At 42.7% G+C, this 121,896-nt stretch overlaps 2 protein-coding genes across 7 annotated transcripts; both read right to left on the bottom strand.

Moving 5' to 3' along the window:
* Positions 1-8,669: 8,669 nt before the first annotated feature.
* IL18R1 (interleukin 18 receptor 1) lies at positions 8,670-36,733 on the bottom strand. Its single transcript, XM_027554772.1, has 11 exons — positions 36,407-36,733; positions 35,223-35,308; positions 33,140-33,383; positions 31,083-31,248; positions 29,552-29,699; positions 24,585-24,647; positions 23,245-23,365; positions 18,704-18,843; positions 16,667-16,828; positions 12,703-12,861; positions 8,670-9,297 (listed from the first exon to the last, which is right to left on the bottom strand). The coding sequence occupies exons 2-11, from the start codon at positions 35,278-35,280 to the stop codon at positions 8,942-8,944; spliced, it is 1,617 nt and encodes a 538-aa protein (XP_027410573.1). The 5' UTR covers positions 35,281-35,308; positions 36,407-36,733; the 3' UTR covers positions 8,670-8,941.
* A 10,073-nt stretch (positions 36,734-46,806) lies between these two features.
* IL1RL1 (interleukin 1 receptor like 1) lies at positions 46,807-89,015 on the bottom strand. 6 transcript variants are annotated; one of them, XM_027554768.1, is made up of 13 exons: positions 73,026-73,424; positions 66,806-66,912; positions 66,182-66,238; positions 65,739-65,908; positions 64,428-64,638; positions 62,649-62,823; positions 62,393-62,555; positions 60,903-60,971; positions 58,422-58,563; positions 58,185-58,342; positions 53,521-53,667; positions 52,073-52,240; positions 46,807-47,682 (listed from the first exon to the last, which is right to left on the bottom strand). In XM_027554768.1, exons 4-13 carry the CDS (start codon positions 65,797-65,799, stop codon positions 47,297-47,299), a joined length of 1,680 nt encoding a protein of 559 aa, XP_027410569.1. In that variant the 5' UTR covers positions 65,800-65,908; positions 66,182-66,238; positions 66,806-66,912; positions 73,026-73,424; the 3' UTR covers positions 46,807-47,296. The 6 variants fall into 6 exon arrangements, with proteins under 6 accessions (XP_027410569.1, XP_027410568.1, XP_027410571.1 ...); XM_027554767.1 differs by having other exon boundaries at positions 66,199-66,238; XM_027554770.1 differs by lacking the exons at positions 66,806-66,912; positions 73,026-73,424 and adding an exon at positions 88,936-89,015.
* Between the last annotated feature and the right edge of the window lie 32,881 nt (positions 89,016-121,896).

Below are 121,896 nucleotides of genomic sequence, written 5' to 3'. Positions count from 1 at the left end.
GGGCTGGAAGAAGCACAAGCTGGAATCAAGATTGCCGGGAGAAATATCAATAACCTCAGATATGCAGATGACACCACCCTTATGGCAGAAAGTGAAGAGGAACTAAAAAGCCTCTTGATGAAAGTGAAAGTGGAGAGTGAAAAAGTTGGCTTAAAGCTCAACATTCAGAAAACGAAGATCATGGCATCTGGTCCCATCACTTCATGGGAAATAGATGGGGAAACAGTGGAAACACTGTCAGACTTTATTTTTCTGGGCTCCAAAATCACTGCAGATGGTGACTGCAGCCATGAAATTAAAAGATGCTTACTCCTTGGAAGAAAAGTTATGACCAACCTAGATAGCATATTCAAAAGCAGAGACGTTACTTTGCCAACAAAAGTCCGTCTAGTCAAGGCTATGGTTTTTCCAGTGGTCATGTATGGATGTGAAAGTTGGACTGTGAAGAAAGCTGAGAGCCGAAGAATTGATGCTTCTGAACTGTGGTGTTGAAGAAGACTCTTGAGAGTCCCTTGGACTGCAAGGAGATCCAATCAGTTCATTCTAAAGGAGATCAGTCCTGGGTGTTCTTTGGAAGGACTGATGCTAAAGCTGAAACTCCAATACGTTGGCCACCTCATGCGAAGGGTTGACTCATTGGAAAAGACCCTGATGCTGGCAGGGATTAGGGACAGGAGGAGAAGGGGATGACAGAGGATGAAATGGCTGGATGGCATCACTGACTCCATGGATGTGAGTCTGAGTGAACTCCGGGAGTTGGTGATGGACAGGGAGGTCTGGCATGCTGTGATTCATGGGGTCACAAAGTGACTGAACTGAAGTGAACTTTCATATTCACTTAGATGATCCAAGGAACACCCTGATCTCTCAGTTCTTCGACTTCCTTTCTTCTAAGTGTCTTGTCCTTGACACCAACCTCAGGCATTTATTCCTACACCTGCTGTTACTAGCAATTGACAAGCCTCTGTAATTTCCATGTCAAGCACCCTCTACCCTGACAGTCTCCTCCTATCAGCTTATTCCCTGAAACACTCCAATTTGGATTCATTTGTGACATCATGTGGTCACAGATGAATCTTTGTTGATCTTACCAATTATGATACCTGCCATTTCTGCATTTTTCAACTTAAATTTTATCATCATTCAGCATTATCAGTCACTTGCCTATACCCTTATTCACTTGACACTCTATTTTGTTGCATTAGCGTGAAAAATACTAACTCTACCCCCTAGTTAAACATATACCACCGAATATGGCTGGAGAAAAGACACAGGCGTGCTGACTGGTCTCAGTAAGATACGGGAGACTATAACCGCCATTGCAGGAGATTCAGAAGACACAGGTTCAACTCCTGGGTAGGAAAGACCCTCTGGAGGAGGAAATGGCAGCCCAGTATTCTTGCCTGGGAAATCCTATGACAGAGGAACTTGGCAGGCTACAGTCCATGGGGTCACAAAGAGTTGGACATGACTGAGGGACTGAGCATGCACACATTCACACATGAAAACAAGGAGGGAATCTCACAAAACCAAGTGAAGTTTCAGAAGAAAAGAGAGGTGGCTACTGTGGGCTATAGCAGAGCAGTCAAGAGGGAGTGAAGAGTTTCCATTAGAGTCGGGGATCCAGAGCCTGCAGAGTGTGAGAAACGCTGCAGCAAATGGATCAGGGATTAATGAGTAAGCCAGGCATAGCCTGCCTTTCTAAGAACGTTGACTTTGGACAAAGTTGTAGATATAATCTGATGGCTTCCTAACAATGAAAGTTGTGCTTTAACCCCCAAACCCACCACTACCACAAACACATTTTCCCTCCCTTTCTGCCTCCAAATAATATACCATAATTTTAGTTAAATGAATATTTACAACATTGTGACCAGGTAAATACTATGTGTGGCTGAGCCATATAATGCTATATAATGTTTTTCATTGAAAAAGACCCTGATACTGGGAAAGACTGAAGACATAAGAAGGGGGCAGCAGAGGATGTGATGGTTAGATAGCATCATTGACTTAGTGGACATGAATTTGAGCAAACTCTGGGAGATAGTGAAGGATACGGGAGGCTGATGTGCTGCAGTCCTTGGGGTCAAAAAGAGTCAGACACAACTTAGTGACTAACACTTAACACTTTGGAAGATATCCTTGGAAGATTAGCCTTCAGTTCAGTTCAGTCGCTCAGTCGTGTCCAACTCTTCGACCCCATGAATCACAGCACATCAGGCCTCCTTGTCCATCACCAACTCCTGGAGTTCACTCAAACTCATGTCCATTGAGTTGGTGATGCCATCCAGCCATCTCATCCTCTGCTGTCCCCTTCTTCTCTTGCCCCCAGTGCCTCCCAGCATCAGGGTCTTTTCCAATGAGTCAACTCTTCGCATGAGGTGGCCAAAGTACTAGAGTTTCAGCTTCAGCATCATTCCCTCCAAAGAAATCCCAGGGCTGATCTCCTTCAGAATGGACTGGTTGGATCTCCTGCAGTCCAAGGGACTCTCAAGAGTCTTCTCCAACACCACACTTTAAAAGCATCAATTCTTGGGTGCTCAGCTTTCTTCACAGTCCAACTTTCACATCCATATATGACCACAGGAAAAACCATAGCCTTGACTAGACGGACCTTTGTTGACAAAGTAATATCTCTGCTTTTCAATATGCTATCTAGGTTGGTCACAACTTTCCTTCCAAGCAGTAAGTGTCTTTTAATTTCGTGGCTGCAGTCACCATCTGCAGTGATTTTGGAGCCCCAAAAATAAAGTGTGACACTGTTTCCACTGTTTCCCCATCTATTTCCCATGAAGTGATGGGACCAGATGCCACGATCTTCGTTTTCTGAATGTTTAAGCCAACTTTTTCACTCTCCACTTTCACTTTCATCAAGAGGCTTTTTAGTTCCTCTTCACTTTCTGCCATAAGGGCGGTGCCTAGAGTCTATTTCCCTTTCTAAACAATTCTATAATCATTTCTATCTAGTTAGAAAGGATTGATTGCATTCATTACATCTAAAACATGGCTTATTCAGACATGTTGGATTTTGCCAAATAAAATTGTCACATGAAATCTCAAAATAAAAATGGGTAAAAGCAGTGCTGGTCTGGTTGACAGATTGGAGGGAGTGGGATGTGGGGAGAGGTCTGGAGTCAGCACATCTATATGCCCGCCTCACTCCATCCCACTGCCTGGATATGCATTAAGACACCTCTCATGAGCCCTGGGATTCCTGAAACCCAATTTGAAAGTTGATTTTAATATGTTAACCATTAAGTAGTATTATTATTTATTGGTGTATAGTTACTTTACAATGCCATTACTTTCTACTGTACAACAAAGTGAATCACTATTACATACAGGTATATCCCATCTTTTGGGATTTCCTCCCTAGTAGGTCACCACAGAGCGTTAAATGGGGCTCCCTGTGCTATACAATAATTAGTTATCTATTTTATACATCGTATCAATAGTGTATATGTGTCAATCCCAGTCTCCATCTCTTCCCCTTGGAATCATACACTTGTTCTCTATGTCTGTATCTCTATTTCTGCTTTGCATATAGGTTCGTCTGTACCATTTTTCTAGATCCACATATATGTGTAAATACACAATATTTGTTTTTCTCTTTCTGACTTACTTCACTCTGTATGACAGCTTCTCTAGGGTCTCACCATTAATTATTAAACTTGCACATCAAGTTGTGGCTATTGTGTAAATGGGGCATCACATGTTCCCCGGATGGTATGTGCAACCACAAGGTAGGCTACAAAGAGATAAAAGCTGGTTTTCATAAGCCTCTCGCAGATACACAATGTTGGTCTCAGCCCTCCCAGCCCGGCTTGTGATCACTATCAGTGTGGTCCGGAGGCAGGTCTGCAGGGACCCTGTGTCCTGCCTTCAGCGCACACAGCCCGTTTCCTGTCGGAGCTGTGGTTTGGCCACTCTCTGAAGAGCCCTGCAAGGCTCCCAAGCCCATCTCTCAGAGTAGCTTCTGCTCAGGAAGCTGGCTCCCCCCAAAGCCCAGGTCTCCTCCTTCAGAGCTGCACTCGTGCCGGGGTGATGCGATGAGCTATTTCCCCTGAGCATTTAGAGCTGCGATTCAAATCGATTGTGCCGGTGTCTCGTTCAGACAAGCATGCTGATAATGGCTGCAAGGAGCTCACCCTCATCTATGCCCGGCTGACAGTCCTCTGGAGCCAGCTGGTCAACCGCTAGCATCCATATTGGATGCGCTCCTCATACTTGTCAGGGGCCTGACTGCCTGTATCTTAGCAGGTACCTCAGTCGAGTGTACATTCCCATCCTGTGGAGAACTTGGGTGCTGTTGCCTTCCATCCCTACCCTAGTACCCTAGAAGAACCCTTGTACTCTTTTATCCTCCTCTGAGCCGTACCTTGGGAAGATCCACTGGAAGAGGAAATGGCAACCCACTCCAGTACTCTTGCCTGGAAAATCCCATGGGCGGAGAAGCCTGGCGGGCTGCAGTCCCTGTGGTCGCAAAGAGTCAGACACGACTGAAGCAACTTAGCTTGCGTAGCATGAGCCAGTCCTAAGCAGCCCTGCTTCCTCTCTGCAAGACTGTCTAGACCCTCTGGTACAATGGATCTCCCCAAGAAGTGCCCACAGCTTCCCTCAAGTCTCACTGTGCAACAGCCCATAAAGAGAGGGCTCGGTACCCTCTCTGCTCCAGCCTGTCACACTAGCTACCTGTATGCTCAGGATTGGCCCCTGGATTGGTCGTGTCTCAGGTTCCAGGCTTTAGAATATTGGGTAATAAGGTCTCTCTCTGCTCTCAGAGTGGAGAAGGAAATGGCAAAGTGGAGAAAGAAATGTCAACCCACTCCAGTATTCTTGCCTGGAGAATCCCATGGGCAGAGGAGCCTGGTGGGCTACAGTCCATGGGGTCACAGAGAGTCGGACACGACTTAGTGACTAAACCACCACCTGCTCTAAGAGACTGTCAGAATAATTTAGTAAATACTTCCAGCACATAATGGACACACACGGAGTGTTTCTTTGTACATCTTAAGTGGCGGACTCATCTCTGATTTTCTGAGACGGACTCCACATGTAAGGACATATGAAGTCATAAAAGAGAATGACATTATTTTATCAGCCAGTTACTTATTGGTCCTGGTTGGAAATGTTTGCACTTACATTTTAAAATATGCACGTGAATTAACTGGCATGTGAATAACCTGATATTCCTGCTGGGCATTGGGTGGCCTTGTGACAGTAAGCTCAGTTTTGGCTCCTGGATGGAAGGTGAAACTGAGAAAGTATGTACAAAGCAATTTGACATAAAAAAAGATAGATGGAAATGTTCATTGTGAATGACCCACATCTTATCAAAGAGGTGGAAATCCACATTGAGAATGAGGGGTTGACATTTTTCTTAAGTCTTTATTGAATTTGTTACAATATTGTTTCTGTTTTATGTTTGACTTCTTGGCTGAGAGATATATGGGATCTTAACTCCCTGATCAGGAATTAAACTCGAACTCCCTGCATTGCAAGGCAAAGTCCTAACCACCGGACTGCCAGAGAAGTTCCTGAAATTTTAAAATAAGTGAAAAAGATGTTGAGATTTTTTCAAAAATAAAAGCACAACATCAATGGTTCGTTAATGTGTTTTAAAGCACATATTTAATATATACATTTAACACATTACTACAAAATCCATTTAATGTATTTAAAGAAACATAATAAGAAAGGAAATCATTCTGTGTGTTAGAGATAATGATGACAGGAATAAAATTTCTCACGACCATATATTTTCACATATAAATCTTAGCAATTAAATCATTTTACATTTTTAACCATACAACTGGCATACAAAGTTGTAAGTAGTGCTACAAAAGTTAGATCACTTTCTTATACTGAAAATCTTATTTTTGATTTTCAGTAGTATCTACCACAGCTGTTCTATTTAATTTTTTAAGTTGCCTTTAATTTTTTAAATTTTTTATTTTGTGTTGGAGTATCATTGATTTACAATGTTGTGTTCGTTTCAGGTGTACAGCCAAGTGAGTCATGTATCCACATCCATATATCCATTCAGATTCTTCTCCCACATAGGTCATTAGAGGATACTGAATAGAGTTTCCCGGACTGTACTGTAGGTCCTAGCTGATCATCTATTTTATATACAGTAGTACCACAGCTGTTTTAAACAGTATCTGCTTTAAATTCTTTTGGAATTGTCATACTGCACCCATATATCCAACTAGGCTTCCAAGCTTACCCAGCTCTTTCCTTTCTCTGTAAGGCTGGTAGCTCTCACTCTCTCACTGATTTTCAGGCCCAGCCATTACCACTAAGGCCATCAGAAAGGCCCAGAGGACTGGGTTCACTTTAAGGAGACAGATATATGTCTTTAGACATTGAAAGTTGCACATGTCCAATGAAGAAATATCCTTTCCAATGAAGCTTATCCTACGGATATGCTTTTCCTCTATGCTTCTCTGAATAAACGAATATCCTCAAGTCACTGACTCAATGGACCTGAATTTGAGCAAACTCAGGGAGACAGTGAAGGAAAGGGAAGCCTGGCAAGCTGCAGTCCATGGGGTTGCAGAGAGTCAGACACGACTTAGCAACTAATAATAATAAAAGCAACAACTAATACCAAAGTGGCAGGACCAACACTTACAGAGTGTTAATTCCGTGCCAGTAACTGATGTAAGTGCTTCATTTATATTTATTCATTTAGTCCCCCTGAACAATTCTTGTAAATTCTAATTTTACTGATGAGGAAAACTCATCACAGGTGAGTCAGAGGAGATGCCAGAGGTCATGGTAATAGTAAACCCAGGATCCAGTTCAAGTGTCTTGGCTGCACACCCCCAGCCTTGCCCTCCATCCGAGGTCTGTGCGTGGGTGCTCAGTCTTGTCTCTTTGAGACCCCATGGAATGTAGCCCACTGGGCTCCTCTGTTCATGGGATTTCCCAGCAAGAATACTGGAGTGGGCTGCCATTTCTTTCTCCAGGGGATCTTCCCGACCCAGGGATGGAACCTGTGTCTCCCTTGGTAGGTTTGATCCTGCTGCTGCTGCTGCTAAGTCACATCAGTCGTGTCTGACTCTGTACGACCCCATAGACGGCGGCCCACCAGGCTCCCATCCCTGGGATTCTCCAAGCATACTGGAGTGGGTTGCCATTTCCTTCTCCAGTGCAGGAAAGTGAAAAGTGAAAGTGAAGTTGCTCAGTTGTGTCCAACTCTTCGCGACCCCATGGACTATAGCCTACCAGGCTCCTCCATCCATGGGATTTCCCAGGCAAGAGTACTGGAGTGGGATGCCATTGCCTTCTCCGATCAAATAAATTGGTAGGCTGATTTATTTTACTGCTGAGCTGAGGGGCATTTTAAATTTGTAACCTTTTAAAAATGGAGCAAGTATATTAAAAATGCATAACCAACAAGGTCCTCCTGGACAGCACAGCGAACTCTGCTCAATGTTATATAACATTATGTGCTATGTTAGCCTGGATGGGAAGTGAGTTTAGGGGAGAATGAATACGTGTGTATGTATGGCTGAGTCCTTTTGCTGTCCACCTGAATCTATCACAACATTGTTAACCAGCTATACCCCAATATAAAATAAAAGGTTCAAAAAAAAATTGAGCAAGTAACCATCAATTTTTTGGCTGCTTAATAACTAATTTGATCTGGTCCCTATCCCATGTCTAAACATTCAAAGTCAATAAATGTCTGAGACTGTTTTTTAAAAAAACCAGAAAATGATTTGTATCTGGCATGAAAGATAAAAGGTTGTTTGCAGTTCCTTTTTAAGAAATTTCCACAAATAGGTCCAATTAAGCAAGCCCTCTGTAGCATCTTAGTGGGATTTCAACTGTAGGCCTGCAACTGTAGTAAGGATAATTAAGGATGCCCTGAGGTTGAAACACTGTTACAATAGCTCAAACCTCATACCTCGCCCTGCACACAGCCCTGCCACCCCATCCCCAGCCAATCCCAGGCACTGAGGTGTGTAGAGGTAGCAGCTCTTGCGAGAGCTGGGAGAGACTCCATTCCAGTTCCTGTGTCACCCACTGCATAGGCAATACCACAAGGTAAACTTAAAATCCTTTAGCTCAACTTTTAGCATTAAAAAGCTCTTAAAACCTGCCCTTATTTTAAGGCCTAAGTTATTTGTGCCATGTCCAGCCTCATATCAGAGGATGAGATGGTTGGATGGCATCATTGATCCAATGGACATGAGTCTGAGCAAACTCCGGGAGATAGTGAAGGACAGGGAGGCTTAGTGGGCTACAGTCCATGGGGTCACAAAGAACCAGACACGAATGAGTGACTGAACAACATCCAACCTCACAGTTGCTGAACATGTGCCTGAGCAGACTGCCTGCATCCAGTTATAGAAGGAGAAACAGGAGACACATTTCTGTTGAGCTCCCCAGTCTTCTGGGAGCTCAGGGACTTCGCTGGTAGCTCAGTTGGTAAAGAACCTGCCTATAATAGATTTGGTTTGATTCCTGGGTTGGGAAGTTCCCTTGGAGAAGGGATAGGATACCCACTCCAGTATTCTTGGGCTTCACTGGTGGTTCAGATGGCAAACAATATGCAAGCAATGTGGGAGACCTGGGTTCGATCCCTGAGTTGGGAAGATCCCCTGGAGGAGGGCATGGCACCCCACTCCATATTCTTGCCTAGAGAATCCCCATGGACAGCGGAGCCTGGTGGGGTACAGTCCATGGGGTCACAAAGAGTCAGACGTGACTGAGCGACTAAGCACACAAACAGTGGAAGTCCCCGGCCATAGATGAATGTTTAGTCTTATCCCTGGCAACCTAAATGCCAAGTTCATCTTCAGTCTGTGAGTAAGATGTTCACAGAGTAGAGTTAAATATTTGAATAATGCCCTCTGTTATCCACAGGCTCAGACACTCAGTCCTCAGACTGTCAAGAGCTCTTTCTTCTGCTCAGCTTTTCTGAAGATTAGGACTTCAAAAGAACAGGCGAGACTTCTGACTCATCTCTGCAGGGTTTGACTGCTTTTGCAGGCATCAGATAAAGAAGATTCTTCCAGAACCTTGAGTTATAAGACAGAGACTTATCTGCCTTCCACTTCAGAACTCTGTGGGATTTCAAAAGCTTCAGTGATTGAGGCAAAAATCTGAAGTCTCCGACAGGTGTAAATTCAATTAAGATGATTTTAATTTTCCTTTCCACCAGTGCTTCATGGAGTCCACTTTCAAGTTCATACCTGACTTCACTAGACATATAACTTTTACTGAGAACAATGATCAGTCTTCGGCTTTTCTCTATCAATGAATGGATTTCATCAACAACAGCTGAAAATATAAGAGGTGGCAGGTTAATTTAAGAAAACCAAAAGGGTGGACAGGAGATAAAAATCATGTTGCACAGTCCTATTTTGTATTATTTAACTCAGCTTCACTAATAAAGTTTAAAGTAGGTCATTCTCAGTTTTATATGCCTATTTTTTTAACTAATTTTTTTTTTTGGCTGTGTGGCATGTGGGATCTTAGTTCCCTGCCCAGGGATAGAACTCATACCCCCTGCGTTTAAAGAAGCAATCAACTGCACAAAGATAATGAATACCTCCTTAGCCTTCCTCTGTGCCTGGTGTGTGTGTGCTCAGTAACATCCGATTCTGAGACCCCATGGGTGTAGCCCACCAGGCTCCTCTATCCACGGGGCTTCCCAGGCAAGAATAATGGAGTGCATTGTTACTTCTTTTTCCAACTCTGTGCCATACCTTCTTCTAAACATGTTGCGTATATGAACTCCTTTAATCAGCACAATGATCCTATGAAGAAAGTACTGTAATCACCCTCATTTTACAGAGGAGGAAACCAAAGCACAGAGTGGTTCAGTAACTTGCCCAGAGTCACACAGCTGATAAATGGCAGAACTGGAATCTGACCCCACGTGGTCTGGTTCCAGAGTGTCTATTCCTAACCATGACACCATCCTGCCTCTTTACACGCATGGAAGAACAGGCTAAAATACTAATTGAAATATTAAAAAAAAAAAAAAAAAAAGCCCACAACACTGCCATTATTCCAGACCACAGGTTGATAAACCTTTTCTGTAAGGGGCCAGATGGTAAATATTTCAGCCTTGGCAGGTCATACTGTCTTTGTCACAGCTATTCAACTCTGCTGATTAGCTCAAAAGCAGCCACAGACAACACAGGAGCAAATGCGTGTGGCTGCTTCAAGGACTGGAGCTGCCCTGTGGTTGACAGACTGCCAACCTCTGTTCTAGATCCAGCCCTTCGCAGACTGAGGTTCTAACCTGAACTAATTATGAATTGATACTTTCATACTGTGGTGCTGGAGAAGACTCTTGAGAGTCCCCTGGACAGCAAGGAGATCAAACCAGTCAATTCTAAAGGAAATCAACCCTGAATATTCACTGGAAGGACTGACGCTGAAGCTGAAGCTCCAAATACTTTGGCCACTCAGTCGACTCATTGGAAAAGACCCTGATGCTGGGAAAGATTGAGGGCAAGAGGAAAAGGGTGCAACAGAGGATGAGATGGTTGGATGGCATGAGTCTGGACATGAGTTTGAGCAAACTCTGGGAGACAGTGAAGGACAGGGAAGCCTGGCATGCTGCAGTTCATGGGGTCCCAAAGAGATGGACATGACTAAGTAACTGAACAACAATACAAGCATTCTTTATTTTTATTTAAGAGTGAAGAAGAAACCTGTTATCTAAATGCTTCCTAGAAAATAATGGAAATATTTAATAATAAAATGGATGCAAAATCAAGAAGAAATACTTTGTGACAGCGTGTCTCCTTGGATACAAAGCAGTGACACACAAAGCATCACAGTGTCGAATGCATGTGACAGTTTGGTATGTTATCTCTTAGAGAGGTTATTTGATATTTAAAAATATTTTCTCTTTCTAATGTGTAACATTTTCCCTTCTTAATTTGTAACCTAAGAAGGAAAAAAACACTTTTTTTAAGACTTTTTTTTTTTGATGTGGACCATTTTTAAAGTCTTTATTGAATTTGTTACAATATTGTTCTGTTTTACACTTTGCATTTTGGGTACACGGGATCTTAGCTCCCAAACCAGGGATGGAATCTGCACTCCTTGCATTGGAAGGTGAAGTCGTAACCACTGGACCACCGGGAAGTCCCCACAACTGTTTCTTATTTCCTGCCCTATCCTAAATGCCCAACTTAGAATTTGCCACAAAGATGGTGCTCAGCGAATGATGAATGAATGAATGAGTGATGGTAACTATCAAGACATTTGTGTTGCATCATTTGTGAGGCACTAGCATCTATAAGGCAATGGCACCCCACTCCAGTACTCTTGCCTGGAAAATCCCACGGATGGAGGAGCCTGGTAGGTTGCAGTCCATGGGGTCGCTAAGAGTCAGAACAACTGAGAGACTTCACTTTCACCTTTCACTTTCATGCATTGGAGGAGGAAATGGCAACCCACTCCAGTGTTCTTGCCTGGAGAATCCCAGGGACAGGGGATCCTGGTGGGCTGCCATCTATGGGGTCGCACAGACTCAGAAAGGACTGAAGTGACTTAGCAGCAGCAGCATCTATAATAATTTGACACCAGATTCCAAATCTCTGAAAGACTTTCAGAGGAAATGTGGAAGTGTTACTAAATCTCTTTGAGTTTAGCTGTAATATACTTTAGTATCATGTTACAGCCATTTGTATTCATATATTAATTTAAAACTTGAATTTCACAATCAAAATATGGTAGGAACCATCAATCTCATTTTATTTAACCTTTACCATTACTCCTAATTTCTACTTTAATTTTCTCACAATGTCAACACGATAAAGAAGAAACATTTTTTGGTAAGAATTAACCTGCGTTTATAGTCCAAAGAATCACATATTAAATTAGTTTTATTAGGTTTTGCTATACAAAATACCATCAAAAGAGGGATTCATCCTGTGCTCAATCAGGTTTGATGATTTGTGACTCCATGGACTGTAACCCACAGGCTCCTGTGTCCATGGCATTCTCCAGGCAGGAATATTGGAGTGAGTTGCCATTTTCTCCTCCAGGGAATCTTCCCCACCCAGGGATAGAACCTGCATCTTCTGACTGGCAGGCGGCAGATGCTTTACTGCTGAGCCACTGGGTAAGTCCTTACTCTGGTCTATTAAATGCTTTGTAATAGCAATTCTGGCCCTGGTTCTGAAAATGGAGCACTTGCTCCCTTTCTCCAGAGTCAGAGACCTCTGAAGCAAGAGGAAGAGTTCAAGTTCTGGACCAGGCTCCCCAGAGGCCACACTTGGAAGGAGTACAGGTTGCTCATCATTTCTGGTTTACAGGGGAACGGCTACCCACTCCAGTATTCTGGCCTGGAGAATTGCACTGACTGGACTGTCCATGGGGTCACAAAGAGTTGGATATGACTGAGTGACTTTCACTTTCACTTTTCTTTCATTTTTAAGCAAACAGGAGAGCCTTTTATAAGGTAAGCTATTCATCTTTTAAAAACCATCTCCACTAATTTTCCTTATTTTTTAAGGCCTTCTTTTAAAATTGGATGTACTGTGTTTATTTATTATTAATGTGTATTTACTTATTTGGCCTCACCTCACAGCATGTGGGATCTTAGTTCCCCGACCAGGGATTGAACCCACACCTCCTGTATTGGAAGCTAGGAGTTTTAATGACTGGACTGCCAGGGAAGTCCCCTTCCACTAGTTTTCTATCTGGTATTCCCTTTCTTACCTCCTCCAGGAACCACATCTCTTTCAAATATGCATAACTTATACCCAAAATGTTTCTCCAACACCCTGGGCAAAGTCTCCACAGCAAACGCGTGCTCCTCTCCATGCTCGGGCTGACACTCTTTCAGGTAGGACACAAAAGCATCATATGTTTTTCCATCTAGGAGATAAGGTTGACCCCTTTCATTAGTGTGAAAACAAGGCTTTATTTAACTAAAGACTTGAGTGAAAGCCCCGGAAGGTGGGAATGGAATCATTGAAAGAGAAAAGTCAAATAGAGCATCCTCACATTCAAACACATCAGTCCGACACAGTGTAGACATTAAATTACATACATGACTATGTATGAAACAGATGGCTAGTGGGAAGCTGCTGGAGAGCACAGGGAGCTCAGCTTGGTGCTCTGTGATGACCTAGGAGGGTGGGATGTCACGGGGGCGGGGGGCTCGTTGGTGGAGGGCGGTCCGAGAGGGAAGGGACGTATGTATACATAGAGCTGATTCACTTTGTGGTACAGCAGAAACTAATGCACTGTTAAGCAATTATACTCCAATAAAAAAATCTGTGCAGTTCTTCATATATTGATTATACCTCGATGAAGCTATTAAATAAAAGAATAAAATATTTTTGATAGAAAACAAATTTAAAAATAAAACAAGAATGTTTAAACTAGGTAATGCATAAGGTCCCTCAAATATCCTTTGGTTCCATGTTTTTCATGCATCACTCTTTATCTCTGACTTTTGAAGTTGTCAACAAGGAATACATTCAGTTATTATTATAGGCCAACAAAAAAATAACATACTCAGACCTTGTATGGGAATCAAGTAGTCAACTGGCAAATGTTTCCTAAGCATGTACATTAAAAGTCCCATTGTTTGACACCAAAAAGGTCTCTTGACACAGAGACCTGTGAAAACAGATGAAGAGTTCAAGTTCTAGACCAGGCCTCCAAAAAGCCATAACTGGAAGGACTACAAACTTTAGGTTAGGGCATTAAAGAAATTTAAAGAAAATAGAAGGTCAAGGAGCCCAAATATGTTCTCTCCAGGATCCGGGAGCAAATCTTACCTTGGCTTATTCTACTGCTATTAATATCATTTAATTCTACTGCCATCTGAATCTACCCTCAAAACCACCCCCTGAAAGTGAGAATAAAAACAAAGCTGAGTATTTACCCTGGAGAATGGAACGAAGTGACTGGAGATGATTGAAATCATATGCTATAGGAACACATGCTACATGGTCTATGATGCTTTAGACAGCAATAGAAAAGCTTCTGTTCTATTATAGGTTTTCATTGATGACATTTGCTCCTACTTAATTCTGGATAGGAAAGCAATGTTCAAGGAGACTGTGTCAGCAAACAATAAAGACTGTTCTACTAACTGGGTGACTGAAAAATAATACACATTTCTCTCTTCTGCTTTCATCCAATCTATTTGAGAAGACAGAGTGGACACAGGCAACATCTTGGAAAAGCTGACAAATAATGTTAGCAGCTACAAGACAGTGTAAACAAAACAACAAACAAATAAACAAAAAAAAACTTGGTCTAAGAGTGAGCAGAGATCTCCATGGATATGATGTTAGTTGGGGTCAGTAGAGGAAGAAGGGGGAGTAGGTGTAAAAAGGTCTACCTTATCCCATGACATTTGGTTAGATGCTAGAGGAATTAGATTTATGCTTGTGTACATTACTGGGGTGAATGAATTTGCTACTGAGTTTAAGGCTAAATATTATTGGCTTCTCTATTTCAAAAGAATAGGGTAAAAGCATTCTTGGTCCATGTTCTTTATATTGAGTATCACTTATGCTCAACAACCCAGCCCAATATCTTCAGCAGCATCCAGGCTCACAAAACAACCCTTTCTGTCTCTGGGAAAAGATTCTTCAATTCTGCCTCTAGCATCCTGGTTCAGCAGTTCAAATCAGAACTTATCTTTGGTTTAGAGCAACTGCTTTGAGGAATAGAGCACATACAAAAGACTGAACATTTGGTAAAAATTGCAGAATTCACATGCATATCAAAGGTAAGAAAAGTTGGCAGAAACAGAGCTACTTCTGAATTTAATCAGTAAGTGGGTCCCTTGCATAACTCTTAGGTTGTTGTGAAATACAGCTGTCTCTCAGTATAAGTAAGAGTCAGTGATTCTACTGGGCTTCCCAGGTGACTTAATGGTAAACGAATCCACCGGCCAATGCAGGAGATGCAAGAGACATAAGTTTGATTCCTGGCCTGGGAAGATCCCCTGGGGTAGGAAATGGCAACTGACTCCAGTATTCTTGCCTGGAAAATTCCATGGACAGAGGAGCCTGGCGGGCTACAGTCCACGGGGCTAGAGAGTTGGACATGATGGAGTGTACATCAAACCAACTGTATCCACATCTACATTTCTAGTTATTCTCCTTTAGGGAGTTTCCCTTCAGTTACACTGCACACAAACGAAATGATGACTATACTAAGTTCTCCACTACATCACTTCTGCAATAATGGAAGGTTGTAAGAAACCCGAGTGTCCATCAAGTGGTGACTCAATAAACAAAGGTGCATTCATAGAAATAAAACATTGTGCAACCCGAAAAAATGAGAGGCTTTATAAACTAAGATGGAAGGGTATCCAAGATACAATAAAACAAAGTTCAGAATAGGTGTAGAGCATGGCAAGATCTGTCTTTCAAATAGGAGTAAAATATGATTCTATATTATTAACATTCATTTGAATATACTACCAATAGGAGATGAGGCGGGAAACAGGCGTTGGACGAACATGTACGTATCATTTCTAAGAGTTTTAATATTTTGAGCTATGTATGTGCTACACACACACACACACACACAGATATAAAAGCAAGTGCAATGGATTATACCCATACCTTTCTAATTTGGTAACTATTTTGAATAAAAAAAAAAATTTATCTCTTTATTTGCCTGCCCTGGGCCTTATTTGCAGCCCTTGGGCTCTTCACTGTGGCATGTGGGGTTTCTTTTTAGTAGTGACACTCAGAATATCTTTTGTTAGCTGCAGCATGTGGAATCTAGTTCCCAGACCTGGGATCAAACCCGGGGCCCCTGCATTGGGAGCATGGAGTCTTAGCCGCTGGATCACCAGGGAAGCCCCTCTATTTTGAATCTTGAGGACCTCTGATCACCTTCAAAATTAGGAAAACTGAGAAACCACAGTCCCCAGATAGAAGGAGGAGCAGATAAAAAAATAGCAGAGCTAGGGGACTGGAACTCAGGTCATGTGGTATGGAGTTCAAGGTTCTTGCAAGTCCATCATGCAGCCTCCTTTGCTGGGTTTAAATAATGAACCATGATACAACTCAACTCAATTTAAATGACTTTAACTGAGTGTGCACTTTGTGTAAGGCACCAGATGGTGTGTGAGCAATGACATTCAGACACACAGTCCTTGGGCAAGAACACGTCACAGCACATTTAGAAGGACACAGCATACATGCATGAAACCATTAGAGAATAATTTTTGACAACAGGTAAGTAAGCACAAGAAAAAGTGGCACAGACAACATCCACAGCAGATGATTCGTCAGATCAATTTTTCTTATGGAAAACCTCTACTGCCATTGCTGCTGCTGCTAAGTCACATCAGTCGTGTCCAACTCCATGTGACCCCATAGACCAGCCCACCAGGCTCCCATCCCTGGGATTCTCCAGGCAAGAATACTGGAGTGGGTTGCCATTTCCTTCTTCAATGCAAGAAAGTGAAAAGTGAAAGTGAAGTCGCTCAGCCGTGTCCGACTCTTCTCGACCCCATGGACTGTAGCCCACCAGGCTCCTCCATCCATGGGATTTCCCAGGCCAGAGTACTGGAGTGGGTTGCCATTGCCTTCTCCACTACTACCATTAACCCAACAATATAATCAACATAAGGTGAAGATTAATTCATAGCTTCTTAATGAAACTGTAAGATAAGAGATCCCAGCATTATGACATTCATTACCTGTTAAGGTTTCGTCTCTTCCCATGAAATGTCTATAAAATAGAACCAAGTCAACTCTATAAATGACACCCATGGTCACAAGGCAGACAACCACCACTGAGATCACGACAGCTACGATCATTCCTCTAGTGAAGACGTGGCCTGGGATGTCAACCATGTCTTCTAGAAAGAAAAAGAAAATGGGAAAATCAGTCAGGAAAATTTCATTAGAGTCTTTCACCATCATATTGCTGTGGTCAGTTTTTTTTTTTACCTTTAACACAAATCAACTTGTCTATCCAGTTACTCTGAACTCCTGCCCTTAGTCTCCTGTGGTGATCTTTTTGCTCCATAGAAATGTGTACAAGGGTATTATACAGAGATGTGAACTGAGAATCTGTTTCTACCCAAGGAAGTCAGATTTCTAGGATGCTGAGACACCGGGGCAAAATGCAGAAGGACCCACACATAAATCTCAGTTAGTGGGCTGGGAACATATTGTGAAGGCGTGGAATCTTTTAAGATTAATTTTTATTTATTTTTAATTAATTTTTGCTGATTTACAATGTGGTGCTAGTTTCTACTGTACAGCCAAATGAATCGGCCACACATGTACCCCCTCCCGAATGGGCTTCCTTCCCATTCAGCTCACCACAAAGCATTCAGCAGAGTTCTCCGTGCTCTGCAGTATGTTCTCATTAGTCATCTATCTCATTAGTCTCTATGTGTCCATCCCAACCCCCCACTTCCCCCTGGGTACCCATAATTTGTTCTCTACGTTTGTGTCTCTATTTCCGCTCTGTGAGTAGGAGCATCCACACCATTTTTCTACGTTGCACACACATATGCATATACGGTATTCGTTTTTCCCTTTCTGACTTCGCTCTGTATGACACTCTCTAGCCGCAGCCATGTCTCTGCAAAGGACACTGTATTTTAATTGAAGCGCAGTTGATTTACACTGCTATCCCAGTCTCAGATGCACAGTAAAGTGAGTCTGTTATATGTGGGCATAAATTCACTCTTCTTCAGATTCTTTTCTTACATAGACCATTATAGAATACTGAGTAGAGGTCCCTATGTTATACAGTAGAGCCTCATTTGTTCTCTGTTTTATATACAGCGCTGTGTATATGTCAATCCCAAACTTCCGATTTGCCCCTCCCCCACCCGCTTACTCCCTGGTAACCTTGAGAGATTGAGTGCCCAGGCGAGGGCATGTGGGCTTCAGCCTGGATCCAGCACCTATTCTGTGTCCTAGAGAAAGTCACTGATACCCTCAACTCTTAGTGTTTTATCTATACACACAGGACAGCAATGAAGCTGGTAGTATTTTCTCCTTCACATACAGGGCTGCTGCTTTGAAGGTGGGTTAAATATTACAAATAAGTAGTGAGCACATTACCTGGCACTCAGCTCTGAGAACTTTTGCATATTTTTATATGAAAATGTCCTTTGAGAAAACAAGTTACCTTTCCTAGATGGGTTGAGTTTATGCTCATTATGGACAACATAACCCATAAAGGTTAAATTAAATTATTCTGTCATAAAGGACAGAATAATTCTTTTTAATAAATCTGTTCAAAACTTTTAAAGTTGCACATTGTATTTTTTCTTTATTTTAATTTTTTGGCTACACAGCATGAGGAATCTTATGCTGGAACCGAACCCACACCCCCTGCATTGGAAGTTTGGAGTCCCAATCACCAGACCGCAGGGAAACCCCAATAGAATAATTTGTAATAACCATTCCACAGTGTGGCCATGGCCACTGCCAACATGCTAGTACATTTCCTTCTAGATTTTCTTTTTTCCCTGAAAACATTTACTTAATTGGACCCACATGGTGATCACTCTTTGTCGCTTAACGTTATATTATGAGGGACAGCAGTGAGCTGAGACCAGTGCTCCCACTGGACGCCTGTGAAAAGTCAAGCCCTTCACCTCTCAGGAGCCTGGTTCTTGGTATGTGAGGTGAGGAAGTGATGAGTTATGACGGGCCTCTCAGCTGTAGCAGTCTAGGTTTGCACCGACTTCCAAAAATAAAATTCCTCACACCTTTTAGCAGCAAGAGGAAGCTTTTGGTGTCGATGCCTCCCTCATTGACCGCAGTGCAATTGTATGAAAAGTTTAGATTTCTTGTATTTACGTTCTCAATCCTCAGTATTGTGGAAGCAAGCCATTTGCCTTCTGAAGTCCTGTAAGAGAGGAACATGATTTAGCAATAGGCTATGTGTCGTTACCAGCGACATGACCCATGAGAGAGGAATCTGTTTGCGCAAATGCATCTGTAAAAAGCAATGCTCTGTGGACTTCAGAGATCTTCGCTTTCTGGTGAGTTCTGTTCAAGTGTGAGCTGCCTGCTCCCTGGGGATGTCAGTCCTCCTGAGACCATCTGGGGCAGGTGCTGCCTAGAACTAAATGCCTGGAAGACGACGGTGTTCAGTTAAAAATACGAGAAAATATTTTCTCTCTCAATTACAGGCATACTTCATTTTACTGAACTTTGCTTTATTGCACTTTGCAGATATTGCACTTTTTACAAATTCAAGGTGTATCAAGCAAGTCTCTGGGTGCCATTTTCCCAACAGCATTTGCTCACTTTATGTCTCTGTGTCACATTTTGGTAATTCTCAGAAATTCACATTTTTTCATTATCATTATATTTATTAGGGAATCTGTGATCAGCGATCTTCAATGCTACTATTGTAATGGTTTGGGCATTTATTTTAGCCATCAAGTATTTTTAAATAAGGTATGGATATTGTTTTTTACATTTAATGCCATTACACACTTAATAGAGTACAGTACACGCCCAGTCGCTCAGTTGTATCCGACTCTTTTGCGACCCCATGGACTGTAGCCCGCCAGGCTCCTCTGTCCATGCAATTTCCCAGGTAAGAATATTGGAGTAGGTTGCCATTTCCTTCTCCAGGGGATCTTCCCAATCCAGAAATCAAACCTGCGTCTCCTGCATCTCCTAGATTCTTTACCACTGAGTCACTGGGGAAGCCCACAGTATATAGTGTAAATAATTTCACGTACACTGGGAAACCAAAAAATTCATGGGACTCGCTTTATTGCGGTATTTGCTTTATGGTGGTAGTCTGGAACCAAACCCGAAACAGCTCCAAGGTGTGCCTGTGTTTCATCCATTCCTCCTGTCCCGACTATTCAGTGTCCCTCCCACCGTGAAGTCTCTGCCAGCAGGGACAGGGCTGCGAATCATTAGTACAGATACAGATGCATGTCAAGCTTGTCCTCACAATCCTAAGATAACTCTTATTTTGTTCTGCATTTAAGTTAAAACACAATACTATTTTCAGACATCCTCCAAGCACATGAGAAATACCAGTTAAGCTGCTCAGAAAGTGTCAGAAAATGACCAGAGACCACCAACACAGCCAACTGTCTTTCTTTTCTGAAAGGACTCAAGATGTCCTGTCTTTGATACAAGGCAAATGCTCTTGATATCTGCCTCTTGCCAGTGGCAGGCTCTATAGGCTTGGGGTCAACCAGCACTCCCAAGTATAGTCATTCACCTGCCAGGCCTCCAGCAGCTGGACATGGGACCCGCAGCAGCCTCCAACTCTCTGTTTCATTTTAGAACCAAATTCTCTACAGAAGTCACCAAACCAGAAATAGCTTCCCTGGTGGCTCATACGGTAAAGAATTTGCCTGCAATGTGGGAGGACCTTGGTTTGGCCCCTGGGTTGTGGAGATCCCCTAGAGGAGGAAATGGCACCCCACTTCAGTATTCTTGCCTGGAGAATTCCATGGACAGAGGAGCCTGGTGTAAAGAGTCCATGGGGTCACAAAGAGTCAAACACAACTGAACGACTAACACTTTCATCTTTCTTTCAACATCAGTGTAAAATCCACAAACAAGTGTGTGTGTGTGTGTGTGTGTGTGTATAAAAAAAGCAGGAAAAACTAAAAAATGCAGCTAAGGTGACAGACACCTCAGGACCATGACTCACTAAAACCCGAGTGTACAATTACCTTAATAATGATGGTAATGACTCCAAACCATTCAGAAGCATTGAAATGGCCGTAGAGGGACTTCCCAGGTGGTCCAGCAGTTAAGATTGAGCACTTCCACTTGAGGAGGTGCTGGTTTGATTCTAGGTCAGAGAACTAAGATCCCACAAAGGCAGGTGCAGGCAAAAATGAGTAAATGGTCATAGGTTCAGTGTGTTTTGTTTTAATACAGTATAACCATTCCTTTGTTGCTGCTGTTCAGTCACTCAGTCATGTCCAACTCTTTTGCAACCCCATGGGCAGTAGGACCACAGCACACCAGGCTTCCCTGTCCTTCACCATCTCCCAGAGTTTACTCAAACTCATGTTCTTTAATATAGGACATTTAAGTATTAAACTATACGCCATTTGGAACGTTTTGCAGTAATGCTGCCTCCTAGATATTTACACCTAACCACCCTGTTGGGTTTTTCTATCTGCTCTTACTGTGTTTCTAATTTCCATTAATGGACACTGACGGGAAAAGGCTGCCATAATTACTATGGTCAATGTCAGTCGACCAACAACAAATGTCAGGGGGTACGTGATTAGTCCTTTAAATCAGTGTTTTCTTGAGTCATCATTTTCACCTAACAATCTTTGGAAACCCTCCTGGACCTGAGAAAATCCCTTAATTCTCACCCTTAAGAAAGAGAATCATATATATATGTACATATATATCGCTGATTCAGCTTGTTGTACAGTAGAAACCAACACAACAGTGTAAAGCAACTACACTCCAATAAAAATTTTTAAAAAGCAAATATAATTGATTAGTTGGACCACCCTAAAAAAAAATAAAGATAATCACTATAAGGAATGCTATACAAAGAAGCTCTGAACTATCCCTAAAGAGCAGGAGGCAGTGTCTATGTCAGCGTAGCTCATGGCCAGTGAAGATATCCCCTCACACTCACAAAACTGTCTTCAAATGGCTCTCTCCATCGTCGCGATTTTTTTTTCCTTCGTTTTTTTTTTAATTTAAATTTATTTACTTTAATTGGAGGCTAATTACTTTACAATATTGTATTGGTTTTGCCATATATCAACAAGAATCTGCCACGAGTGTACACGTGTTCCCCATCCTGAACCCCCCTCCCACCTCACTCCCCATCCCATCCCTCTGGGTCATCCCAGTGCACCAGCCCCAAGCATCCTGTATCCTGCATTGAACCTGGACTGGTGATTCGTTTCTTATATGATATTATACATGTTTCAATGCCATCCTCCCAAATCATCCCACCCTCTCCCTCTCCCACAGAGTCCAAAAGACTGTTCTATACATCTGTGCCTCTTTTGCTGTCTCGCATACAGGGTTATCATTACCATCTTTCTAAATTCCATATATGTGCATTAGTATACTGTACTGGTGTTTTTCTTTCTGGCTTACTTCACCCTGTATAATAGGCTCCAGTTTCATCCACCTCATTAGAACTGATTCAAATGTATTCTTTTTAATGGCTGAGTAATACTCCATTGTGTATATGTACCACAGCTTTCTTATCCATTCGTCTGCTGATGGACATCTAGGTTGCTTCCATGTCCTGGCTATTATAAACAGTGCTGCATCTTCACGATTTTTAGTTCTCCTCGTTTCCATAATTTCCAACAAGAGAACAAAGAAAAGTGTGTAGGGGGAAGTACAGGGGGCAGATCTGGAGAGGAAGTGGTATTAATAGATGGCCTGCCTGTGGCTGGGGGTGTTCCAGGATTCTCAGAGAGAGGTGCTGATGATGCACTGCGTCACCTACGGACACCCAGCTGGCCCCACGGTGACACATAGGCAACACAGCCAGGCATGCAATAAGGGTCCAGAGTGCACTCAAGGGGCCCAGAGTGACTTGTACATGCCCCAGTCTCCTGATGTGGCCTTTTCTCTGGCACATTCGTAAAATCAAAGCATTTAACACAATGTTCAAAGCTCATACGACAGTGGCCTAGTTAATCACTCTTCCATAAGATGGTGGAGGTAAAGTCTTCACCCCCATCAGATCCTGACTCACCAAAAGCTAATTCCGTAAGGCAGTGCTAATAAGCCTCACTGACCTTCTTTTTCTTTTTTGACTACACCACATGGCATGCAGGATCTTAGCTCCCTGATCAGGGAATAAACTCACACCCCCTGCATTGGAAGCATGCAGACTTGACCCCTGGACTGCCAGGGAAGTCCCGACCTTCTCTTTCTAACTTAGACCTCAGCAATAAATTTCTGCATCATTCATCAGCTTAGATATGAGAATTATAATTATAAAATATATAAGTTATAATTATAAGTTAAATTCATCCCAAGCATCCTATCAGTCTTTCAGGAGTCTGGTGTTTTGATCTCATATATATATATGATCCAGGGGCTTCCCTGGTGGCTCAGTGGTAAAGATCCCACCTGCCAATGCAGGAGATGTGGGTTTGATTCTTGGTCTGGGAAGGTCTCCTAAATTAGGAAATGGCACCCCACTCCAGTATTCTTGCCTGGCAAATCCCATGGACAGAGGAGTCTGGCGGGCTACAGCCCATGGGGTTGCAAAACACTCAGACACGACTTAGTAGCTGAACAACAACAATATATCACATAGCCATACCTAATTCTCGTCACTTCCCCTTCATGTACATTAGGATCCTTTCCATTTTTTCTCCAGGTGTTCCAGTAAATTATATCCTTTTCATTCAGCAGAGCAGAGCAGTTGAGCTGTATATCTTTTCCTAGGTAAAAGTTGACAACCAACGTTCTGATTTTAGAAACTCAAGTTTCCCAAAGGCTAAAATTAATAAAGCCAATGTATATTAATGTAACATACAATGCTAATATAGTGCTGCATCTAAGAAAAATATGCCTGTTTTCATTAATAAAAGAAAAACTTACAAAGCAGAGAAATTAGGTTGTGATTACAAGTCATCACCAAACTATGAATTGGCCTCTATTCAAATATTTATGTTGAAATCAATTATTAAAACTTAGGAAGGCCAGTGGACTTTCTTTTCAACCAACAGTCTAATAAGTAGTGTCAGGCCAAAACACCCACTGTAACGTCTAGAAAAACAAAATGGATAAAAGACAAAAAATTAAATTAGCTAAAAATTAAAGATGTCAAAGTTCAGGGAAAACCAAGAGAAACAGTGGGACAGAAAGTACAGTGAGGAATAAAGTTCTTCCAGGGTGAACTGGGGCTTCCCTGGTGGCTTAGGGATAAAGAATCCACCTGCCAATGCAGGAGATACAAGTTCAATCCCTGGGCCAGAAGATCCCCTGGTGAGGGAATGGCTACCCACACTAGGCTTCTTGCCTGGAGAAGTACATGGACAGAGGCGCCTGGCGGGCTACAGTCCACAGGGTCACTAAACCCAACACAATTCAGCAACTGAATAGCAAAAACACCAGTTCAAACACTGATTCAAATCAAATCAATCCCTTAATATTTGAATCCCTTAATCAAATATTCAAACCATACAGTAAGTTTGAATAATTTCTCCAGAGAATTCTCACTGAGTTTCCATATTTAAAAATGACCACAGTTACTATTTGGAGAAGGAAATGGCAACCCACTCTAGTATTCTGGCCTGGAAAATCCCATGGACAGAGGAGCCTAGAGGCCTACAGTTCAGGGGGTCGCAAAGAGTCGGACATGACTTAGTGACTAAACAAGTTACTGTTAGAGAAAAGCCACATAGAAAGTGATTAAAACCACAGGTCTGCAAACCATCGGCACTTCCATAATCTTTTGAACACATTGCTAATTTTAACTATCACTAAAAGGGGCAACATTCAAACAATGACAAGGTTTTCCTGCTTCTGCAATATTCTTCAGTAAACATGGCATGTGTTACGAATACAACGTTGATCAATAAAAAACCAGAATCAGCCTTGAAAGACTCAATTATGCCCCCTGTTCAGAAACCCAAAATATATGTATGTCAAATATACCTAGTTCCACTTTAACTTCTTCGATCTTTGGTCCAAGAAGAGCTGGAATTATATTACTGTGGTCTGAAAGTGAATAAAGAAAACAAAAATGCATTAGTGTTGCAGGGAGCTTTGCTAAGACAGATGTATTACAACATCTGTTGTAATATACTTATTATTCCAGGGAACAAAGATTCTAACAATCATCACTTTACATTTATTACTTAATTGTATTTTCATTAGATAAGGGAGGCAGGGAATACTGGTTGCCCTTTCACTTTCCATCAACTCAAAGCTCACCTAGCTGGAGAGAGCTTACTGAACTTGGTCTCCCCTCAATTCCACCTATGACTTCTGCCCAGCACAGCTAAAAGCCAGAAGGTGCAGGAAGTCAATGAAACCTCCAGACTTAGAAGATGCAGACTCACTGGGAATTGTCTTTATGTTCTCCCTTCTCTCTGCCCTCAATGCCTCAAAATAGATTTACTGGGTGCAAGGCACTGTGAAGTGGCATGTGCCAAGGATGCAGGAGCCTCTAGAAGCCGGAGAAGGCAAGGTATTGATTCTCCTGCAGAGCCTCTAGAATGAACACAATCCTACCGAAACCCGGAATTTAGCCCAGGGAAACCATTTTAGACTTTTGACCTCTAAAACTGTACAATAAATTTATATTGTTTGAAGACAGGAAGTTTGTGGTAATTTGTACATTCACAATGCATGTGTGGAATACAGCTATAGAAGTGGACAGTTGGAGAGAAGAGGGAAGACGCTGCTAAAGTAAATGAGCTCTAGAAACTGTGAGCCCATGACTTTGTTGGATGAGTCAACCTAGGAGTTTACAGCTTCCTGGGAAAGAACAAGAAGGGTGGATAAGCCACCTGTCTTCAGACACTTGAAGGAGCTGTCATTTGCAGAAGGGACCAGATTTAATTTGAGGAGTTACTGAAGGCAACCACAGACACGAGTGGAAACTACAGGAAGGCATCAGTTCAGTTCAGCCACTCAGTTGCATCTGACTCTTCGTGACCCCATGGACTGCAGCATGCCCAGCCTCCCTGTCCATCACCAACTCCTGGAATTTACTCAAACTCATGTCCATTGAGTTGGTGATGCCATCTAGCCCTCTCATCCTCTGTCGTCCACTTCTCCTCCTGCCTTCAATCTTTCCCAGCATCAGGGTCTTTTCACATGAGTCAGCTCTTCGCATCAGGTGGCCAAAGTACTGGAGTTTCAGCTTCAGCATCAGTCCTTCCAATGAACACTCAGGACTGATCTCCTTTAGGATGGACTGGTTGGATCTCCTAGCTGTCCAAGGGACTGTCAAGAGTCTTCTCCAACACTACAGTTCAAAAGCATCAATTCTTCCGTGCTCAGCTTTCTTTAGAGTCCAACTCTTACATGCATACGTGACTACTGGAAAAACCATAGCTTTGACTAGATGGACCTTCCTGACAAAGTAATGTCTGCTTTTTAATATGCTCCCTAGGTTTGTCATAACTTTCCTTCCAAGGAGTAAGTGTCTTTTAATTTCATGGCTGCACTCATAATCTGCAGTGATTTTTGGAGCCCAAGAAAATAGTCTCTCACTGTTTCCATTGTTTCCCTATCTATTTGCCATGAAGTGATGGGACCAGATGCCATGATCTTAGTTGTCTGAATGTTGAGTTTTAAGCCAACTTTTTTACTCTCCTCTTTTACTTTCATCAAGAGGCTCTTTAGTTCTTCTTTACTTTCTGCCATAAGGGTGGTGTCATCTGCATATCTGAGATTACTGATATTTCTCCCAGCAATCTTGATTCCAGCTTGTGTTTCATCCAGCCCAGCACTTCTCATGATATATAAGTTAAATAAGCAGGGTGACAATATACAGCCTTGACACACTCCTTTCCCGATTTGGAACCAGTGTGTTGTTCCATGTCCAGTTCTAACTGTTGTTTCTTAACCTGCATACAGATTTCTCAGGAGGCAGGTCAGGAGGTCTGGTATTCCAATCTCTTTAAGAATTTTCCACAGTTCATTGTGAAGGCATAACTGGACTCAATGGAAAAAAAAAAAGACTCATTGACAATTAAGCATTAAAATCTGGACCCAGCTGCTGAGTGATTTGGTCATTTCCAAGGCAGTTCCCAAGAAGAGACTGAATGATCTATTATTGGCTGAGCCATATGAAGGATATCTTCACTGCGTGGGATTTAATTAAATAATTACTTCTAATGTCTCCAGCTCTGGTGCTCTGGTGGCTTAGATGGTAAAGAACCTGCCTGCAATGCAGGAGACCTGGGTTAGATCCCTGGGTTGGGAAGATCCCTTGGAGAAGGAAATGGCTATCCACTCCAATATTCTTGCCTGGAGAGTCCCCATGGACAGAGGAGCCTGGAAGGTTACAGTCCATGTGATCGTGAAGAGTTAGACATGACTGAAGAGACTTTCCAAGCAAGCAAGCAAGGTCTCCAATACCCTACAACCCAGGCTTCAGTGTTTCCATTACATAGGGTCTGGGTTCATGGTAAACCAGAATAAAAGGCATCATCCCCAAATGAAAAGCTTCTTCCACAGCCACACCTGTGCTCCTTACATGCTCTCGCCTGAGTGGACTCTCCCTAGCATGTCCTCCTATCTGTCCTTCATGCTCTGCCTCTAGGAACAAGCTCAAACAGCCTCCAGCATGTCTTCTACCTCTGGACTCTTTCTGAACCCTTAGAAACTCACAGATGACTCTAATTTCATATTCCATGGGGCTTCTATGTGGCTTATCATCTTGATACAGAGCAGTATCCAGGGGGGCTCCTGGGCACAAAAGCCTTTCTGTGTCCCCCATTTATTGAATACAGGAAATTGGCTTCATTCAGCCTCCAGGACCTGAGTTTCCAGGATGCAGCGACAAGGGAGGAACAGTCAAGAAAGAATAGTGCAGCCTTGGGGCAGTGTCCTGGTTCCCCCTCAAGGGGTACACAGAACAGTATCTTTGAGCTGTTTTGCAAACACTGAAACCCCCGCCAGGTGGGAGAACTTAGCAGTGATAAATAGAATACTTTCTGCCCTATCAGTTAACAAAGGATGTCACAGTCATCAGTTGTTGTTCCGTTGCTCAGCCAGGTCCAACTCTTTGCAACCCCACGGATTGCAGCGCATCAGGCTTCCCTGTCCTTCACCATCTCCTAACTCTTTGCAACCCCATGGATTGCAGTGCATCAGGCTTCCCTGTCCTTCACTATCTCCTAACTCTTTGCAACCCCATGGATTGCAGTGCATCAGGCTTCCCTGTCCTTCACTATCTCCTGGAGTTTGCTCAAACTCATGACCATTGAGTCTGTCATGCTATCCAACCATCCCATCCTCATCAGAGATTGCAGCCCTCCAATGTGAGTTAGGGTTTCCCACATGGTGTTAGTGGTAAAGAATCCACCTGCTAATGCAGGAGTTGCAAAAGACACAGATTCAATCCCTGGGTCAAGAAGATTTCCTGAAGGAGGAAATGGCAACCCACTCCAGGTTCAATCCCTGGGTTGAGAAGAACCCCTGAATTAGGAAACAGCAACCCACTCCCATATTCTTGCCTGGGAGATCCCATGGACTGAAGAGCCTGGTAGGCTACAGTCCATGGGGTTGCACAGAGTCAGACACAACTAAGCAAATGAGCACAGCACTAATGTGAGCTTCTGAGCCCTGAGGGAACTCGGGAAGTAGCATACCTGCCATCTCACAGTCATCAGGCTACAGCCACTCCCCAGGGTGAGCCCTTAGGAAACGCCAGATGTGAAAACACAGGATACTGGCCCCAGATGGCTGAAGTGAAGTGAAGTGAAAGTTGCTCAGTTGTGTCCCACTCTTTGCAACCCCATGGACTATGCAGTCCATTGAATTCTCCAGGCCAGAATACTGGAGGGGGTAGCCTTTCCCTTCTCCAAGGGATCTTCCCAACCCAGGGATCAAACCCACGTCTCCTGAATTGCAGATTCTTTACCAGCTGAGCCATCACGGAAGCAAAGGTGCATAGCAAAGGAATGACTTCAAGGAGCCACGGTTCTTATATCTTCCCATACACAGAAAAGCACTAAATTCCTTAACTTGTGATACCTAGTTTTCTTTAATTAACGATGCTCTTGAGGTTCAGATTACCTACCCTTTGTTGCAAAACTTCTAACCCGGCTCCCCGTTCACCTCTAACCTTGGAGCAGTGCTCTCAGGGTTACTTGAGATGCTGCCTTCTGGGCTTCACAACTCTCAACTTTGAGGTTGTGAATATTTTTTAGGTTGACAATGAATGGTGTGCTGCCCACAAGAATGTAGGCCCCAGACTGGTTACAACCAGGTTGATCATGCTGATGCTCACTTACCTCCCCACCAACCAATCAGAAGAATGTCCTCAAGCTGACCATGCCCTCTTTGAATCATGACTCTGACTCCTCACTACCCCTTCCAGGTGGAGACACACAATCCTGAGGGCATTAGCCCACTGTGGCCCCCTTTGCCTGGCAAAGTAATAAAGCTATTTCTTTCTACTTCACCTAAAATTCTGTCTCCAAGATTTAATTTAGTGTCAGGGTCCAGAGTTCAGATTTGGCTTTAACCTCTCATGACTATATATAATCAAATTCCTGAAAACAGTGCATTATTCACTTAATTTCATATTTCCCTGCTTTTCTTACCTCCTAATACTCAGTTTATTGAATATAGATGCTCAATAAGCAATATTGAGTAAAAGCAGATGCTTAAGAAAAGATTCCACAATGTACTGAAATAGCAAATGGAAGAACATCAGAGGTTCACTTATAACAACTTTCATTACCCACCCTCACTCCATCCCTGCAAAATTATCCAGAGTGGAAGATGATGCCAAAATGATTTTGACCCTTATATGTGAATTAGTGATGTGGTCACAAGTCCAACTAAGTTGCCTCTGCCTTCCTGTATGACTTTAGAAGAAAGAAAATAGTCCATTTTACTAAGACATATTTGTTTCTTCCTGATTCTAAAATTTATCTTACCTCCAACTATTGTAATATTGAAGGTTTTGGTGACGTTGAATAGCTTTCCATTATGATGTAGGAAAAACACACAGGTATAATATCCCTGATCTTTAAACTCTGCATTCTTTAAAAATGGGTTTTGATTGTTCTCCATCTTTTCACAGTTCTGTTTTAGAAAAAGCAAGTTAAAATACCTTGAGTAAAAATGGTATCCTATGACAAGAATTTAAAATGTTAAGTTAAAGATCTTTAGAGAAAGAGGGAAAGAAAATGAAAACTAGCAATTTCTGAACAAATGTCTCAGTGATTTGGTACTGCCTCTACTGGAACAATGAAATATACTCCCATTAGTGAATTGGACCCTGAAACAAAAAAGATAAACTAGTGGAATTAGAATGAGGTCTGTAGTTTAGTTAATAATATTGTTCAGTTCAGTTCAGTTCAGTTGCTCAGTCATGTCCGACTCTTTGCAACCCCATGAACCAGCACACCAGGCCTCCCTGTCCATCACCAACTCCCGGAGTCTACCTAAACCCACATCCATTGAGTTGGTGATGCCATCCAACCATCTCATCCTCTGTTGTCCCCTTTTCCTCCCACCCTCAATCTTTCTCAGCATCAGGGTCTTTTCAAATGAGTTAGCTCTTCGCATCAGGTGGCCAAACTATTAGAGTTTCAGCTTCAACATCAGTCCTTCCAATGAACACCCAGGCCTGATCTCCTTTAGGATGGACTGGTTGTATATCCTTGAAGTCCAAGGGACTCTCAAGAGTCTTCTCCAACACCACAGGTCAAAAGCATATTGGATCAGTGCTAATTTTCTGCTCATGACTGTTGTATTATATGGTTATGTATGTATATTGTTAACAAGGATAAGATGAATAAAGGGTATATGTGAACAATAAAAAAAGAAAAAGAAAGAAATATAATCCTATTTCTGGTATTATAGCATTATTAATATTCTCTGGGAAATAGAGTATGGGGATATTGTAAATGCTTTCATCATTTGCTTTTCATCTCTCTCTTATATACACAAAGAGAGGGAGGAAATGGAGGAAGAGGAGAGAGAGAGAGGGAAAAAAAAAAAAAACCACTACCACAAAAATATCCCTGTTTGGGTCAAAACTTTCCACACAACTATTTCTTAATGCTTTTAGCCTAATTCCATGTATTCAGGACTACCCATCCTAGGGGTGGTAGTGGAGTGGGGAGCAGAATTACTCAGAGAATCATGTTCCTCGCACACCACCCAGCCCGCTGAAGTCCCTCATCAGAAGACAGTGGACTGATTAGAAAGGCATAAAGAGGGCTTCATTGGTGATCCAGGGTTAAGAATCTGACTGCCAATATGGATTCAACGTGTGTACTGAACACCTAACCTGGAGCATCCTACGTGGATGTAGGAGCTCAGACAAGTCAGCTGAGCTGTGCAGACCCACAGCTTGTATGTTACACATTATGAGACCAGAATGCTGCACAGCCATCAGACCCTCCTTTTGGAATTTTGTCTTTTCTACTGTCTTCAGTTAAAATATTTTAAAGGCACTACCTTATATAATACCGTTCTATTGGCCAGTTGTTGATAGTAATTGTGTTCACAGGGTATCTGCAAAGATTTCTTAACTTCCACAGCTTTACTCATTACCAGTTTCTCAGTAAAACAGCTGTGTGGGCTTCTTGGGATGACATTTAATTTCCAGTCATGAGTATCATTTCTAGAAAATAAAGGTTAGAGATATTTTATCATTAGGACAAAGACTTTTCAAATACCACTTTTCAGTAACCAATCCAATGAAAAAATGTTTCCTTATTTTTGTAAAATGAGACTCATTCATGGATGCCCAAGTCCTGTTCTTCTACCCCAACTGTGAGTTATATAGTCTACTTTAGTGTGGAAAGACCCAGCTGTAAACCCACTTCTGGAATCAACCCTGTTAAAAGGTCACATAACATTCATAGGTTAATAAGAGATTCTGAATTTCTTCCCGACTCCTGGGAGTTCCTATATGTAACAAACCCCAGTGACCTCACTCTGCAAAACCACAGGAGTGCAATTAAGGTTTCACTGTGATGTCTCACTCTGCTCTCAAGGGCTCTGATGATAAATCAGGACTCACTCCAGAGGTGCTCGTGAAAGAATCTACTGTGCAGCAGTGCTCCATCACCATGCACCTGGCGCTGAGCTATTTTCTACAGGTCAGTCTCAAATCTCTATAAAAATCCACACATGGAACTTCCCTCATGGCCAAGTAGTTACAAATTCACATTGCAATGCAGGGGACATGGGTTCAACCCCTAGTCTGGGAAGATTCCACATGCTATGGGGTACCTAAGCCCCACATGCCACAACTACTGAAGCTCTCATGCCCTAGAGCCCATTCTCTGCAACAAGAGAAGCCAATGCAATGAGAAGCCTGCTCACTGCAACTAGAGGAAGTGCAGACCCAGTGCAACCAAAAACAAAAATTAATTAATTTAAAAGAAAACCACACATATATCACGTATATACGTGTATATATATTATGTATATACATAAGTACATACACATATATCATGTATACAAAAGTACATACACAACATCACAGAGGTACCAGATTAACACTACATCATCCATGTTCTCACTAACGGTTCATCACATAGACTATTTCTTGTCCCAGTTACTCCTTCCCCATCTCACCAAATAAAGTATAAAGAGAACTAAGTTCAGTAATAATCACTGACACGTTCAGTGAGTGGCCGTCATTTCATAGAATTCAGGATTCTTGACTACAGGTATCCTGGAAGACTCTATCTAGGCTTAGTCCTGAGAAGGCTGTGCCAAGTCCATTGGATGCTCCACTCTCACTGCCCTGGGAGGTAGGTTTGTGATTGTCTGACACACACATCTTTCACCAGCACTGCCACGTGGCTCTCAATCAACTCCTGAAAACTGGACTAGGGTGTGTGTGTTTGTCACTCAGTCACACCTGACTCTTTGCAACCCCAGGGACTGTAGCCCACCAAGCTCTTCTGTCCATGGTGCTTCCCAGGCAAGAATACTAGAGTGGGTTGTTATACCCTTCTCCAGGGGATCTTCCCAACCCAGGGATCAAATCTGTGTCTCTTGTGTCTCCTGCACTGGCAAACGGATCCTTTACCACCGAGCCACCAAAGAATTATGGCCACCAGGACTAGAGAGTATCTACACCAATTCCAGCCCATCTCCCCAGTCTGAGGTCATCACCCCGGAATCTGTTCTGCTTCACTTCATGCTTAGAAACATCATGAAGCCTGCACCACTTGATTCTTTTGACTGGTGACTTTGGGCAACAGGAGCAGCTGCATTAAAAAATGAATTTCATTGAAGCCTCACTTATCTTTGGCAAGGGTCACCTAAAAGTAAGTCACACTGAGGCAATCCCCTTTCATTAACATTACTGAGAAAATAAACACAGGGCAGTATTTAATTCAGTTTTTCAACAATGACATATTACTTCACATTGTAGGAAGAAGAGGAAGAAGAAAACATATGGATAATCAGACTTCTCCAATTATTATTTATTTGATTTGCCAAACCAAGTCCGAGAGTTCTGTGAAATATACTTCCACAATGAAAAGTGTACTCACCCCATTTGGAAGGAGTAAGATCCACTGTCACTCAACTCCACTGGCCAGAACTCCAAAACATAATCACGCAAAAGAATTCTGGGTGAACTGCGCAAGCTCAGGTCAACAGGTCCATGCGATTCATTTTTGTACCATTTTATGGTGGTTGTTTTTTTCCCATGCTCGGGTGAAGATGAGCAATATTTCAGATAGAAAGGTTCCCCTTCGACTGCGGTAATGTGAAGACGTGAGGTACAAGTTTCTTCTAAAGATTAGCAAGGTAAAAGGGAAAAAAAAAAAAGCCAGAATGACAAACGTAAGTTTTCTTCAGATGAAGAAGCTGGATTGGTAAGAATGTCCTGAGAAAACTCGATGTCTCATTTCTGTGGGTTCTTATTTTAGGGTCAACCTTTCCAACACTAAGAAACGGGAGGTCAATCTCTCTAACAGTAAGGCACTTGCAGAAGGTAAATGAAGACAAAATTTCCAACAGCGTCTCCCAAACAGGAAGATACTGGAACTTAACCTACAGAAGCTGGAAGACAACTAAATGCATGTAGTCTCTTAAAAGAAAATGTTACACACGACAGTCACCAAGGTCACAGTGTTGCCACACTTACCCTGAAACATCCCACTTGAGGCATCACCATAGGGAAAAAAAAAGAAACCTAGAAACCTCAGAGTTTTCCCTTTAAATCATCAGAAGTCTCACGGGTCTTGTTCTCAACCAGTCTATCTAACCATTCCCCGGGCAAGGGAGAGGATGGTTAAAAGTATGCTTGTGTGTGTGTAAATCCATTACTTCTCTAGGTTATCATGTGGGTAATCAATAATTGACTCATATAATTCATACTGATGATTAATTCATATTGACTTACTCAAATCTGGGTCACTTCTCCTTTCTGAGATCTCTCTCTCCTTCCCTCTTTCTCAACTAATCCAGACATTATGGCTTTAGGGATTTATTGGATCCTTTGGGTCATCCTGAGTCACCTCTCCCCTCCTTCTTCACTTCCAATAGTTCAAAGTAGGCAGGAATGGACTTTTTCCCTATCCTATCTTCTGGAAGCTCCCTTTGACTGCATTTTGAACATGAGAACCTGTACATTGAACCAAGCAGTTCTCTGGGGGGATACAAAGTGCGTGCTTTCTCTATAGCCAGGGTTTATTTTTCAAAGCAACTGTCTGGTTTTAATTCAGTGTTGTTAACCACAGGGTAGAGAGGAAGTGGCTCCAATGGCAGAAGCATGCTTTGAAAACATGGCTGTCAAAACGACCTCGAAGCACAGCACCTAATGAACATGAATCTTGCTTCTGGTGGTTGTCACAAAACCTTTAACTTACAGCTCAGGACTTCAACTTAGAAGGTGTGATACATGTGTGAATGAGGGTGTTAGTTTTCACTGGCACCTAAAAGGATGGTAGGTCAGTAAGAGCTTGATATACGTTCCAGTTTGAGAGATATAACCTACATATGCGTGCTTGCTAAGTAGCTTCAGCCGTGTCTGCCTCTTGTGACCCTATGAAACGTAGCCCGTCAAACTCCAGTGTCCCTGGGACTTCCCAGGCAAGACTTCTGGAGTGGGCAGCCATTCCCTCCTCCAGGGAATCTTCCCCACCCAGGGATCAAACCCAGGTCTTTCGCTTGGCAGGCAGATTCTTTACTGTTGAGCCACCAGGGAAACCCCAGGGAGCCATGATATAACCTCCCTTTGGGATGGAAATCACATGTGAAAAACTTTGTAAAAATCAGTGACAAGGATGGTTGTGATCTCTTTGGTTTCAAATAACATGAAGTCAATTTCAGACAAATGTATTTCAGAATAAAAGTTTTCACTTCCTGCTCTCTACATAAACTCACAGGGTTGAATCTTTCCTTTATCAGTAACCTCACATGAGTTTTTACTTGATTCCATTCCTATGAATCTCTCATTTTCTATGCCAGGGATACCAAAGGGTTGGTAATTTTCTAAAGTAAAATTTTAAAACACAATTTTTAATAGTTCAACATCTTTAGGAACCACCTCCACATAAATAAGTAAAACGTTGATATTCCCTCTAGAACACCAATGAAGCAAGCTTGTGATTGATTATAATTACTCACCTGAGGTGCTTATAAACATAAGTACCCAAACTGTCAGGGGTATTTCTCTACAATGCATGTTTAGGATTCTGCTTCAAATGGCTTCTCTGGAAAACAGAATAAAACAGATTCAGCCAAGACTTTCAAACAAAAGCATACCTGTTTCATGAAGGAGGTTTTCAAAGTCTTCTGGCATACAGGCTAAAAAATTAGCTCAACAAATGTTTATATCCCTTCATACAGTCACAGTGTTCCTTAGAACTTTCAGCCATGCAGAATTAATAAAATTTCAAGGCAATTCAGGGGGAATACCTAAAAATGCAAATTTCTAAGACGGCCTGCTGTATTTTAGGTCTGGTCCACTAAATCTGACCTCAAAGGTCAAGGGTGAGGACAACAGAATTTCCAGAAAATCCACTACCCTGTAAATGAACAGTCTGCCTGTGTGGAAGTGTGAGTGTGTGTGCACTGAAGCTTCTTTTTTTCCCTCCCACTACACCAAAATATTCATCACCATCTTCATATGAGTTGAATTATTAAATATTGACCTTTTTCTTTTCAGAACTAAATTTTTCACAAATTGCTGCTGCTGCTAAGTTACTTCAATCGTGTCCGACTCTGTGTGACCCCATAGACGGCAGCCCACCAGGCTCTCCCATCCCGGGAATTCTCCAGGCAAGAACACTGGAGTGGGTTGCCATTTCCTTCTCCAATGCATGAAAGTGAAAAGTGAAAGTGAAGTTGATCAGTCGTGTCCGACTCTTAGTGACCCCATGGACTGCAGCCTACCAGGCTCCTCCATCCATGGGGTTTTCCAGGCAAGAGTACTGGAGTAGGGTGCCATTGCCTTCTCTGTTTCACAAATTAGGAGCTACATTTATCTTGCTCATCACTGTATGACTAAAGTCAATGCCTTCCACATAGTAAGCACTCATTAATACTTGTTAAAAAGGAAGAGGTGTGTCTTTACTCACATAACCATAGAAAAACTCCCAAATTTCAAAGTTTTATACAATCCAGATGCCTAAGCTAAATGGACTCAATGAATTCAAATCTGTGTTGAATTTTGATACTAATCCAACCCATCTTTTGTTTGACTAATTATAATACAAATTGAGAGAGAATACAAAAATGGGTGCATTGGGGTTCATAGATCAAGACTGAATATCTCATAAACAAACCCATGTTCCTTATATAACACATACCTGTAAAGGAAGTGAAACACGGTGGAAAGAGTTTGGAGTTTGGGACATACAAAACTGGGCTGGCATTCCTGCTTGAGTCTTCACAGGCTGTGCAACCTTGAGCAAGTCACTTAGAAGTCACAAGGCTTATTTGCTCATTACCAAAATAGTGTTGATAAGAAGGCCTATCTCCAAAAAGTACTGAGCGATTAAATGAGCAAATCTTTATGCAGGATTCCTACAGGTGTGGTAGTCTCTCTACCCCAAATAATTCTTTCACTAATCACCACTCAGTTCAGTTCAGTTCAGTCACTCAGTCGCTCAGCCCTGTTTTTGCGACCCCGTGAACCACAGCACGCCAGGCCTCCCTGTCCATCACCAACTCCCGGAGTCCACCCAAACCCATGTCCATGGAGTCGGTGATGCCATCCAACCATCTCATCCTCTGTCACCCGCTTCTCCTTCCACCTTCAATCTTTCCCAGCATCAGGGTCTTTTCAAATGAGTCAGTTCTTCACATCAGGTGGCCAAAGTATTGGAGTTTCAGCTTCAGCATCAGTCCTTCCAATGAATATTCAGGACTGACTTCCTTTAGGATGGACTGGTTGGATCTCCTTGCAGTCCAAGGGACTCTCAAGAGTCTTCTCCAACACCACAGTTCAAAAGCATCAATTCTTCGGCGCTCAGCTTTCTTTATAGTCCAACTCTCACATCCATACATGACTACTGGAAAAACCATAGCCTTGACTAGACGGATCTTTGCTGGCAAAGTAATGTCTCTGCTTTTTAATGTGCTGTCTTGGTTGGTCATAACTTTTCTTCTAAGGATTAAGCATCTTTTAATTTCACGGCTACAGTCACCATCTGCAGTGATTTTGGAGCCCCCAAAAATAAAGTCTGTCACTGTTTCCCCAACTATTTGCCATGAAATGATGGGACCAGATGCCATGATCTTCGTCTTCTGAATGTTGAGTTTTAAGCCAACTTTTTCACTCTCCTCTTTCACTTTCATCAAGAGGCTCTTAGAATATTGTTAATGCCCAAATCCTCAATGAAGTTTAATGGCTAACCTGACAAACCATTCACATTAAGCCTTAGGAATAACATCACCAAGCCTTTGATGTAATTTCTGAGAGAGAATACTCAATAATGTAAATACAAAGGAATATAGTATGAGTGGAAAGTACCAACTGATCATAACCAAATTAGAATACATCTATGGTTTGAAATCAATCCCTCGACCACACACAGACACAATTTTATTATTAACACTATCCTCTTATCTCAGGTAGAATGAAAAGCTTCATTTCCTCTGGTTGAGGTCAACACAGCCTTGTAAAGGACACTGCTGGGGTTTTTTTGTTTTATTTTTAAAATTTTCAAGGTCTGCTAAGAGATGAAGTTATTATGAGATTATTCAGCATTCTGATGATTTAACTCTGAGTTTCAATATGCAACATGTGAAGATCCCAGTATACAGATTAGCTGGTATTTGCACTGCTCTCTGTATGTGTATATATAAAATTTTTAATGTACTCATTATGGATTTAAGACATTAAGATATTAAATTATGAAAGTCATTTCCAAAAGAAAAGCTATTCTGATAAATGTCATAGACATCCTGCTACTTATCAATAAGATATATTTAGGAGGATATAAGTATTGCATTTCTTACATGGAAGAAGTTTGGTGAGTATTTTTAGTGTTATGTTTGATGTTGATACCATGTTTTTTTTTTTTTTGCCTTTTCATAATTCTTAAATTTTTCTTTTTATTTCTTTCTTTGAAAAAATTTTTTCTGATTTCTAAAGTAATATATTCCAATTATGGAACATTTATAAAATAAAGACTGAAAAGAAGAAGATAATTTCAATGTGCATCATACTTCAGCATTGGTTCATACTTCTTTCTGTATATTTTCAAATAAAGATTTAAAATCATCTCATATCCTGTAGTTACTACTTAAGGAAATATCCTTTTCCTGTGTCAAAAAATACTCTTTGTTATGAATTTAACTACCACATGATATTCCTTCTTATGGATATTTTATAATTTACAAGATATATTTCACTATAAAATGACTTTATTATTTTACTATAAAGTGATCTATGGCAGCATAGATCAGTTTTGGGGGTACAGCCTCTGGTACCAGACTGGCTGGATTTGAATCCTCATTCTACCCTTTTAAAACAAATAATTTTTATTGGAGTATAGTTCCTTCCCCTGGAGTAAGAAATGGCAACCCACTCCGGTATTCTAGCCTGGAAAATTCCGTGGACTGAAGAGCCTGGAAGGCTACAGTCCATAGGGTCACAGAGAGTGGGACCTGACTGAAGCGACGGCACACACACATAGCTGCTTTACAATGTGTCAGTTTCCACTGTACAGCAAAGGAAAGCAGCTATATGTATACATATATCCCCTGTTTGGTTTTTTAATTTCCTTCCCATTTAGGTCATGACAGAGCAGAGTAGAGTTCCCTGTGGTCTAGAGCAGGTTCTCATTAGTTATCTATTTTTATACAGACAGTTGTACAGAGCGAAGTCAGTCAGAAAGAGAAAAACAAATGTCATATATGAATCCTTATATGTGGATCCTGAAAAAAACTGGTACAGATGATCTTATTTACAAAGCAGAAAGAGAAAGATGTGGAGAACAAACACATGGATACAAATGGGAAAAAGGAGCACGTGGGATGAATCAGGAGATTGGGATTGATCCATATACACTATTGATAGTATGCATAAAATAGATAACTCATTCTACTCTTTAGCAGCTGAATAACATTGGGCTGGTCACTTACCATCTCTGTTCCTCAATCACTTTACCCATAAAAGGGAATAACAATACTACCTCCCAGAAATGTGAAGGTTACATGAGCTACTGCTGCGAAGTGTCTGGTGAGTGATAAATATCACTGAGCTATTATTACCAGTTGGCCAAAAAGTTCATTCAGGTTTTCCTGTAACAGTGTATGAAAACCTAGAAGGAACTTTTTGGCCAACCAAATATTTTTCAGTATTTCTTATTTTTTTCTTGGTGCTACTATATGGCCGGAGAAGGCAATGGCAACCCACTCCAGTACTCTTGCCTGGAAAATCCCATGGATGGAGGAGCCTGGTAGGCTGCAGTCCATGGAGTTGCTAGGAGTTGGACACAATTGAGCGACTTCACTTTCACTTTTCACTTTCATGCATTGGAGAAGGAAATGGCAACCCACTCCAGTGTTCTTGCCTGGAGAATCCCAGGGACGGGGGAGCCTGGTGGGCTGCCATCTATGGGGTCACACGGAGTCGGATGTGCCTGAAGTGACTTAGCATAGCATACTACATGGCAGTATATCTATGAGTCAAAGAATATATTCTAAACATGATAAATGCATACCACCAAACTGTACCCAAAATGTAATAATTCATGCCCCTCACCAGCACAAGACCTGGGCCTCCCTGGTGGTTCAGTGATAAAGAATCTGCCTGCAATGCAGGAGACCTAGATTTGATCCCGTGGTCAGGAAGATCCCCTGGAGAAGGGAACGGCAACCCACTCCAGTATTCTTGCCCGGAAAAACAGATGAGCCTGGTGGGCTACAGTCCACGGGGTTACAAATGAGTCGGGCATGACTGAGCGGCTAACACACCAGCACAAAACAATATTCCTCTACTACACCCACATTAGCATTGAGTTCTCCCCTTCTTTAAATCTGATTGGGTATTTAAATTGGTAAAAGAGTGGCTTTTACCACTCATGACTTATTACCTCTCTGTGGCTTTTACTTCATGGCTTATTAACTTGCATTTCTATGGATATAAATGAGGCAAAATACCAATCATGTATTTTCAGCTATTTTATATCCATGTCTTCATGCTTTTTTTAATCCAGTTCTTAAATTTTTAAGAAATTTGTTACAAAATTTCAATTTGTTGCATAGTTTTCCTTTTCAATCCCTGTTTTGATGTCTTAACGTATGGACAATTTTATATTTATGCATTCAAGTCTATCATTCTTTTGCTTTGTAATTTTTGATTTTTTTTTTTTTTTGGTTGAACTATGTGGCACATGGGATCTTATCAATAGTTCCCCAGCCAGGGATCAAACCAGTGCTCCCTCCCAGCCCATCCAAGGCCTTTGCATTGGACAATGGGGTTCCAGATCCCAGGACAACAGCACCAAAAGGGTGTGGTGTTTCAATAATACACTGAGCTCAGGAACCTGCATCTGAAGGCACAGCCCAGGCATCTATTTGATAACTGCTGTACAGCTGCTGGGGTTCTAAAACCCTGGGAGGCACCTCAGGTAAAGGCAAAGGTTTTGAAATCAGGAAAATGTAGGAGTGAATCTGGGAATCTGTTACTTAGTAGCTGGATGCCCTTGGGTAAACTACCAGACCTCTCTGCACTCGGGCCCCCTCCTTTTAAGAAGCATGCTTTACCACTGTTTACAATAGCCAGGATGTGGAAACAACCTAAACCCGTCCAGTGATGGATGAATGGATAAAGAAGATGTGGTGCTACACGGAACACTGAAAGGAAGTGAAGTCACTCGGTCGTGTCCGACTACTTGCGACCCCATGGACTGTCGCCTACCAGGCTCCTCCGTCCATGGGATTTTCCAAGCAAGAGTACTGGAGTGGGTTACATGGAATAGTACTCAGCCACTAAAAGGAATGAAATAGGGTTATTTGTAGAGACGTGGATGGACCTAGAGTCTGTCATACAGAATGAAGTAAGTCAGGAAGAGAAAAGCAAGTATCATATATTAACGTATATACGTGGAATCTTGAAAAACAGTTCTGAGGAACCTGTTTCCAAGGCAGGACTACAAACATAGACATAGAGAACTGGCACGTGGACACAGAGGGAGGGAAAGGGAGGATGGGACGAATTGAGATTAGGGTTGACATATATATATATATATATATATATATATATATATATATATATACGGTACATGTATATATATGTTATATATGTGTGTTATCATGTATTAAATAGATACCTAGTGGGAACCTGCTGTACAGCACAGGGAGCTCAGCTCAGAGCTCTGTGATGACCTAGAGGGGGAAGGGGCAGAGAGGCTCAAGAGGGAGGGGATATATGTATACATACAGCTGATTCACTTTATTGTACAGCAGAACCAACACAACATCCTAAAGCAATTACACCCACCCCGCCAAAAAAAAAAAAAAGAATAGGAAGCATACTTCATTTGGCCTGTAGGAGGCTAAATCGAAAACGAAGCATCTAAAAGTTTTCTACACAGCGTCAGACACAAGTAACTGCTTGATAAACGAAAACTCTCACTTCCTTTCCCTGTTCTCACCTTTCTAGAAAAAAAAAATTGGGACGGTTTTAGACTCTAAAATTATACTATCAGGGAAAGTTGATGATGGTGAATCACCAATTATTCATGTAAGTATGCACATATACTTAATATTTAAAATTATACGCATAACATATATAATGGAGTTCCCTGACGGCTCAGCGGTAAAGAATCCACCTGCAATCCAGGAGACACATAAAGGCGACTCTGTTCGATCTGTTCTTGCCTGGAGAATTCCATGGACAGAGGAGCCTGGCGGGGCTACAGTCCATAGGGTCGCAAACAGTCAGACACGACTGAGCGACGAACACTTTCATACATCGTCATATTTAACTGATCTTTCAGAAATGCTGCCCCAGAGGCTGGCCGCCCCAGAGGACAGTGGAAGAAGGTGAAGGTGAAAAAGACAGGTCTTTCTTACCTTCAGAAGGGGTCCCGAGGCTAGGGCGGGGGCTTCCTCCACACGGTTCGGTTGGCGGAGGCAGGCGAGAAACAATACCTGCTGCCTTTCTCCCACCTCGAAACAAGAAAGGAACCGCAAGTGCAAACAGAGAAGGTTGAAAAAGAAAAGAAAAGAAAAAGAAAAAAAAAAAAAAGGAACGGAAAGTATGAAAACAAAGAGTCTGGCAGAACTCAGCTGCGAGTGGGGTGCTCGCTGCTCCTGTGCCGGGGAACGAGTCCTGGGTCTGGGACACTCCCCGTCCGGGTTTGCTCCGGTCAGGATTCTTCGAGTCTGGCTTCTCCTCCGTGGGGGCGCTCCGGGTCCGGGGTTCTCCCAGTTTGGGGATGCTCCTCGGATGGGGGCGCTTAGAGTCCCGGTGTCCCAAGTTCGGCGCGTTCTGGGTCCTGGGTGTCCCGGTCCGCGGCGCACTGGGAGCGGAGTGCGCGCTCCTCGCCGCGCTCGGGGTACAGGCTCCTGTCGCTGGGCGCCCCGCCCTTGGGTTCCGGGGAGCGGCTCGCTGGAGCCGGGAGCCGAGGGGGCTGAGGAGGCTGCGGCGAGGGGCGGCGCGCCTAGGTCCCCGAAGCTGGCTAGCGGCCCCCCGGGGCCAGGAGGGGGCGCGCCGGGGCAGCTGCTGCGCACCCTGGGCGCAGCGGGCAGCTTGCACCAGAGTCCCGGAGTCAGTCTTTGGACTGAGAGCATTTGCGCTTTAAGAGAAGGGGCTGGGCCGGCAGGCGGCCCCATGGAGGCAGAAGAGCAGTCCTAACCCGGGGGGCCCGGCTTCCCCGAGGCTAACCAAAGGTGCGGAGGACTTGGTGTTTCAAGACCTGGGGTCCTGGCTGGGTCCTAAGGCTTTCTGCTAAGCCTGATGGATGGGCGTTCCCTCTTGGGAAGTAAAAGAGAAGCACAGGGGTGTTAAATTGAAATTTTAAAAGGGTTAGAAGAAAAGGAGGCTAAAGGAGGTGTGTTTGTAAGTTTTTATGGTGTGGTGAGAGAAATGGAACATTTCCTGCCGTATCAGTAAATAAGGATGTCACAGATATCCACGATTTCAGCCCTCCAATGTGAGCCCTAAGGTCACTCTGGAAGGAAAGAATACCTGCCATCTAGCTGTCAGCAGAATGTAGCCGCTCCCTAAGGTGAAGCTTGAGGCACTTCAGGACGTGCAAATACAGGATATGACCCCCAGACAGATGAGATGCACCTCAAAGGAATGATTTCAGTGAGCCCAGACTCTTGAATCTTCCCACACATAGAAATGAGCTAAATTCCTTAACCTGAAGCATCTGGTTTCTTTAATTAACAGTAATCCTTTGATGTTTCCAACTACCTGCCTTTGGTTGCAAAACTCCTAAATAGTCTAGCTCCTCCCATCACTTCCTCACAGCAGTTTCTCAGAACTATCTGAAATGCTATCTCCGGGATGCAGTCCTTATTTTGCCCCCAATACAACTTTAACTCTCAACTCCCACATTGTGCATTTTTTTAAAAATCAGCAGATGGAACTCAGGATGTATTTTTAGACTGGCCTGTGATTGTATCTTTCAAACAAAAATGAGAAATGAAACCCATAGCAGAGGTTAAAGGGCTTAAAGAGAGTGATTTTCATTCTTTTTATCCAATCAAAGTCATTCATCTAATAAAAGAGAAAAACCATAGGATTTCTCAATAAATGCAATTAAAAAGCAACTGGCAATATTCAATACTGTTTCTTGATTAATAACACTAGGGAAATTGGGAACAGAAGGGACCATTCTTATGAATAGGTGCTGATGAAGAACACCTATAAGAAAGCTACATGTAACTACATAATTAATGGTGAAACGCTTGGCATTTTCCTGAGATGGGGAACAAGATAAAGACGTCAGCTCTCATCTAGGACAAATATTTTGTAATTAGTAAAGAAATAAAAGTAAAAGGCATAAAGATTGGAAAGGAAGAAATAAAACTACTGGTTTTGGCAGAGGGCATAATTTTATGTTGATCACCCTTTGAAATCTACAAGAAAAGCCTGTTGGAAAAAATTAATGAATTTATCAAGATCACAAAACACAAGGTGAATATATAGAAATTGACTGTGTAGTGGGAATTCCTAATAATGTACTTTCACAGCTTTGAGAAATTTCACAGAAATAGCACCTGGAAAAATAGCATATATTAAGAAACTATGGTAATGATTATCTTTTATGTTTTCCTTAAGAATAATCTCCTTGTTACAACCCCAAGGCCAGACCCAGAAGGGAGTATGACTGGGATCATAAAAGCATGGATCTTGGAAAGCTAGTCAGTGTCAGGCACTAACACTGCCTACATACTTGCTAATTGTTCCCAAGACTAGCCCAGAAGGGAAAGGCTTGGGGTAAACACAAGGAGATCTGGACTTTGTCAGTGTAGTCCATGACATTTAGGAGTACGTTATTAATACAGCATGTGTTCATAAAAAAAAAAAAAAAAAATACAGCATGTGTCTTGAGAAAGATTAAGATCTGAGAAAATCTTGTAGTCTGCAATTAGGAATAAAAACTGGACTCAGAGTGGACTCTGCACCTCAGTTCAATAGAGGCTGCAGATCTGCTGACCCATTGCACCAGATTTCATGTTCTGTCTTCATCCTCATCGCTTGCTACCAGACCATCAGTGCAACAGATTGCAATTCTATATACTAAAAATGGAAATTTGGAAAATGAACTTTGCTAGAAAGATACCACTCACAAAAACATTTAAAAAATCAAATACCAAAGGATATTTTTTTTTCAAAGATATGCAAGATATCTACTATGAAATATATAAAATACTGCTAGGAGACAGGAAATACCCCAGTGAATGGGGGGCTAGACCCATGTCTATGAATGGGAGACTCATTGTTAAGATATCTACTCTCCACAAACTACAGAATTTATAGAGTCTGTATATTCAGTCATAGGAGGAGTTTTCAAAAAAACTGAAACACATTCTAAAAATCATATGAAAATGCAAACCATCTAGAATAGTCAGGACAATCTCACAGAACAGAGAGGAATCAAACCAACTTGAAGGTTTACAAGGCAATAGTAATCTTGGTAGTGTGATATTAACATGAGCATATACGTGGAAAATAAAAGAACAGATCCATACATATATAGTCTGGGCTTCCCTTGTGGTTCAGCTGGTTAAGAGTCTACCTGCAATGGGGGAGACCTGGGTTTGATCCCTGGGTTGGAAAGATCCCCTGGAGAAGGGAAAGCCTACCCACTCCAGTATTCTGGCCCGGAGAATTCCATGGACTTGTATAGTCCATGGGGTCACAAAGAGTCAGACATGACTGAGCAACTTTCACTTTTACATATATAGTCTATAGCTATTTAACCAAGATACCATGTCAGTTCAGTAGGGAATGAAAAGTATTTCACAAATGTTGCTGAAGTAATTGGGTATCCCTATGGGGGGATATTTCTACATACAAATATTAACTTACAATAGACCATAGACTTAAACATAAAAGCTGGAATCATATACAGTTCATAACAGTACATAAGACAAATTCTCCATGACCTTGGGATAAGCCAAAAAAAAAAAATTTAGGACACAGAAAATGAACACATGTTATCCATGTAACAAAAATTGATAAGTTGGGCATAATCAAAATTTTAAATGTCTGCTAATCAATAGGTGATTTTAAAAATGAATAGGTAAACCTGGAAAAATTCTTACTTTACTTCTCTCTGAAAAGGAACTGCCCCTCCCAAAGAGACTAGTAAGGTGAGAATTATCAGCAGACATCTGAAACTTTGATGACATCCAATTTTTCAGTTTCTTTTATTATGGAGCTAGGGAAGAGATTATTTTCAATTCCCTGTTATGATAGCCCGTGTATTTGCTATAGAAAGATTCCAGATTTGGCTTTATGCTTTCAAGTAGTTAATGCAAAGAAGGAAATAAAATCAGTTCCAAAATATCCTGTGTTCACGAATCAGAAAAGCCTCTGTCCTTCCAGGTGGTAGTGAATCTGGAGAGAATTCACTCTTCAGAGCACTGGTCCCCAACTCTGTTGGCACCAAGGACTGGTTTCATGAAAAACAGTTTTTCCATGGCCGGGGGTGGGGGGTGGGGGGTGGGGGGGATGGTTTAGGATGATTCAAGCGCATTGCATTTCTCGTGCACTTTATTTCTATTATTATTACATCAGCTCCACCACAGAGCATCAGGCATTAGATCCCAGAGATTGGGGACCTCTGCTTAAGAGGACATAGAATGAAATCCACATTGCAAGAACATGTCTTAACAAGTTGTCACTATTTCATGAACTCTTACTCTGGTCTAAATACTTCTATTTCTCATTTGATTAGCACAGAAATACAAGGAGTTTTGGTATGATTATTCTCATTTCTTTCATATGAAATAAATTTTAGAATCAAAACCAACAAATATAATGACAACTGGATAATTGAGTAAGGTACACCAACAAAATCGGCAATATTGAGATGATAAAAATTAAGCATCTGGTTGAATAAACTTGAACATGTTCTGGCAGAGTGAGGAAGATTTAATACCAGTGTTCCGCTAGAGATGATCTGAGTATTCTTTAAGATTACATGAAAATTTAATTCTAAAACTTTCAAAATATGTTCAAATTATGTAATATAGACAAGGGATAAAGAGACAGAGAATGAGAGAGTGAGAGAGAGGAAGAGTATAGCTGCTGCTGCTGCTAAGTCACTTCACGACCCCATAGACTGCAGCCCACCAAGCTCCCCCGTCCCTGGGATTCTCCAGACAAGAACACTGGAGTGGGTTGCCATTTCCTTCTCCAATGCATGAAAGTGAAAGGAGAAAGTGAAGTCGCCCAGTCGTGCCCGACTCTAGCGACCCCATGGGCTGCAGCCCACCAGGCTCCTGTAGCTAGAAGATGCTAAACCACAATGGAGAAGGACTAGCCAAGGGAGATGGAATGTGAGGTTAAGAGTCAGGGAGCTTGAGGCTGAAAATCCCTGGGCATTTTACATGCACCCGGAATCAGGGAAACGGAAGTAAAGTTAGAGCAAGAAGCCTGAGGTCTGAAATCCCTCCGCTATAGTCCTATTTCTGGAGCTCAGTGTCTGGTACAGCAGCGTGACCCAGTTAGGAGAAATACGGCTCCACAACACGGGATGCATTCGCCATCAAAGCAACCACTGCTACCCCTGGGCACTCAAGGATGCCAAGCTTGGAGTTTTCCTGGGGAGTCGGCTTGGCACCTGTGGCATGTGGTACCTTACGTGTTTCCAGAACTTGGAATTCAGGGACCGCTTGTTGGCCACGTGGTCCTCCCTCCACTTGATGGTCCCCTGCACTTTGATGAGATGCTTAAGGGAGTCCTGGAGCTCCTCAAACTGCAGGCCGCCAGGCGGGCACAGAGCCTCCATTTCAATGAGGATGGCCTTGGAGTCCTGCTGAATGAGGGCGCTGTGCAAGGCGATCTCCCGCTCATAGGTGAACTCCTTGCTGTGCACGATCTCGGGAGTGAGGATGAAGAGGTGCCGCCTGCTCATCCTGATGCTGCTTTCCACTGCGCTGGCTACATCTAGTGATAAAAGACACGGCGGAGGAGGTAAGAACCCGCACACAGCTGTCACCGCGCGAGTGCCAAGCCCTCTCCTCTCCCAGGCAGAGCAGTCGAGAGTTCTTTAGATCAAGGGGAGCCTACAGTTACATAGCAGGAGACTTGGAATTCAGGTTCATTGTCCACACGTTGCGGCTTCCCTGGTAGCCCAACCTGTGAAGAACCCGTCTGCAATTCGGGAGACCTCGGTTCAATCCTGATTCGGGAAGATCTCCTGGAGAAGGGAACAACTACCCACTCCAGTATTCTTGCCTGGAGAATTCCATGGACAGAGGAATTATCTACACATTATCTTCCTAGAATATTAGTTTACATACTGCAAAAGGACTTAGAATTGTTAAAATTTTTAAAATTTTAATTGGAGGAAAATTGCTTTATAATGTTGTGTTAGTTTCTGCTGTACAACATGAATCACCCATCAGTTCAGTTCAGTCGCTCAGTCGTGTCCGACTCTGTGACCCCATGAATCACAGCACGCCAGGCCTCCCTGTCCATCACCATCTCCCAGAGTTCACTCAGACTCATGTCCATCGAGTTGGTGATGCCATCCGGCCATCTCATCCTCTGTCGTCCCCTTCTCCTCTTGCCCCCAATCCCTCCCAGCATCAGAGTCTTTTCCAATGAGTCAACTCTTCGCATGAGGTGGCCAAAGTACTGGAGTTTCAGCTTTAGCATCATTCCTTCCAAAGAAATCCCAGGGCTGATCTCCTTCAGAATGGACTGGTTGGATCTCCTTGCAGTCCAAGGGACTCTCAAGAGTCTTCTCCAACACCACAGTTCAAAAGCATCAATTCTTCGGTGCTCAGCTTTCTTCACAGTCCTACTCTCACATCCATACATGACCACTGGAAAAACCATAGCCTTGACTAGACAGACCTTTGTTGGCAAAGTAATGTCTCTGCTTTTCAATATTCTATCTAGGTTGGTCATAACTTTTCTTCCAAGGAGTAAGCATCTTTTAATTTCATGGCTGCAGTCACCATCTGCAGTGATTTTGGAGCCCCAAAAAATAAAGTCTGACACTGTTTCCACTGTTTCCCCATCTATTTCCCATGAAGTGATGGGACCAGATGCCATGATCTTCGTTTTCTGAATGTTGAGCTTTAAGCCAACTTTCTCACTCTCCTCTTTCACTTTCATCAAAAGGCTTTTTAGTTCCTCTTCACTTTCTGCCATAAGGGTGGTGTCATCTGCATATCTGAGCCATTAGTATACACATATCCCGTCTGTCTTGACTTACCTGGTGGCTCAGACGGTAAAGCGTCTGCCTACAATGTGGAGACCTGGGTTTGATTCCTGGGTGGGGAAGATCCTCTGGAGAAGGAAATGGCATCCCACTCCAGTACTCTTGCCTGGAAAATCCCATGGGAGGAGCCTGGTAGGCTACAGTCCATGGGGTCACTAAGAGTCAGACACAACTGAGTAACTTTACCTCACTTACTTTATCCATCTTGAGCTTCCCTCCCACCCCTGCTTCATCCCACTCTCTAGGTCATCACAGGGCACCCAACTGAGTCCCCCGTGCTGTGTACAGCAGCTTCCCACCAGCGACCTATTTTATACATTGTAATGTATATACTTCCGTGCTACTCTCACTCTGACTTAGAATTTTAACTCTCTTGTTAAAGAGCGCAAACTCAGGAACCTTTGCTTCTCTGAACTGACTCAAGTCTCTAGGAAGTCTTGGATCCACTTTGCTCACCCCCCCCCCAACCCCCAGTAGTCTCTTTTTTAGAAGCTAATTTGATTGAAACTAGGAAAATTTTAAGGAAGATGAGATCCGTTTGTCAAGTCACTGTTTATGGACCATCAACTCTACGGTGATTTCCCTTAACTTCTGGGTGGACTGAAAACATGTAAAACATGCAGCTGTCAAAGCAAGAGGGAAGAGAGTGATGAAGGAAGCACATCCATGAAAAAAAAAAAAAAAAGTCCAGAGATTCTTAGAGAGCAGGGGCCAAAGACTGCCAGTCCACAGGGTTGGAAGCAGGAAATCAGTGTCGAATGGTGCCAGCCAGAGCCCTTGTGTCAGTAGATCCTAACAGAAATCTCAGAATACTTGAAAGCATGGAGAAGAGAGAGTTTAATGAAAGGACAGCTTATAAAAGATGTGGGCGGAGCCAAGGGAAATCAATGAGAGATGCTCAGACCTCCACAACTGGTAACATCAGAGAGTGACAGTCACCCTCCAGGTGTGAAGGGTGGGAACCATTATAGAGCCCAAGCTGTGTACCTGGAGGACCAGCCAACAGCAGCCAGTGCTCAGCAGGGAGAAGCACAGCTACCTAGGCTACCCCACCCAGAGGGGACCAGGGATACACCCTGCCCTCTGAGCCCCTGCCTGTGCCTCCTGTTGGCCCAGCCTGGTGTGAAGCAGATGATGCCTTCCATAAAGATCAGTCATCAGGCCACTGGATGGAGTAGGGGGTGCAGAGTGGGCTTGAAAGAGCCGATGGCGGGTAACCGTCATGAGAAGAAATGCACTGCATGGCCCAGTTATGAAATCATTCTAAGGGAAAAGTGAATTTTGGTGTTGGTTTTTAATTTATTTTAGTTGAGGTGAGATCAGAGGACATGGACTTCCCAGGTGGTGCTAGTGGTAAAGAATCTGCCTGCCAATGCAGGAAACAGAGACGTGGGTTCCATCCCTGGTCAGGAAGATCCCCTGGAGAAGGGAACGGCAACCCACTCCAGTATTCTTGCCTGGAGAATTCCATGGACAGAGGAGCCTGGAGGGCTACAGTCCATGGGGTCCACAAATAGCCAATGGGGAGAGCTGGAGGAAGAAGGGCACCTCGGGAGAGATGTGGGTTACATCCTCCTGAATTGTATACTCTACAGTTCTCACAAGCTGGTACTAGGCCATTAACAGTACCTGAATATTTCAGGATGAATCAGATTCACCTGTGATGTGTTCATTTCTTTTTAAAAATTTTTATTTATTTACTTCAATTGGAGGCTAATTACTTTACGATATTGTGGTGGGTTTTGCCATACATCGACATGGATCAGCCATGGGTGTATCCACCATGTGTCCCCCATTCTGAACCCCACTCCCACCTCCCTCCCTCTCCGTTCCCTCTGGGTTGTCCCAGTGCACTGGCTTTGGGTGCCCTGTTTCATGCATCGAACTTGGACTGGTGATCTAGTTCACATATGGCAATATACATGTTTCAGTGCTGTTCTCTCAAATCATCCCACCCTCGCCTTCTCCCACAGAGTCCAAAAGTCTGTTCTTTAGATCAGTGTCTCTTTTGCTGTCTCGCATATAGGCATTTGAATCCCTTTTTGGTAGGAATGCCAGTTGAAACTCACAGTCTATGAAACATACCCTGCCTGGTTCATGTTCCAAATGCTTCCTGGTCCCTGAGGAATTCAAAAAGCATTAGAAGGAGGGTTTCCAAAGTGTCTTCGTTCAGGACCCTGTCCACCTGGGGGTAGCTACAGGAAAGAGGAAATTAACACATCCCCTCCCTGAGGCTGGCCATTCTAAATAAAGTGGTATTCCTTGCCTCCGCCCCCCCACCCCCCGCAAAAAAAGAGGGTCCCTAAGGTAGTACTTGACATAAATATGGAGAGAAAGAAGAAACACTACTGAAATGCTAGAGTTGTGACCCAGCTGTCAAAAGCACGTGAAATTGACAAGGAGTATTAAGAAACAGAAGACAATTCTATCTGTTCTTGTGAGGACATACATTTGCAAATGTTTCTCCAGTGTCAGGAAAATTATAAAAACTTTGAGTCCTTTCAAATATGTTAGCCAGTGCCTCTGGATAGCAGAATGTAATTCTTTGGATGTTAAGTCTTCTTTCAGATCTAGACAGACTTCAGAGATGTCAGTTCTCCTAGTGGCGGACCTGGGCAGGTGGATGTGCTCAGTTGCTCAGTCATGTCCAACTCTTTGTGACCCCAAGAACTGTAGCCCACCAGGCTCCTCTGTCCATGGGATTTCCCAGGCAAGAATACTGGAGTGGGCTGCCTTTCCCTCTTTCAGGGGATCTTCCCGACTCAGATCGAACTTGTGTCTCCTGTATCTCCTGCATTGGCAGGTAGACTCTTTACCACTGCGCCACCAGGGAAGCCCAAAGTAGGGGCTGGGCCCTGCCAGATCCACAAACAAGGATGTCTTACCCTGTCTTCATATCACTGCCACTCCTGTGAAGACCTCAGGATCAGAGTGGTGATGGGGAGAGGAGAAGAAAAGAAGAAGTACTTCCTTCTTCTGGAGAAATATTTAAAAGTTCTGGTCCTAAGACCTGGAATAATGATTGCAACTCCTGATCCAAGAGCTCATCACTTAGCTTTCTGAGGAATGAGAGTTTCTGTCCCTGATGGTTGTGGATAAGTTTACCTTGTCCAGGAAGCAGGTCTCTCCCATAGATGCATAAGTTGTAACCACATTTATTTTCAAGAACGTCGGGCAGAATCTGGTGAACAAAGTACTCCACAGAGCTGGCCCCCTCTGGACTGTTTTTGCAGCTTCGTGGATAGATCACATAAGCATCATAGATCTTCCCATCTGAACATGAGAGCAAGGAACACAACATTATTAACTGGTCCTTAAAAAATTCTCATTTTACTCTTGATAGACATTTCTCGGGGAGAGTTTTAGGATTATTGGTGAATATACCACAGCCTCTCAAATACTCTAGAATCTGGAGAGGATGACAACAATCTACCATCCCCAAAATGTCGTCAGAAAGTGACTTCCCAGGTGGCACAGTGGTAAAGGATAAACCTGCCAATGGAGGAGACGCAAGAGACTCGGGTTCGGTCCCTGGATTGGGAAGACGCCCTGGAGCAGGAAGTGACAATTCACTCCAGTATTTTTCCCTGGGAAATCCCATGGACAGTGGAGCCTGGCAGGCTACAGTCCATGGGGTCACAAAGAGTCAGACACGACTCAGCACACTCAGTCATCAGGAAACCAGTCTTAGTCCCACATTCTCCTTTTTACTGTCTTAGACTTGAACTGAGTTCAAGCTGAACTTGAACAGAGTTCAGGTTGTTCAGACTGAACACAGACAAGTGCCTGACCAGTTTAGTTCAAACCATATTGTCCTGTTTGATTAATAATATATTAATAAGTATTTATAGTCACAGATAAGGGATTTTTTTGCTGTGCCAGGCAAATCTAAGTTTTAGTTTTTCTTTTCCCCATGGGGAAGTGAAAATGCTAAAAGGTAGTTCATGGTGGCAAGGGAGGAGAAATGTTTAAGGGGTCTGAATTTCTCACAAATCAAACAATTAGCTCTAGTTGAGTGACTCTATGGAAAATCTAAATTTTATCTGCCTCCAAATGAAAGAATGGTGTTCATATTTAGCAGGTATAACTGCTTCCTTTCATGTGTATACATATGTAGGGAGGTAAGACTCTTTATGGAACAGGGTTTCTGGTAAAAATACACCTACAATCTGATGGACCTTTCTAACATGTTCACCTCTGGAAAAGAACAATTTTGTAAATGTTTGACTTCCGTAAAGTTTTACCAGTACATATTTCCCCAAATGCCCTTTCTGGGCTGGGAGCAGATTCTGTTATTGAGGAATTAGTAAGAACAGCAGTTCTACTGGGGAGAAAATTGGGGCTGTTTAGGTGAATTTCAGAACCATAAGGAATGACCAGACAGGATGAAGAGTGTCCTCTGAGTACTCACAAAGATTTATTGATAATACGCTAATAATAAGCAAAAGAAAATCTAAGTTTAGTAGCATAACTATTAAGAGATTATTAGATACGCAAACAACAGCCATTATAGAACATTTTCCATTAAAGAAAATTTGAAACTTGCCACTTACCATTCCTAGTTTTGGAAGGTCTAACTATGTCTCTCCAGAACAGAATAATCTCAATCCAGAACACTTTTAGAATTATCACCAAGGCATTGATTAGTAATAATAATAGGGTAAATCCTGCAAGCATGTAGTAGGTACTTTGTTGATCCACTATTCAAAAGATGGGGGAGGAGAAACATGATTATTATTATTTCTAAAACAGGAGAAAATAAAAACACACGTGGGTACTGGCATCCATTGGGAGGACAAGAGATTCACACAAGGACTGCCTACATGGAATTCTCATGGCTGTTTCAAGAATCAGTAAATTAATGGTTATTGAGCTTCCATTCTGTGCAAGGCACCAGGCTAGGCATTGTAGGGGATTTTCAAAGCATAAGAGATACAGCTGTTGTTCTCGCTCAGTCATGTCTGACTCTACGCCCCCATGGACTGCAGCATGCCAGGCTTGTCTGTCCTTCCCCATCTCCTGGAGTTTGCTCAAACTCATGTCCATTGAATCAGTGATCCCACCCAGCCATCTCATCCTCTGTCGTCCCCTTCTTCTCCTGCCTTCAGTCTTCCCCAGCATCAGGGTCTTTTCAATATAAAACATGTAGAGACACGTGTAAACTTAGCTAAGACAGAAAGTGAAAGACTCAGTTTTAGCTAACAGAGGTTTTAGGAAGGCGTGCCCACAGTCTACTGGACTAGCAGTTGGAGACTTCCTGCAGAATGAGGTCCCTGGAGGTCTCCAAGTAAGACTCGGAGAGTTTCAAAGGAAGAAATGCATTCCTGGCATGCAAGGATGCTGTGATTCCAAGGGCAGAGATGGGAGTGTGTTTTCTGAGGAAGACAGATAATCTAATTCGGGGAATTGCTGGAATACATGATTGGAAAGCTGGATCCAGGCCTAGGTTCTGATCAGACTGGAGCGTCCAGCAAAAGCATTTTGTCTCTATTCTGGTTGTGGGAACCACTGAAGAGTGTTGAGTGGTTCCTTAACAATAAAGGTGGTTTTCAAGCAAGATTAGTCTGATGGTATGGAAGTTTTGTTTCCGTGGCCAATAGATCCTCGGAGTAGAATGAGAGGGAAGTTTCTGCAGTATGGGAGGGGCCAGATCCGTGTAATAAGGAGAAAAGAGTGGACAAGCTTGGCATTGGTGGCATTAGGGAGAAATAATCAGCAGGTCTTAGAGACTTACCACATCTGGGGTTGGTGAAAGCAACGGGAGAAACAAGAACTTTGTAACTCTCTAATGAGTGTTTGATAAAGTCAAATTACTGGGTTTTAGGTCCTAAATCGGAGAAGGCAATGGCACCCCACTCCAGTACTTTTGCCTGGAAAATCCCATGGATGGAGGAGCCTGGTGGGCTGTAGTCCATGGGTCGCTAGAGTCCGACACAACTGAGCGACTTCACTTTCACTTTTCGCTTTCCTGCATTGGAGAAGGAAATGGCAACCCACTCCAGTGTTCTTGCTTGGAGAATCCCAGGGACGGGGAAGCCTGGTGGGCTGCCGTCTATGGGGTTGCACAGAGTCGGACAGGACTGAAGCGACTTAGCAGCAGTAGCAGCAGCGGCAGGTCCTAAACACATCATTATTTCCCTTTTGTTGAACATTTTTTAGCCACTGCTGCACTTTTACCCTTACTCGTTGCTTCACAACATATATATGCAAGACGGTCCCCATCTGGACTGTATCAGATACATACAAACTGAATGTAAGGACTGTGCTCATCAATAGTAATTTTGGCTGTTGTAAGTCTACTTCTCTCTTTAAAATAGTTAACCATCCTATCTTACAAATAGTCCCACTTAAAGATAAATTTGAGGAGACTCAAATGAGATTTGGCTGGATAATTCCCTTTTCATTTGCATCTGATCTCAAGACATAGGCTCCCAGTTTTGCAAAGAAAATCACTGGTCCAGATTTGCAAACTCCTTCATTAGTTCATCAGCTCCCTGACTATCTAGCAGTATGAAATCAAGAATTACCAAGGTGGGGAATTCCCTGACACTCCAGTGGCTAGGACTCTGCATGTCCACTTCAGGGGGCACAGGTTTGATTCCTGGTCAGGGAATTAAGATCCCACATGCCTAATGGCACAATCAAATAAAAAAAATTTTTTTAATAAAAAAAAATGTAAAAATAATGACCAAAGTGAGCTGATTCAAAACTGAAAATTGGCCGTGGGCCTGGTGTCTGTGTTGTCATCAGTTTAAATGATAAATATTCCCTAAGTAAATTTTTTCAACATGATTCCTCTCCAGGTCACTTTTTCTAAAAATAATATTTGGACAAGCGCCGGGAATTCCAATTTCTTGCACAATATTTATACATGTGACTGGTTTACAAGCAGAGAGAAGTTAATTGAAGACATTTAGAGAAGTTGAAGTTCAGTATCTTCCTAAATGTTACTTTACAAATGCATAAATAATCCTTAAATGTGATGCCTAACACTGAATATTTTCCGTAAGTGTTTATAAACAGGAAAAGCTGTGTCTGAATCGTGGCTCGTAAAACTGCACAATTAGTCAACCTCTCTTTGTTTCAATTTCCTCATTTATAAAAGTAGACAATAGTAATAATAACTGCATTATGGATTTTTGATAAAACAAATGAAAAATTGTATGAAAAATAATGACTGGTCCTCATATTTAGAGAACAATGAATAAATGTTTATTATTAGTAGTATTCCCTGATGGGTCAGACAGTAAAAAATCTGCTTGCAATGTAGGAAACCTGGATCGATCCCTGGATTGAGAAGATCCCCTGGAGAAGGGAATGGCAACCCACTCCAGGATTCTTGCCTGGAGAATGCTATGGACAAAGGAGCCTGGCGGGCTACAGTCCTTGGGGTCACAAAGAGTTGGACACAACTGAATGCACGCATTATTATTATTAATAGTAGTAGTATCAAATGTTGAATATTTAATCATATGGGGACATAGGCTTTTTAAGTTTTCATTTTTAAAATTCAGGACAGTGTGTAATTTCTTTTACTGTATGATTAGAAACAAAGGAATTGATTATGACCATTAAAAGCAGTTGCAACAATTTTTGTTTAATTTACACGGTTGTTGAGACAGTATAATCGTGTTGATTTGAAGAAAAGCAGGTGAAAGTCAGCATATAAAGATGAATTAGAAGAAACAAAATCACATGTATGCAGAACATGAGAACAATTCCAGCTGGGAGCTCTGTGATGACCTAGAGGGGTGGGATGGGGGCGGGGATGGGAGAGAGATCCAAGGTGGGAGATATATGTATGCACATAGCTGATTCACTTGGTCGAACAGCAGAAACGAACACAAAAAAAGCAATTACATTCCAATCAAAAAAAAAAAAAAAGAAAGAAAACAATTCCAATACACAGGAACCTAGAGAACATTCATAAAACGACAATGTGAGCACAGACAGCAGTGGGATAAGGACACCGTGGCAGAGTTGGGGTCGGGTGGCTTTCCCGTTCCTGTGGGGTCTTCTGTGCCCACCAACACCACAAATGTCAGCATAAAATGACATCTCATCAGGGTCAACACATCCTGAGATGACATGGATATATATATGTATATATAACTAGCAGAATCCTGACAACCCATGGAGCATGATAGCATTTAAAATCATCTGCAGTAGTCATGGCTCCATTGTTTTACAAAAACTTACAAATCAGTGGTTCATGTTGAATTCAAACAAGAAAAATCCCAAGGACCACTTCAGGCAAAGACTAAATAACCCTATCAAATTAGTTAAATTTTCCCATCTCTCCCAATCAAGTTGTGCTGCTGTGGGTTTATCCAAATTAATCTGGACTGTACCTCGCTTGGACTTCCCTGGTGTCTCAGATGGTAAAGAATCCACCTGCAATGCGGGAGACCTAGGTTCGGTCCCTGAGTTGGGAAGATCCCTTGGAGGAGGGCATGGCAACCCACTCTAGTGTTCTTGCCTGGAGAATTCCCATGGACAGAGGAGCCTGGCGGAGCTACAGTCCATGGGGTCACAAAGAGTCCGACACAACTGAGCGCCTAAGCACAGCACAGTACCCCACTTACCGGTATAAACTGAGAGTTGAACTCTCCCTGTGACTATATGACAAACACATTAAATAATTTCTACATCATCACACATGGAGTAACAAGAAAAGATATCAGAATTTTCCCTGCACCCTTTGTTACACTGGACTAAATGCTTCATCTAACCAGGGGAGTGTCTTTACTTGGATGTGCAAACAAGTGAGAGAATCAACAGGTGCTCAGGAAGGAAGTGTTTGTGAAACTATTTTTTGCTGCCATCATTGTGCACAGTCGTACACGGAGGGAGTGGAAGAAAGGTGCACTCACTCCCAGGGAGAAGGAGTGTGTCCTTACTGACTGGTTTAACGGTGTCTGTGTGTGCTGATCATAAAAAGCACGGTGCCAGTTCAATCGCTTCCTTTCTGTCTTGAATTCTGTCTCTCTACACAATATATATCTGTCTCTATATACAATGTGTATATGTGTAATGCCTACACCCAGGACAAATCTTTTCTCCTCCTGCCTTCTTCAATTTGTGAGATGGAGCATTTTGTTGTCTTGATGGATTTTCCTGCAACCGCACGCCAACACACTGTTCTCTAAGAATATGATTTCAGCTTACAGTTGATACAGCAAACCCAAGTGACTGGAGTCTCAGAAACACGCCTTACTTGGATTTTTCCTCCTTAGTGTTACAGTGTGCGTGATGAAGCCGTGGAAATTCATGGCCAGACAGTCGTACTTCGATGTCAAATCCTCTTCTTTTACATCCTCGATTTTTAAAACGGTGTATCGGCAAGTCAGCTCATCGCTAGGATTAAAAGGCAGTCTGTTACTTTCAGCGCTCACTGTACAGTTGCAAACCATGTGGGAAGGTAGGGGCTGCTTTAACTGCCATTTAAAAATACCTTTGCGTTTGCTCCTGCACCACTTGTATTCTCGTTTCACCAAAGTTCTTGACCTCACTTCCGTTCACCCGCCAGAAGGCCTCAGCCATGACCTGAGGGCCTTTCCCAAAGCAAGCCAAGCACGTTATGTTTATTGGTTTTCCTAGATAAGAAGGAAAGAAACTCATCCATAAAATTCTGTTCAAATGGGATTTAATTTAATGTGAAAAAAATTCACTGAACATCCTCTGTGTGCCACGAAAGAAAAGTGAAATTGTTACTCAGTCACATCTGACTCTTTTTGACCCCATGGACTGCAGCCTGCCAGGCTGCTCTGTCCAAGGAACTTTCCAGGCAAGAATACTGGAGTGAGCTGCCACTCCCTTCTCCAGGGATCTTCCTGACCCGGGAAGCCAGTCCTCATGTCCTGCACTGCAGGCAGATGCATGGCTATAAATGTATCCCCGTTTCCCTTCCTCATCGGCAGCACCTTCTTCTTTCTCTGCCCTCCCTTCGCCTCCTCCTCTCCTCTCCCAGCTTCTTCATTTCACTCACAGGTCAGGGTAAAGGTCAGCCCCCTCCCCCCTCTCCTTTCTCCCCTGCTCTGCAGCAGAAACTAAAGAGGTTTCACCAATGCCACATTATAATCTAAGATTTCCCTTTACTATACATTGAAATTTATTTTTTTTTAATTGGAGTATAGCTGTTTAAAAAAAAATGGGATATAGTTGTTTGGGGTTTCCCAGGTGGCTCAGTGGTAAAGAATCCTCCTGCCAATGCAGGAGACACAGGTTCGACCCCTGGGTTGGGAAGATCCCCTGGTAAAGGGAATGGCAACCCACTCCACTATTCTTGCCTAGGAGATCCCATGGACAGAGGAGCCTGGCGGGCTACAGTTCACGGGGTTGAAAAGAGTGGGACACGACTGAGCGACTGAGCACACAGAGTTGCTTTACAATGTTGTGTTCCTGCTGTGCAACAACACGGATCAGCTGTATGTACACACATATGCCCTCTCTGTCGGACATCCATCCCACCCCACTCCACCCCCCTCCATCCCAATCTTCTAGGTCGTCACAGAGCACCACGCTGAGCTCCCTTCCCTGTACAGCAGGTTCCCACTAGCCATCTGTCTCACACGGCAGTGTATATATGTCAGTCCCAATCTCCCAGTTCATTCCACCACTCCCACCATTTCCACACATCCATTCTGTACATCTGCGTCTCTATTCCTGCTCTGAAATAGGTTCACCTGCCCCATTTGTCTAGATTCCACATATATACATTAATATACAATATTTGTTTTTCTCTTTCTGACTTTTTTCACTCACTGTGGGGACTATTACTCAGCCATAAAAAGGAATGAAATTGGGTCATTTGCAATTTCTTTTTAATGGCTGTCTTCCACTCCTTTCTCATCCTACCAAATACCCCTCCTCTCCCTGTTATTACCTTTGTAGGTAAAACCATTTCACCTGACTCAGCTACAATTCCACGATTTCTAACTATTCCACCATTTCTAATCTTCTGACAAGAGCCTCTCTACTCTCCCTCCTGTTAATCTGAGACTTCCTCCTTCAGAGGAAAGACTTAAGGGCTGTTTCCTGCCTTAGGACAGTGCATTCAGCTGTCCCCTACTGAGTTCGTAATTCCTGGGTCAAGAATTAGGCATCCAGGGACTTCCCTGGTGGTCCAGTGGTTAAGAATTGTCCTTCCAATGCAGGGGGTGTGAGGTGAATCCCTGTTTGGGAAGCTAAAAGATCCCATATGCCTCACAGCCGTAAAGCCAAGATGTAAGACAGAAGCAATACTGTAACAAATTCAGGAAAGACTTTAAAAATACAAAAAAAAAACAAACAAGAGGCATCTGAAGAGAGAAAAGGAGTTTAGAGTCTCCCAGGAGATGACAACGGTATAAACACACAATTGGAACACAAGGTACTCTAGCGTTCTAATAGAAAGGTGGGGCTTCCCAGGTGCCTAGTGGTAAAGAACCTGCCTGCCAGTGCAGATGTAAGGGATGTGGGTTGCGAGTTGGATCCCTGGGTTGGGAAGATTCCCTGGAGGAAGCATGGCAACCCACTCCAGTATTCTTGCCTGGAAAATCCCATGGAGAGAGGAGCCTGGCAGGCTACAGTCCATAGCGTCGCAAAGAGTGGGACATGACTGCAGTGACTTAGCACACAGCACACACTGATCCGTCTAAGCCTAACCATCCATAAACATTAAGTGGGACAATATCTACCTCCTGGACAGAAGCAAGAGGGAAATGAGGCAGCACAGGTGAAAGTACCAAAAAACAAAAAGCAGAGCACAGTACAAATGTGAGTGCTGTATATGGTGGTGAGCACATATCCCTAATTTTAGAAAGTGCCCAAGGTGGGTGTTTGCAAGTATATCTCATTTAATCCTCAAGACCTACTATGGAGATAGCCTGACCCCTGGGTCACGTGGAAGGATTTTCCAGGCAAAAATTTTACAGTATTCTTATAGTTTTCTTACCAATTTCCACTTCCTTTATTTCGTTTTGTGGAGGCGCTTTAATTACAGGAGGCAAAGAAAAGCCCTTCTCTGAAATTAAAGACAAAGACAGAATTTCAATATTTGGAGAGCATTGAATAGTCATCAATACAAAGGTTGTATTTTCTTATTTCTAACCTATTTCACAGTGATATTTCTCAAATTTTTCGATAGTGATCCATGGCAAGAAATACACATGTATACACATACACCCCCCCCCCACACACACACACAAATGAAACCAAAACAGTCAAGCAATACCTTTCTGTTATTAGCTATGGTTTTTTCTATATATATATTTTCTCTTCTCTCTTTTTTATTGTTAAAACAAATACTATGCAAACCATTAAATGAATTGCATAATGTAGCAATTGCCAGAAAACCTCGATTCCATAGAATAGGCATAACGCTACAGGGAGGATTTCCAAAGACCCGTGAAAGTGATAAACACGTCAGTCTACACTTCTGCTCGCAACCTTCCACCTATGTGGCTTGCCATATCAGAAAGTCCAAATTCCTGCTTAGACATGGTAAAAATATTCTCAAAGTTTCTGTAAATAGAGAGAAGCCTATTTAATCTCTGATATAACTAACTGAATGAGAAGTTAGTTCTAATGGAGCACGCATGCATTCCTGTACCCCTTGATTCTCACTTATCTCAGAATGCTGTGATTAAGGACCTCCGTGGGGTTTGATGTTGAACACTGAGAGATGCGAGCACAAATGTGGTCCAGTGCTGCTCATTTTACAGGGGCGGAACCCTGGAAAACTCCAGACAAAACTCTTGTCCACTATGGTTCTGCCCAAAGAAATGTGCCAGGCATATAGGTTTCATCTATACCCACAGATCAAGCTGTGCTGAGGAGACCCCAGCTCTTTGTAGATCGGGCAGGTTTGATTGTGAGGCCTTCCCCCTGATGGATTTTTATAGAATGTAAGGTGAACTTAAAACTTAGAATTAAATGACCACCTAAGGTGGTAGATGATGATGAAAGCCTTGCAAATCAAGATTGAAAACCACCCAATAATATCTATGCATCTCTTTATAAAGTTTCTCATTATACTTCTAATCCAGTTAGTTATATCAGAGAGTAAATAGATCTTGCTCTATTTACAGAAACTCTGACAAGACATTGGGAGAAAGAGAGCTAATCTTGCTCTTCAAATAGTTGAGTTGCAGTTCAAAAAAAGTTAGGTGATTGCATTACCTTTGAAAAATTAAAACATAGAGGAGAGAGCAGATGTGGCTTTGGATTCATAGTGTAATTTCGCCCCCTCCCCCAAATGTCTTAAAACGTGATGGTGTATAATTTAGAAAATCTCCTTGCATCATATTAGAGGATGTGTAAGAAAAGGTGAGGCAGGAGGAAGCTCCAGGAGGAGGATAAAATACAGGCAAATCAACAAGAAGGACACGATTTCTCTCACTTTCTCTTTTTTCGATATTGCCCTTGTTACATTCAGTAGCTTACCAGTAACTGTGAATGATTTGGTTGCTGTTACAATATATTTGACTCCATATTCGTTGTGTATAAATTTACATGTATAATGACCAGTGTCCTTGTTGGTTGCATCGTCAATCAGCAAGAACGACTTGTGTACCAGGTACCTTGGTCCTTGGAGAACTTCACAGTTCTGAAATGAAAGGTTCCAGTCCACTTTTAGTAATTCTTTCTTACCTATTTTGATTGTGTATTTTCATCTATTTCCCGGCAAGTTTCTTTTTACCTTAAACCACTCAACAGGCTGTGTCCAATTGTAGCGGTTAATTGTAGGACAAAATATTAGGGAATTTTTTTCTGATCCAGATGTCGTTGAATATATCAGATAATCTGGAATATTGCAATCTGGTTGTTTTTCAAAAATGGTGACATTCACATATCCAGTCTTATTGGAGGTAGGACTATTAAAATAAAATAAGCAATTTTTAAAAAGTCACTTAGCATTATGCAATAATTTAATCCAACTCTAACTTTTACTTAATATTATTTAGCATTATGAAATGACTTAATCCAACTCTTAATCTGGCAAGAATACTGGAGTGGATTGCCATTTCCTTCTCTAGAGGATCTTCCCAACCCAGGGATCAAACCTGCGTCTCTTGCATTGGCTCGCAGGTTGTTTACCACTGAGCCTCCAGGGAAGCCTAATCCGACTCTAATTTTTACTTAATATTAGCATTAGCAGCAGCAGCATTATGAAATGACTTATTCTGACTCTAACTTTTACTGAATACTAACACTATGAAATAATTCAACTCTAGTGTTTCTTCCTAAAACAATTGATACACAGTAGTTCTTATTTTAAAATAGTCATTAAAATCTAAAGTTTTAATTGCTTTTTTGGTTACATTTTAAATAAAATATAACCCCTTGTAGCTGCTGTTCTGTTGCTCAGTCGTGTCCAGCTCTTTGCAATCCCATGGACTGTAGCCCATCAGATTCCTCTACCCATTGGGTCCTCCAGGCAAGAATGCTGGAGCAGGTTACCACTTCCTTCTCCAGCAGATCTTCCTGGATGAACCCACATCTCCTGTATTGGCAGGCAGATTCTTTACCACTGAGCCACCAGCGAAGCTTAAAGCATAACCTCTGCTGTAGCCTTAAAAAGGACTCCCTCACCATTTCTCTATATACTGTATGTGCTGTGACACCAACCCCTGATATAATAATGAAAATAATTAGTATCTATTAAGAGTTTTCTATATACCATTTATGGTGGTAATATTACCTCATTTTGTGCTCATAACAGGCTCTGAAGTGGGTTCTGTTATCATGTGTATTTGACAGATGAGGTAACAGTGAAGGAGAAGCAACTTAACAACAGCACACAGATAAGCAGTGAGGACCGTGGATTCAAAACTAGCACCATCTGACCTCAGAGCCCAGGCACCGAGCTAGAGCGATTTGCCTTTGGACATAGTTGGTCTCATAGCTTATATTTACCAAACAGGCACACAACATTTATGAGACAACATTTGTGACAACCGCATGTAGAGTAATGCACTCGGGCTTGCCCCTCAGGTGGAAGGCCCAGGTGACCACCCTTTTACATTCATCACAAGCCTAACCTTTTTATACTGGATTGTTCTTGTTTGGAACTCAAAGTGAGTGATTGCTCTCAGTTTCTCAGCCACTAGAACAACCTGGTCTTTTTCTAATTGGGCTATAAGTTAAGCCCTGCAATTATACATACAAATAGCTTACCAGGGACTTCCCTGGTGGGCCAGTGGTTAAGACTCTGTGAGTCCATTGCAGAGGGGCACATCCCTAACAGAGCTCAATCCCTGTTCGGGGAACTAAAATACTGCATGCTTTGCAGTGCCTCCAAGTAATAATGACAAATAGTTCACCACCACCTGAACTTCACCATGAAGACATTTCTAGAAGTGCTTTTTATTCAGATTACTTCATACATATGACTGTTCGAGAGGTCTAGAAAGGGAAGAGAAGTGAGGTAGCTCAGAATATCAGCTGTTAAAGATGAAGGAGCAGGCCTGGACAATACCGTCTGACAATGCATGTATAAAATCCCGAGTCGCTGACTTTGGCTGGGAGGAACTTGAGATGCTTCCCTGAGGCAACTATCCGATTTCCTCTCTGGGTAGAAATACTTTTGTTGGTCTTTGAGTAATACCAGTCCACAGGGTATGGATATTTTTCTTGTCTGGAACATGTCACAATTAAAGCCTCATTTTCCAGGCCCAAAAATGGTCTGCCTGCAAATTAAAAACAAACAAACAAACACATAAATTTCTTGAAGTGATCATATGAAAAGATTACGATTTTGGTATTCTAAATATCCCCTTCTAAGCTTCCCCAGCAGTATGGTGGTAAAGAACCTGCCTGCCAATGCAGGAGACTCAGGTTCCATCCCTGGATCAGGAAGATCCCCTGGAGTAGGAAATGGCAACTTGCTCCAATATTCTTGACTGGGAAATCTCTTGGACAGAGGAGCCTGGCAGGCTAGAATCTATGGGGTCGCAAAGAGTCGGACATGACTTAGTGATTAAACAATAGCAAGATTAAATTGAGAAAGCTGTCATACTTTGTGACACTTTGAGAAAGAATAAGTAAATCGTCTAAGCTCTTTTATGAAATATTCTAATGGGTACACTGGAGAAGGAAACGGCAATCCATTCCAGTATTCTTGCCTGGAAAAGTCCATGGACAGAGGAACCTGACAGGCTACAGTCCTCGGGCTTGCAGAGTTGGACACAACTGAGCGACTAACAATGGGTACGTACATTAGTGCTTTAACCTGGACCTTAATCTTCCACATTGCTCCAAAGAAATGCAGCCAAGTCCACCTACACAAAGCATGTTGTCGAGTCAACAAACGCTGCCCATACTTCTACGTGCAGGCATCATGTTACATTTTGATGTATTTGAATGCATTAAATCAAAATGATGCTGTATTTGTTATAAAAAATTTATCCCCATAAAGGGGACAAATGAAGAGCTGCTGATGAAGAATAACTCTAAGGACTTTCCTGGTGGCGCAGTGGATAAGAATCCCCCTGCTAAAGCAGAGGACACACGTTCAATCCCTGGTCTGGTAATATCCCACATGCTGCAGGGCAACCCACAATGGAGAGGAGCCCCTGGTCGCTGCAACTATAAAAAGCCTGTTTGCAGCAACAAGGACCCAGAACAAGCAAAAATAAATAATAAATGAATTTTTAAAAAAGAATAACTGTAGAACATAAATGAACTCTCCACATTGCCATTCAGTTAGAGCAATTGGATAGCAAGGCACATGTTCTTGGAATTACTTAATTAAAATTGTTTTAAATCTTAGTTCAAAAGCAATACTTACTAAACCTAGCTGATGTGGAAGGTATGAGAGCTGTTAGAATTACCGAGACCCAAAGTCTCATTCTGTTTCTCAAGTGAGAGCAGGTGCTGAGAACCGATTCTCAAGATGATTCAGGTCGAGTCTGAGACATCCAATGGCAAAGCTCCCACCTAGGAGATTGATGATATTCCCTAAGACAGATAGTTGCAAAGAACTGTCAGTATCTCTACCAAAAAAATGAATCATTCGAAATCACAAGCAAGCAATTATCCTCCAATTAAAAATAAATTAATTTAAAAACCAATTATTATCCAATTAAAAATAATTTTTAAAATTCTCAAGCAAAATATTTACAGCCATGATTTTGACTTGCTTAATACCCCTGCCCCCTGCAAGGAGGAGTCATCCTTAGCAGATCTTTAGTATATGAGCTAACTTCAGACACACATCATTGAATACTAGACCTTGGGGCCATGCAGACCTGATGTTGGCCGTCCTGTTTCACTGTCTCATGATTGAAGCTAAATTAAGAGGAAAGAAAATAAGTTTCTATTAAAAAAAAATCATAAAAGTCAAGTGACCCTAGACAACACAATATTATAAATGCTGACATAAAACCACAAACATCCACACAAGCTGGCAATTGGCTGTGCGTTCACATGACCCCCTTCTTCCCCCAAGAACACAGGCAAGCTCTCATCCCATATTTCCTAAGGATTATGAGAAAGAGATGGCTAAAACGGTCATCAAATTATTGCCCTAGACACCATTCCAAACCCTCAAAAACATGTCTCTCACCCTGTTTGTCCCCAAGATCCACCAAAGGCTTTCTAAGATGAGTTGAAGGTCTATGAAAAACAATTACATTTTTTTTCTTTCAACAAAAGGATAACAGCTATTTTTTTTTTCTTAAAGAGTTGAGGAAAGATGGAACCAATAAAGAAACCAACAAATATAGGATGACTACAATAACCCTTAATATATTTCCGGATAGCACATTTCCTCTACACATGAATTGTTGGTACTTTTCTCATTACATGTATGGAAACGTTTTTACTACGAACTTTAGTTAAGTAAAGGATGCTTACCCTAAGTGAAGGGCAGAAGGAAAGAACTTCAAGTCAGTGACTGAGCTGTGAAGATTTTCCAGTTCTTGTGGCTTCTTCCTTACCGACTCCCCACAAGCACAAATTCCCTCTTTTATTTGAAAGGGGAGATAAGAGACATCCTTCCACACACCCACTCCACCCACCCTAAAATTTCATCTTGAGCCAAAATCCATGACTCGTTCAAAAGTGCCGGTTTACTTATACCAAGAACTCTTGACCCTGATATATAAATATTTAAGGACAACAGAATAATCATTTGGAAGAAGTAATCAGATCTTATCCCGTTTTAGCATCAGTTACTCAAGCTAATGCTTGGTGTTTGTGGCTCCAATATTATTACAATTTGAGTTCCAAATGATCTGGAAATCCAGGAACCCTATGACTACCCATCCAGATACTCCTTGATACTTTATTTGACAGACTCTAGAGAGGAAGGCTCAGCAACTTTGGTGCTGAGAGAGTTTCGAAAGCAAATGGGGACAAGAGATAAAAAGTAAACAGACTCCAAGGGGTTTTGCAAATGTACTGTTTAAGATCCAGAACTAACATAGTCTCATCCAAACACGGATTCCAGATTCTCAGATTCAAGTCCCTACAGGGCTCTTAGACGGGAAAGGCAAGTTTTTCTAAGGAGTTCATAGAAACAGAGGGAAGTCATTAGACTGTCTAACAGGGAAACATGGAAAACTGTCAGCCTCAACTTTTGGGTTCCATGTCAAACAAATGTTAGCTGCAAATTTGCCTTTAGCTCCACATAGCCGGTGTAACTCAGTCATGAGTAAATTTGACTAACTTAAAACTCACCACATCCCAGAAGGATTCTGGGACTGATTCCAGACCAGCACAGTAATAAATAACCAAAGCTAAGCCTTCTCAGGAACTCACTGTATGTCACTTACTCTGGGGAGCGAGCTCCGCCCCTGGCAAAGGTCATGAGGAAGGAGGCTTGGCATACGCAAAGGCGGGATCAAGCCTCAGGAGTCTCCCTGGAAATTCTCGAGCAATCTACCCCCAAAACCAGAGTCTGCCTACTTTCTGCTTTGTGCTTTCACCTACACCTCTGACTTTACGGGGGGCTGTCCCCCACTACCTCTCTCTGAAAAAAGAGTTAGCTTACAGCTCCAGTTAATAATTCCTGGGTGTGACAGTGTTTCAACCTACAAACTCCCTTGGAAGTCCTCTAGCCTGCCTGAATAGGTTTTTTCGGCCACATGTGATTGCTCAGAGCCTCCAAACTGTGAGAGGCATGAGATGTTCTAAACTGTCTAAATACAGATTCCTTTGAGCAGTTAAAAGATTGATTAGAAATTGTATTGGTGAAGGGATTTTCACTTGTTGGGCCAATGTTTGCTGCTAAGTCTCCATATCCCTTACCTGCTGTGTCCCTGGCAGTGTATTGATTAATATAATTGGTGTAAATAGTAGCTTTAATGTTTGTAACCTGGGACCCTTGAATTAATTCTTTTTCTTGTTATAGCCCACCACACCTTTGCTCTGTAGGAATGCAACTTTATCTAATGCTTTTTGGAGGCTGGCGCCTGACTTTAGAATAATCACCTTTAGAGAAAAAGGCCTCCGGGCCAGAAGATGATGCAAATCACCTAAACTTTTGCATATGATAAGATTGCAGGAAGAAAGCCTGGCTTACTGCATGACTCTACCCCTTCCCCCATTATCCTCTATGCAGAACTTAAGGTATAAAAACTACTTTGGAAAATAAAGTGTGGGGCCTTGTTCACCGAAACTTGGTCTCACCATGTCGTTCTTTCTCTTACCTTCTGGCTGAATTATTCAGCCTCTTTTCTCCACTGAATTTCCTCACTGAGCTATCCTCATTCTATTACTCTTTATATCCTTAATTACGTTTAATTAAGCAATTGTTTCCTGATCCTCGCCGAGGCCGTCCCCGCTTCGAATTCCCTGGATCCACCGGGGCTGGACCCCGGCAACATACGGTTCTCAATGGCTTACATGTATTAGCACCTTCATTCTCACCACCGCCCAGTGACACAAGCACTGTTATTATTACAGCTGTTCTACAGACAAGGACACTGAGACACCAAGTGACAGCTGCTCAGTCGTGTCCTACGCTTTGTAACCTCGCAGACTGTAGCCCACCAGGCTTCTCTGTCCATGGTATTATCCAGGCAAGAATACTGGAGTAGGTTGCTATTCCCTTATCCAGGGGATCTTCCCAACCCAGGGCTCAAACCTGGGTCTCTGGCCCTGCAGGGAGATTCTTTACCGTCTGATCCACCAGGGAAGCCTTGAGACATCAAGAGGGTAAGCCAATGGTACAAGTTATGTTATGCTAAGAGATGGAGCCAGAATTTGAACCCAAGCAGGTTGGCTCCAAAGGCTAGATTCCTAACCACTATATTATTTTGCTATGATATGATGAAGGTTGAAAGAGGAGGTGCTGCCCAAAAAACGTTCCAGTGGATTTGGGGAGCTAGTTGACAACACCACCACTTCTCGCCCTTCTCCCCTGTGGCTGGCAATGTTTCTGAGGCAGGCATCTCCTTCTGCACCAATATCAGTCATGCGGTCTCAGAGGGAGAGATGAAAAGTCTTGTCACTGCTGGGAGATTCACCACAAGATGCTGGCATTACTTCAAGGAATTAGATCTGCTTATCGCTATGCTTGACTTAGTTGTTAAGATCATGTGGGCTTTGGCACTGAGAATCTGCTCCACAGAATCAGGAGCAGGCAAGCTTGGAACAGTGCCCAGAACACTGTAACCTCTAGGTAACATTTTGACAAACAAAATAAAACTACCTTAAACATGCTTACATTTGAATACAAACTTACATTTTGTATCCTAAAACATCTTAAATTTTTAAATTAAGTTTAGGCATTTATTCATTCAGACTAGGCCATGGTTATCTTGGTTTCCTAGTTTTCAATAAGGCTTCAGTTAGAGTTTTAATAGCATACCCATGATATCTTGCAGAAGCATTTAATAAAGTCTAGCTATTGTGATAAATAAAAGCTATCACTATAAAATAATTCAATTATTCAACATTTAAGTCATTGCATTGAAAGTACAATATTGCATAGTACTTATCAGCAGCAGCATTCAAATTTTACAGATTAAAATAAAAACCCAAGGATGAGACTGGTTAAATAATTTGACCAAGCTCACACAGTTGTGGCTGGGGTTGAAACCAGACTTGCTGAACCTCAAAGACACGTCTTTTTTTCCCCCTAATCTTAACTGAAAAGAGAGGTTACAGTGATAAATCTTTCCTTCTTATGATTGAGACAGGGAGATGAAATAAAATAAATAGCCCTAATTTCCTTTAAGCCCATTTTCTATACAGAACTAAGCAATTTTGGCCTCTAACTACTATGATACCATCCAGTGTAAAAGTATAGTAGTTTATAATAACTTAGCAAGACAACACATGAAAGGCAAGGGCTTCCAATAAATAACTAAATCCAAGATACTGAGCAGCCATGAATTCTGCCAAGTTAAGCAGAAATCTTCCAATGCCTGCTGACTGCAAGGGCAGATTACCCTCTTTTTAAGAATTCTCAGAATTACTCTTCATTTTCAGAATTTATCTAAACTAATCTGGCCATAGGGGGCTTCCCAGGTGATGCTTGTGGTAACGAACCTGCCTGCCAATGCAGGAGTCTTGGGTTCTATTCCTAGGTCAAGGAAGATCCCCTGGAGGAGGGTTTGGCAACCATGCCAGTATTCTTGCCTAGAGAATCCCATGGACAGAGGAGCCTTGCGGGCTATGGTCCATAGTGTCACAAAGAGTCGGACATGACTGGAGCAATTTAGCACGAAATTTGGCCATATATTTTTTCTCCTAATTACTAAGGTGGAGCCTGGACATGAGACAGAGTTTGGAGTGAGAATCCCTCAGTATGGGACATATACAACCAGGCAAACCTCTTAGACATACAGCTGGAGATGTCAAGGCATCAATGAGCTATTTGCTGCTGAAGTTCAGGGAACACATGTAGGTTAGAGACCTACATCCAGATATATATATATATAAATTTGGGATCCATGAGTATATAGATGAAATTAAACCCACCAGGCTGGAGGAGATCTTCCAGAGTGCAAGCAGATAGACCTTGAAGCTACACAAGAGAAAAGCTGCTCACCTTCCCTGGAAAACTCCCCTGGAGAGAGGTATTCATCCTTCCTTCACAGACCAGTTTGAACCTCTGTGTGTAAATCACTGCAGAAGTATTGAGAATTTTGCTCCTGTTGTTAGTCGCTGAGTCGTGTCTGTCTCTTGGAGACCCCATGGACTGTAACCCACCAGGCTCCTCTGTCCGTGATTTTCTCCAGGCAAGAATACTGGAGTGGTTTGCCATTTACTTCTCCTGGGTATCTTCCTGACCCTGGGATTGAACCCGGTTTCCTGCATTGGCAGGTGGATTCTTTACCACTGAGCCACTTGGGAAGCCCCATTTTTCTCCATACTCGCAAAAAACTGGAAAGTGTAGAAGGGCAAGCAGAGAAATACAGACCCTCATAATCATAGGACAAATATTTTGAAGGACGTAGATGAAGAGTTCTCCTACTGGAAAAGCAAGAATCTGAAAACCAAAGACATCCCCGAGCTTTTTGAGTTACTGGTCCACATATCCAAATGTGGAAGGGTCAAGCTCCTCACCTACACATCCTGTTCAAGAGCAGAGAGAACTCTCCTTCCTGTTGGGGATTCTGTGATTCAAATCAGCAGCCACCGTGGGCCACCAGTAGGGCAGAGGTGAAGATTCCCAAAGTAGGAAAAGTAAAAAAATAATGATGACGATGAGGGCTGACATTATTAAGCATTTGATATTAGCTAAGTGGTGGTTTAGTTACTAAGTCTTGTGACTCCATAGACTGTAGACTGCCAGGCTCCTCTGTCCATGAGATTTCCTGGGCAAGAATACTGGAGTGGGTTGTCATTTCCTTCTCCAGGGGATCTTCCTGACCCAGGGATCAAACCCAGCTCTCCTGCATTGCAGGCGGATTCTTTACTGACTGAGTCACCTATGACTTTACACCCATTTCATCTTTAGACACCACCCTCTGAGCCTGATGTTAGTACTAATATGCTGGCTTTATAAGTGAACAGTACGAGAATTAAAGAGGTTAGGTGAATAGTCTAGAGTCATGAGTAAGAGCAGGGATTAAATGTGGTTCTGTGGGTGTCGGAGCTTTCTCTCATATACTGTATACAGACTAGCAGGAATGTCATGACAAGGTCCATATTGAGACTTTGGGGGCAGTGACACATGAATGTCATTGAATACGGCACATGAATATACATAGCTCCCTCTTCTCCACACCTGACACACAGTGGGTGCAGCTTTAGGGGCCAGCTCTGCCACATTTGACCCTGCACGCTTTGTTGAGAGCCTTCAGAGAGGAGAGGAATGGAGCCATCAACCAGAGGTCCCCATGCCAGACATGGGTTTGAGTCAGTTATTCCTCCCTACCCACCACTCCCCTCAAAAGACAGGCCCCCAGCAGCCCTCTTCCTGAAACACATCACTCTCTTTTTTTCCATCCTATTTCCTTCCCCCTTTCCACACACTACATTCCTCTCCCCTGCCCCCCCAACCCCTACTGAGGAGCTCGTTTCTTCCCAAGATTTTTTCCCTTATCCACCATCTGAACAGATTTCATTTCTGAATTTCAGCGGATTCCAGCAAGAACAATTCTGGAATATGAGCACTCTGCATGCACTATATACCACAAGACCCCCTCCCAAACCCACCCTCCTCCATTTCTTTTCCAGTACAGCAGGCCAATGGGCTTCCCATTTGGTGCTAGCTGTAAAGAACCCGCCCGCCAATGCAGGCAATGTAAGAGATGTGGGTTCGATCCTTGGGTCAGGAAGATCCCCTGGAGGAGGGCATAGCAACCCAATCCTGTATTCTTTCCTGGAGAATCCCATGGACAGAGGAGCCTGGCAGGCTACAGTCCATAACACATCACAAAGAGTCAGATATGACTGAAGCGACTTAGCACACACATGAGGCCGAAGTTCCATGTAATACAAACAAGACTTCAAGGGACTTCATCACTCTGTACCTTGGTTTTCCCACTGGTAAGACTACCTTTTTCATAAACAGAAAATCAAGGGCAATGATTATTTTCAACCTAAATTTTTGTGTTCAAATTCCATTCCCTTTGAGATCAAAGCATTTTTGAAAAGCGCTGCAAGGAAAAACACTTACCATCTGGCTAGTGAGCTCTTTCTTCCCCAACTTCCTACCAGCAGAGTTTGCTAACTCGAAAGACCAGTTCTCTAACAGCTCTGTGCTACATAGGATAGCCACACTCCTTTTGAAGCCTTCCATTGTCCTTATCAGTTAAGAGACAGGAACCAGGTTGCTGATGAGAGCTCTGTTAACAAATATTGACTTCAGTTTGCACCATGTTCTCTGTTTGAAAGATCTCTGATGATCTGCACTTTCCACTGCAACGGTAGCTCTGCAGATGGTCACATTTCCTCTTAGTTCTGTTTTACCTTCCTTGTGGGGAACTTTTTCAGCAAAACCTCCTGACTTAATCTAGGTGGCAGGTCACTCGGTGCCCTTACAGTGAGTTGGCAGCTGAAACTATGGCTCTAAGAACCACAGTGTACATTTCTGCAGAAGGTTTTACTGTTGATGACACAATGTCTATGTTTTGAAAACTCTGATATGATTGGGTGCCTAAGCGTGAACTAGGCTCTGTGCGCAGGGATCTCTGCACATGCTGACCCCTGCGCTCCTCAGAGGCTTAGTGGACGCTCAGAGGGGCTGATCAATTACCTTACTCAGGGCAACAGCCAAAATCAAAAGCCTCTGTAACTGGACTCTTTCCATGAGAATTCCGAATAAACTGACTTTAATCATCTATGTGATTTTATTATTGTTATTCTATATTTCTGGCTGTGCTGGGTCTTTATTGCTAATTGGGCATTTCTCTAGCTGCGGTGAGCAGGGGCTGCTCTCTCGTTCACGCTCAGGCTTCTCATCACGGTGGCTTCTCTAGTTGTGGAGCCCGGGCTCTAGGACACACGGGCTTCGGTAGTTTCAGCTCCCGCGCTCTGGAGCACAGGTTCGATATTTGCAGCACAGGAGCTTAGCTGCTCTGGAGAATGTGGCATCGTCCTGGGCCAGGGACTGTACTAGTCCTAGTAGGACTAGGACTGACCTCCTAACCACTAGACACCAGGGAAGCCCCAGGCCAGAATACTGGAATAGGGTAGCCTTTCCCTTCTCCATTCAAACTGTTGGTGACTTGCAAATGATCAGGATGTACCATCTGCCAAGGACTCTCTAATAGGAGCAGGAGCTTTAGATCTAGAGGGTTTTTCTCTCACTGACTGTGTCACTTAGGGCAAATTTCCCATCCTCTCTAAGCCTCAGTGCAAGTGGGTATTGTTATCAATTGTTTTTCAGTCAGTAAGCTATGTCTGCCTCTTTGTGACCCCATGGACTGCAGCCCTCCAGGCTTTCCTGGCCTTCACTATCTCCCGGAGTGTGCTCAAATTCATGTCTATTCAGTCGGTGATGCTATCTAACCATCTTATCCTCTGCAGCCCCCTTCTCTTCCTGCCCTCAATCTTTCTCAGCATTAGGGTCTTTTCCAATGAGTTGGCTCTTCACATCAGGTGACCAAAGTATTGGAGCTTCAGCTTCAGCATCAGTCCTTGCAATGAATATTCAGGGCTAATTTCCTTTAGGATTGACTAGTGTCAATAGTAAACAAATAATCTAATATCAGCCATAGTAACGAACACTGGTGGCTCTCTGCCTTCCCATATAATTAACCCACCAAAACTTCGCTTAAAAAACTTCAATTTTTTTTTCAAGTTTCCTTCTAACAGCTGTCTCACCAAAGGAATCAAATCTTCCCTACGATCACCATACATAAAAGATGAAAATCCACGGCAGAATCCAGTTATTTACGGCACAGTCTTTATATGGAGCCCACTTTTTAAAGAATTGTTATTGGAGTATAGTTGCTTTATAATCTTGCATTAGTTTCTATGTATAACAAAGTGAATCAGTCATACCTATACATACATCCATTCTTTTCTGGATTTCCTTCCCACTTAGGTTACTACAGAGCACTGAGTAGAGTTCCCTGTGCTCTACAGTAAATTCTCATGAGTTATCTATTTTATACATGGCATCAATAGTGTATTTATGTCAATCCCAATCTCCCAGTTCATCCCCCCACGTGTCCATGTGTTTGTTCTCTATGACTGCATCATACAGAGTGAAGGAAGTCAGAAAGACAAAAACAAATACCGCATATTAATGTATGTGTGTGTGTGTATATATATATATATATATATATATATATATATATATATGGAGTTTAGAAAAATGGCACAGAGTCATTTATCACTTCTTCTTCACAGCTAGAGATTTAGAGAAAATGCAGTTAAGCAAGAAGCCAAGCAGTATTTATTGATGTGCCCAGCATTGTGTGGGGCATTGTGAGAGATCTCAGGTCAGGATGAAACTCATTCCTGATCTCAAGGAACTTAATCTTTACCCCAAAAGGGAGGGTGAGGGGAAGGTGCGTGCATGCATGCTAAATCGCTTCAGTCATGTCTGACTCTTTGCAACCCCATGGACTATAGCCCACCAGGCTCCTCTGTCCATGGGATTCTCCAGTCAAGAATACTGGAGTGGGTTGCCATGCCCTCCTCCAGGGGATCTTCTTGACCCAGGGTCAAACCCGAGTCTCTTATGTTTCCTGCATTGGCAGGCAGTTTCTTTACCTCTAGCACCATCTGAGGGGAAGGCAGCATTTTACAAACCTGAAAAAATTTGAGTTTAAATTAGAAATTTGCAACAGTCTGGATGTTTTTAAAAATTAGAGCAGGTTATACACAGAGGAGCTTGGTGGGCTACAGTCCATGGGGTCGCAGAGAGTCAGACAGGACTGAGTGACTAAGCACAGTGCAGTACATTGAGAACTCTTGAGTGGAGTTTAAAAAAACCTTTCTGGCATAGTGAAGGTATGGTTTACCCTAAATCTAGATCTCTCGATATCCCTTATCATCACAGGGTCTAGAAACAGGGTCAACTCTGCTGTGGAATGTCTTTCAAAGAACTTCTCAGCACTGGCACTGACGTACTTGACTGCTATCAGGATGATTAATGGTATCTTCAATGTTTCCATTACCAGCTCAGGACATTTTGTGAAGTTCAGGGAGGCCACCATCTATCAGGGTCCATCAGGTTTTGTAAGAAAGAAGGAAACGCTTGATGGAAGATAGAGGGGCCTTAGCAGCTGTGAGTAGCTTCAGGAGGATTCTTTTTCCTCCATCTGCAAGGTCTCTGCAGAATGTAGAATCCAGAGACACTTGCTGATGTACCCAACTAGCAGGGAGAGACTGGGTGAGCCTGGGAGGGGCCAGAGACTGCTCCCTTGAGGATCTCACCCCCCCAGACCTGAAGACCTAACTTGGCACCTCAGGCCATAGCCTCTAAAAATGATTGCATCCCCTGGAGGTAAGTCTCCTAAACAAAAGTGCCCCAGAACTGATGGAAGGCTACGCTTCTCTAAGGGGGCACAAGGCATCTGTGATGATTCACCATTCAATGACATGAAAGGAAATTGGCCAAGCTTTTTCATTTGAAATGAGGACAGACTGGTGCAGCTGGAAGAGCTGAAAACTGTTTGTTGTCTGTGTGTGTATGTACGCGCACACACACATGTGCAAGAGATAATTTATGTTTGCATGTGGATTTTGTCCACATGGACATGACATCTTAGCTCTTTACCCAAACCAAAAGGAGCTTTTAAATGTCAAAAATCAGAGCTTCCCTGGTGGCTCAGTGGTAAAGGATCTGGCTGACATTACAGGAGACATGGGTTCAATCCCTGGTCTGGGAAGATCCCATGTGCCACAGAGCAACGAAGCCTGTGCACCACAGCTGTTGAGCCTGTGCTCTAGAGCCGGGAAGCCAAACTACTGAGCCCATGTGCTGCAGCTACTGACATCCACACGACCGAATGACTCCACACACAGGCACATACACCAACTGGAAGAAAAATTTGATCTGAAAAATTATATTTTTCTACATTCTCTCTCTCCCTCTCCTTCTCTCTGTCTCTCCCCATGTCTCTCTCCCCTCCTCCCCCCAACACACAGACAGACACACATATGCTCATATACTCATATTCTTCTTCTCCAAAAAACCAAACAGCAACAACAAAAGAAAATGTTTACCCAGTGGCTTTTATAAAAGGTGTTTATCTCTCTCCACATTTTAACAAAGTTCAGTGTTCATATGTCCCCTGCCAGACTTGAGACATTTAAACTAAAGGATGAGCAGCTGCTGCTGCTGCTGCAAGTCGCATCAGTCGTGCCCAACTCTTCTCGACCCCATGGACTGCAGCCTACCAGGCTCCTCCGTCCATGGGATTTTCCAGGCAAGAGTATTGGAGTGGGGTACCAGTGCCTTCTCCGGATGAGCAGCTGAGTATATATAAATTGTGAGGTCCCAGTAAAAAACTCCCTTTACTCAGTGTGACAGCCAGGCTCCAGGAGGGCCCCCAATGACCCCTTCCTCCTGTCGTGCACACCTTGCAGAGTCCTCTCTCTCACTGTCAGTGTGACCAATAAAACATGGGGTAAGCCATCACATGCTACCTCCAAGATTATGAAGAGCATGTGGCTACCATCTTGGTTCTCTCTCTGGAGTCACTGTGTCTCAGAGAAGCCACATGTAGAGCCTCCCCACGAGTGTTCCACATAGAGAGGAACCAGAGCTTCATGCCAATGGCCCACGTGAGTGAGCCTGGAGGGAGGTCTTCCAGTTGCAGTAAATCTTCTGGCCAACAGGTTGACCACTACTTTATGGAAGACTGTGAAGTAGAACCACTCTGGGATCCCTAACCCACAAAAGGTACGCGAGACAAGAATGTATTGTTTAGGCTACCCAACTTTAGAGTCATTTCTTATACACAAACAGGTAATTTAACAGTGGACAGTAACGTGTCAGTCACTATTTTCCTTGTGAATCTATCAACAAGGAGGTAGAAGTCAGGGGTCCTTGCTAGTATGAAATGACTTTCATTTAAAAATTCAGTTTCTCCTGAGTGAAGTCAGACAGAGAAGGTGAAATATCCTATGGCATCTCTAATATGTGGAAGCTGAAAAGAAATGATACAAATGAACTTATTTAGGAAACAGAAAAAGACTCACAGACTTAGAGAACATTCTTAGAGTTGCTAGTGGGGGAGAGTAGGGGAAGGGATTGTTAGTTTGGGATGGACATGCACACCCGCTGTATCTAAGGTGGATAATCAACAACGACCTACTGTAGAGCACAGGGAACTCTGCTCAGTATTAGGGTATTATTAGTATTATGGTATCAGTCGTATTAGTATTATGGTATCAGTAGTATTATTGGCTGCCTGGAGGAGAGGCAAGTTTGGGGGGAAATGGATACATGTATACATATGGCTGAGTTCCTTTGCTGTCCACCTGAAACTATCACACATTTTTAATCGGTTATACCCCCAATACAAAATTAAACATTTAAAACGAAAATTTCAACTTCTAGTCCTATTTAAGAGGCCTTCTGTGATCTGTGTTGTTGGGAAGTTGCTCTGTTGTATCTCTTTGGAGTTCCTTTATCAGAGGCAACTTCCTACCTTAGAGATTGTTCCACTCTTCTTAAAAGCACTCCTTCCCCTCATCTAATCAGATAAAGTTTCTTCTGTTCCACGTGCTCATTCTATATAGTCACCAGATCATTGACCGGGTGTCAGAAGTTAACAAGTCTGTTTTATCATAGACATCCTGCCCCTGGCATACTGGTCAGCAGTGGCATCTCAGAGGACTCGTGGGGATGGGTCTCTGTGGACAGAGAGCTGACCCGAATGTGGGTACCAGGAGCACAGCAGACAGACAGCAGACAGCAGGACAGAGGGACAGCCACGGGTCTGGTGGGGCAGAGGGCAGGAGCTGGGTCTGGGTCTCTGGCAGGGGCTGCATGACTTTGAGCAGGCAATCTTTGCCCTGATCTGAAATGTTCTCATCCTGATGTGGTGTCTCCTGGAGCAGCCTCTGCTCCTCAGAATCTCACGCAAATGCTTTAGTCTCTCACACAGTGAGAGTGGGAGAGAAAATCCGATGTGTAGGTTTGTTGTTGTTTAGTCGCTCGGTCATGTCCGACTCTCTGCAATCTCATGGGCTGTAGCCCACCTGGCTCCTCTTCCAGGCAAGAATACTGCAGTGGGTTGCCATGTCCTTGTCCAGGGGATCTTCCCAACCCAGGAATCGAACCTGCATCTCCTGCATTGGGAGGCAGATTCTTTACCACTGAGCCACCTGGGCAGCCTGATACACAGGTCTTAGTATGTCCCTTTGTGCTGGCCTTTCCTCTCTGCAGTCTCGGTTACAGCCCCTGCCTTGTAAGTCCATAAGAACATGAGAGGCAAAGCCCAACTGCCGGTCCTGTTCTCATCCACTCCTCCTGTTTAAATAAATGTCGACATTTTCCTCATGGCCCTACATCTTCTAAAACCTAAGTCTAAATATCTGGGATTGGTGAAAATTTAAACTTGGTCATCATTTGCTGATATTCTCCAAGCCTGTAAACCTTCATTCTCAGATTATCTTCTGAGATCAAGTCTAGATATTTTGAAGAAATATTCCAAAAAAATTTAGACTCAGGAAGGAAACAGGATTCTGGAGGGGGGAAAAAAAGAAAAAAAGCTAATTTCACAGAAACCACAGACATACATTTGCAGGAAGTCACTTTAATCATCCACTTTAAAGTGTTTCTCTTCACTGTCCTGTCCAGTTCTCCTGAAACCAACTTCTGTAATTGAGGACATATTTTTAAAAAGAATTTGTAAATACACTTGTGTAATACATAGCAATAGTTACGTAACAGGCACTGCATTTTTGTCTGAAGCACAAACAACGGAGTATTGAGACACCAGACTAACTTTAAAATCATGGATTTCAGACTATGATGAGCAATCCTCAGTGAAGAAAGTTTGAAAACGTCTGAGTATTATTCCTAATAATCATTTTAATCATGCTCACATATTTCCCGTCAGCCCTGTATCTAAGACTGTGTATGTGACCATAGTTAGGCAAGACATACACAAGCTGTGTGCTAAGCTGCTTCAGTCATGTCCGACTCTTTGTGACCCTAGGGACTGAAGCCCACCAGACTCCTCTAGGCTTTAAATGAATGGTGTTAAGACCATTTTAGATTTGCTTAAGCATTATAAATGTTTTAATATCAACATTGTAAAATATATTACAAGCAATAGAAAAATTCAGTTTAATTGATGAAAACAATTAAATTCCAGGATGCATTAGAGATTAAAACAGTAAAAAGAATTTAAAACTATAAACGTAGAATAAAATATTTAATTGATTATGAGGTGGGAGTAATATTGGTTTTCTGAGCAAAACAGCAAATACAGAAACCATAACAACATAGACCAAATCAATTTCATCACCTCTGAACATATTATTAACAGACAGGAAGCAAAAGCCTGGAGAAATATTTGAAAATTTATGTATAGCTTATATATGTAGCATATGTACATATATACACACTCAAGTATATACATTCTATATAAGTAGATGTTATAAATCACTAACAGGAAAGATAATTTAATTTTTTAAATGTTCAAAAAAGGAGGTATAGAAGTTTCAGGAAGCTTCACTAGAAGTTTTTGATAAATAAAATGCATCAGAAGTAATTAAGAAATTTAACTCAAATACCATTTCCACTTATCAAATTTGTGAAAGCTTTACAACATTATATAATATTCAATACTGACAAAAAGAATGTGGAGATGGTGAATGTATAAACTAATACAAACTTTTTAGAGGATAATTTGGAAACATATCAAAATACTCTTTAACTTGGTAGCTTGTGTTTTGTTAATATATTTTTTAAAAGTCATGGAAGTTTAAAAATATTTAGCTTCTCATTGGCAATGTTGTGGACAATAGCAAGAAAAAAAACCCTGAATATACAAATCAAAAAGAGAAAAACAATTATTGTATATTAACACATATATATGGGATCTAGAAAAATGGTACAGATGAACCTATTTGCAGGGAAGGAATAGAGATGCAGACGTAGAGAACGAACTTCTGAACACAATGAGGGGAAGGAGAGGGTGGGACATCTTGAGAGAGTAGGGTTGCCTTATACACACGATGACGTGTAAAATAGACAGCTAGTGGGAAGCTGCTGTTTAGCACAGGGAGCCCAGCCTGGTGCTCTGTGAAGCCTAGAGGGGTGGGATGGTCGTGTGGAAGGGAGGCTCAAGAGGGAGAGGATATATGTATATTTATGCTGATTTGCATTGTTGTATGGCAAAATCCAACACAACATTGTAAAGCAATTATCCTCCAATTAAAAAAAAAAAAAAAAACAGCCAAAAAATAAAAATCAAGCATATAGCCTTAGGTCAAGGATATCAAAAGAAGTAAAAGGTGATTCAGGAACAAATACTCTAAAGCAAAAGCTAACCTTCTATCTCTATTTACACCAGGAGCGCTCCTATTTCCTGATTTCACATACACATACACATGCACACACACACACACACATTTTTAAGACATTCTCAACAAGGAGGGCGGAGAAGGCAATGGCACCCCACTCCAGTACTCTTGCCTGGAAAATCCCATGGACGGAGGAGCCTGGTGGGCCGCAGTCCATGGGGTCGATAAGAGTCGGACACGACTGAGTGTCTTCACTTTCACTTTTCACTTTCCTGCATTGGAGAAGGCAATGGCAACCCACTCCAGTGTTCTTGCCTGGAGAGTCCCAGGGACGGGGGAGCCTGGTGGGCTGCCGTCTATGGGGTTGCACAGAGTCGGACACGACTGAAGAGACTTAGCAGCAGCAGCAGCAGCAGCAACAAGGAGGCTGTTGGCAAGGTTCTGCGTTTTGACCTTGAGATATGTAAGATGCCAAGAAGGACATGTCTCCAAATAAATGCCAGAGATTATTCAACCCTTCCAGTAATCTGAGGCAAAATTACAACTAACCTAATTCAAAGAATCTCCTTATTTTGAGGACTCGATAAAAATTGTGACATATTGTATGAGTCAGTAATGACATATGTAGTCTATCATTTCCCATGGCAAATCCTCCCTCCAGTAACTTCTGTAATCAAGCATAACCATTTTTACATTCTGTTTTCCAGTTTTGTCATGTACTTTAACTTTATTGCCAGTGGTTATGACCCTTCCATTCCTGGTTGTCCAAGACCACTTTGGCCGAGACCAGGGATGGACTTAAATCCTAGTTACTCAATCAATGCTAAGGTGACCCTTGAGACAATGTGTAAATAGGACAGTTATTTCTCATACAGCTTCTAGCCATTTACTGGAGAAACTTTTATTGTGTATGTTCTATATTCCAAGTCATATATTAGATATTAAAGAATAAGATGGAAATCAACTCTGAATATTCACTGGAAGGACTAATGCTGAAGCTGAAACTCCAGTACTTTGGCTGCATGATGCGAAGAGCCAGCTCACTGGAAAAGACCCTGTTGCTGGGAAAGATTGAGGCCTCGAGGAGAAGGCGGTGACAGAGGATGAGATGGTAGGATGGCATCACTGACTCAATGGACATGAGTTTGAGCAAACTCTGGGAGATGGTGAAGGAGAGGGAAGCCTGGCGTGTTGCAGTTCATGGGGCTACAAAGAGTCAGAAACAACTGAGCGACTGAACAATGACAACAGCAACTAACCTAATTCAGACAAAGAATCTCCTTATTTTGAAGCCTCGATAAAAAGAAATTATGGCATAATGTATGAATCAGTAGTAGCCCAGACAGTAAAGAATCTGCCTGCAATGTGGGAGACTTGGGTTTGATCCCTGGGTCGGGAAGATCCCTTGGGATCTCTTGCCTGGAGAATCCCATGGACAGAGGAGCCTGGTGGGTACAGTCCATGGGGTCACAAAGAGTAAGAAAAACATAACGTGGTAAGCAAAATATTTTTTCTGAGTTCTGTGAGTGGCTCCGGCAAATTAATCGATCCCAAGGAGGGAGTGATTAGGACCTCTTGTCTTTAATCAGTTGGTCAGAAGCACAGGTGATGATAACCTGTCATTAGAAGCATGTGTGTGTGTATGTGGAGGGGTGGTGTCTCGGAACTGAGACCTCAAACTGTGGAATTTGATGTCATCTCTAGGTTATGTGCGTGTGTGCATGCACGGTTGTTTCAGTGGTGTCTGACTCTTTGCAGCTGCATGGACTGTAGCCCACCAGGCTCCTCTGTCCCTGGGATTATCCTGGCAAGAATACTGGAGTGTATTGCCATGCTCTCCTCCCAGGGGATCTTCCCAACCCAGGGATCACACCTACCTCTCCTGCATTGTCAGATGGATTCTTTATCACTGAGCCACCTGGGAAGCTTATTTATTTGGCTGCTGCTGCTGCTGCTGCTAAGTCGCTTCAGTCGTGTCCGACTCTTCACGAGCCCATGGACTGCAGCCTACCAGGCTCCTCCATCCATGGGATTTTCCAGGCAAGAGTACTGGAGTGGGGTGCCATCACCTTCTCCGATTTATTCGGCTAAGTTATACCAAATAAATACATTAAAAATTGCATCTCCTGCATTGCAGGTAGATTCTTTACTGTCTGAGCCACCTGGAAAGCCCCATCTCCAGGTTATACAGGGTCAGAATTGAGTAGGGCCCCCAGACACTGAGACTTGCTTGCTGACATGGGAAACGCTCCACCCCCACTCCCCCCCAACACACACACACACTTATTGGAATTGGGTACCAAATCCTGATTGGTCCCAGGACACTGTACTATCACACTGGTAAAGATCAGAAAAACTTTTAATGTTCAGCTTCTGAGTCAAAGACTTCACTTACCAGGTTGGTTGGAGAACCTGATCAGAACAGAAGTCCTCATTTCCTTCCCCAAGTCCCCATTAACCTGGCGACTTGAGCTAAGAGAGTGAATTTCTCAGCACCACTCCTCTCACCACTGAGGCTGAAAGGCCAAATGTGAAAATGAAGCAGGAGGTTTTCGAACACTGTTTCACTCAACCTGCCAAAACCCTAATATTGCACTTTTAGAAACTCGGCTCAAGTGCCATCAGATAACCTTCTTAGTAATAGTCAATTGCTCAAAGTTCTCAGTAGGAGTCAACGTCAAGAAAATGGAACACAGATCTCAAACAAAAGATAATGTAGAGGATGTCTACACCCAAGTCCCTTATTTTACAATGAAGCCTGGTCATGTGATGGGATGTGTCCAACACCAGTTGACGTGTGACAATTTCAAGGACAGACTCAACGGCACTGCTGAGCCATAGCTCTTCACTCAAAGAAGGTGACGACTGTCTCAACCTTCCTTTTCTCCCGAGGACCACGGCTCCAACAGGAACCTTCTTACTGTCTAATCTGGAGGAAGTCATCCAAATTTTGTCACAAGTGCCCCATCTATAAAAAAGGGATGGTACCAAGTTGGCTTCCCAGGTGGCTCAGTGGTACAGAATCAGCCTGCAATGTGGAAGATGCAAGTTTGATCCCTGGCTCAGGAAGATCAGAATAGATGGATGGACAGAGGGAGAGCTTGTTGCTGTGTGTATATATATATATATATATATATATATATATATATATATATATGTTTAGCAAAAAAAAAAATGTTATGAAAAGGGTCTTCAGGGACTTCCCTGGTGGTCCAGTGGTTAAGGATCTGCCTTCCAATGAAGGGGATGTGGGTTCAAGCCCTGGGTGGGGAACTAAAATCCCACATGCTGCAGGGCAACTAAGCCTAATCTCTGAATTTAGAGAGACGCCCTAGTGCTACAAGGAAGACCCAGCTCAGCCAAAATAAAAAATAAATAATTTTTTTAAGTGCCTTCAAAGAAAAAATTAAGAAAGACACTTAGTAGTAAAAGAAAAAGAAAGAAAGGGATACCAAGGTTCTAGGCTAACCTCCATGTGACAAGCATCTATACCACAAGATCAGTGGAAACAGTGTATATTCTCCTCTAGGTGGGCTGCAACGTGGAATCAGCAGGGAGCCAGGTCCAATCCTGAGGATGAGCCCACTCCCAGAGAATGATGGAGCAGGGCACTGGAAGGATCTGAGGATTCTGAATGGCTTCCGGAAGCCCATCCAGCCACCGTGCCCAGCTCATCTTGCCACCCACGCACTGCTGCGTGAGAGAGGAGAAAATGGATGTCTTGTCTAAGCCAGTCTACGCTTGGCCTCTTTTCCTCCTCTCTGACTAATGCAGAAGACCCCCTGTGTACAGAGTGACTAAGCAGTGTTGAGGATGGCCAACAGTATCAAGTGTAGCCTGCCAGAGAGTGCTTACAAGTTCAAGTCTCACTCTCTCTGCCTAGATGATGAAAACCGCTATGGTAGTTTACAGTCAAAGTATGTTTTCCCAATAGTAATGTTCCTTCTCAGCAAATAAACCAGACCTCTGCTGGTTCCAGTAGAACCATTTCAATGGAAGAAGTGTCCTAAACCTACGTATTTTTATACACAGAATATATTGTCTTGAGTAAATTCACACATCTTAAGTGCACAGTACTATGATTTTTGATAAACACATAAACCTGCATGGCGGATACCTTGGCCGCGAGATAGAACATTTCCACTACCCCTGAGCGCTCCTGTGTACTCACCTGAATGTTATAGCTCCCTGAATAACAAATTACCACCAAAACTTAGCAACTTAAAACAACAAGATTCTGTCTTACTTTTTCACGTGATTCCTGAGGGTCAGGAATCCAAAGTGGCTCAACTGGGGTGTCTTTGGCTCAGGGTCTCTCAAAAGGAGGAGGAGGGGAGGGTGGTTTGCCTATTCGTTTTCTTAATGCTGTCCTCTGATGAGCAAAAGTTTTGAATTATTTAAACTGTATTGAGGTGTAATTTAATGCAACAAAATTCACTCATTTAAAGTGTATAATTAAGTGATTTTTAATAAAGTTAACAAGTTGTACGGCTATCACCCTAATTCAGATTTAGAACATTTCCATCATCCCAACAAGACTGTTCAAGCCCATCTAGAGTTCATTCCCCTCATTTGCAAGCCTCTCCCAGGCAACTACATTTGAGGTAGGGGTGGAAATCCGCCCACTGTGGATTCACCCACGGTGGGTATTTCATATCAGTGGAAGCATACAACATATGGTCTGTGCGTCTGCCTTCTTTCACTTGGCATGTTTCTGAGGTGCTTCCTGTATGTCTATGTATCTATACTTCATTTCTTTTTATTGCCAAATAGTATTCCATTGCGTGGATAGACCAACTTTTGTTTATCCACCCACAAGCTGATGGACATTTGAGTTGTTTCTGCTCTGAGCTATTATAAATAATGCTGATATAAAATTCATGTGCAGAAGTTTTAAATTTTGGTGAAATCTAATACATTCTTTTTAAGTTAGTACTTTCTGGGTCGACTCAGAAAATCTTTGCCCAACCTGAGGCTTTGAAGTGAATTTTTCCTATGTTTTCATATAGAAGTACTGTATTTTTAGTTTTTACATAGAATCCACCTTAAACTAAAAAGTTTAAACTAAAATGGAAAACCTGACTCTAGGTTGACTTTTTTTTTTTTTTTTCTATATATATAGATATTCAGTTCTTTTATTCCCATCTCTTTAAGGAGTCTTTTTCTCAATAAAGTACTCTGGTGCTAAGTCAAAACCATATCAGTGTGAATCTATCTCTGGATTCTCTATTTTACCATTCATTTGTCTGTCTTTATTCTGACAACATATAGTCTTGATTACCATAGCTGTATAGTAAGTATAAAATCAGGTAGTATAAGTCTTCTAACTTTTTCTTCTCTGAAACTATTCTGACTCTTCTAGGTTCTTCACATGTTCACATAAATTATAAAATCAGCTTGATAATTTCTGCAAAATTAGTCTTAGGAATTTTGACTGAAATTACACTGAATTAGTAGGTCAATTTGAAGGGAATTTAAATCTTAGAATTATTTAAATTTCCAACCATTAACATACTGCATATCTTCATCTATTTATACCTACTCTAATTTTTCTCAGCAACATTTTGTAGTTAGAAATGTAGAGGTTTTATGCATATTGTAAATAATATTCTTAAATTTTATTTTCTAATTGTTCACTACCAGTGTATAGAAAAACAATGATTTCTATATATTGATCTTTCATCTTGTGATTTTGTAAATTCACTTGTCAGCCCTAGAAACTTTTATGTTTTAAACTCCTTTGAATGTGTTTTTTGCATACACACTCAATTTCTTTGGAAAATAGAGACAATGTTAATTTTTCTTTCCAATATTTATTATTTATTGTCTTCATACACTCGCTAGGGCTCTTAGGTTAATATTGCATAGAAATAGAACGGGCAGACATCTTGATTTTATTGACCTTAAAAATATATATATTCAGCTTTTTAAGTATAAAGTTTAAATTTAATTAGTTCTTTTCCTATCTTCTTAATGTAGATGTTTAGACCACTGATTTCAATCCTTTTTTCCTCTCTAATATAATCCACCAGTGCTATAAACCAGAGCTATGTATTTCCCTGTAAGCACTGCTTCTATTTTGTCACACAAATATATGCATATAAATGTGCATATACATACACACTCCATTCCCAATAAATAATAAATAAAATGTTTTTATTTTATAAATACATTTATAATCACCTATAAATACATTATAATCACCTTTCTCCTACATTGGTGTCCTTGGTCATTCACCCATTCTTTCCAAATATGTATTAAGCATCCATTACATGCCAGGCACTGTTGTAGATGCTGATACAGCAATGAATCCAGGTAAGTCAAGTTCCTCTTGTGTTTGAGTTTGTGAAATGCCAGATTCACACAATTGCAAAAGACAAATAGAGGTAAGAAGGGTAGTGTACCTCATTCTCCCATCTTTTCCATTCTAACATTGATAACTGAAGGATAGTGGAATAGAATCCGAGCCACAGTAACTGGAATGACTTCCACCTTCAGAGAAGTTCATGCTCTGGGTCACCAGGAAGGCCAGGGGTGTATATGCTTAAAATTCCCAGGGTGACTATGGTTTAAAGCAGAGACTGGAATCTCACTCAGGTTTGTTAGGCTGCCTAAGCCTCAGTTTCCTGAATTTTAGAACTGGATTAATACCTCCTGTCCAGGGACTTGTGAGAGTTAAATGATAGAAGACCTGCAATTCATATTAGTTTCTTTATTAATATTTTCCTCTGATAATGCTTTTTTAAACATTTTATTTATTGATAACATTCCGAATGTTGTTGTCTAATTCCTTCTGTAACTTTTTCTTTGATGCATTGACTATATAAAAGTGTGTTACTTAATATCCAAATAATTCAGGAATATTCCAGATACCTTTTTGTTGTTCAATCCTAATTTAATTCTCTCTTGGTCAGATAACTTACTCTGTATGTTTTAATTTTTTTAAAAAATGTGTTGAGACTCACAATTTCTTAGCCAGAATATCTGATCTAACCTACTTTATCCCCCACTTCTATTTGAAATATTCTCTCCCAAGAAAATCTCATGTTTTTAGCCAGATTATTAGAACAAGAGTCTTTTGTTCAAATCCTGCCTGAGTGTTTGTTCTCTGGTCTGCAAAATAAGAATAATAACAATACTCACCTCATAGGAGTTGTGAAGATAAATAGCATTGTTTAAATAGAGCACCGAGCATAACATCTGAATTATAACCGAAGTTCAAGCATCAGAGGTATTACTGTGCCTGTCCCATTTCCCCAGCTGGACTGTAATTTCCTCAAGAACAGATTCATAACTATTTCTTTAGCTATCCTAAAGCTATGCAATAGACTACAGTGGAAACACACTGGCCTCATAAATAGACTCTCAAGCTTTGTTCTGTCGCCAAAAAGTACACTCTCCGTGCCATGTGCGTTAAAGACCAAAGATCCAGGCAAAACAGCAAGAACCCTACTGAAAGCAAAACAAATGTGGTCTCTGCCCCAGTAGAGCTGACAGCCTGCTGCAGGAAACAGGTATCAATCAAATATTTAACCCTCCCCCCAAAAAAAGTTTTTTTAAAAAATTATGCTTCTCATTTTCAATATATTTTACATCCTGCTGCCAGATTAATATTTCAGTTACTCTTAAGAAATTATTCAGTGACTTACTACTGCCTTTGGATAAAGTCCAAAATTCCTGGTGGCACTGCCATGCTTAGAGGTACAGGGATCTTATCTTTGAGAGCATCCAATAGGGAAGTTTGATCTAGAATTGAGCAGTCAAGGGAGGTCTTTCTGAGGAAGCCATTGGATTTGAGACCTGCAGGATGAGTGGCCATTAATAGGCTGAAGAGTAGAGGGGGAAAAGTTTGCAAACAAAGGAAATAGTGCAAAGTCCTACGGCAGGAAGAAGCATAGCAAATACAAGAACTGAAAGAAGGTCAGCTGGAAAACAGAGCAGAGGTCGTGCACTACAGGATGAGGGTGGAGCGACCTGGTAGCGTCCTCTAGCACCGATGAAGAATTCTGATATCTCACCTATAGTGGTGAAAAGTTTCCAGCAGGGAGATTACTTGGGGTCAGCAGTTTTAAGAACAAATTAGAGGGACTTCCCTGGTGGTCCAGTGGTTAAAAGACTCTGTGCTCCCCATGCAGGGGGCAAAGTATCCCTCCCTGATCAGGGAACCGAGATCCCATGAGCTGCAGGGTGTGGCCAAAAGAAACAAGCTTTAAAAAAAAAAAAAGAACAAGTTAGAAATAGTGTAGATAAATGAGATCCATCTGTGTTTCAGTTACTGTTGCTGCAAAACAGTGCTGTTTTGATGGCTGATAATTAGCTGATAGTTACTCTCATCAGCTTAAAGCCTCCCCGGTGGCTCCGTGGTAAAGAATCCACCCGCGATGCAGGAGATCCAGGTTCAATCCCTGGGTCAGGTAACATTGGGCAGCACTGTCCCACAGCGCACCCCAGTTCCGGGTGGTGCGCACTTCTCAGTGGGAGAATTACAAAAGGGCTTGAGAGTAATGTTTCAATGGGCAAAATAAGCAATAAGTTTCTTTCCGTAGAGATAGTGATAGATAAGGGTACCTTAACTAAGGTGACAGTAGCAGAGGTGGAGAAAAGGAATGAAGGGGTGAAAATGAGCAGGACTTGGTAATAGGATTGATGTGAGAGGGACAGTGAGCTTTCCAGGTAGGACGCCAGCATGGATGGTGGTGAGCTATGGGACAGAGGAAGGGGATCAGGGCTTGCTTGTTTTGCTTTGTGAGGAGGGTAACTTGAATTTGGTTTTGATTGGGAAGGACTTTGAGACTCTCGAAAGTCAAGTGAAGAGCTAAGAGAAATTGAGGCTGGCTATGTAAACATGGGAGTTATTTCAGTGGTAACTTACATATAGATGTAGATGGGGTCAGAGAGAATATAAAGTGTGTAAAAGGATTTCCCTTGTGGTGCAGTGGATAAGAATCCACCTGCCAATGCAGGGGACACGGGTTCGATCTCTGGTCCAGGAAGATTCCGCATACCACCACGTCCATGCGCCACGACTACTGAGCCCACGCACCTAGAGCCTGTATTCCAAAAGAAGAGAAGCCACTGCAACGAAAAGCCCCTGCTTCTACAAGGAAGAGTAGCCCACAATTTCCACAACTAGAGAAAGCCTGAGCAAAAGCAATGAAGGCCCAGTGCAGCCAAAAATAATAAATAAATAAAATTTTTAATAAAGTGTGAAGAAAAGATCTGTTGTTTAGTCAATAAGTTATGTCTGATGCTTTGCAGCCCCATGAACTGTAGCCCCACCAGGCTTCTCTGTCTATGGGATTTCCCAGGCAAGAGTACTGGAGTGAGTTGCCATGTCCTTCTCCAGTGGATCTTCCTGACCCAGGGATTGAAACTTCGTCTCCTGCATTGGCAGGCAGATTCTTTACCACTGAGCCACCTGGGAAGCTTGAAGAAAAGAGAGATGGACATAATCTTTGAATAATTTGAACATGTAATAGTCATGGAGAGGAGGCTAGAGGTCCCCGAAGAATAGTCAAGGAGCTAACAAGAAGCTAAGAGTGGCTTGCTCACCAAAATCCCCAAAAAAAGAATGGTTAAGGAAAGGAGAGTGTCAACCATGTCAAATGCTAACGAGAGGCTATGTGAGAAAAGCTCTGAACATCTAGCAGAGAGAGGTGATTATTGTTCATTACAGGATTGGTTTCCATAGAGTTATTGGTGCCTAATGGAAAACTGGAAGAAGCTTTTCTGAAAGGGAGGTGGAGAGAAGCCCAAGGCTTTTACCTTGTGGTCACTGACAACCCCAGTGTGGTCAGATCCAACGAGTGATTTGTCGGATCATTCTCTTCTATTGGCACTTTTAATCGCTCTGCTTCTATAATCTCTTTAATAAAGAAGGTAACTCTATGTTTGAATTTTATATTTCTCCAGCCACCATATACTTCCCAGAAACTCTCCTCTGTGTTTCACTTGGCTGACTGTCTTCTTCTCCCCATCATTTGCCTGGGGCCACTTCCCCTGACTCAATATCTGTGTCTCCTTTCTTCATTCAAATTCTCTCCCTCCCAGGCTTGCTGTCCCCACTCACAGCCTGGCTTACCTGGTGACTTCACATCTGTCTGGTGGATGGCTTCCCAGAGGCACTACTTCATCCCACAGGTTTCTTCTTCTGCCCAAATTTTTATCTCTGCCTGTTTTGAAGGTCAACTACAGATGAGCTTGTGGCTGAAGCAAGCAGTTTAAATACCCAAAGTTAAATCATTCTATACAAACCCTCCTTGGCATTGTTCTCTATTTCTAGTTCCCTGTATCTTACATCTCAATGCCAGCTACTTCTTGCTGCCTCCCTGCTTCCTGCACCATCCCACACATGCAGAGCTGTTTCCTGGATCTCCATGTATTTCCATCTTCACAACAATAACCCAGACCCAGTGTTGCCCATGCATGATTCTAAGTGACACACATCACATTCCCAGATAATGGTTTCTCAAAATCATCTTCCTATCATGGTGTCATACTGTAATGTGGTCAGCTGGTTAAAATAGAAAAGGGAAGACTAAAGAATATTAAAAATGACTAGGAGATTCTAACTTGTCAGTTCTAATACTTCACCAGTTGTTCCCTGGAGTACTATGTTGAAAAGAATTCTGAAACTCAATCCAAATTCAGTATAAGAGTTCCATGATTGATTGGTATTGTGCTCAGATGCTCAGTTGTGTCTGACTTATTGCAATCCCATGGACTGTAGCCCTCCAGGCTCCTCTGTCCATCGGATTTCCCAGGCAAAAATACTGAAATGGGGTTTCATTTCCTCCTTCAGGGGATCTTCCCAACCCAAGGGTCAAACCAGAGTCTCCTGAATTGGCAGACAGATTTTTACCACTGAGCCTCTTGGGAAGCCTTTGACTGGTATTATTGGCTATAATTTGGGGGGTTAGAATTAGCAGTCCAAACTGCAGGTCAAATGCAATTTGTGGTAAGAGCGTTGGACTAAATATATCTGTATTTTAACACCATTAAAAGTGTTGTGGGACTTCCCTGAGAGTCCAGTGGTGAAGACTCTGTGCTTCTACTGCAGGGGACATGGCTGCAATCTCTGGTTGGGGAACTGAGATCCCTCATGCCACAAAGTGCAGTGACTACCCCCACCCAAAAGTACTGGACTATTTCATACAAATTCCAAATGAAATATGATTTCCTAATATATATTAAAATGTAATATGGTTCAACTTTTGCTCTTTTGTTCCTTTTAAGTTATTAATGTGTGTCCTTTTATACAGCTAATTATCGACTAGGGGTTCTTTGTTCCAAAGAGCTCCTAAAAAGAATGCCTGACCAGAAAATGTTAATTATGGACAAATAAGATGCACCAATACCTCCTCAGGTTGTGACAAGTTACCCTAATATTCTGCCTATGCATTCAACCAAGTGAAAACGTAGAATCTGTCAAAAGAAAGACCATCTTGAGATGCCTCCAGCTTTGTTCCTCTTTCTTAGAATTATTTTGTCTATTCAGGTTCTTTTGTGGTTCCATACAAATTTTATTCCATTCTATTTCTGTGAAAATGCCATTGGAATTTTAATAGGGATTTTTACTGAATCTATAGATAGTTGTATGTAGTGTGGACAGCTTAACAATACTGTTTCTTTTAGTCCATGAACAAAGGACATCTTTGCATTTGTTTGCATCTTCTTTGATTTCTATCAATATCTTATAGTTTTCACTGTCCAGATCTTTCACATCCTGTGTCAGGAAGCATTGAACAGGAGGCTTCCTGTGTGCTGTTTTGGATCTGTCAGGAGTCCTCTGTTACTTATTAATTCCTGAATATTCAGGAATTAAGAGGAGAGGCAAGCCTCTCCCGGGGCTGAGGGATCCAGGCATTTCCTTCGTTAGTTTTTCAGTACGGTGATAAGTATCCTCTTTCTTCTTATGAGCCATACGGTAAAAGTGATTGTTTACAACTCTTTCTCTTTGATATGGATCGCCTATGTCTGGAATTTTAATCTTTATCTTTGCTGAGAATAACTACCTTGTAAGACAGTATATATACCCACACCATGTTGATTAAAACACCTTTGCTCCATCAGAGCTTGGGTCCCCGTGTCTTTCATTCTCTCTCTCTCTAAGGGTGATTTTCTGGAGCTCAGAGACCCGTCATGCTCACGCTCCTGCCCAGGCTTCTAAGACCCTCTCCAGAAGGCACACTGTGCCTCCACCCACCTCGAGAGGGCGCCAGGTGCCTTCGTGAGTGATGCAAGCCCTGTGTCAAAGGACTTTATTGGTTTTTTGCGTAAACCAAGGAATATCAGCCTCTTTCTCTCTCTCTTTTACTTTCTTGTCATCAACTCCGGACCATCAGGTTCCAGTCCATTAAAGGACCTCGACAATCCTGGGTTAAATTTATTCCTGAGTATTTTACTGTTTTTGATGCTATCATAAATGAGATTGTTCTCTTTATTTCTTTTTCAGAGGGATCATTATTAGTGTATAGAAATGCAACTGATTTTTGTGTGTTGATTATGTATACTGACACTTTACTGAATATGTTTATTAATTCTAACAGAGTTTTGGTAGAGTCGCTAGAATTTTGTGTAGATAAGGTCAGATAATCTGCAAACATATCATTTTACTTCTTCCTTTCCAATTTGGATGACTTTTATTTATTTATCTTAATTGTTCTGGCTGGGACTTCCAGTACTACATTGAATAAAAGTGGTGAAAGTGGGCACCCTTGTCTTATTCTTGATCTTAGGAGAAAAGAATCCAGCCTTTAATCATTGAGTATGATGTTAGCTTGTCATGTGTGACCTTACAGAAAACTGGTCAATCTAATCACACGGACCACAGCCTTGTCTAACTCAATGAAACTAAGCCATGCCATGTGGGGCCACCCAAGACGGGCGGGTCATGGTGGAGAGGGCTGACAGAATGTGGTCCACTGGAGAAGGGAATGGCAAACCACTTCAGTATTCTTGCCTTGAGAACCCCAAAACAGTATGAAAAGGCAAAATGATAGGATACTTAAAGAGGAACTCCCCAGGTCGGTAGGTGCCCAATATGCTACTGGAGATCAGTGGAGAAATAACTCCAGAAAGAGTGAAGAGATGGAGCCAAGGCAAAAACAATACCCAGCTTTGGATGTGACTGGTGATAGAAGCAAGGTCTGATGCTGTAAAGAGCAATATTGCATAGGAACCTGGAATGTCAGGTCCATGAATCAAGGCAAATTGGAAGTGGTCAAACAGGGGATGGCAAGAGTGAACGTCGACATTCTAGGAATCAGCGAACTGAAATGGACTGGAATGGGTGAATTTAATTCAGATGACCATTATATCTACTACTGTGGGCAGGAATCCCTCAGAAGAAATGGAGTAGCGATCATGGTCAACAAAAGAGTCTGAAATGCAGTACTTTGATGCAATCTCAAAAATGACAGAATGATCTCTGTTCATTTCCAAGGCAAACCATTCAATATCACAGTAATCCAAGCCCATGCCCCAACCAGTGACACTGAAGAAGCTGAAGTTGAACAGTTCTATGAAGACCTACAAGACCTTTTAGAACTAACACCCAAAAAAGATGTCCTTTTCATTATAGGGGACTGGAATGCAAAAATAGGAAGTCAAGAAATACCTGGGGTAACAAGAAAATTTGGCCTTGGAGTACAGAATGAAGCAGGGCAAACCTACTAGAGTTTTGCCAAGAGAACACACTGGTCATAGCAAACACCCTCTTCCAACAACACAAGAGAAGACTCTACACGTGGACATCACCAGATGGTCAACACCGAAATCAGATTGATTATATTCTTTGCAGCCAAAGATGGAGAAGCTCTATACAGTCAGCAAAAACAAGACCAGGAGCTGACTATGGCTCAGATCATGAACTCCTTATTGCCAAATTCAGACTTAAATTGAAGAAAGTAAGGAAAACCACTAGACCATTCAGGTATGACCTAAATCAAATCCCTTATGATTATACAGTAGAAGTGAGAAATAGACTTAAGGGACTAGATCTGATAGATAGAGTGCCTGATGAACTATGGATGGAGGTTTGTGACATTGTGCAGGAGACAGGGATCAAGACCATCCCCATGGAAAAGAAATGCAAAAAAGAAAAATGGCTGTCTCAGGAGGCCTTACAAATAGCTGTGAAAAGAAGAGGACCAAAAAGCAAAGGAGAAAAGGAAAGATATAAGCATCTGAATGCAGAGTTCCAAAGAATAGCAAGGAGAGATAAGAAAGCCTTCCTCAGAGACCAATGCCAAGAAATAGAGGAAAACAACAGAATGGGAAAGACTAGAGATCTCTTCAGGAAAATTAGAGATACCAAGGAAACATTTCATGCAAAGATGGGCTTGATAAAGGACAGAAATGGTATGGACCTAACAGAAGCAGAAGATATTAAGAAGAGGTGGCAAGAATACACAGAAGAACTGTACAAAAAAGATCTTCACGACAAAGATAATCATGATGGTGTGATCACTCACCTAGAGCCAGACATCCTGGAATGTGAAGTCAAGTGGGCCTTAGAAAGCATCACTATGAACAAAGCTAGTGGAGGTGATGGAATTCCAGTTGAGCTATTTGAAATCCTGAAAGATGATGCTGTGAAAGTGCTGCACTCAATATGCCAGCAAATTTGGAAAACTCAGCAGTGGCCATAGGACTGGAAAAGGTCAGTTTTCATTCCAATCCCAAAGAAAGGCAATGTCAAAGAATGCTCAAACTATCCCACAATTGCACTCATTTCACACGCTAATAAATTAATGCTCAAAATTCTCCAAGCCAGGCTTCAGCAATACATGAACCGTGAACTTCCAGATGTTCAAGCTGGTTTTAGAAAAGGCAGAGGGACCAGAGATCAAATTGCCAACATCCGCTGGATCATGGGAAAAGCAAGAGAGTTCCAGAAAAACATCTATTTCTGCTTTATTGACTATGCCAAAGCCTTTGACTGCGTGGATCACAATAAACTGCAGAAAATTCTGAAAGAGATGGGAATACCAGACCACCTGACCTGCCTCTTGAGAAACCTATATGCAGGTCAGGAAGCAACAGTTAGAACTGGACATGGACCAACAGACTGGTTCCAAATAGGAAAAGGAGTCCATCAAGGCTGTATATTGTCACCCTGCTTATTTAACTTATATGCAGAGTACATCATGAGAAATGCTGGGCTGGAAGAAGCCCAAGCTGGAATCAAGATTCCTGGGAGAAATATCAATAACCTCAGATATGCAGATGACACCACCCTTATGGCAGAAAGTGAAGAGGAACTAAAAAGTCTGTTGATGAAAGTGAAAGTGGAGAGTGAAAAAGTTGGCTTAAAGCTCAACATTCAGAAAACGAAGATCATGGCATCTGGTCCCATCACTTCATGGGAAATAGATGGGGAAAAAGTGGAAACAGTGTCAGACTTTACTTTTTTGGGCTCTAAAATCACTGCAGATGGTGGCTGCAGCTATGAAATTAAAAGACTTTTACTCCTTGGAAGGAAAGTTATGACCAACCTAGATAGCATATTCAAAAGCAGAGACGTTACTTTACCAACAAAGGTCTGTCTAGTCAAGGCTATGGTTTTTCCAGTGGCCATGTATGAATGTGAGAGTTGGACTGTGAAGAAAGCTGAGTGCCAAAGAATTGATGCTTTTGAACTGTGGTGTTGGAGAAGACTCTTGAGAGTCCCTTGGACTGCAAGGAGATCCAACCAGTCCATTCTGAAGGAGATCAGCCCTGGGATTTCTTTGGAAGGACTGATGCTAAAGCTGAAACTCCAGTACTTTGGCCACCTCATGCGAAGAGTTGACTCGTTGGAAAAGACTCTGATGCTGGGAGGGATTGGGGGCAGGAGGAGAAGGGGACGACAGAGGATGAAATGGCTGGATGGTATCAGTGACGCGATGGACGTGAGTCTGAGTGAACTCCAGGAGTTGGAGATGGACAGGGAGGCCTGGCGTGCTGCGATTCATGGGGTTGCAAAGAGTCGTACACGACTGAGCAACTGAACCGAACTGAACTGATATTCCTTTTGGGATCTTCCCAGATGACTCAGTGGTAAAGAGTCCACCTGCCAGTGCAGGAGTTGTGGGTTCAGTCTCTGAGTCCGGGAAGATTTCCTGGAGAAGGAAGTGGCAACCCACTCAAGTATTCTTGCTTGGAGAATCCCATGCACAGAGGAGCCTGGCAGGCTAGAGTCCATGGGGTTGAAAAGAGTCAGACATGACTTCTCGACTAAACCAAAACCACACACTGAACATAAGCATGGACAGAGGGCCCCTTACCACTGACATGCCCTTGCTGGACTGGAGTTGCTCTTCACCTCAAAGTGCCAAGACACAGATGCAGTGTCAGCTACATGGGCTGATAACAGTGCTTCTGTATTATTTCAGGAACCAAGAAATTCCAGAAAATCTGTTTTATGTAGACACATCAAAGCTTCTTTTAGAACTCTTTTGGTTTTTCTTTCTTTCTTTTTTTTTTTAAAAAAAAAATCTATTCACCACCTATGCAAATATTACATCACATCCCCTAGCCATTCAGTGATAAGAGCTATCTCATCAGTCTCAAGAGACAGAATCTCCTGCAGAATCTGATGGGAAACATCTCTAGGAACTCAAGGCCCCACCAGCCACGTAAGAACCTGAGAGGCAGACATGCATGGTGGTTAAGAGCAGTGGCTTTGAGGCCAGACCACCTGTGCACGAACCTCTGCTGCTGCTTACCAGCAATGTGATCTCAGGGCAAGTTACTTAGCATCTCTTAACCTCGGTTTCCTTATCTATAAAATGGGGGTAGTTACTGCAACTTTCCAATATTATGTCAATGATAGGTGAGAAAATGTGTGTTGAGTGCTTAGACCACAATAAAACGTATCACAAACAGTAGTTACTCTTTTATGTAACACAGTATGGCTTGGTTTTTATTATTTTTAATCCAGAGATGTTTCCAGCATCATCTCTCTGGGAGGAAAAATGGTAACCTTTGAAGAGAACTTGGTTTTTCCTTGAGTAAGGTCAGTTGATGCCTGCTTAGGGATGCGATACAGGTGAGTCAGCAATCATTGTCCTCAGAGAAGAGTCCAATGTTCAGTAAAGATTCAAGGGCCTCACTGGTGGCTCAGTGGTAAAGAATCTACCTGCCAGTGTGGTAGACATGGGTTCGATCTCTGATCTTGAAAGATGCCACATGCCTCGGAGCAACTAAGCGACTAAGTTGCACCAGAGCTACCGAGCCTGCACAACCTAGAGCCCATCCTCCAAAACAAGGGAAGCCGCTATAGTAAGAAGCCCAAGCAGCACTTCTGGAGAGTGGCCCCTGCTCGCTGCAATTACAGAGAAGCATATGCAGCAACGAAGACCCAGCAGAGCCAAAAAGAGAATAAAAAAATCAATAAATTTCTTTAAAAGTGTTCAAAAGGTTCTGATGGTAACTAAGCTACATCTATTGGGGGATACACTTTGCTGCATAGAAAACTGAGCTTCTCTGGGGTGGAGGAAAGCTGCTTCCAGGATTCCAAGGTAGGAAGCCATAGCAGAGGACAGGAGGGTGAGCCTGCAACAAGCCCTTTGAGTTATGAATGATTGTCCTTGGAAAGCAATGAACACTGAGCCTGGAAGAGCAAAGCAGAAGGGGGCACCTCCAAAGCCATTCCCAACAACGACAGGGGGACTGTGGTCCCCCTGAACTGATAAAGTCAGTGATGACTGTAATACTTGGAAAGGAGAAAAGTATGCTACTGTTTAAGGCTCTAATTTTGACCAAAAAGCAAAAATCTACATTGATTTGCAAGGCCATTTGAGGGGATGTCCATTGAGGAGAAGAATTCACTTTCAGAAAGGCTCACTGTGCTCTCAAATCTTTATGCAACTGTCACAGTCTCACAGATTTCACTGGAGTAAGAGTAGTCAAGAATGGTCCTCCATCTGTACCTACAGCAGGCAGACAGCCATCTGATATAAGTCATGCCACTCTCCCTCACCTGCCTCAGAGAGACCCCTCAGGCTGAAAGCATCAGGCCAACCACTGCAGAGCCCTGGACAGGAAGCGTTAGGAAATAGACAGAGAGGCTGTACCACTTCTCATTTTTTAACACATTACCTCGTGTTCAACAAGAGGTGTCATATCCAGAAGTTTATGAGTAGGTCAGTCTCTCAACCAACTCAAACTCTGCTGACAACTTATAAAGATGAAAGGTAAAAGTGTAGATTTATTTCATGTCCCCTTTTCAATTGCTGCACCCTGGCAAGTAGTCTTTCTAGAAACTGGGAAACCTTTTCTAGGGTCAGAAAGTCTATTCTATAAGGACAGGTATTGTGCTGATATACTGTGATATCAGTACACTGGCAACCAGGATATGTACCTTCCAGGGAAAGTTGAGAAGATCCAAAACCATTGTGAGCATCTCAAACAGAACCAAAGATGTCATCTCTACAGTTGTACATGAAAGTCCAACATTCCCCGGGGAAAAGCTAATGTTCCCTCGGTGATCAGAGCAGCTGCTGAAATCAGTGCACTCAAAGATCCCACAGAGTTGAATACAAAGATAGCGCCACAACTTCTTACCCAAAAAAAGGTAGTGGGGAAGGAGGTTGGTATACCTGGCAGGGGGTATTGTGGTTCAAATCATAGCATGTGGACCAAAAAAAAAAAAAAAATTGCCTGCTTCCCAGGTGGTGTTAGTGGCAAAGAATTCGCCTGCAAATGCAGAAGACACAAGAGACACGGGCTCGATTCCTGGGTTGGGAAGATCCCCTGGAGAAGGGAATGGCAACCCACTCCAGTATTCTTGCCAGGAAATCCCATGGACAGAGAAGCCTGGCGGGCTAAATCCATGGTTTGCAAACAGCTGGACATGACTGAGCACACAAACACACCTCATTCCAGTAAGCAATGAATGCTGCCCGCCGTCAGCCACTGAGGTGTCTGATGTTCAACTAGCTGGGTTTCTTTTTTTCCAGCAAAAACTTGTGTGTATCCTGGCTCCTCCCTTACCTGTTTGGAAAAGTTCCTCAGGCCTATCTGACAGGCTGTCTCTCAGGCTATAGTACTCAGAAAAGTCTCCAAATAAAAGATAACTCTCAACTTTTTGATTGTGTGATTTTTTTCCCCCTGTCAACAGTGGCTGCCACTTATTGAGAAATTTCTATGTGCCAAGCTCTGAGTGCTTTACGTATGTTACGTAAGTACCTATATATTCCCATTTGCGTACTCAAAATAAGTCTGAGATTAAGGTATTGTTAGCACCCTTGTGGCACAGGAAACCAAGGCAGAGAGGAGTACCAGTCACATAGTCGGTACGCGGGAAAACCAAAATCCAATGTTCAATCAAGCGGACCCCTTCATCTGCTGTTACCATGATTCTGTTTTCCACAACTTTATGTTGCTCAGCCACTTCCGTGTTTTAGGTGGGAGGCTTTGGCTAAGGGTAAGGATGTGGCGTGTGGTCTAATCATTGACGTTAGTAGAAAAACAAATGCTTTTGCAGCATCTTCTTTGTCTTGTGTTTGTAAATGATGCCCAGCAGCCCTGAACAGATCATTGATCCAGACATAATATGAGATTAAACAATACATAAACTTCCTGCTTTCTAGAACTTTCTGTGCCAAAAGAGATGTACTGACATCATTCAAAGAGACAAATAAGGTGTCTAAAAATAAATGTATATGTTTAGAGAAGTAAAAATATCACGCGACCACCTGAACAGACTATTAAAGAAATGCTTTTGAAAGCAAATAGTCAACACATTTCTGGAAATGACAGAAGACCTCAGAGTTCTCAAGGTCAGCATTCTCTGACTTTTCTTGAACAAGAACACTTAAAGATAAAGAATGCATTGATCCAATACTGTGAGAGACTATGAAATAGTTTATATATTTAGAATAAAGGACAAAGCAAAGGTGAAGTTACAGATAATTACTTACAAAATGTTAAACAATTAATTTTTAGTTTATTCTTTTAAAACTAGATGAATTATCATATTTTTTGACAAAAGGACAAAACACCTCAACTTCATGTTGAAAATTGGAGAAGGAACCTGGAGGAGGCTGGCAGGCCACAGTCCATGGGGTCACAAAGAGCTGGACACAACTTAGCCACTAATCATGCACACATGTGTTGAAAATAAGTGATTAGAAATGCACATAATTCATAGACCATGGACCTTAGGAAAACAGGGTGTTGGAAAGTAAGAAGACAGAAATCTGAGCATTCATGCACGTCAGGATCCCCACATCGGTTCCGAGCATGTTCGGGTGTGGCACAGCCTTCTTTAAAGGGAGAACACAAAGCTAAGAGAACTAAAAAATGAAATTTAAGCTCTTTTCTTTTAATTTCATTTAAACCATCTTTCAGAAAATTCATATCCATGGCATCATTTGTGGAAAAACTTGGAAGAATATCTGAGGGATAAAATAGTGATCCAAGTCATTAAGGTTGATGGGAGGGAGTGTATAGAGAGAAGAGATATAGACAAAGGAGAAATAGGGAAGGGCCCTCATCGTTACACCCTAGTGCTCTATGAAACCCAACATTCATTATTGCCGGCGTCCTGCCCCGGTTGGATACAGGGATTCCCTCAGGATGACGGCGTGGGCGATTAGAATAGCAAAGCAAAGACATTAGAGGCTCATTATAACTGGTTTACACGGAAAATCAATAAAACCCGTGACACCAGGTTTGCTCTGACCACGAAGGCCGCAGGCGCTCTCTCAAATTGCTGAAGGTGCCCCACCTTGGGCACCTTCTCGAGTGGGTCTTAGAAGCCCAGGCAAGTAAGTGGTCTCAGAGGACCTCCAAGCTCCAATTATTTTGGCCTGAAGGAAGATCAGAAGAGAAAAAGAGAGAAAAAGAAACAAGAAAGAATGACATGGGAAGACCAAGCTTTGAGCAAGGCCCGTAGCTTTATTTTCAAAGGGAGCTTATATACCTTAAGTTGTGCATAGAGGATGATAGGGGGTGTGAAATCATGCAAAGTCAGCAGTCTTTGATCCTTATGGAGACCAGGCTTTCTTTTCTGCAAACAAATGGTTTAGGTGATTTACATCATCTTCTGGCCAAAAGGCCTGTTAACATTTTATGACTCTGATAAAGGTTTGTGAACCATAAGACTTATTTTCTCTAAGAGTAATTATTTTAAAGTTTGGTGCCATCCTCGGAAGGTGTTAATAAAGTTGCATTCCTATAGGGCAGAGGTGCAGTGGGTTTACAACAAGGAAAGAATTTATTACCTTAAGAGTCTAAAGTTGTTAGCACCAAGGCCACTACTTATTTTTTCTATGTACCAACTATATTAATTAATACACTTCCAAGGATACAATACAGGGGATGTGGAAACTTAGCAGCAAGCATTGGCTCAACAATGAAATCTTCTACTAGTTCTAACAATTTCTAACTCCCCTAGAGGCTCTATACTATTTGAATATCTTAAGCTTCCCGTGCCTCTCGCGTTTGGGAGACTGTAAACAATCGTACGCGTAGCTGTAGGAGTCCCGGTAAACCTGTCAGGCAAGTTAAAGATCCATCTGAGGGGTTTGGATTGAAACACTCCTATTATGCCCAGGAGGCTAATTAGCTAGAGCTCTAAGTTGATTTCCTTCAGAGAAAGGTGGTCGGGGATAGCCCCCCGTTAATGTCAGAGGAGTTGATGAAAGTCGTAAAATAGTAAAACAGACAGATTCTGGTTTTGGGTAGATGCTCAGGCAGATCCGGGGGGCCCCTCGAGTCCCGACTTGCCTTTGCATATCAGGCCTCTCCGCATAACCTTTGTCATGGGTGGGAACTTCCGTGCTGGCTCCTGGCACATTATCATTAAAAACAAGAGTCAGTTTAGTTTCTAAATTCTTATGCTAAAAGCCTAGAAGATGAGAGGTAGCCAACCAGAAGGTGAGAAGATACCAGTTGGAAGCCTCCTGCAAGAACCCTACCAAGAGATGGAAAGGGCTTGAGTTTAGAAAACAGATGTTAGAATTGAGTAGGAAGGAAGAACAAAGTGTATGCCTGTGTTTAAGAGTAGAATTGATTAGATTTATCAGGCACTTTGCATTTGGGAGGGAAAAAGGGGAAGGACTTTGGGGGACACCTCACAAGTAAGGTGGGTGTTTGACAAGCATTCACAGACATACCAAACACGGGAAGAGGAACAGTTCACAGGAAAGCAACAGTGGGTCAATCTCCATGGCTGTTGTTTAGTCATTAAATCATGTCTCACTCTGACCTCATGGACTATAGCCCACCAAGCTCCTCTGTCCACGGGATTTCCCAGGCAAAATTACTGGAGTGGGTTGTTATTTCCTTCTCAGGGGATCTTCCTGACCCAGAAATCAAACCCACACCTTCTGCATTGGCAGGTGGATTTTTTTTTACCACTGAGACAACTGGTAAGTCCTGGGTTCAACTTTGGGTAAGCTAATTTTGAAGGGCTGTCTTGACATTAAGCTATTAGAAATATTTTGGTAAAATTATGGGTTCCATCTATTAATTGGGGGTTTGTCAGTTTCCAATTTGTAGTCAAGCCATGAAAATGATTGAGATCATTTGGGATGAAAAACCAGAGCAAGAACCACAGGGACAAAGAAGGAGCCCTGGGAAGCATGACTTCTTGGGGGCTTGGTACCCACACAGGGAAGTAAAAAAATGTAGAAGATGGTGAAGGAAGGAGAAGTTCCCATCAAGAAACCAGGGCAGGCACTAATGATGTGTTTTAGACATCAGAATTGTTGAGGGTGGCATGGGCAGAAGAGTGAGTTGAAAGGAAATACTAGGAGAAGTGAGAACACTGAGTAAGTTTGATGTGTGTATGTTTGGAAATGTCAATGAATGCAAAGACCACTGGCTCCTCCTCTCAGAGACACAAAAAAGGGAGACAAAGCAAACCTCACCGGAGAGTTGGTGTCCTCAGAGGAACATCAGGTCTCAGTTAAGTCCAGGAGCTGCAAAGAATGTTCTCTGAAGAATGTGGGAAATCCTTGGTGGTCCAGGGGTTAAAAATCTGCCTTCTCTGCAGGGGATACAGGTTTGATGCCTGGCTGGGGAACTGAGATCAGGGGATACAGGTTTGATGCCTGGCTGGGGAACTGAGATCAGACATGTTGACGGGCAACTAGAGAAGCTCACATGTTGCAACAAAGTGCTGCAATGAAGACTCAATATAACCAAGAAGAAAAAGAGAATTTAAGGGTGAAGATCATCTACTAATAATGGAAAGTTAACCATTGGAGTTCCATGTATATTTTGGATATTGACTCCTTATCAGATATATGGTTTTCAACTTGTTTCTCCTGTTCCATAGATTGCCTTTCCATTCTATTGATTGTCTCTTTTGCTCTGCAGAAGGTTTTAACTTGATGTCGTCCCACTTGTCTACCATATAATCCATCAACCATGCTTTGGGGTGTATATTCAAAAGCATCAGAATCAGGATCTTTAAAAGATCCTGTTCACTCCCATGTTCACCGCAGCATTATTGATCACAGCCAAGAAATGGAAACAAGCCAAATACCCACCAACAATCAACTGAGGAAGAAAATGCGGCTTATACATCTGATGATGGAATACGATTCAGTTTCAAAAATACAGGGAGATCCTGGCATATGTGACAACACGGATGAACCTGGAGGACATTATGGTAAGTGAAATAAACCAATCAGAGGAGAACAAACCCTGCAAAGATTCCACTTTTAACATAGTCAAACTCATAGAAACAGAAGGTAGAATGGTGGTTGCCGGCAGCTAGGGAGACGGGGAAATGACGGGTTGGTTGATGGGTCTGAAGCTTCAGTTACTTAAGATGGATAAGTTCCAGAGACCTGCTGTGAAACATTGTATCTACAGTTCACAGTACTGTAAGAGGGTAGATCTCAACGTTAACTGTTCTTATCTCCAGAGAGAAAGAGAGAGGGAGAGAGAAATCATGAAACTAGCTCAGATCCCCAGATAGAGAAAAGGACCAGATGAGCCCTGGGTCCCTCCCATACCGAGAGACAGGTGAGAAGAAGAGGTATCAATGGAGACAGAGGAAGAAAGTTAGATGGGAAGAAAACCAGGGGTGTCTGGAGTCTAAAAACCAACTGAGAAATGTTTCAAAGAGCAAGGAGTGATTCATTGTGCCATTGCTGCTGGCAGTTCCAATAGGATGAGGACCGGGGGAGAAGAAACCACTGACTTAGTAATATGGACACCATAGCCATATTGAGAAGCTAGTGTTTGTAAAATAGTAAGTACGAAAACCTATTAATATTTAGACTATTTCAAGAAGAGTGGGAGGGACTTCCCTGGTGATCCAGGGGTTAAGACCCCATGCTTCCAATGCAGGGGGCCCAGGTTCCACCTCTGGTAGGAGACCTAGGACTCTGCATGCCATGAGGTGTTATCACAAAAAAAATTTTTAAATTAAATTAAAAAATAGAGATACATTCTTTAAAAAAAAGAAGAAGAGACAAAGAGTGAGAGAAAGGGAAATGAAGACAGTAAGTATATAGAACTATTCCATGGAATTTTGCTATAAAGAAGAAGAAAGAAATGGAGCAGAGACTGGAAAGGAAATGGAGAGAGAGATGAATGTTCCACATGGTACAGGGGCTGTCAGGGCCACAGGTATGTGCTTTTGGGAATCAGTCCCAAAGAACTGATGCTCTTGAACTGTGGTGCTGGAGAAGACTCTTGAGAGTCCCTTGGACTGCAAGGGGATCAAACCAGTCAATCCTAAAGGAAATCAACCCTGAATATTCATTGGAAGGACTGATGCAGAAGCTGAAGCTCCAATACTGTGGCCACCTGATGTGAAGAGCCAACTCACTGGAAAAGACCCTGATGCTGGGAAAGACTGAGGGCAGAAGAAGAAGCGGGCGACAGAGGATGAGGTGGTTGGATGGCATCACTGAATCAATGGACATGAGTTTGAACAAACTCTGGGAGATGGTTAAGGACAGGGAAGCCTGGTATGTTGCAGTCACGGGGTCGCAAAGAGTCGGACATGACTGAGCGACTGAACAACCACTACCACAAAGGACCTCTTACAATGTCCCCAGAGCAGTCACACTGTCAGTCCTAGTCAAGATACCCAGCCCAAAAGGATGCTAAGCAAAAATGTGAGTTAAGTGGTCAAACCAGCAATATCAGAAAGCATAAAGAAATTGATAGGTGAGAGATGGCAGGGTGAGCAGGGCACGGAAGGCAAAAACTGGAGATTCCCCTGAATCACCCAGTGTGCACCTAGCGAGCTGGGCACAGCGCAGCCCTGGATGGAGACAGGACGTTCGGCGGGCAGGAGCACTTGTGGTGGGGGGCAGGGAATGCAGCCTCTGCTAGGCTGAGCTGGTCTGAAAGGGGCCAGGGCTCACCTGGACTTCTCACCGTGCACCTGGACCCAGAAGATGCTCCAGGGCACTTTGGCTCTCAGAACAGCCGAGCTTTGCAATTCAGCCTCCTTCCCTTCCCCAGGAAGGGCTCCCTTGGGGGCAATAATCCTGAAGCTTTGGTGCAGATCAGGTCCACCAGACCCCTACAGGAGAGCCTGGAGATGCGAAGGATGAGGAAGCTCACCACGGGGGCTAAATTCCGCTCAACACCCACATATAGACATTGCTCCTCTAGTACTGAGTGGCGGAGAAGGCAATGGCACCCCACTCCAGTACTCTTGCCTGGAAAATCCCATGGATGGAGGAGCCTGGTGGGCTGCAGTCCATGGGGTTGCAAAGAGTTGTGACTTAGCAGCAGCAGCAGCAGCTAGGGCCTGGACTAGCTGTAAGGAAAGTGTGGGTGGGGTGAGAGTGACAGCCAGCAGCTCAGGGCTCAGGAAGTGGACCCTCATGGCCTGGCAGGGGGCAGCCGGGGTCGGGGAGCCTCGCTGGGCCCTGTCTGGGGGCGGCAAGGTGCCTGGGAAGGGTCACGTGTATCTTGGCACAAGGCCAAGGTTTCATGTATGGCTGTAGCCTCAGGACTGTCCAGGCAGCCCGTGTGGTCTGCGCGAGGGCCCAGCTGGGCAGAGGTGGAGGCCAGAGCTCAGAGAGAAGGCGACAGCTGGCTGATCCTTGAGGCTCTGGCAGGTTCTTGGCACATTTGCTTGATTGCTGCGTATGTGACAAAGCAGCGGATTCTTTCAAGAGTGTTGGAAACAGGACTCCTTTGGCAATTTGGCAGGGAGTTTTCCAGGTCTAGAGGCTCCAATCAGCTCCTACAACCCTATCCACAAACAAGTCCCTCCAAAGGGAAACACCACTGGCCACCAGAAAGTGACACTTTCTGTCCTTCCATCGCTGTTACTGTTCTTACATCTCCTGGGCTGAGCTCTCGTTGCAGGTCAAAGGCTTTGCCAAGAACTTTAGCCTCACTGTCTCCTTGGATCACATAATAAGAAACATCGCTCCCGTTTTGCAGGTCCCAAACCTGCATCCTAATGAGATAAAATAATGGCGTGGGGTGGGGCTAGGGGAGCAGGGGCTGAGACTCAGGTCTCCTGCCTCAGCCCACTCTTTCTTATTCCTGTGGTCAAATACACACAACATAAAATTGACCACGTTATTCATCTTTTAGTGAAGGTTCTGCGGCATTAAGTGCTTTCACGTGTGGTAGCGTCAGCCCAGCATCCGTCTCCAGAACTGTTTTCATCTGGCAAAACTGAAACTCTGGGGACTTCCCTGGTGGTCCAGTGGTTGAGAATCTGCCTGCCACTGCAGGGGACACAGGTTTGATCCCTGGTCCAGGAAGATCCCACACGCAGCAGGGCAACTAAGCCCGTGCACCACAGCTACTGAGCCTATGCTCTACAGCCTGGGAGCCGCAACGACTGAAAGACATCACCTGTGTGCTGCAACTACCGGAGCCTGCATACTCTACAGCCTGTCCTCTGAACAAGGAAGCCACCACAATGAGAAGCACAGCTAGTGAGTAGTCCCTGCTGGCTGCAACTAGAGAAAAAGCCTCACACAGCAATGAAGACCAAGCACGGCATAAAACAGAAACAAATAATTGTTAAAAACTGAAACTCTGCACCATTAAAGAAAAGCTCCCCAGCCCCTCCCTGGCGCCCACCCTTTTACTTTCTGTCTCTATGAATATGACTTCTCTGGGGGCCTCGTATACTGTTTTGTCCCTTTGTATCAGGGCTTGTTTCACTGAGCATAATGTCCTCAAGGAGGGACAGAACCATAGGAAAAGGTGCTTTGCAGCCCACAACCTTGAGGTTAGGGGGCCAGGACTTTCCACTGTGCCACTTGGCTACTTAAGCCCACACTCTTTTCTTTCTTTCTTTCTTTCCCCATTTTTTTTTCTTTTTCTTACAGTCTTTTATTTTATTTTTGATTGAAGGATAGTTACTTTACAATATTGTGATGGCTTCCACCATTTATCAATATGAATCAGCCATAGGTATACATGTGTCATCTCCCTCTTAAAGCTCCTTCCCACCTCCCTCCCCATCCCATCCCTCGAGGTTGTCAGTGAGTACTGGGTTTGGGTTCCTTTAGGAATAGACCAAGTATTTATAGGCATAAAAACAAAGGCAGACACTATAAATAAAAGACTACTATATTTGATTCTATCCCCTTAAAGAAAATAAAAAAATTAAATTTGCACACATAAAAAGAATAACCCAAACAAAATTTACAAATAAAATAAGCAACATATGATTCACTTGGAAGAATTATTATAATTTGATAAGTATAAGATTAATATGGAGGAAATGGCAACCCACTCCAGTATTCTTTCCTAGGAAATTCCATGGACAGAGGAGCCTGGCAGGCTGCAGTCCACGGGGTCACAAAAGAATTAGAAATGACTTAGAGACTTAACAAACCACCACCACTACCAAAAGATTAACAATATCACAATACAAAAATGAGCAGAAATTACAAACAGGCCATCAGCAAAAGAGGAAATACAGAAATCAACAAACTTAGGCAAGGCTGTCTCATAAGTAAACAAAGACATGTAAGTTCAAAGGAGATATCTCTTTAGCCAACTGAGTAACAAGATTTCTTTTTCATGATGATGTTGTATATTTACTACTCTAGGAATTGTAAGTCAATAAACACTTTTCTACAGGGCATCTTATGATAAACATTCTTTTCAAAAGTTAATCTTTCAAGAATGTGCCTTTTTAAAAAAAAATCACACATGTTAATAAAGATATATGTAACAAGGATATTTGGGCTTCCCAGGTTGCTCAGCGGTAAAGAATCTGCCTGCCAATGCGGGAGACATAGGTTCTATCCCTGGGTCAGGAATCTCCTGGAGAAGGACATGGCAACCCAGTATTCTTGCCTGGGAAATCCCATGGACAGAGGAACCTGGTGGGCTCCAGTCCGTAGGGTTGTAAAGGGTCAGATACGACTGAGTGACTGAGCACACACGTGGACTAAACGTAAGCCCGCACTCTGGATCTCACTGTGGGTGGTATTCTGGCTGAATTGTGTCCCCCACACTCCACCAAAATTCATAGGTTGGTGTCCTCACCTCCTTCCCCAATATACTTTGGAATGTGACTGTCTTGAGAGTTAAAGCCTTCATGGGGTGATAAGGTTAAATGAGATCACATGGCTAGACCCTAACCCGATATGATTGGGGTCCCTGCCGGAAGAGATATGCCAGGGACAAATCCACACAGAGGAAAGGCTGTGGAGGACCCAGGGGACGCAGGGAGAAGGTGGCTGTCTGCACGCCACGGAGAGAGGCCTTCAGAGAAACTGACCCTGCCAGCACCTTGACCTTGGACTTGCAGTCCCCAGAACTGTGAGAAAATCAGCTCCTGTTTTCTGAACTCCCTGATCTGCAGTATTTTGTTATGGAGCTCGAGCTGACTAATACAGACGTGGCCATGTACTACCCAGTGTGGAAGGCCCAGGTCGCAAAGTGGCCACAGTCCTTGCCCAGCTTGATCTGTGGGCGTGGAGCAAAGCGGTTTCTTGATTTTGCAGTTATGTCTCATTCAGAGATGGATGTGGTTTCTAAAGCTGCCCAAGGATCATCCACGGATGACCTTCAAAACTCTGAGTTTCCGTCAAGGCAGCCCTGCTGCTGGTCCCCAAAGCATGGTTTCACCAGCCAGACCTGACTTATTCTCACACAAGTTCCCAGGGCCAGTGCCCCCACAGAGATGTCACAGATTCACCAGCCCCATGAATCATCCTTTCAGAGCCTTGCTCTGGGAGAGGAAAAAGCTCACAGAGAAAGTAGCTTGGCCCCTGAAATGAGCCCCCACCCCCACCCCCACCCCAAGGAAAGTCACCAGTCTTCATACCACAATGACAAGACTTTGGTCTCAGATTTGGGATGATTCTCCACTATTTCTCAGTACACTAGGTTTGAAACTGTCACCTTCTGGTACCATCATGTATGTCTAAGTTTCGCTCTTCAGTCAAGCAAATAGAGAAAAAAATTTCCTTCTTTTTTTCTTTTGCTTATTCTAAGACCTATAAGGGATCTTCCCTGTGGCTCAGATCATAAAGAATCTGCCTGCAATGCAGGAGATGCAGGTTGGATCCCTGGGTTGGGAAGATCCCCTGGAGAGGGGAATGGCAACCCACTCCAGTATTCTTGCCTGGAGAATCCCGTGAGCAGAGGTGCCTGGAGGTCTACAGTCTAGATGGTTGCAAAGAGTCAGTCATGACTAAGTCAGTCATGACACACACACAGAGCAGGGTTGGGTTCCCTAATCTTGTTTTCTCCGCCAGGTGCTAAATAATGCTGGCAGCGCTCACCTGATTTCACTGATGAGCACCATCACAGAATGTATCCATTAAACAGATATTTGCCGAGTGCCTGCTCTGGCCAGGCACTGTGTGATGTCTTAGAAAAATACTGTTTAAGATAAGCATGAAGTTTCACTTTATCAGCAGGATGAACAGAGTTTCTCTCCTCACAAAAGTAACAAATTCCTCCCACTGCAGTGGGAGGCTCACCACACTCCTAATCGATCCTTCTATTCACCCAAAACTCCTTTCCCTTATGGTCCGTAGCGTCTTTCAGACCTTTCCTTTGACTCACAAATCCATCATGGAATCTCTGGCTATGACCCACTGGTCCCATTTCCCGGCCCCTGAGAAAAGGGGCCCTAAGAGATGTACTATCTCTTTCCCAACTCAAAATATCCCAGGCTTACTGTACAGCACAGGGAGCTCTGCTCAAACTTATGTGGCAGCCTGGATGGGAGGGGAGTTTGGGGGAAAATGGATACATGTGTATGTATGTCTGAGTCCCTTGGCTGTCCACCTGAAACTGTCACAACATTGTTAATCAGCTAAACTCCAACATAAAGTAAAAAGTTAAAAAAAAAATCCCCCAGTCTCTTCACTCATATTCTCCCTCCTCCCAAGAACAGTGCCTCTTTTTGGGTTAATCTCTCAGCCCCCAGCCTGCATACAGTCTTACCTCTCAAAAGTTCTGCTTGGTCTCATCCTTATATCTATGTCTATGGCTTCCTCCACCCAGTGTCTAGAAGACTCTGGGCTCCCCACCATAACTGAAGCCTTCCCTTCTGTTAATCATTTTCCTATGAAAGTACTGCCCCATCTCTCCTTGCCCATGTTCTTAGAGAAACCTCTGCCCCAGCCCTCATCACCCCCACTGCCCACCTACTCCTCAGACCCTTAGGGTCCAATTCTGCCGTGCTGCTTGAACTGCTGGTTAAAAAGTAACCAGAAACTTCTGATTTGCATTCGCTTCTCCACTGGGACCACTTCACACCCTGACCACTTCCTCTTCGAAACTCCACCCGCAGGCTCCGTGACACTCATTCCCCTTTGGGTCTCCCTCCCGTCACCCTGATGTCTCTTCTCGGGTGCTTCGTCGATTGCTCTCACCAACCCCTGCAGCTGAATGCAGGCATTGTCTAAAGCAGCGTCCCCAACCTTTTTGGCAGCAGTTTTGTGGAAGACAATGTTTCCAGGGACCAGGGAGGGGGAGATGGTTTCACGATGACTCGAACATGTTACACTTACTGTGCACTTATTTCTTTCATTATGACATCGGCTCCACCTCAGAGCATCAGGCATTAGCTCCCAGAGGTTGGGAACCCCTGGTCTAAAGATCTGTGCTTACTGCTTTCTCTAGCAAATCTCAGGGATTCCCACAACTTCACCTATCAACAAATGCTGATGGTCAAGACCCGTATCAATTGCTTCCTCACACCACCCTATCTGCAAATACCTTCATGCTACCTGCACAATAAGGGCCTCCCTGATGGCTCAGTGGTAAAGAATCTGCCTGCCAATGCAGGTTCGATCCCTCTAGAAAATCCCCTGGAGAGGGAAATAGCAACCTACTCCAGTATTCTTGCCTAGGAAACCCCATAAACAGACCAGCCTGGCAAGAGGAGCCCGTGGGGTCACAAAGAAGTGGACATGACAGCGGCCTAACAACACCAACCACAGCCTGCACGGAATGCACTGTGTTCACCCACCTCTGGTATCTCTTTTACCACCACAGGCACAAGCGTGCCCAGCTGATGAAGCACGTGCAAGCTGAAACCCAACCCACGCCCTAGTCACCAGTGGGTTGCCTGGTCTGAGCTGAGTCCGAGTTTGGACAGAGGAGGAAGCTCCTTTCCCTAATCTGCTCAGAGGTACAGTACGGATTGGGATTTCCTCAGAGTCCTTCTTTAACACTTACGTATCCCTCTCCCTACTTGATACTCAGACCTGAATCTTCCAATTTGCCCCAAATATGCAATGTACTGGAACGACCTACGTGTCTCTTTCCATTACCCCTGCAGCAGTGTCCACCTGGTGAGAACCTCTTTCTCCAACGCCCTTTGGCCTGGGAAGGTTCTGAGCCTTGCTACTTAGTTCCCCGTGTAAATGGTTACACGTTTCTTGTGCACTTATGTCCCTCTGGCTTGACTTGTGACTTTTGACTAAGAACCTACATGCTCCATTGTTGGGTGGGCTGACGGCAGGACGCAGACGGGCGCCCACACGTGCTGCTGTGTTGAGCTCAGCATTCCGGATAAGCCCGGGTTTTAGCTCAGTACTGTGAGGTTGCAGTTTGGAAAACAGGCATAGACCAGACCTTGAGAAGGATACAGGTGAACCTTGAAGGAGCCAGATCAAAGAATTGCTTTAAACTAACATTTTTTAAAAATACGTGTTTACTTATTTGGCTGTCTTGGGTCTTAGTTGCAGCCCATGGACTCTAGAGCACACAGGCTCAGTTCCCCGCAGCATGTGGGGTCTTAGTTCCCTGACTGGGGATTGAACCTGCATCCTCTTCATCGGAAGGCAGATTCTTAACCACTGGACCACCTGGGGAGTCACTTTTTAAAATTTATTTATGATTTTTTTTAATGTGGACCATTTTTAAAGTGTTTATTGAAATTTTTACAATATTGCTTCTGTTTTATGTTCAGGTTTTTTGACTCCGAGGCATATAGGGTCTTAGCTCCCCAACCAGGAATCAAGCCCACATGGAAGGTGAAGTCCTAACCACTGGACCACCTGGGAAGTTCCCAAAACTAACATTTTTAATTAAAGAAATAATATACAATGACAGTAGGTAAATAGAAAAGCACAAATCAATTAAAAGAAATTACTTCTAATCCCTACACCTAGAGATTACCATTGTCATCATTTTGCTCTATAACCTTACAAATATTATTCTACTTATATTTAAAATATACATATGATTTACCTCTCAAATGAAATTACTATATTACCTAATTGTAACTTTGTTTCATGAGCATTCTCTGGTGACATAAAATACTTTGCTATAGAATTATTTTTCTAACGTCTAATAAATAGTATTCCACTCCACGGTTGTGCCATAATTTATTCAAAAACTTCCCAGTTAGGTTGAATTTTACTTTTGTCTATTTTATATGCTGCTTAAGTCAATATCTTTGTAACTAAACATTTGGTTCCACGTGAATTTTCTCTTAAGAATAGATGCCTAGTAACAGAAGTGCTGGGTCAAAGGTTAGGTACATTTTAAAACCCTTTGCTGTCTGTAATTAAACATGCCCTGAGAATCACCATCCAACTTAACCATCCTATCTGAGATCGGTGACTTGCCAATTTTTATCGCACTTTCCAAAACAGATCTGATTCTGTCAGATCACAGAATTTTAAAGCTGGAAATAATCTAAGAGATCTGCCCTCAGGTCTCACATCTGACTACCACTGGAATCAACCGGGGCTGGAGCAAGGCATTACTTATATATTTCTCTAAGCTCTCCAGGTGATTCTTCCATGCAGCCAGGTTTGAGGACCACTGCCTGCTGCTGCTGCTGCTAAGTCACTTCAGTCGTGTCTGACTCTGTGAGACCCCATAGTTAGAAGCCCACCAGGCTCCACCGTCCCCGGGATTCTCCAGGCAAGAACACTGGAGTGGGCTGACCACTAATATTGTCCAAATACCACATTCTAGGTTTGGAGAGCCTAACAAACAGGAAAGGTATGCAACAAATTGACCCAGGAAAGGAAGACAAATGAAAATGTCTCCAAAAGATAAAGGAGAAGAAAATGATGCATTTAGGTGGAAAATTAAGAAGTAGTCATTTATATTAATTATTGGTGAGAGAACTGGTTTATATTTGAAATCTGCGTTTGTATGTGAAATCTCATTCTAAGGCTGCAGGCTATTTAAGAACACATAGTAGAAGAAACACCAAGCTTTCTTCCATTCCATTGAAAAACCACGCTTACAAAATCAATTCATAAGCATTTGTTCATCTTAAAACATGCATGTTTTGCAAATTATAATGTTGATCTGAGTGTTTCTCATTTTAAACCAGGATTTATACCTAACCTGACATGATTTTACAAAAGATTTTAGATTTACCTAATTTGCAAATTTTATAGTTTAATTTTTATAAGCAGTAGAAGAAACATCCTTTATCAATGGTGACACCAAAAAGCGATGGTACCTGAAGGGACAATGAATAATTAATTCCACCCAGGTAAATTCTCAAGAGTTTGAGGGCGAAAAACACTTGCATTTTTTAAAGTGAATACATATAAGAAAGAAGGAAAGGAGCATGGAATCTTATAGGTGAACTTTCTATGAATTTTACAGATGAACTTTACATAAAAGACACAAAACTACATTTTTAAACAAAAATCAACCCTGAGATACAAGTGAAGTAATTGTTTCCTTGTAGGAAAAAAATAAAAAGTGCACTTGGCAATGGGGTGCATGTGTCTTTTCTGACCATGTTTTCAGACCCGATGTTCACTGCAGAAATGTTTACATTAGCCAAGACATGGAAGCAACCTAAATGTCCATCAACAGAGGAATGGATAAAGCTGTGGCACATATATACACAATGGAATATTACTCTGCTGTTAAAAAGAATGAAGCAGTGTCATTTGCAGCAACATGGATGAACCTAGGGATTGTCATACTGAATGACCAAAGTGTAGAGTCTAAAAAGAAATGATACAAATGAACTTACTTACAAAGCAGAAACAGACTCCCAGACTTTGAGAAGAAACTTATGCTTACCGGGGGGAAGAATGGGGAAAGGGATAGTTAGGGAGATTGGGAAGGACATGTACACATTGCTATATATAAAATGAATAGTCAACATGGACCTACTGTATAGCACAGAAAATGCTTCTCAATATTATGTAACAACCTAAATGGTAAAAGAATTTGAAAAAAGAGTAGATATATGTATAACTTCTTTGCTATACTGAAACTAACACAGCATTGCTAACTATACTTCAATATAAAATAAAAACTTAAAAAAATGCACTTGCAAATTAAAATACTTCCAAGTAGCAGCAAAATATTGTTCGTTCAGCACATAGGGAAGAAAAATCGTGTGTGTGTGTGTGTGTGTGTGTATGTGTGTGTGTATGCGAGCGCCTAAGATCAAACATCTAGAGACCAGCTGAATCAGCAATTGCGACCAAGGGTGGCTTCCAGTTACCACTTTACAAGAAAAAGTGATTGTAGCACCTTTTTTTTCTGAGAACGGAAATGTTCTCAGAAAGGAAAGAAAAGTTTTTTCTTTTTCTCTTTTGGCTTTGTTATTTACTGCCTTCAGGAGATACACTGCTTGTGGTTTTGAAAGTCTGAATTGCCTGCCACTAAATCTATCTCCCACTGGTGAAATGAAGAGTTATTTCACTAGTATTAGTCACAGCAGTGGTAAAGAACCTGCCTGCCAATGCAGGTAGATGTAAGTGATAGGAGTTTGATCCCAGGGTCAGGAAGATCTCCTGGAGGAAGAAATGGCAACCTGCTCCAGTATTCTTGCCTGGAGAATCCCATGGGCAGAGGAGCCTGGTGGGTTACAGTCCATGGGGTCACAAAGATTTGGACAAGGACTGAAGCCACTTGGCACGCAACCAATGAGCGACTCTTTAAATGAGCACCCCCTGCATTGCAGACAGCAGTTGCTGACACGGCCTCAGGTTCCAGAGAGCTTAGAATACAGAAGAAGCGGGTAGATTCCCTTTTATGGAGCAGCTCACTCTGCATCTCACTTCACTAAACCCCCTTACAGGAGGCAACCAAAGCCAGAGGCATTCCTAGAAGCCACTGTCTGGATTTTTTGATACAATGAAGCCAATGAAAGAGCCACAAGTATAGATTAGACAAACCAGAGCAGCTTCGTTTGGATGATTTCGTCATCTTGTGAGAAAGTTATGCTAAACCTTCTGGCTTAATTCTGCCCTTTTTCCATAGTGCGTATCAGAATCCTTAGGTGACCACATCTGGAGGAAACTCCCCAGGTGCTTCTGAGGGTTTCCCACCCTCAGCACGATGGACGTTTGGGCTGGTCACTCCTGGCAGTCTCTATCGGGGGCACATGCCCTGTGTATCGCAGGATGTTCAGTGACCACTCAGTGCCGGTAGCCATCACCCAGTGATGACAAAGAGAATGTCTCCAGACATCGCCAGCTGTCCCCTGGGGCGCTGAACCTCACTGTCCCCTGGGGCACTGTTCCTCCTTCACTGTCCCCTGGGGCACTGTCCCCCTCACTGACCCCTGGGGTGCTGTTCCTCCTTCACTGTCCCCTGGGGTGCTGTCCCCCTCACTGTCCCCTGGGGCACTGTTCCTCCTTCACTGTCCCCTGGGGCGCTGTCCCCCTCACTGACCCCTGGGGTGCTGTTCCTCCTTCACTGTCCCCTGGGGCACTGTTCCTCCTTCACTGTCCCCTGGGGCGCTGTCCCCCTCACTGACCCCTGGAGTGCTGTTCCCTCTTCACTGAGTTGAGAACCATGTTCCAGTGGAGAGCTCTGCTCTGGGGGAGAGTGTGCACAGGCTGGAATCAGAGATGGGGACTGAACACAGCGACAGGCTGGAGAAAGGGCATCTGTGGGCAGCATAACGCGGAGGATGGCTGGTAACGATAACAGCAACAGTAGCCACACTCTGAGAGCCTACAGTATATCGGGTTCTTGCTTTCATCCCCAAACATGTCCATATGTTACCACAGCTTGCAGATCAGAAAGCAAAGACTAAACAGTATCCTTAAGGTAGCCAGATGCTATGATCCTGGGTTGGGGTCTGAACCCGGGTCATCCATGCTCTTTCTGTTGCTCTAACAAGGACTATTATTATTATTAAATCACTTCAGTCATGTCCAACTCTTTGTGATCCTATGGACTGTAGCCTGCCAGGCTCCTCTGTCCATGGGATTCTCTAGGCAAGAATACTGGAGTGGGTTGCCATTTCCTCCTCCAGGACTAGAACTAACGATAGACCGTGATATTTTGAACAAAATAAGGTGCAATGCGGTCACATTAGAAAGAGCCTAGAGACTCATACTGAGAGCAGTAAGTCAGAGAAAGAGAAATACTGTGTGATACCCCGGATATGTAGAATCTGAAAAGAGATAACGCAGATGAACTTAGTTACAAAACAGAAACAGACTCAGAGACTTAGACAACAAATTTATGGTTGCCAGGAGGGAAGGATGGGGGCAAGGGAGAGTAAGGGAGCTCGGGATGGACATGTACACACTGCTAAATTTAAAATGAATAGCCAGCAAGTGCCCACTGCACAGCACAGGGAGCTCTGCTCAACGTTACGTGGCATCCTGGCTGGCAAGGGAGTCTGGGGGAGAATGGATACATGTGCATGTGTGGCTGAGTCCCTTTGCTGTCCACCTGAAACTATCACAGCACTGTTAATCAGCTATACTTTAATATAAAATAAAAAGATTTTTTTTTTAATACCTAGATTACCAGGATAAGGAGCTGGCTTTTTAAATGTAAGTGACTCTCTCCTCACTTATTTTGATACTTTCTCCCAGGCAGTGGCTATTAACTTTGAGCAAGAACATACTTTTTTGGAAAAGAATGTTCAGGGATAATTAAAAAGACACAGACTATATTAAAGGAGACAACAATACTGGCAAAGCAACTAGTTATGGTCCAGTTAGATGCTTAAAGTATACATGTGATATGTTGTTAGTAGTCTCCACATAAAGAAAGAAAATAGAAACTCAGGGATTATTTATTTTTTTTCTTGTATACTTGAATATGTATGCAGGGAAGGGTCCTCTTAAGTGAGAGAAGTTTCCACCATGTCCTAATGTAAGTGAGAATAAGACATCTCCTGGGGGCTTCCCTGGTGGCTCAGTGGTAAGGAATCTGCCTGCCAACGCAGGGGATGCAGGTGTGATCCCTGATCCAGAAAGATTCCACATGCCCTGAAGCAACGAAGCCCCTGCACCAGAACCGCTGAGCCCATATCTCCTAGAGCCCATGCAACAGAGGAGCCACCACAATGAGAAGGAAACACCCCAGCAAGAGAATAGCCCCAACCCCCACCCCCAAACCCCCTGCAACCAGAGAAAGCCTTTACACAGCAATGAACTCAGCACAGCCAAAATTAAATACATTAAAAAAAAAGAAATCTCGTGAGATTCCTTGTGAGGCTATCCTCATGTAAACATCACATTACCTTAAAACCACTGGCAAGGTCCTCCCTTACTGGGGTAGATGCAGAGATATGAGAAGAGCAATGGCTTTCTTGTGGGGGAGAGAGGGGCCCCACACAAGAGAATGCGTGATGGCCAGAGAGACTAGAGCAGATGGGGGCTCTGGTCCACGGTGGAGGCTGCCCTGGAAGGACACCTGCCTCCACCCACTGCAGCTGCCAGGTCAGTGAATGCCGCCTCCCCGTGAGACCCCCAGAGCAGCACTCTACTAGACAAGAGTCCCCCAGTCTTCCCCAGCACCCTGTACTTACAACAGAGCCCAGAGTGCAGGTTTTCTGGAGTCCAGACCTCCACCACGACAAGCAGCCTTATCAGAGCACCCTTATCAGAACTCGAGTGGCGAAGGAAGTGACAGGTCAGAGGTGAGAGGGCCTTTCAAATTTGCCCTCTGGGAACAGGTGTGCTGGCTTTCTAGGGGTGGTGGTGGTTTAGTCACTAAATAGTGTCTAACTCTTGCAACCCCACGGACTGTAGCCCAGTAGGCTTCTCTGTGCATGGGATTTCCCAGGCAAGACCACTGGAGTGGGTCGCCATTCCCTTCCCCAGGGGATCTTCCTGGCCCAGGAATCAGACCCAGGTCTCCTGCATTGATGGCAGATTCTTTACCAACTGAGCTAGAGGGAAGATCCCTAGTGGTTCAGTGGGTAAAGAATCCACCTGCCAATCAGGACACCTGGGTTTGATCCCTGGGTCCAGAAGGTCCCCTGGAGAAGAAAAAGGCAACCGTCTCCAGTATTCTTGCCTGGGAAATCCTATGGACAGAGAAGCCTGGCGGGCTATAGTCCATAGCGTCACAAAAAGTCAGACCCAACTTAGTGACTAAACATGCACGCATGCAATTCACAACAGGTATGCTGACCACATTTTGAACTCTGTCAAGTTATGCTTGGCTGGGCTCAGTCCTGTGAGTGAAATGATTTGAGAGTGTGCAAACTGAGCATTAAAGCAGCAAATAGGGAATCTATCATCCTGCATCTAATGCCAATGGGATTACAACCATGGGTGCCAAGATGTTATTTACCACCATATTATGTGATAAATGATGAAGGATAAATTTTCTAGCTATGATGAAATAAAACTAAAAATAATTAACTATGTTACACGTGAACGAACTGAACCACTAGGAAAAAAAGAGTCATCAAAATTGAACTCAAAATTGGAATCGAGACTTAAAAAATCCAAACATGTGGTACTCATTTCATGATTTATGTAAGTAAACTTATGCTTTAAAACATAAACTTCTATTTATGTATATAAATTTATACACCTTAAACTGATGATTGAAGTAAGTCAAATCATTACGCTGAACATCTTAAACTTATGTCTATTATAGTCTCAGTAAAAGTGGAAAGAAAAAAGTTAAAAATCAAAGCTTGAATATTAGGCACAAGAATGTCACATATCAAAATTTGGGGATATGGTGAAAGCTGTACTGGGCAAAAAGCGGACAATTCTTTGTTTCTTAATTAAGCATTTATCTTGAGAAGTTAGGTCAGCAATCACAAATAAAGTTGAAAAGAAAGGTAGAGATACTTAAGGATAAAAAGAAAAAGAAATTAATTGACTAGGAGAAAATGTTTGCATTGATAAATCCAAGCATTGAAAGGACTGATGCTGAAACTGAAGCTCCAGTGCTTTGGCTACCTGAGGCTAAGAACCCACTCACTGGAAATGACTCTAATGTTGGGGAAGATTGAGGGCAGGAGGAGAAGGGGAGACAGAGGATGAGATGGGTGGGTGGCATCACCGACTCAATGGACAGGACTTTGAGCAAACTCCAGGAGATGGTGTGCTGCAGCCTATGGGGTTGCAAAAGAGTCAGACACGAGTTAGCGTTAGCAACTAAACAACAACAGCAACACAGTGGAAGGGAGAAGATGAAACAGACATCTCGGCTCGGTCAAAAGGCAGGAGGGAAAAGTGAAAGCAAAAGGAAACAAAATCAGATGAAGAAAGAACCAGAGAGTATATATTTTAGACGTAAGTGCTTTTAGAAGGATTAGTGTATTTATATCTCTCTATGGCAATAAATTTATGTCCACAATTTCTAGATAAATATAAATTAGCAAAACTGATTTAAAAAACTTTTGTAACCAAATTAATCAATAAATGTGATAGAAATAACAAATACAGTGTAAAATCACCATCAAAGTGATACTGTACTCAGACAGTTTCAGACCTATAGAAAAGAAAGAGTTCCCAGTCTATGTTAATACTTCCAGAGCCAATAAAAGACCAAAAGCTTCATAATTCCTTCTGTAAAGCCAGCAAAACATCTACAGGCAGAGTTTTAAAAAGTAAAGATCAATTTCATTTGTAAATATAAGTGAAAATTCCAAATAAAATTTGATAAATGAAATGTATCAACAAATAAGATTACAGTCGGCATTCAGGAATGCAAAAACGGTGTAATACAAGGTTACATGTTAATAGGTTTAATCAGAAAGTCAAAGGAGAAAAAGCATATAATCATCTTAATATATGCCAAAGACTTGTGATAAAATTCAAGTACATTCTGATACCTTTAGTAAATTAGGACTAAAAGATGATTAAATTTAAAGCAATTTGAATCTAACATAATCAAAAAGCTTAACAACAGCCAACAGCATACCTAAAGTTAAAACATAGAAACATATCTACTATCACTTCTACGAATAAAATTCTAGACATTCTAACAATTAAAGAAAAAGAAAACAAGTATCATAAAAAATGGGGGGGAAATCTATCATTATTTTCAGA

Source organism: Bos indicus x Bos taurus, chromosome 11 (assembly GCF_003369695.1).
Source record: "Bos indicus x Bos taurus breed Angus x Brahman F1 hybrid chromosome 11, Bos_hybrid_MaternalHap_v2.0, whole genome shotgun sequence".
Taxonomy (NCBI): domain Eukaryota; kingdom Metazoa; phylum Chordata; class Mammalia; order Artiodactyla; family Bovidae; genus Bos; species Bos indicus x Bos taurus.
Note: the sequence above shows the minus strand (reverse complement) of the source record. Positions and strands in the feature narration are given on the sequence as shown.

What these genes read in the sequence shown, in the direction of transcription:
- IL1RL1 (XM_027554770.1), bottom strand. Translation starts at nt 65,799, where the DNA reads ATGAGACTTTGGGTCTCGGTAATTCTAACAGCTCTCATACCTTCCACA. An exon ending in CAAATCATTCACAGTTACTG is followed by an intron (nt 60,972 to 62,392) that starts GTAAGCTACTGA and finishes CTTTAATTTCAG; the next exon opens with AGAAGGGCTTTTCTTTGCCT. An exon ending in AATAAAGGAAGTGGAAATTG is followed by an intron (nt 58,564 to 60,902) that starts GTAAGAAAACTA and finishes CTTCTTATCTAG; the next exon opens with GAAAACCAATAAACATAACG.
- IL18R1 (XM_027554772.1), bottom strand. Translation starts at nt 35,280, where the DNA reads ATGCATTGTAGAGAAATACCCCTGACAGTTTGGGTACTTATGTTTATA. An exon ending in CAATATTACAATAGTTGGAG is followed by an intron (nt 24,648 to 29,551) that starts GTAAGATAAATT and finishes ATTCACTTTCAG; the next exon opens with ACCACAGTAATATAATTCCA. An exon ending in AAGAGACGAAACCTTAACAG is followed by an intron (nt 12,862 to 16,666) that starts GTAATGAATGTC and finishes CTTATCTCCTAG; the next exon opens with ATGGAAAAACATATGATGCT.